Here is a 144179-nt window from a genome sequence, read left to right as displayed (position 1 = left end):
ACACCTGGATGATCTCCGCAACCTTTGCAGGTATACCTAACCCGTATTGTATAAATAAATATATACGGGACAAATTACACTGATTGAGTTAGCCACGATGTAAGTTCGAGACTTGTGTTACGAGATACTAACTCAACTATACTATATTTTATAATAAATACTTATATAGATAAACATCCAAGACCCAGGCCAATCAGAAAAAGTTCTTTCCTCATCATGCCCTGACCGAGATTCGAACCCGGGACCTCCGGTGTGTCACAGACAAGCGTACTACCGCTGCGCCACAGAGGCCGTCATATCCATGGTTACACATCCAGTTGCCTGAATGTGCAGGTTTTCTCACAATTTTTTTTATCCTCACCGTAAGAGATTGCTTAGCGATAAGTCCGCCTTTGCTCTAAATATTCATAATGGTATGTTTCTACTACATACATATGTATTCTTTTTTTATGGGCATTAAATATAATTTATATTGTATTGTAAGATCTTCGGTTAGTATTCAAACTAATGTACATAAGAGAAGAGAGAACCTTACCCTTTCTGTTCAGTTTCACATGGAGTCATAAATAATGTACGGATTTGCGGCTAACAAAACGCCATGTCCGAATTAAAGAACAGTGTTTTATCCCCTGAAAATAAATTATGACGGTCGGGGCGGCAGGCGCTATATCTTTCAAATGAATCATTTTAGACAATTTTAATGTCGACGGAAAAAGGAAGGTACTGTTATTGGAACGTATGTTATGTAAAAGTATGTGCCGTATGGTTCCCGGCACCGATAAAAAAAAGAATAGGACCACTCCATCTCGCTCCTATGGATGTCGTAAAAGGCGACTAAAGGATAGGCTTATAAACTTGGTATTTTTCTTTAAGGGGAAAGGCTAGCAACCTGTCACTATTTGAATCAAATAAACCAAACAGCTGAACGTGACCTAGCAGTATTTTTAAGACTGTTGGCTCAGTCTACCCCGCAAGGCATATAGACTAGATTATATGTAAGTATTTTGTTTTCCATACTTCCACGATTTCTCATAATTCTACTTGTACATCTCCATAAAATAACAATTATTTCTCCTTACAAGCGACGTATTTCTGAGAAATAATAAAAACTCAATCCTTAGGCTTTTGTTGGATGAATTTTTCCCTAAAATTGTGAGCGGAGCAGTATCGAGTACATCATTATTATCATTGTTCGGAACGGAGACATTTCCGCTGATAAAAATATGAGAAAGCCGTTTTGTCTGTCGATTTACAAGGTCGCGTTGTGGCCACGAAAAATGCGAATCCGACTTTCGTAAGTTAAAATAGAATGAATTTATTTTCAAAATTCGATAAAAGATATCACTTATTGTCTACTAAGACCGTCGAATCGGTGAGGTGCCCAGTTAAAATGCGTAATGCGCAGAAAGACACAGGTTCAAATCCCACATCGGCCATGTACCAATGACTATTTCCAAAGTTATGTACCTACATTTGTTTGAATACTAACCGACGCTTGTACGGTGAGGGAAAACATCGTGAGGAAACCTGCACATTCAGGCAACTAGATGTATAACAATGGATCCTATACGGGTTAGGTTTACCTGTTCGGTTTCTGGTATTCTTGACCTGACTTTTTGCTAGAACTTCTCCGATTTGATCAAGGCACGTTCGTCTAGGCCTTCCCACTTCAATAGTCCCATTCACAATTCCTTTGTATATTTGCTTAGTCAACCTGTTTTCATTCATCCTCTCCACGTGACCAAACCATCAAAGCATTCCCTTTTATATTCCTGTCACTATATCTTCCCTTATTCTTCCCTTGATAGACTTTTACAATTTGCACGAAAAGATAAGCAGGTGGCACACACCATGCTTTTTTTTCACTACCAGATTAACATGATTTTGTTGTATTTATAAATTTGGTGTGTTGTTGTAAATATACGAGATTTGAATAACTATGAGATTTATTTTAACAAAACGACACAAAAATAAATTCAACAGAGACAAATTAATTATTGTGCCGTGTGGTTCCCAGCACAAATACATAAAAGAATAAGACCGCTCCATCTCTTTCCCATGGATGTCGTAAAAGGCGACTTAGGGATAGGCTTACAAACTTGGGATTCTTTTTTAGGCGATGGGCTAGCAACCTGTCACTTTTTGAATCTCAATTCTATCATAAAGCCAAATAGCTGAACGTGGCCATTCAGTCTTTTCAAGACTGTTGGCTCTGTCTGCCCCGCAAGGGATATAGACGTGACCATATGTATGTGTAAATTAATTATCTACCATTTCGTGGCCCTAAATTCTTTATCATTCGGGGCGGAAGGTATAAATTTGCGAGCCAGTTCGGAAGCTGTTCAGCCGCCGTCGATACAACCCTGATCAAACGATGTACACCCTGAATACATTACAAGGCCCAGTTGGCGGTACCGGAGCTGATTTTAATAATTCGATGTTGTTGATGCTTCAAATTGCCACTGACAAGAGTAAGCACTTAAATGTTGCAAAGAAATGATAGCAAAATTTCTTGGTAGGTACAAAAATCCAATATTCATAGATAATTCCCATACATTAGTGTTTGGACTCACACGCCGTTATTTATGCGTAATGTGTATTTTTATTAAAAAATACACTGGTATCGGAAACAAGAAATCTGTTATTTCATTTAGGTTTTTTTTTCTTGTCATGACTGTAATTTGATTTTAAAATATATGTTTTCTCAGTTTTTTTTTCATCAGACAGGTTTTTTATATGCGAGAAAATGTAATTATTATTTGTCATCAATTAGTTAACTTATTTATATTGATGACTATAGTCTTATGTTCTCTGAAAAAAATATATATTTTTTTTAATGAAAAGACTTATCAAGTTTTATTTTCAGTACCTAAATGAACTATATACCTTAAGAGTTGCTCGGTGACAACGGATCATTGTAACATGATAACGAAACATACGTTACATAGGCGTAAATTACCTATATATAAAATACTAGCTGTTGCCCGCGACTCCGCGTAAATTTCGAGTTGAATCTTAATCATACAGTCAGATACAGATAGACAAAAAATGTAAAAAAAATCTATTATCCATTTCAGTCAAAATATCCTATCCCTTAGTCGCCTTTCACTTATATTTATATGTAATATGTATAATGCCGTCGAATAATGATAAATGAACTCAAGGCATGAGTTTGCCACTCATGCCTTGAGTTCATTCAAATATCGATAACTTTTTTTTGAGAACCGATTTTGATGAAACAAACTTTAAATGTTTTTCTGAGTTAAAACAAAGTAAGTGGTGAAAGTTTCAAGTAAATCGGTTTAGTACTTTCAGAGATAATCGTGACCATACATACAGACAGACAGACAAGAAATTAAAAAAATATATTTTTGCTTTCCTTTATTCATTCTAAGTGTCCCTCTATCCATTTCAGTCAAAAATACTAAATGTACAGACAAAATATTTTTACTGTTTTATTATATGTATATATATAAAGCAACGCGAAATTTTAAAATCAGTTTCGTCTATACATATTAATATAATCACGTATATATCCCTCGTGGAGCAGACACAGCCAACAGTTTTAAAAAAACGGGGTAGACAGAGCCAACAGTCTAAAAAACTGATAAGCCACGTTCAATTGTTTAGCTTAATTATAGAATTCAATAAGATAATACATCTCTTTTTTTCAGACCGGTAAAAAATGTATTAGCAGTTTTAGTTGGACTGTTTTTTATCCGGGCGATATGCCAAACAGAGTTTGCATTTACCATTAAGAGTTTTCTGTTTGTGCCAAGTTACCGCTGTATTATTGATTACTTCCTTTTGTTTCTGACTACCCTCATTATTGGCAAATACCTAACTTTTATTTTTGTAAAAATATTTGTGTGTAATTATTATTAATTAATTTTCCAGCGAGTTAACTTTTAACAGTCTTTTGTTCTTTTAATGTAATTTTCATCAAAATCGGTCTAGAGATTTAGTCGCGGAAGTGTAACAGATACATTTACATTTATAATGTTATATATGGATCAGTATGGGTTTTACAACACAGTTCTAGAAATTAAACAGATTTTATTTGTTTCTTTGATTTTTTTGAAATAAAGTTATCTTAATATCTTAATACTTTAAATGATATCAACACGACTTTTAATCTAATCTATTTCTTGGAGGGGTAGGTAAATACTATATCTTTTGATTTGCCGCGATCTCTTCATACTTCTTTCACTTCATTCACATTCTTAAGTCTCGTCATGCAAGCTCATCGGTTTCGGGTACCTGACCTGATTATAAATTTTAATAAATTAATAGACACTTTATGTATCTCAACACAGTTTTACAATTTATAGTTAATATTAGCACAGGTATCTAAAAATAATGAGATATTGTGTAAAAATGGTGTCTGAATTAAATTTATTAAAATAATACTAATTTATAGATTGCGTCCTTACACAAGTAAATTTCCAGTTTACTACGAATAACATACATATAATCACGTCTTTATCCCTTGCGGGGTAGACATAGCCAACATGTCTTGACAACATATTGATAGGCAACGTTCAACTGTTTGGCTTAGTTATAGAATTAAGATTCAAATAGTGACAGGTTGCTAGCCCATCGCCTAAAAGGAGAATCCCAAGTTTAAAAGCATATTCCTTAGTCGCCTTCTACATCCATGGGAAAGAGATGGAGTTATCCTATTCTTTTTTTTCTATTGTTGCCGGGAACCACACGGCACTATTAACGAATAATATCAAGAAAAATCCGAAAGAATGTTGGAACTAGTAGCCAAGTCCATTGCAAGTGCCATTGTGGTCAGTTCACAAAGCCGTCGGCCGGACGAGGGTGTACCCTCGTCTTTATCTGATTAAATTCCCACGTCTGAAGGTGTGAACAATTTAGCTCTGTCACTTGATAGTAAGTGGGATTATTTGGAGGTCAGAATTAATGTATTTTAGTGCATACACATACATACATATAATCAGGTGTATATCCCTTGCGGGGTAGACGGAGCCAACAGTCTGATAGGCCACGGTCAGCTGTTTGGCTTTATGATGGAATTGAGATTCAAATAGTGACAGGTTGCTAGCCCATCGCCTAAAAGAAGAATCCCATGTTTATAAGCCTATCCCTTAGTCGCCTTTTATGACATCCATGGGAACGAGATGGAGTGGTCCTATTCTTTTTTTTTATTGGTGCTAGGAACCACTCGGTACATTTTAGTGTTTTAATAGATAGGTATAGATTTATTTTAAAATTATCTTCACCCGCGTGAATTAAACGACGAAATAAAAAAAGAAAAAAGAATAAAAAGAAGCGACGAATGTAGCGCCACCTGTATAATAATACAGGTATTTCGTAAATCTTACAATCTAGACTGAAAATCAACTGTTTCCAGAGCGCAAGAAGCGGAACAAACTACTTTATTTCTTAAAAATTAATAGCATAGTAATTTTATTGTTTTTCATACATACAATATGTACATACAGTCACGTCTATATCCCTTGCGGGGTAGACAGAACCAACAGTCTTGAAAAGACTGAATGGCCAAAGTAATTTTATTGTTTTTTATACATACATATGTGTACATACAGTCACGTCTATATCCCTTGCGGGGTAGACAGCGCCAATTGTTTTGAAAGACTCAAAGACTATGTGCAGCTGTATAATACCTACATAATATGGCTTCATAATGGAATTGAGAATCAAATAGTGACAGGTTGCTAGCCCATCGCCTAAAAGAAGAATCTCCGATTAATATGCCTATACCTTAGTCGCTGTTACGACATTCATGGGTAACATGTAAAGTGGTACTATTTTAGTGCCGTGTGGTTCCCGGCACAAATACAAAACCAAAAAGAAAAAGACCACTCCATCTCTTTCCCATGGATGTCGTAAAAGGCGACTAAGGGATAGGCTTATAAAATTGCGATCCTTTTTTTAGGCGATGGGCTAGCAACCTGTTACTATTTGGATCTCAATTACATCATTAAGCCGAGCAGCTGAACGTGGCCCTTCAGTCTTTTCGGGACTTTTGGCTCTGTCTAACCCGTAAGGGATATAGACGTGACTATATGTATGTATAGTAGTATTCTAAAGTGGCGGGAACCACACGGCAGTTATTGTTTAACCTTTTTTACTAGATAAATTGAATTTCCCATGCACGTCGCTCGTTATTTAGCTAAGTAAGCAACGGGAACTTTGCACTTTAGCCGTGAGCAGGCACTTTAATTACATTGCGCATACGCACTGCACTCGAAAAACGAAAGGCGTTTTTTGAAAGTAACACGTTGCTAGCCTTAAAGGGGAATCTCAAGTATATAAACCTATCCCTTAGTCGCCTTTTGCGACATCTATGGGAACGTGATGGAGTGGTCCTATTCTTTTTTTTATTGGTGCCGGGAACCACACGGCATATTTTTATTTTATAATGATTAATATGTCAATTACAAATACAATTTTCAGTGTGAATTTCGATATGAGTCGTAAAATAAAATAAAAATAACACAAATTGACTCTGACCGTGGCCTATCAGTCTATTCAAGATTGTTAGGCCGTGTGGTTCCCGGCACCAAGGCCGTGTGGTTCCCGGCACCATTACAAAAGAATAGGACCACTCCATCTCTTTCCCACGGATGTCGTAAGAGCCGACTAAGGGATAGACTTGGGATTCCTCTTTAATGTAAATCCCTGCCAATCTAAGGTCTGCCGCGCCGATGGATGCATGGCTAGGGGCGAGCCTAGTCTCGAGCGTGCCACTTCCGCCATGGGGTTGGGCGACCCCCAGGTAATGGCTAGCCTTACCCTGGCATGCGGGGCTCTGCTGGGGCGGACAAAATTTTTCCCTAGCGTCTCGTGGGAATCGCATTATGAACCTTAAAAAGCATATAAATGGCGGCGATGGTGTCCGCACCCCATCACGTCTCATTCCCGGCGGGAGCGGTATGCGGTCTGCTGAAAGCCGCTTTGCGACGATGAATGTAAGAGGAGGAATGAAGGATAAGATTGAGGAAGTATGCCAGATGATGGATGAAAGACGTTTGGATGTGTTGTGCGTGAATGAAACGAAGCGGAAAGGATGCGACGCGACGCAGCACGGCCCTTACACGGCGTATTGGTCTGGAATTTCCAGTACCAGCCGAGGCTGTCAAGGGGTCGGTCTAATTCTTTCTGCACGAATGGCTGAGTGCGTGAATGAGTATGAGTGTGTCAGCCCTCGTCTTCTATGGATTAGGCTGAAAGTTGGAATCACTCGGATCTTCGTCCTAGGTGTTTATGCACCTTGGGATGTGGGTTCGAGGGGTACAACATCAGCAAAAAGCGAAAACGAGGAGTTCTGGAATAGTGTAAGAGAAGTATTGAAAGTTACCAAGCCAAATGAGAAGATTATTATGTTAGGTGATTTTAATGGATGGGTGGGTGTAAAGCGTGATGGATATGAAAAGGTGCTTGGTGCGTTTGGTGACGAAAAGGTGAATGATAATGGAAGAAGTGTATTAGAAATTTGTCTAGAGTGGGATCTTTTTGTGTCGAACTCAATGTTTCAACATAAAGAGATCCACACCTACACAAGAGTGGAAGGTATTTTAAAAAGTATGATAGACTTTGTGATTGTAGATGAAAGATTGAAGAACAAAGTGCTGGATACCCGTGCATATCGTGGTGCTGGCATTGACTCGGACCATTTACTGGTGATATCCCGGATAAGGGGTATCTTCAATCGCTGGCGGCACAGGGTAAGGGAGCAAACCAGCGCTTTGGAAAGAGTAAAAGTAGAAAATTTGCAAGATATGGATGTAGGTAAGAAGTATAATAATAGACTGAAGGATGAATTTGAAGATTTAGAGGAAATGAGCGATATTGAAGATGGATGGAAGAAATTTAAAGAAAGAATTGTGAAAGTAGCTGTTGAAGTGTGTGGTGTAAGTAGAAGAAGGAAAGGAAAAAATCACAAAAATGCGTGGATGAGTAAAGATGTGCAAGAACTTGTGCGATTAAAGAAGAAAGCATGGCTGGATTTGTTAGCAGCAAAAGCTAACTTAAGAATGCAAGAGGTTATAGATGAAGATGTGAATGAAGCACGTAAGGAATATAAGAAAATGAAAGATTTGGTTAAGAAAGCTGTGATTAGAAAGAAAGAAGAGTATAAAGAGGATTTTGATAAAAGGCTATCAGAAGACTTTCAGTCAAATCTGAAAGTATTCTGGAAATCCGTAAGGTCAGCCCGAGGAAATACTATAACCAGAGAGCTGACTAGGATCAGATGCCAGGATGGTAGCGTTGTGAAAGGAGAAGAATGTGTACTAAAGATATGGAAGGACTATTTTGAAAGTTTATTTGAAAAAAAGGAAGGAAATAAGAAAGATTTCTGCTATAGCGAAGAAAAAGAGAATGAGATGGAAGGCGAAATTGAAATGTTCGAAATTGTGGAAGCACTTAAGAGTATGAAAGCGGGAAAGGCTGCTGGGTGTGATAGAGTGTCGGTCGAGATGCTTAAAGCAGGAAAAGGCGTAGTAGCTAGTCAGTTGTACTGCCTTTTCAATTTGTGTTGGAGAAGCGGCCGAGTACCAAAAGATTGGTGTAAGGCTGTTATCGTGCCACTTTACAAAGGAAAAGGGTCACAGCTGGACTGCAAAAATTATCGTGGTATAAGCCTGCTTAGCGTCGTCGGCAAATTGTATGCTAAGGTATTGATTAATAGAGTCAGGAATGAAACTGATGACAAAATATGGGATGCTCAAGCGGGATTTCGAAAGGGAATGGGATGTACTGATCAGGTCTTTTCCTTGCGGTGCATAGCCGAAAAGTTTTTGGCCAAGAGTCAAAAAGTCTATTGCACATTCGTAGATCTGGAAAAGGCCTATGACAGAGTTGAGAGGAATGAATTGTGGTCAGCACTTTCTATGCATGGGGTGAGCAGTCTCTTAATACGAGCACTGAAATCCTTATATGAGGATTCGAGTGCTTGTGTCAGGATAAACGGAGCGCACACTGAGTGGTTTAAGATTGAGAAAGGCGTTAGGCAAGGATGTGTTGCGTCACCGTGGCTGTTCAACCTATTTATGGATAGCTGTTTGACAGATTTGAAAGAGTCTAAAAGTGGATTAAGGATGAATGAGTTACTCGTCAAATGTCTGCTCTATGCCGACGATCAGGTTATACTGGCGTCATCAGCGGAGGAGTTACAGGAGATGGTAAACTGTATGCATGAAGCTTTAAAAGAGAAAGGAATGAAAGTGAACGTAAGTAAAACTAAAACACTGGTTTTTGAAATGGAGAAAGAAATGACAGCATGTAATATTTTGATTGGAGGAGAAAAAGTGGAGCAAGTGAAAGAGTTTGTATATCTAGGATCAAAGTATACATCAGATGGCAAGTATGATAGTGATATTGAAAGGAGAGTGAACGCGGGGAACATGGTGAATGGAGCTTTGCATGCCTTTATGAGCAGTCAGAAACTATCCAAAAAGGCTCGACTGGCTGTGCACAGGGGCGTGTTGGTCCCGACATTAATGTATGGGAGTGAAAGTTGGGTATGGCAAAAGAAGCATGAAAGCAGAATAAATGCAGTGGAAATGAGAGCGTTAAGGAGTATGATGGGTGTGAAATTGAGTGACAGGATAAGGAACAGCGTGATAAGGGAATGTTGTGATGTGAAAGAAGATGTAGTTACAGGAATAGAAAAGGGTATGTTAAGATGGTTCGGTCATGTGGAGAGGATGAATGAAAGCAGGTTGACTAAGCAGATATACAAGGAGAGTGTGGAGGGAAAGGTCGGAGTGGGAAGACCTAGACGAACGTATCTTGATCAAATTAAGGACGTCCTGGTAAAGGGTCAGGTCAAAAGTACCCGAAACCGCCGAGCTTGTATGAAGAGAGTTATGAATGTGGACGAAGCGAAAGAAGTATGCAGAGATCGTGGCAAGTGGAAAGAGGTAGTCTCTGCCTACCCCTCCGGGAAAGAGGCGTGATTTTATGTATGTATGTATGTATGTCAACCCCGCAAGGGATATAGACGTGATTATATGTATGTATGTAAAATCAAATTTGTAACAGATGATAGTTTTCAATACAGTGCGTATCTTTACGCGTTTGGGACACAAGTTTGTGAATTAAAGTTCCTCATAACTCTAAAGTCACGAGGCCGTGAACTTTCCAATTAGTAAATACTATAATTAGGTCAATAACATACACTCATATGTATTACGTCACATCTGTATCCTCTGAGGGGTAGACAGAGCCATTGTTGGCTCTGTCTTTAAAAATAATAAAAGGCCACGTTCAAATTGTATGGTCAAATGATGGAATTGAGATTTAAGCGGAAAAGTTTATTTTCCTTACCTATCAGACCAGACGCAATTGTTTCTAAGCTAAAAATGTGCCTGGGATTTATAAAAACAATCTTGAGCGCATATTTTTTTATTCAATATTGTATTAGGAATTTGCCGTGTGGTTCCCGGCACCAATAGAAGAAAGAATAGGCCCACTACAATTATTTTACATGGATGTCGTAAAAGGCGACTAAGTGGTAGGCTTATAAACTTGGGATTCTGCTTTTAGGTGACGGGTTAGCAACCTGTAACCTCTCAATTCTATCATTAAGTCAAACAGCTGAAAGTGGCCTATCACTCTCTCAAAACTGTTGACTCTGTTTACCCCGCAAGGGATAGACGTGATTATATGTATGTATTTGTCTTATTATTAGGTGGTAAGTTACTATGAAGACGAAGATGTCACATGCCTATCCAAGATATACAAATTTATTTTACTTTTGAATTTTCGACAATAAAGAAAACTTTAAGATATTTAGCCATTTAGCAGTTTTAGCACATACCTAATTTGCTTTAAACCGCTTCAAACAAAGAAATTCCTAAAATAGGCAAGAGGTTTATATAGAACCTAATTAAAACATTAAGCAAATGAAGCTCCAGTAATTATTAACTCATCAAATAAGGAAGGGGAATTTGTAATGTGAATCTTAATTATATATACCGCAGATTCAATAGTAGCTCATGCGGTATCCTGCCGCTGTGTGGTTCCCGGTACCAATACAAAAAAGAATAGGACCACTCCATCTCTTTACCATGGATATCGTAAAAGGCGACTAAGGGATAGGCTTACAAACTTGGGATTCTTTTTTAGGCGATGGGCTAGCAACTATCACTATTTGAATCTCAATTCTATCATTAAGGCAAATAGCTGAACGTGGCCATTCAGTCTCTTCAAGACTGTTGGCTCTGTCTACCCCGGTTACAATTTGAAAACGTAACACAAATCTACTCTTCCATTCCAAGTACCTTCAAAATTATTTTCCACGTAACATCTAACAATAGAAGAGGCGACAAATGCGTGCGTGCGTCGCGTTATCTCAGTTACGAGTAGAACAAGGTCTGTCGCATTGTAACTTAAAGTAAAAAACCTTTGAAAACATAAAAACCGTGACGTTATTACATTTTGCGTTAAATCCGTGTTCTTTTTCTCTTGAATATTTTGTATAACATAACGTATAATCACGTCTATATCCCTTGCGGGGTGGACAGAGCGAAAAGTCATCAAAAGACTGAACGACCACGTTCAGCTGTTTGGCTTAATGTTAGAATTGAGATTCAAATAGTTACAGGTTGCTAGCACATCACGTAAAAGCAGAATCCCAAGTTTATAAGCCTATCCCTTAGTCGCCTTTTACAACATCCATGTAAAATAACTGTAGTGGCCCTATTTTTCGTAAGAGGAATCCCGAGTTTATAAGCCCTATCTCTTAGTCGCCTTTGATGACATCCATTGGGAAGATTCCATAGTGCCGGGAACCATCCGGCACAATATCACAATAACAACACAACAATTTTACCACATCGAATCATCCCGTTAAATTCCAACTATCTCGTTATTGTTCCTGCAATATAATTACGACACCGACTCGATCCAGGCTAATCCTGTTGAAACATAATTAATAGTACCCGTGACAGGGCTCTCCTTACTATCCTATTGTACAGATAATCTTAGCAAATTATTATACTAAGTGGCAGTGCCGTGTGGTTCCCGGCACCAATACAAAAAAGAATAGGACCACTCCATCTCTCTCCCATGGTTGTCGTTAAAGGCGACTAAGGGGTAGGCTTATAAACTTGGGATTCTACTTTTAGGCGATGGGCTAGCAACCTGTCACTATTTGAATCTCAATTCTATCTTAAAGCCAAATAGCTGAACGTGGCATATCAGTTTTTACAAGACTGTTAGCTCTGTCTACCCCGCAAGGGATATAGACGTGATTATATGTATGTATTTTTATACTAACAATGTTTATTGCTCATCTTCCGAACTATATACGCTACTAACTTTTACTCCCAGCTTCGCAAGGAAAAGCCTATCTCTATCGTTGCATGTCACGAGCTAGGCCGTTTTCATCGCGCGAAAAACTGTTGCTGTTTCGCTCTTTATTATGACCTAAAACGGGACAACTATATGACAAATACTCAGGTCATTACACCGCCGAGCTGCAAGAGAATGTGGGTGAACTGAAAGATGTATTTAGGGGGGACTCTGCCTACCCCTCCGGGAAAGTCGACTTACTCGACTACAGCAAACTAAAAGGGTTTTTGACCTATGTAGCGGGAGCGAAGATTAGGTTCAACCGCCACCAAAGGGAAGATCTTCCGCCAGGCTAGGTGTTACGCCTGGGGAACCGCGCGACAGACGATGTTGTGTCGGAGGTTGTATATATAGCTCCGATCCGTAAAATCATTGCTTGCGCGATTTAGGTTTTTCGCTGTTCTTGACTGATAGCGTCGCGTGATTTTATTTTTTATATTTGTGACTTGTGGCGTATAGATTTCGCCACAACCTGTAAGTTTTGTATTACATTTATGGTACAAAATAGAGTCGTGTATTTATCAATTTGTTGCAAATTGTGCAAACTTCTTGCAAGCGGTATTGCAATGGCGGCTCGAGATATTTCAAATGTTTAGTGGTCTTGTTACCGTCACACTTTTATTGTTTCCAGAAAGTTCGCTAGTTACAGTTTCTCCTGCAGGACTTCGGAGCGGTAAGATTTTAAATTGGTATTTTATAAAAGTTACATTTCATATGAGAGTAAGGTTTTGTTCGCAGCAAATAACTGTAAAGTGTCTGAAATTGTGTTACTTCTAAGTGGTTTTATATAGTTTAATCACGTCTTTTTCCCGTTTGAGGCAGGCAGAGCCAATAGTCTCAAATAAACTGTTCCACATTGAGCTGTATGGCTTTATGGTGGAATTGAGATTAAAATAGTGACAGGTTGCTAACACATCGCCTAAAAGAAGATTGCCAAATATAGCCTTTCCGTCTCCTTTAAAAGTAGTCAGAAGTACACACATACATACATATAATCTCGTCTTTACCTATTGCGGGATCGACAGAGCCAATAGTCTTGAAAAGACTGAAAGGCCACATTCAGCGATAAAAATAATGATCGAGTTGAGATTTAAATATAGACAAGTTGTTAACCCATGCCTTAAAAGAAGAATCCCAAGTATAGCCTTTTCTTGATTGACAATCTACCCGAGAAGAGAAGCTGGTACACACACATACATACATACATATAATAACGTCTATACCTCCTTGCGGGGTAGACAGAGCCAACAGTCGTGAAAAGACTGACAGGCCATGTTCAACTGTTTGACTAAATGATACAATCTGTACAGTACACATGATGTTCAGTTTTCACTACCGGACTAGCTGGAAATCTGCTCAAGATGAAAGCTTATTCAACCTTGTTCCAACATCAGCCAGAAAGTACAAATAAAACCTTCTCTGTCCATGCTGTTAGATTGTGGAACTCATTGCCTCCTGAGATACGTGACTCTAAATCATTGTCCCAATTTAAAAAATTAATTAAAAATTATTACCTCTTCAAGCCTTGCAAATTTGGTAAATACATACATGCATACATAAAATCACGCCCCTTTCCCGGAGGGGTAGGCAGAGACAGTTTTAGACTTAGAAGTATCATAATTTCAAACACCTCGCAGTTATTTGCTGCGAACACAACCTTACTCTCATACGAAATGTAACTTTTATAAAATACCAATTTAATAATAATAATTTGGTATATATTGTATATATTTTATGTAAGTTTATTATTTTGTATTTATACATGTATTTTATTATATTTTATTTATGTATGTCTATTATTAGTTGTGTGAGTGGAGTACACGCCTATCATCCTCTCCATCATGTTCTTTTGAAATAAGCAGAACCTTTGTAATTTTGTTTCTTGTGTTTATCAGTCTCGATGTTTTCTGTGTACATAAATTAGTAAATAAATAAATAAAACATTTTAGTACAAAGGCGGGCTTATCCCTAAGTGGGATCTCTTCCAGCCAACCTGACAATAAGTGGATCATATACAAAATTGAGGCAAGGGTGAACAACAGTTCTTCTACGAGTATTATCCTTAAGACACAACAATTATATACGTACAACACAAATATATAAATAAAGTAAAATATATATGTTTGTTCTAATATATGGTTGTTCCGTGTGGTTCCCGGCACCAATACAAAAAAGAATAGGACCACTCCATCTCTCTCCCATGGATGTCGTAAAAGGCGACTAAGGGATAGGCTTATAAACTTGGGATTCTTTTTTTAGGCGATGGGCTAGCAACCTGTCACTATTTGAAACTCAATTCTATCATTAAGCTAAATAGCTGAACGTGGCCATTCTATCTTTTCAAGACTGTTGGCTCTGTCTACCCCGCAAGGGATATAGACGTGACCATATGTATGTAAAATATATAAACATCAGTCAGTCCATCATTGCAGTATAAATGCATTAGATAAAGCTACAAAACATGCAAGGTTTATCAGAAAAATGTTGGTAGCTCGTGAAAACATCGGAGAATGTCTGTAATGGCGAAACACCGGCTCAGCCTTGCATTCTAGGTGCGGAACGCGGCGAGACATTGATCAATTAGTTTAGACGTTGTACGTGGCGAATACTATTTTGTATTTATTGGCAACTACATTTTGTGAGTGCCGTGCGGTTCCTGGCACCAGTACAAAAAAGAATAGGACCACTCCATCTCTTTCTCATGAATGTCGTAAAAGGCGACTAAAGGATAGGCTCACAAACTTGGGATTCTTTTTAGGCGATGTGCTAGCAACCTGTCGCTATTTGAATCTCAATTCTATTATTAAGCCAAATAGCTGAGCGTGGCCTATCAGTCTTTTCAAGACTGTTGGCTCTGTCTACCCCACAAGGACGAAGGATATAGACGTGAAACGTATTGACAGAATGGCCACGTTCAGCTATTTGGCTTAATGATAGAATTGAGATTCAAATAGTGACAGGTTGCTAACCCAACGCTTGAAAAAGAATCCCAAGTTTGCAAGCCTATCCCTTAGTCGCCTTTTACGACATCCACGGGAAAGAGATGGAGTGGTCCTATTATTTTTTGTATTGTTACCGGGAACCACACGGCACTGGTTTATTCTGTCCGCTCCTCTAAAAATCTCTAAAAACCGCAGTATGTTGTGATCTATTCTGTTAGTGGTGTACGCCAACTGCATAGTTTCTCATATTATCTCTTAACACTCCGCCGGCTTGAGATGTTTCAAGCTTGATGCAGAGCTATGAGTATGCGATGTGAAGTTTGATGTATCCCTTATTTTTTCTATAGCTTTTACGCGGTGCTTTGTTTTAATAGAATAGAATAGATTTACTTTCAAAATTGGATACAAGGTATCACTTATCGCCGTCACATAACTTAAATCTAATTATAACTACTACCGCTTCCAAAGCGCATGTGTAGAAGAAGCGGTGGAACAAACTACACTGCAGCATTTTCATCGGACATCTATTTACAAAACTAGATCTCTGAAGTCCTAAATCGAATGCACATTGTCTACATTAAAAAACATGAATAAATGTAGAACTAATGGGAATTTTAAGAAAGTAATTAAATAAAAATCTATACTTTCATCATCACTAAATATTGTAAATCATCAGTGCATCATTGAAGCCCTCAAGGATGAATAATTCTCCCCATTTTTTTTCATATTTTCCATTATTTCTTCGCTCCTAATAGTTGCAGCGTGATGTTATATATAAATATGCCTAAAGCCTTCCTCGATAAATGGTCTATTCAACATAAAAATAATTTTTCAATTCGAACGAGTAGTTCCTAAAATTAGCGCGTTCAAACAAACAAACAAACTCTTCAGCTTTATTAGTATACATTACCTACTAACCAATTACATACATACATATAATCACGTTTATATCCCTTGCGGGGTAGACAGAGCCAACAGTCTTGTAAAGACTAATAAGATTCAAATAGTGACAGGTTGCTAGCCCATCGCCTAAAAGAAGAATCCCAAGTTTATAAGCCTTCCCCTTAGTCGCCTTTTTACGACATCCATGGGAGAGAAATGGAGTGGTCCTTTCCTTTTTCCTATTGGTGCCGGGAACCACACGGTTCTACTAAACAATTACTTTATATAACTGTGAAAAATGTCAGTATGATGGATTGATTAGCCTAGTCCGCCACTGCCACTCGCGCAGCGTGATTTTCATTAGAATCTGAACTAATTGCGTCGCGTCTGCGGTCTGCGTTATCTGTGGTCGGCGGTACTATTAGTATACCTGTTTATTAGTACCAACTAAAATTATATATGCGAAAGTAAGTTTATTTGTCTGTTTGTCACGTGATCTGTGGTTGACGGTACTATTAGTATACCTGTTTATAAGTCTACTAATGTTATGAATGCGAAAGTAAGTTTATTTGTTTGTTTGTTACCTCTTCACGCTTACCGAACCAATCTACATACATACATAAAACCACGCCTCTTTCCCGGAGGGGTAGGCAGAGACTACGTCTTTCCACTTGCCACGATCTCTGCATACTTCTTTCGCTTCATCTTCATGCAAGCTCGGCGGTTTCGGGTACTCTTGACCTGACCCTTTACCAGGAAATTTTGAATATCTATGTATAATTAAGAGTCTGGAGGAGAATATACAGGGTACTTTTCATCACGGTAAAAACTAAAGCTCCCGTGGAATTTGCGGAAATCCTTAATTCTTTTGTAGGTGGCGCCAAATTCGTCGCTTTTCGTAGGTGGCGTTTAATTTGTAGTCGGCGCTAAATTCACATGGGCGAAGATTCGGTCTCTTATAAATGAAAACTGAACTGTACTTGATTACAATAATTATATTTAAGACACCACTTAAAACTCAATATAACTTTAATGAATCAAGTAGATTGTTCTACACAAACATTTAACCTTTCATTTAATGGAACCTTAATCAAACAGATTAGAAAGTTCGAGACAAATCAAATAATTTGTAGTAACCCGTCCCGTTTCAGATTCCGACATTTATTTAGTACAGAGATCTCCGACTAACAATATATTAGACTAGCTGTTGATCCCGCTATTTCGTTCTGTTAATAATATGCTACTTAATATTAGGTATTTTTGTATACTGTTTTACTACTCTAATATAAATATTTTCTCATGCTCAATGTGTGCTTTATTGCAATTACGTTAAAATTCATTTTCGAACACCCAAACGAATATTTCAATTCTGACATCGGCACGATGGCGAGTCTATAGATTCTACGTCAATGTAACAGATCAACTTTTAGTTGCGTAAGAGACCGATCCATCTAAATCATCAAGTTAAGATGGGCGACTAAGGTATTGTTTAAGTTGGCCACTTAGATTAATTGATGTTAGTGACTTTTGGGTCGGGAATAGTCTTGGGTGACACTTCTACATATATACATACATATCATCACGTTTGTATCCCTTACGGGGTAGACAGAGCCAACAGTCTTGATAAGCCTAAAAGGCCACGTTCAGCTGTTTGTTTGGCTTAATTGTGGAATCAACCTGTCACTATTTGAATCTCAACTGTATCATTAAGCCAAATAGCTGAACTTGGCCTTTCAGGTTTTTCAAAAGTGTTGGCTCTGTCTACCCCGCAAGGGATATAAACGTGATGATATGTATATATGTATAAGTTTCACCCAAGACTATTCCCGACCCAAAAGTCACTAATATCAATTAATCTAAGAGGCCAACTTAAACAATACCTTAGTCGCCTATGGCTATATGTGTGTATAAATGTGTGTAACAAAACCACAAACTAAAACTATCGGTAATAAAACCAGTCAGCAGATGAACAAACAAAACAATAAATTATCTCCTATGTAGTAATATCGAATGCAGTTCTGTAATTCTGACACTTACATGCGAACGGCACTATAACGCGTTACCCAAATGAAAAGCACCACCCATATCTTCCCGTGGGTATCATAAAAGGCGATTAAGGAATTGAGTGCCGTACACGTAGGTACACGTGCCGTGTGGTTCCCGGCACAATCAGAAAAAAGAATAGGACCACTCCATCTCATTCCCATGGATGTCGTAAAAGGCGACCAAATTACAGGCTTATAAAGCTTGGGATTCTTCTTTTAGGCGACAGGCGAGCAACCTGTTACTATTTGAATCTCAATTCTATTATTAACTCAAACAGCTGAATGTGGCCTATCAGTCTTTATAAGACTATTTATTGGCTCTGTCTACCCCGCAAGGGATATAGACGTGATGATATGTATGTATGTATATATTAAGAGATTGAGGATTTCTGGAGAGGCTTATTCCAGCAGTGGACTATTAAAGGCTGTCAAGGTAAGGTAGGATGGGAAACATACGAACTGGTCCTATTATAAAGTTTCGGGAGCCACACGGCATAATCCATACTAATATTATAAATGCGAAAGTTTGTGAGTATGTCAGGACCTCAGTATGGATGTTTGTTACTCTTTCACGTAAAAACTATGATGAGAGCTGTGTGGAGGCAAAATTACGCACAATAAACAAACACTAGTTGATGCTCGCGACTCCGCCCGCGTCTAGGTCGCTTTTCCCGTAACATGTAGAAAGAACAATTTATTATCCAGACCTGTAATAGACTCATAATTAATTCTATAATATTATATACTTATATCCTACTCATATTATAAATGTGAAAGTATTGTGAGTATGTCAGTATGGATGTTTGTTACTCTTTCACGCAAAAACTACTGAACCGATTACGATGAAATTTGGTATGTAGATAGCTGAAGACCCACAATAACATATATTTTTATACCGAAGTTCCCGCGGGATAGATAGGGTTTCCATGCGGACGAAGTCGCGGGCACAGCTAGTCTTATGTGTAAAATTCTCGTGTCACAATGTTCGTTCCCGTACTCCTCCGAAACGGCGTGACCGATTCTCATGTAATTTTGTTAGCATATTGAGTAGGTCTGAGAATCTAGTCAAAAAGAATCTCAAATAAGGCTCGTCCACCCTTAACATTTTTTTTTAACTATAAACTACTTAACTAAAAATTATTTATATGGCAAATAACGTTTGCCGGGAAAGCTAGTTGTATATACTAAACCATACAACTATCCACTAAATCTAAACAATACCTCATTCAAATTCCCGTGATCGGCCGTTGTGGCGTCGCGAGTTTTGTGATTGGCTGCAAAAGACCCCTATTTGCATAGTACACGCTTCTAATATCCTGACAACGGGATCCGGTTGGATTTGAATTCTGCGAATCTGTTAACAAATTATTATAAAGCCATTTCGAGTGAAAATTGAAACGTTTAGAGAAATAGTAGTATTAACATACATACATAGAAATGACATGAAATTGTAATTACATCGAATTTTGTAATGTTGTCGAATAGTAATAAGGTGCCGTGTGGTTACCGGCACCAATAAAAAAAACTTCTCCATCTTTTTCCCATGGATGTAAAAGGCGACTAAGGAAGTGGCTTATAAACTTGGGATTCTTCTTTTTTAGGCGATGAGCTAGCAACCTGTCACTATTTGAATCTCAATTTTATCATTGAGCCTAACAGCTGAACGTGGCATTTCAGTCTTCAAGACTGTTGGTTCTGGCTACCCCGTAAAGGATATTGTATGTATGTATGTAAAAAAAATCTTTAGATATCGACAATTGCTTAAAAAATTTAAATGAACACTTTAAAAAAATCTCTCTTCTAAGATAATAAAACCCTGATCACATGACCGCTTAGGGTTCTTTATTCAAATTGATTTTATGATTGGCTTTAATGCGTTTGTTCTTTAGTAGCCTCTTCGCGAGGTTTGTTCGAGAATTATCGCAAATGGATATTTAACAAATGCCGATGGGTTTTAAAACGATTTTCGGATACTCTACTCGTACTTAATATCCTGATTCCTAGGAAGATATTTTCGAGAGGTTTCATCGGAGTTAACAATATTTGGTTTCTTTTTGTTAACAATTTGATTCTTAAAGGGACTATTAATATGTAGAATTATAACATATTTTTTTTTATAAAATAATTTGATAGGATATAATAAACTTAGCAGAGTACATAAGTGATTTACGTCATTTATTTGTTGAAATACAGAAAATGTACCTATAATTATTGCAACAACATACATACATATGGTCACGTCTATATCCCTTGTGGGGGTAGACAGAGCCAACAGTCTTGAAAAGACTAATAGGCCACGTCCAGCTGTTTGGCTTAATAATAGAATTGAGATTCAAATAGTGACAGGTTGCTAGCTCATCTTCTAAAAGAAGAATGCCAAGTTTATAAGCATATCCCTTAGTCGCCTTTTACGAAATCCATAGGGAAGAGATGGAGTGGTCCTATTCTTTTTTCTTTTGGTGGCGGGAACCATACAGCTATTGTTTCAACAAATTAAATCAATTTACCGAAAAATAAAACAGGTTTTGTGGGATCCCACAGAAATGATGGTATTTACCGGGATTAAAGGTATTAAAGGTACCCGTACTCTTTCAGAATCTTAATTATAAATACGTAAAATTTCAAGAAAATTGGTTCAGTACATATCGCGTGAAGAGAAAACACAAACATATTTTTGCATTTATAATGTTAGTTGGAATGTACCTAGTATTTGTTATAATTCTTAATATTGTGGTCAAATGCTCTTAATTAAAAAAAAACTTCATTTGTTTTATGTGTGTACCATTGTTTGTCTTGTAAGAAATATTTTAAAACAATTTCATATTTACCCAACATTGCTTTTTACCCTAAACCTTTAGAATCCACATACAAATGACGAGGGTTAAACACAATTAAAAAAAAAAAACTTTTTTACCATCTCGAGCTAATCTGGTCCTGACCGATGCGCGCGCATCAAGAAGACCGAATGCCGGTTTCTCATTTTCAGTACCCATCGAATGAACGGCCTAGCCGCACGTGTGTGTACCTACCCTTACGTTCCCGCGAACAACTGTTCTTATTTCAAACTGTATTTTAAAAAGTGATATATTATATTTTAATTTTTTTTGTGTGCATTGTGTAGTGATGTGACCAAGGAGGTTTATATCGTAAGTTTTTTTTTTATTATTTAACGCATCTTTTGTCAGCTAGTTCTGATTATGAATTTTTGATAGAGGTTTTTGTAAGCGCTATTAATAGACTTTTTCCTGGAGTTTATCAAGCATCAATAGTGTTTATTTGCATTTATATTTCTGTGGCTTTAGGTATGTAATTATGAAAAATAATTGTAAAATATAATAGATCAAAATCGAAACATTTTATATTGCACAAAAGTACGAAAATAGCTTCGGAACAAATTGGCGAAAAGAAACATTTTTACTAAAATAATAATTTTTGATCTGCATTTTAACAGCCGTACTTACCTTATAGTTTGAATTTAAATTTATACTTTTATGTTCACTCAAAGGAAACATAATCAAAGTGTAAGAGTTAATTTATTCACGCAGGAATGATTATCAAAAATCGGCATGAATGTGGTATTAATAAAAAAAGGAAAATCCTTTTTTTATTCAGTTAGGGCTCATTATATCAGTTACTCAGAGTCCTGCGGGGCAAAGTTTGAATGATAGATTGCCTTGTTTAAAAAAAAAACAAATGAAGTATGCAGGGACCGTGGAATGACAACAACCGGTTAATATACGTAGGTACGTTCCCTTAGGAATTCTGATAAATTCTTTCTTTCTACATACATGCATAAATCAAATCACGCCTTTTTCCCGGAGGTGTAGGTGTATCATTAATTCTTAATGCACGTGTCAAATTTTTAATTTTTAGATTGATTTAGGGTTTGGGCTATGCGTTGATCTTCCATACATTTATATAGTCACGTCTATATCCCTTGCGGGGTAGACAGAGCCAACAGTCTCGAAAAGACTGATAGGCCCCGGTCAGCTGTATGGCTTCATGATGGAATTTAGATTCAAATAGTGACAGGTTGTTAGCCCATCGCCCGCAAGAGGAATCCCAAAGTCTTATCAAAGTATCCTCTTATATATTTAGATCGAAAAAGAAATTGACACTGATGAAATAGGAAGGAAACTTTGTAATAAAAGTCTTAAACACACGTTCACGCCAGCCCAGAGGAGCTTTCACTCGAAAGTTGTAAGCTTTTGACGCGCACAGGGAGTTGAATTTCCTTCGCCACAAACGTAACGTGATTCTATAAAACTTCCATATTGTTGTCGAGATTTTCGCGAAGGCATTAAAACAATTCATACGAATGTAATACATTTGACTGTTATTGTTAAACTCATAAAGGTCTGAAAAGTTATTACAATTAACGCTTAAACTTTTACAATGTACATGGTTTCAAACTTAATTTATTTCACTGTTTGAATACATAAAATACATTAAAAAAAATACATCGTTTAAGATGTGGCCGGCTGGGTTCTTTGTGTGAGTGATAAAATAAAAAACTTAACACAGATTTACTTAGTCTGTATAAACAAAACAATAAAACTTAAAACATAACAACAAACAAAAATATAACATTTTACAAACTGTGGAGAGGATGAATGAAAGTAGGTTGACTAAGCAGATATACAAGGAGAGTGTGGAGGGAAAGGTCGGAGTGGAAAGACCTAGACGAACGTATCTTGATTAAGGACGTCCTGGTAAAGGGTCAGGTCAAAAGTATCCGAAACCGCCGAGCTGGCATGAAGGGAGTTATGAATGTGGATGAAGCAATGGAAGTATGCAGAGATCGTGGCAAGTGGAAAGAGGTAGTCTCTGCCTACCCCTCCGGGAAAGAGGCGTGATTTTATGTATGTATGTACAAATAGTCGCGGTAGCGCGCGGGAGGTCTCCTGTATCTGGCGGTCGCGCGATGCGCCCGACCAATCATCGTGCTTGTCACAGTGTTGCCTGTTATAAAACCGTTATTTAACTGATTTTAAAACTTTCGTTATACTATTTATAAATACTACCGGTATTAAAGCGCACGTAACATCCCTTTATTTTATCTCGAACGCTTCGAATCATGTTACAATGATTTAAATAAATATTTTATATTTTTTCTTGGAGGGTTAGGCAGAGACTACATCTTTCCACTTTCCACGATCCCTGCATACTTATTCCAGTTACTATCAGTTCAAGGTTATTTTGACTTACATTTGTTTATCATGAGCCCTCACGATGTAGACTACTATTAATCCGTATACATTATCTTATATTTCATCAAAAACTAAAATAAAGTTCTTCCCTTCAAGGGTCAATACAGTCAACTTTAACAGCATAGAAGTCGCGGGAAACAGTTAGTTAAAAAAATATAGAAGCGAAACCCCAGGCAAGAGCAAGTTTAAAAGTAAATAAATCACCGAAAGTTACAAATACATAGATCCATAAATCAGGAGCCCTTGGAGCGTCACAATAATACCTGAATTGTATGGGACCCGTGTCAGTTGTGACATTTATAAGAATATAATGTGTAGGACGCAGTCTATAGACGTCATTTTTATATAACTTACTCAAACATATTTTAACCAGCAATATTTATAGGTACATACATATACATATATATAAAGCTAGGTTTACAAACATGGGATTCTTTTTTAGGCGATGGGCTAGCAACCTGTCACTATTTGAATTTCAATTCTATATTTAAGCCAAACAGCTGAACGTGGCCATTCAGTCTTTTCAAGACTGATGGCTCTAGACAGAGCCAACACATTCAACTCTATATATACATACATACATTTGGTCACGTCGTTGCTGGCTCATCGCCTAAATAGAACAATCCTAAGTTTATAAGCCTATCCCTTAGTCGCCTTTTACGACATCCATGGGAAAGAAATGGAGTGGTCCTATTCTATTTGTATATTTGCACGGAACCACACGGAACTCTCAATATTGTTGAAAATTTCATTGAAATCTAATATCATTCGCGAACCAAATCAGAGCTTCTTTGTATCAAAACTAATTTCTAAACGTTTGAAGTATTTGGACAAATAAAACAATCCTACTACTATCCTACTACTATTATAAAGGCGAAAGTTTGTATGGATGTATGGATGTTTGTTACTCTTTCACGCAAAAACTACTGAACCGATTACCATGAAATTTGGTATGTAGGTAGCTGAAGACCCAGAATAACACATAGGCTACTTTTTATCCCAGAGTTCCCGCGGGATTGATAGGGTTTCCATGCGGACGAAGTCGCGGGCGGCCTCTAGTGAACAATAAGTCTTTATCGCTTTGTGACATGTTCCAATGGTACCCCGAATGCCGCGGGATTAGGCCGCAAACCGACATTAGATTTTACCACACGATAGGAAATTTTCATTACATACCCTTTCACAGGTTCAAAGGGTATTTAATTATGTTTGGGGTTATTATTCCATATCGGTTATAGAGTTAGATGCATAGAGTCGACGTTCTTCATTTTGAAGGAGGATTTTTTTTTGTATGTCAATATTTTCGTTTTAATGGCAATAAAATAAACCTATGAAGGACATCTAATAATCAACTATTTTAACAAAAAACTTCATTAAAATAAGTCTACCCGTTTAGACGTGAAAGCGGAACTGAAATGATATACTTTATGGATTCAGATGGCTAATAAAATATATATAAAATACTAGCTGTCCCGCCAAACGTTGTTTTGTCAAAAAAATATTTTTTAAGTAATTTCGAGTTTTAAAAAAATGTTAAGGGTAGACAGGATAGCCTTTATCACTAAGGGGTATGAAAGATTTTGGCCGATGCTCAGACCTACTCAATATGCTCACAAAATTTCATGAAAATCGGTCAAGCTGTTTGGAGGAGTACGTGAACGAACATTGTGTTGTGACACGAGAATTTTATATATGAGACTCGTCTTTTAGCTTTTTTGTCAAAACCTATTTCATTTGGTTATTTCAATAAACCGTTTTCAAATAAATAATTAATAAATTTTTCACATGAATTTCCGATGATTTGCAAATAATAAATTTTACTCATATAAAAAATTAAAATATTTTCATATGTTCTTAGTTTATTTAACATTAAACATATTGATATCAGTAAAATCTAGTAAGCATTTGCGAATTATATTAATTTGTTATAGTTTGTTGCTTGTTTTCAGTAATAACTTCAAAATTCTTCTTCCATCTTAAATATAGAATATTTGTCAACTCTATACCATAAATATCAATGTTTACTTGCAGACCGGCCTAAAGTGTCTGGTTCTCTAATTACTTTTAGTGGGGGATTGTGGTGATCTATAGTGTTGACACAGAGCCGAATATTATAGATTAATATCTAGAGGTTGTTTACTAAATATATGCATAGTGTAAGGAACTTAAAAACAAAAAGATACAAACATACATACATTTAATAAGGTCTATATCCTCCGCGGGGTAGACATAGCCAACAATCTTGAAAAGACTGATAGGCCACGTTCAGCTGTTCTGCTTATTGATAGAATTAAGATTCAAATAATGAAAGGTTGCTAGTCCTTCGCTTATAAGAAGTATTCCAATTTTGTAAGCCTATCCCTTGGTCGCCTTTTACGATATCCATAGGAAAAAATGAAGTGGTTTTAAAATTTCATTTTCATCATAAATTGGGCTAGCAACCTGTCACTATTTAAATCTTAATTCTATCGTTAAGCTAAACAGCTGAATGTGGCATATCAGTCTTTTCAAGCTCTGTCTCCCCTGCGAGGGATGTGGTCGTAATTATATGTATATATTATGTCCCTTGTATATTCGTATATTTTTTCAACGTGCTTTCACGTACAAGGTAAAATGCTGACAATCAAAAATCAAACGCCAATTAGCAAGAAAAACGCCGATATAAAACAATTAATGACCGATGGAGAGTAGCCAGGTCTAATGGCGTAGTCCCCCGGGAGCCTGTGACCGGGTAGCGGGATTCATCGCCTGTTGCCGACTCGCTCCACTCGCCGCCTTGAGAGCTAATTCATTATCAGATATCTGACCATTGCACGCGTATTGTCCCGCGGGATTTTATAGACAAAAATAAATAAATATATACGGGACAAATTACACAGATTGAGTTAGCCTCGAAGTAAGTTCGAGACTTGTGTTACGAGATACTAACTCAACGATACTATATTTTATAATAAATACTTATATAGATAAAGATCCAAGACGCAGGCCAATCAGAGATAGTTCTTTTCTCATCATGCCCTGGCCGGGAATTGAACCCGGGACCTCCAGTGTCACAGACAAGCGTACTACCGCTGCGCCACAGAGGCCGTCAAAAAATTAAAATAGGACTTACCTTTCCTATGGATGGCGCAATACGCGACTAACGTCAAGGGTGGTAAACTTGGGATTCTTTTAGGCGATGGGCTAGCAACCTGTCGCTATTTGAATCTCAATTCAATCATTAAGTCCCACAACTTTAGTGGCCTTTCTGACTTTTCAAGACTGTTGGCTCTGTCTACCCTGTAAAGGTTATTTCTCTACGTATATTATTTTTTTAAAGTTTTGTCGAGTCTATATGTATTAATAAAAGAACATTTTTTTCTTTATAATAAAGTAAAATTTTGAAGAAAGTATGCAGGGTCGCCTCAACTGAAAATAAGTTTTTGACTACATACATACATATGGTCACGTCAATCCCTTGGGGTAGACAGAGCAAACAGTCTTGAAAAGATTGAATGGCCACGTTCACCTCTTTGGCTTAATGATAGAATTGAGATTTAAATAGAGACAGGTTGCTAGCCCATCGCTTCAAAAAGAATCCCAACTTTGTAAGCCTATCCCTTAGTCGCCTCTTACGACATCCATGTGAAAGAGATGGAGTGGTCCTATTCTTTTTTGTATTGGCTGGGAACCACACGGCACCGATTTGATTTTATGTTTGTACAATATTAGTTGGCATTAAAATGTTACAATTATCATTGCAATTACTTGATAGCCTCATAGAATCCTTGTGACAATAGCTATATTTCATGAAACGCCGCCCGCAATATGGCGGCCTGACATGTAATTTAATTGAACTATCTTGTCAGTGAAATTAATTCCGAATGCGTTGAGCACCGTAACAAATTTGCGCTGCAATTTGTAATGTTGAATACAAAAGTTTTAATTAGGGAAGTTTTCATGTTATCATTTTAATGTGAATAATTTTAGTTCGGCAGATAAGGGTTATTCTAATATACATACATATATATGCATACTAAAATAACCAGCATATAATAATATACTGACTAGCATATTATACTTCTGAAAGAAGTAAGCATCCTAAGTACAAAATACCTTTACGTTTATTTATTTACTGGTGAACACTTAAGGTGCCGTGTTTTTCCCGGCACCAATACAAAAAAGAATAGGACCACTCCATCTCTTTCCCATGGATGTTGTAAAAGGGACTAAGGGATAGGCTAACCAACTTGGGATTTTTTTTAGGCGATGGGCTAGCAACCTGTCACTATAATTTGGATCTCAATTCTATCATTAAGAAAATGACTGAACGTGGCCATTCAGTCTTTTCAAGACTGTTGGCTCTGTCTACCCCACAAGGGATGTACACGTGACCATATGTATGCATGTATGTATGTGAACACTTAAGCGGACCCCAATCTTTAGATTACAGCTAAGAATAATATACAATACAAAATACTTACTGAATAATCTCATTTTTATCTCACATCCGCACATCATGACATCTCATAAGCGCGATCATTACGAACCTCGGAATATACAATTGGCTAAGTACATTTTTTTTATCGAAACATGTGTTGTTTGTATGTCAGGATGTCAGTATGGATGTTTGTTACTACATACATATGGTCACGTCTATATCCCTTGCGGGGTAGACAGAGCCGACAGTCTTGAAAAGACTGAATGGCCACCTTCAGCTATTTGGCTTAATGTTAGAATTGAGATTCAAATAGTGACAGGTTCATAGGCCTATCGCCTAAAAAGAATCCCAAGTTTGTAAGCCTATCCCTTAGTCGCCTTTTACGACATCCATAGGAAAGAGATGGAGTGGTCCTACTCTTTTTTGTATTGGTGCCGGGTACCACACTTCAACACAAATGGTCATTTTCAAATATAGTTTTTCTTTCGAAGAAACATTGAAAAATACATAGGTTAAGAAAACTTTACTTAGCCATTTGTATGGAAGATCGCCGTGTTATATAAATTTGCGGGTGATTTGGTAACAAAGGGAAGAAAAGAGCGGGAAATATTAAGCGGTGATACGAGGAACAGATACATTCTATCATCTAAATATAATGTTACCGGCCAAACGTTATTAAAATACACATTTTCCGGATAAATTAGTTGTCTTATTTAGTTCTGTTAGTGAATATCTAGAAAAACAACATTAATAAATTAATTGAATAAAATACTAATTAATTAAATAATTATTTTTATTAAGACTATAAGTTGTCGCTACATTCTCAGTTTTAGATAATTGTATCACAATATTTTATATTTTTTACGAACAAGAAGAATTGACAGTCACAATAATTTATACGTCAATAAAATTATTATATTATTAAGCCTAACAGCTGAACTTGGTCAGTCTTTCAAAACTGCCGGCTCTGTCTACCCCGCAAGGGATATAGACGCGATTATATGATTGAATTTTAAAAAAAATAAAAGAATGAAATAAAATTAAAAGAATGAAATAAAATAAAGGCAAGTCTCAGTCTTCATATAAATTTGCTAGGGTAGAAGCTAAATATTTTGCTTCAGTTAAGAATCTCAAACAATCGAAGGTCACCCGCCATATTGGAAAATGAAACTTCAATAACGAAAGTAAAACACCAATTTTACTTTTAATAAATTAACCTACGTTTTATTAATCGGATTTAATAATATTGTAGGTAGATGGAGAATTTACAGCTTTTAATCGGTTTTACGCCAAAACAGTGTGTTGTGCCGTGTGATTCCCGGCATTGGCAAAAGGATTGGACCACTCCATCTCTTTTCCATGGATGTCGTAAAAAGCGAATAAGGTATAGGCTTACAAACTTGCGATTCTTTTTTTTGGCGATGGGCTAGTAACCTAACACTATTTGAATCTCAATTCTATCATTAAGCCAAATAGCTGAACGTGGCCTTTCAATCTTTTCAAGACTGTTGACTCTGTCTAACCCACAAGGGTTATAGACGTGACCATATGTATGTATATGTACAGTGTATTTAAAGATATTGAATGTTACCTTAAAAAATATTCATTATCCGCCAATGCGTTAACTGCCGTGTGGTTTCTGACAGAGAAGGCTTTAGAAAAGAACCACTACATATCTTTCTCGTGGATGTCGTAAGAGACGACTAAGGGATAGACTTATAAGCTTGGGATTCCTCTTGTAGGCGATAGGATAGCAACCTGCCACTTTTTGAATCTCAATCATTAAGCCAAACAGTTTAACGTGGTCTAGCAGTCATTTCAAGACTGTTAGCTCTGTCAACCCAGCATGGGATTTAGACGTGATAACATGTATGTATGTCCGAAGTTAGACAAAATTTCGTGAAAATCCAATGAATATGAAAGCTTAAGTATGTTTTATCAAATCTTTAGTGTACAAAGAAGTTTAAAACATATATCACGTCTATATCCCCTGCGGGGCAGACAGAGCCAATAGTCTTGAAAAGACTGATAGGCCACGTTCAGCTGTTTAGCTTAATGATAGAATTGAGGAAGAAGATAAAAAACCCACGCGAGTAATGTTAAGTATAACAAAAAAGGCAATATTTGCTGAGTTATAGCGATTCACCGACTTCAAAGATTCTCGAAGTTGCTAAGATATGAATGGACGAAGTTTCCAACAATTGTTAAGAGGATCCATCATTGTCTTTTGTGATGAAATATTTTCTCTTTGATGTGATTGAGATTTCCGCGTTTTTGTAAAGTTATAAGGTATGTTACTCGAGCGAAATGATTTAGCTTCATAAAGAAATCTATTCCGACTAATATTATAATATTATCAATACGGAAATAAGTTTGTTTGTTTGTTTCCTCTTCACGAGTTATCTACTGAACTAATCTTATTGAAATAATGAGGAGTCTGGAGAAGGACATTGGGTACTTTTATCCCGTTAAGAACTGAAATCCCTATGGGTTCACGTCACGTCTTTATCCCTTACAGGTCAGACAGAGTTCACAATCTGGAAAAAGCTGTAGAGCCACGTTCAGCTGTATAGCTTAATGATAGAACTGAGACATATAAGTGGCGCTAAATTTACGAGAGCGAAGCACCGCTCAGTGTTAGTAGGTAATGTATGATAATCATAAAACGTTGCTTAATTTACTCAAAAGTTCCGGGTTCAATCCCCGATCAGGTACTGAAGATACTGAATGTATAACTACCTATTTTTATTATTTGGGTAAGTATTTTATGTTTATTTTAATTTTAATACCTCCACAATTTAGTGCACCTCTTTATGATTCCACGACAAAACAATAACTTTAAAAATACAAGCAGAAGATTATGAAATCTCGGACAGCTTGCGACTCCTCCGATTTAGGATTCCGTAGCGAAATTGCAAAATAGAACCCTTAGACTGATTTCAGAGTCACGCGTTTAATAAGCGCCGGCTAAACGCACGCGGTTAAAATTACACTAAATAGTAGCCCCGTTTCATTGTTAAGGGGTGTACACACTCATGCATTTGCGCCAGTATTCCTGTAGTCGATAGCTAAGTAGAAAATAGATTTATTTTCAAAATTGGATACAAGGTATCACTTATTGACGTCACATTACTTAAATCTAATTATAACTAATACTGCTTCCAAAGCGCATGTGTTGAAGAAGCGGCGGAACAAACTACACTGCAGCATTTTCACCGGACGTCAATTTACAAATATAGATCTCTTTAATCTAAAGATGATGATAAAATAATAATAAGTTCATTATTTGCATAAACATGGTACAAACAATTAGTTGTTACATTTTACTAGTATCACATTTGCCTTTGCGGTATGCAAAAAATATTTGTAAGATGGTATGTTTATAGTCATAATATAATATTTCAAATTGCATTAAAAGAAACGAAAATCAACAACTAGCGTCAATGAACCGTAAAATCTACTAAAATTTATAGAAGAGAAAGGATAATTCCGATAAAAATACACCGATACGGAACCCTGTACACTTGAGTCCAACTCGCACTTGACCGGTATTTTTATTTACCCACAGATTCACAATGAAACGTCGCAAAGATTGAGGAGGCGAAAATAAACGGTACGTTGAGGATTTAGGTCGATGTCACTGCGAAGTCCGCGCGAAAATAATTTGAATAGACCGCTCGTAGGGTTGACGATCTCTTTTAGATGATAAGATTCTCTGTTATAAAAAATTATACCTCTGTTTTGAAAAAACAAAATTTATTTGACAAACATTTAATAGAAAGACCTAAAATAAACGAAGATATAATATGTTATAATTGATTATACACTATCGCATTATATTAAGTCTGTAATGGTAGATGTAAGAAAGTAAATATATAAATCTTAAACGTAAAATGTAAGAATCTGTATAATAGGCATCTCTACTCTCGTAATAATAGCATTTAAATTATTAACGCGTGCAAAAATTATAATGTATGAACTACTGTGCCGCGTGGTTCCCGGCACTAATAAAAAAAAAGAATAGGACCACTCCTTCTCTTTCCCATGATTGTCTTAAAAGGCGACTAAGGGTTATCCCTTATTATAAGCTTATGCTTATAAACTTGGGATTCTTCTTTAAGACGATGGACTAGAAACCTGTCACTATTTGAATCTTAATTCTATCATTAACCTAAACAGCTGAACGTGGCCTTTCAGTCTTTTCAAGTCTGTTGGCTCTGTCTACCTCGCAAGGCAAATAGACGTTACTATATGTATGTATATCAATATTCTCTTATATATTTAAGTGCAACTTCAAAAGTCAAACTTGTAGAAATCTTACGCAGCCGAAGCACAAAAGTCACATGTGTAGACTCTTAATGTACTTAACCCTTTAACTTAGAAAAAGGAAATAAAACTGAAAGTTTGCTTTTATATAAACATATTTTCAACGAGGTCAAGGAAAATAGTGCCGGCCGATGTTAAACATGGAATATAAAATTATGTACTTGAATAAATTATTCGAAGTAGACTTATTTTAAGGCTTGATATATAGAAATTTAAGGAGTGGTCATCTAGTTTGTGCTATCGGCTTCGCTTACACGGGAATTATCAAAGACACTGCTAATCCAATACAAAAATGAATAGGACCACTCCATATCTTTCCCATGGATGTCGTAAAAGGCGACTAAGGGATAGGCTTACAAACTTGGGATTCTTTTTAGGCGATGGGCTAGCAACCTGTCACTATTTGAATCTCAATTCTATCATTAAGTTAAATAGCTGAACGTTCAGTCGCCATTCAGTCTTTTCAAGACCGTTGGGTCTGTCTACCCCGCAAGGGATATTGACGTGACCATATGTATGTATCTATGTATAAAAAAATGTTTCTTTGTAACTATACAATTAACCACAAGATACAACAGTAAGGAAAATAAAAGCCACTTAGAAGTGATGACGATGCACAAACTGTACGAAATGAATGGAAAGAGCGACCTTGTTCGGTCCAATGTCAATGGCTGCGTAGGAGTGATGGAAAATCAATGCGATTCCCATTAAAATTAATTGATTATTATTCGTCAACTTTTGATAGATCACTTAGTGTATAATGTTTTTGTTTTAGTGTAATGTTATGCATACATACATATGATCACGTCTATATCCCTAGCGGGGTAGACAGAGCCACCAGTCTTGAAAAGACTGATAGGCCACGCTCAGCTGTTTGAATTAGTGATAGAATTGAGATTCAAATAGTGACAGGTTGCTAGCCCATCGCCAAAAAGAGGAATCTCAAGTTTATAAACCTCTCCCTTAGTCGCCTTTTACGACATCTGTGGGAAAGAGATGAAGTGGTCCTATTCTTTTTTTAATTTGTAATGGTGCCGGGAACCACACGGCCAATGTTATGATTTTACATAAATAAATTTAAGCACGTCTATCCTTGCGGGGTAGACAGAGCCAACAGTTTTGAAAACTGATCGGCGTTCAGCTGTTTAGATCGTTGTGAAATGTTGCTTACCCATCGCTTAAAAAGAGCATCCCAAATTTAGACGCTTATCCTTACAACATTCATAAGAAAGAGATGGAATGGTCGTATTCTTTTTTCTGTTGGTGCCAGGAACTACGCAGCATTTGGTGCCGGGAACCACACGGCATTGCGTGACATTTTAAAACTGTAGCGTAAATACCTGTAGTATTTATAAATATGTAGATAGATTGTTAAACTCTTTATTGCACCAAGAGAAAAAGAAAATTAGAAAAAGACACAGGTTATTAAATAGTAAAATACAACGCAAGAGTTTATACTCTTAACGAGAAATTTACTTTGACGGCCTCTGTGACGCAGCGGTAATGCGCTTGTCTGTGAAATCGGAGGTCCTGGTTTCGATTCTCGGTCACGGCATGAAAATGAGAAACGAACTCTTTTTATTCATACATACATACATCCATATAATTACGTCTATATCCCTTGCGGGGTAGACAGAGCCAACAGTCTTGAAAAGACTAATAGGCCACGTTCAGCTATTTGGCTTTAAGATAGAATTGAGATTCAAATAGTGACAGATTGCTAGCCCATTGCCTAAAAGAAGAATCCCAAGTTTATAAGCCTACCCCTCAGTCGCCTTTAACGACATCCATGGGGAAAAGATGGAGTGGTCCTATTCTTTTTCTATTGGTGTCGAGTACCACACGGCAACCCTTTTTAAATAAGTATTTAATATAAATAATAGAAACGTTTAGTAGTTCATAACGCAAAACTTACTTCGAAGCTAATCAATCTGTAAGTATAACATGTCCCTTAAATATTAATTTATTTATAAACTTGTGCCAAAAAACAAAATAACTAGGAATGCCATTTATTTGTTAAAGCACATTAATTTGCCACAACTCATCCCGTTACATCCAAAATCATATACTCATCAATTTCTTTAGTCTCATTCTATTATAATAACATCATGTGAAACCGGAATATTGTTCATTTCGTTCGTAAAGACGTCATGAATACCGTAATTCAGGGCGCCCAGTGGACCGCGCCAGCAATTTGTTAGAGGGCGTATGTTAATCTAATTGATTTGCTATCGACTGACCGTGACATTCAGATTGTGTTTTTTTTTGGCAAGGCAAGTGATTTTGAGAAGAATAAAGGTTATCAGACATTATTATCATATATAGCTAACAACCTGTCACTATTTGAATCTCAATTAGCTGAACGTGGCCTATCTGTCTTTTCAAGACTGTTGGCTCTACCCCGTAAGAGATATAGACGTGACTATATCTATGTATGTATATTATCATTGTTCTGCTTTTCTTTCAGATTGTAAAAGCGAGCAAGGGAAAGACTAATTTAAAACAAGGGATTCTCCTTTTAGTCATTGGGCTAGCAATGTATTTGAGATTTTTCTGTTTTTCCAAGACTGTTGGCTCTGTCTACCCCGCAAGGGACATAAACGTGACTATATTTATGTATGTAATTCAGAGCGCCCAGTCGACCGCGCCAGCAATTTGTTAGAGGGCGTATGTTAATCTAATTGATTTGCTATCGACTGACCGTGACATTCAGATTGTGTTTTTTTTTGCAAGGCAAGTGATTTTGAGAAGAATAAAGGTTATCAGACATTATTATCATATATAGCTAACAACCTGTCACTATTTGTATCTCAATTAGCTGAACGTGGCTTATCTATCTTTTCAAGACTGTTGGCTCTGTTTTTGCCGCAAGAGATATAGACGTGACTATATCTATGTATGTATGTATATTCTCATTGTTCTGCTTTTCTTTCAGATTGTAAAAGCGAGCAAGGGAAAGACTAGTTTAAAACAAGGGATTGTTTTTTTAAGGGAAGTCTCTGCCTACCCCTCCGGGAAAGAGGCGTGATTTTATGTATGTATGATTGTTTTTTTAGGCCCTGGGCTAGCAATGTGTCACTATTTGAATCCCAATTTCATCGTTGCCGTGTCCTTTCTGTGTTTCAGAGACTGTTGGCTCTGTCTACCCCGCAACGGACATAAACGTGACTATATGTATGTATGTGATTTAGAGCGTCCAGTGGACCGCGTCAGCAATTTGTTAGAGGGCGTATGTTAATCTAATTGATTTCTTATCGACATGGCCGTGACATTCAGGATTAGGGCCCTTTGCCGAGTGGATTTGGAAGTGACTCTCATTATTTGTAAAGATACCAGTCATTATGATTGGAAAAGAAACTTAGGACTTTACTTTGTGAAAATTATTCGTCTATTTCGGCCTCTGTAGCGCAGTGGTAGTACGCTTGTCTGTGACACTGGAGGTCCCGGGTTCGAATACCGGCCAGGGCGTGATGAGAAAAGAACTTTTTTTGATTGGCCTGGGTCTTGGATGTTTATCTATATAAGTATTTATTATAAAATATATAGTATCTCGGAACACAAGTCTCGAACTTACTTCGAGGCTAACTTGATCTGTGTAATTTGTACCGTATATATTTATTTATTTATTAATTATACATTTTGAAAGTATTATCAAGCGATCTTATGTTTTCATCAAACATATGTCATAACATACATATATCTAAGTCGCCTTTTACGACATCTATGGGAAAGAAATGGAGTGGTCCTATTCTTTTATAAGTGCCAGAAACTATATAGAAGTAAATTTGATAAATGTTTTCGTAATATCAGATTTTTTATATCCAGAATATTATAGCAAGCGTGTCGAGGCTTTCAACTCCAAATATTTGAATGTTATTTCAAGTGAAACTATTTGACATTGATCTTGATTCCCTCCCGCGGGAACCTGTTCGCATTAACATAATCTGTGATTCGTCTGCCAGCTTCCATTGTTTTTCAATATATACGGGAAAAATCACACAGACTGAGTTTGCCCCGAAGTAAATTCGAAACTTGTGTGACGAGATACTAACTCAACGATACTATATTTTAAAATAAATACTTAGATAAACATCCAAGACCCAGACCAATCAGAGAAAGTTCGTTTCTCATAATGCCCTGACCGGGATTCGAACCCGGGACCTCTGATGTCACAGACAAGCGTATTACCGCTGCGCCACAGAGGCCGTCAATTTGTAGACTATAACATACATTGCATATATTTATGTGACCTTTTATTTTTTCGTTTCTTTGTTTGTAAAATCTTTATTGCAGTGCAGTTTGTTACCGCTTCTTCTGCACTTTCTGCTTTAGAAGCGGCAGTAAACTTAGTTTTTAGTAATTTATTTGACGTCAACCAATGTTGTGAAACCAAAAGATATGACAATTATTAAGTGATATGAAGTGTCCTATAATAATGAATAAAAAAAATTGAATTTTGTACATGCGAAAGAACACAAAAATGCAGTAAATTTGTAAGACAAAATATACAAAGGCGGACTTATCCCATTTATAACTTCCAGTCAACCATTAAATAATCGGGAGGCGAGTTTCTTATTTATTAAAATTTCTCAAATTACTTCACTGCACTAGCACCTAGGTCATAACTGAAAATCAGCGTATTGCTCTATAGCAGTAAATTCTTTGAGTTGTGACCTTTTTGTATTGCTGCAACTCACACCCTAATTAAATTGAATTGTAAATTGTGTGTAGCAAATCAAATAAATGAATTATCTATCTATTTTTTCATAATATTGATATACAAAAAATTAAATTATTTAAAAAATCCCTTTATATTAGTAAATATTTTTTTTAGTTTATAAGCCTATCCCTTAGTCGCCCTTTACGATATCCATAGGTAAGACATGAATAGGTTCTGTATATAAAGTATTGGACACCACACGGCATATTTTATTCGCATATTTAATAAAATATTATAATATTTTTCACTCGAATATGACATATTTTTGTTTCCAATTAAAAGTGTAATAACTGGATTGTTTTATTTGCACACGTTCAGTTAGCTCACTGTCTGAGTAAAAATAAATGTTAAATTTAAAAACCTATGTATCAGAAACAGTATAAAATTGTTATTTCTGTGAAATTGTTTGTTTGTTTGTAATATCTTTATTGCAGTGAAATTAACACAGTTACGAGAAGAAGTACATACTCGTAGTTATAAAAGAAATGAATCACTTGTAATTACAAGTGATTCATTTCTTTTATAACTACGGACTTATCCCATGAATGGATCTCTTTCAGTCAACCGGCAATCAATAAAGGAATTAGACAATTAAGTACAAAAAAGCGAAAAGACACTGTGTTATTATTATTGTATTACAGAAATGTATTCTGTTGAATCATGCATTTGTTGGCCTTTCCCTTAATTGACTCTTACAATTTGCACGGGAAAAATACAGATGGCACTTGCTATGTATTTTCTCCGCTATTGTAGCATGTAGCATAATACGCGCGACGCCATTTTTATCGCGCGAAAAACTATTGTTGTCCCTTTTCACATCCCTCCATAAAATCACGTCTTCATCTAATCCCTTGCGGGGTAGACAGAGCCAAAAGTCTTGAAAAGACTGATACACCACGTTCAGCTGTTTAGCTTAATGATAGGATTGTGATTCAAATAGTGACAGGTCGCTAGCCCATCGCCTTAAAGGGGAATCCCAAGTATATAAGCTGAACGTGGCCTGTCAGTCTTTAAAGACGCTCTGTCTACCCCGTGAGGTATACAGACGTAATTATATGGAGGGATGAATGAAAAACGAAAGAAAATTAAAAAAAAATTTAGAATTCTATCAATAAGCCAATTAGCTGAGCGTGTCCTGTCAGTCTTTTCAAGACTGTTGGCTCTGTCTACCTTACATGGGATATAGACGTGACCGTATGTATGTATATAATTTATAACTGTACCAAGGAGTGAGTGATCGGCTGCCGACGTGACCGCCATATTGGTTTCAATTCGCGGGATCTTGACACGTTTGAATTTTTCAGTTTGTTTGATCAATGCCGGGGGCTGACTGGAATGATAATGACACTTTTGAATGATTTCCTTTTGGTATTTGACCGTCCAATCATTCGTCTTACGAATATACTTTATTTCGATTGCATTGCCCTTAGTTACTTTATCAGTAAGTTTAATATGTTGACTGTATTTGGTGTATAATCACGACAAAATCTTGAAAGATTGTAAGATATTGTGTGCTGATACTAAAAGACTAGACTAAAGAGTTTGTAATCTATATTACAGTTTAAATATTATGGTTCTAAGTCACTGAATGTTTTGTCATCATCGATCCTTGAATAAAAAGGATGTACACTGCACTGCATTTTTATAATATTAAATAATAGGGAAGGAGTTATTACAACCAATAAACTTTATGAGACCACCTTTAGCTATACGGATTAATGATGGGATTGAGATTCGCATCCATCGCCTAAAAGGATATATTTATGCTAAATATTTGTATTAAGTGCAATGAAGTTTGAATAAATAAATAAATATATATGTATTCTATTCCAAGAAGGAAATTGCACCTAAAAATTCTTTCAGCTAATATCTCCATGAATAATTCATGCCCCAACGCGGCCAGTTATAAAATAAAGCACATTACTCAACTACAAAATAAAATGTAAGTTAATTTTTAGCAGTTCAATTTGAAGTGTAATAAATGGGTTGGCAGGAATGAACCGAGATGGAAGAGAAGTGGGGGAGATGTGATGTCATTGTAACTTGTAAATAGTGCACAGAGTACTGCAGTGTCGGCTTGGAAGCCGGTGGCGGGCGCTATGCTCTGTGGGGCCGCGGAATGGAAGCTGAGAGTTAACGGAATGTGCCTGTTTGTATTTTTGCAATTTTTATTTTTAGTCTCTCTTTTGCTACCATACAATATATAAGATAATGTTGAGTGTGGGTTAAGGAGGTCAGACAGCTCTGTATGTATGAACTACCTGACTAACTGACTCAGGAAGAACTTTATAAGCTAGTAAGATGGTGGTGCCGTGTGGTTCCCGGCACCAATACAAAAAAGAATAGGACCACTCCAAATCTTTCCCATGGATGTCGTAAAAGGCGACTAAGGGATAGGCTTACAAACTTGGGATTCTTTTTTAGGCGATGGGCTAGCAACCTGTCACTATTTGAATCTCAATTCTATCATTAAGCCAAATAGCTGAACATGGCCATTCAGTCTTTTCAAGACTGTTGGCTCTGTCTACCCCGCAAGGGATATGGACGTGACCATATGTATGTATGTTAGATGGTGATAATACATCTTCTAAGATAATAGTCGTTCGCCGCGTAAGACCTCGCGATCACCTAAAATTATTACAAAATTTGTTAATATTTCAAACACAACTTAACCAATTTTGATAACCCACGAAATTAAAAATTCTATTGACAGATTCTCTATACATATTCTATTCAACGGGTTATATGTTGTGGTTATGGATAGATCCAAAATTCACAATACTTAATGATGGCATTTGGACAAGTTACTAACGAATCATGTTGCTAACCATTCTTTTTTTGGTTGGTGCCGGGAACGAGAAAAAAGAATAAGATACTCCAACTCTTTCCCATGGATGTCGTAAAAGGCGACTAAGGGATATGCTTATAAACTTGGCTAGCAACCTGTCACTATTTGAATCTCAATTATATCATTAAGCCAAACAGCTGAACGTGGTCTATCAGCCTTTTCAATCCTGTTGGCTCTCTCTACCTCGCAAGGGATATAGACGTGACGTATGCTAACCAATCATCTAAAAGTATAATTCCAATTGGTTATGCTTTATTTTCTTGTCAATCTATCTCCGTAGCAAGAGAAATAACCGGCTCATACAAATTCTTCATCCCATATATAATACTAGGCTTTGTTTGTGTACATGAATTAGAACGACATAGCAACAAAGTAATGTCGAAACAAATTGTCTGTTGGTAACGGGACACGTCACACCGAGCCCGTCCCGCCCGGCTGGGCGTCCCTTACGTGACCGGAATCAGTCGCCGCTCAAACTTAAGAATTGTTTGTTTGAGTTGCAAGACTTATTTCGATTGAAAATTAAAAAAAATTAAATGAAATTAATTACCTAGTTTTCATTAGGATGTAAGGAATTATTTACAGAAGTCAATGAGGTGAATGAGGTTACTAAATCTTGAAATGAGTGTGTGGTTTTGTGAGCAGAGAAAAATAAGAGTACATTGATACATACATACAGTCATGTCTACACCCCTTACGGTAGACAGAGCTAACAGTCTTGATAAGACTGATAGGCCACGTTCAGCTTTTTGGCTTGATGATAGAATTGAGATTCAAATAGTGACAGATTGGCAGCCTATCGCCTAAAAGAAGAATCTGAAGTTTATAAGCCTATCCTTAAGTTGTCTTTTACGACACCCAAGGGAAAGAGATGGAGTAGTTCTATTAATTTTTTTTTAATTGATGCCGGGAATACTTGTTACCTTCCTGTTTATATGGTGAAAGATGACAATCGCTCTATACATACGCCAAATAAATCGTCCAGGTAGATATTTGACTTTAAAAGATTCATATAATAATAATTACAATTCTTAGGAGTACAGGATGTTTGGTAAATTTTCGTTTCATATTTGAGGACATAGTAAATAATTAACATGCTTAGCTTTATAAAATATAAAGCCAACAATAAAATTATTTTAAAGAATAAAAATAAAGTCAATTAGTGCACAGTCTCAGAACGTTTTTACACTGTACCGTCATCCAGCGAGACGGAGGCGGCCGGCACCGCCGCGTAACTCTCGTTGGAATTCGCGTCCCGCGTGGATTTCCACACTTCTTGTTTTTGTAAGATAATTATGTAAAATTGTAGGCCCCTATTTCTTTCTTATTTTTTTTTTGAACCAGAATGAGATACTAAATGACTGAGTGCCCTGTGGTTCCCGGAGCCTATAAAAAAACAATAGGACCACTCCTTCTCGTTTCCATGGATGAAGTAAAAGGCGACTATACGGTAGGCTTATTAACTTGGGATTCTTCTTTTAGGCGATGGGCCAGCAACCTGTCACTATTTGAATCTCAATTCTGTCATTAAGCCAAACAGCTGAACGTGGTCTATCAGTTTTTTCGAGACTGTGGGCTCAGTCTGTGATTATATGTACGAGTAGGAATGAGATACTGAGTGCCCTCTTTCAATATGTAACACGATTTACAAGACACCCTGTATAAGCCATGAAGACGATAATAGGGAGCATTTTATTACGAATAAAATACTGTAAGTAACGTGTGGGATGTTACTAAATATTTCTGTGATTTTTTTTTCCAAGTTCTTTTTTTTAATTTTTATTCAGAGTTCAGGTTGTTTTCACAGAATGTTCTGGATTGTAAAGCTGTTAAAGGAGTTTCACTTTAAGGTTGTTTCGTCTCTCAAAACTTTGCGGTAGGGTCTTAAGATGTTCCTTAAGGGATTTTCAATTGTTCGAGTAAGATTTGAGTGCTTTTTCAAAGTATGTTTTTGTTATCAATAATTGACTATGTAAAATATTTAAATGGAAAATTCATAGAGCAACATTTTACAACTTTAAAGTGAGACAATACTTTGTTGTAGTTAAATGAAATGTAAATTTAAAACGCTTCTAGATATTGCGTCGTCTGGTTTTCGGGACAGAGCTAACAGTCTTCAAGGCTAGCTTATGGCTGTATGGCTTATTATTAGAATTGAGTTTCAAATAGTGACAAGCAATAGCCTTTTTATAAACGACCACATCATTCATTTCTTGTTTTAGTTTTAACAGAGGATAAAGTAATTTAAATTATTTCACAATTTAAAAGAACATTATTGGCTAGTGTTATAGTTTGCCGTGTGGTTCCCGGCACCAATACATAAAAGAATAGGATCACTCCATTTCTTTCCCATGGATGTCGTTAAAGGCGACTAAGGGACAGACCTACAAACTTGGGATTCATTTTTTAAGCGATGGGCTAGCAACCTGTCACTATTTGGATCTCAATTCTATCATTAAGCAAAATAGCTGAACGTGGTCGATCAGTCTTTTCAAGACTGTTGGCTCTGTCTACCCCGCAAGGGATATAGGCGTGACCATATGTATGTATGTATGTTATAGGTTATGTATGTATGTTACCACGACGAAGCCGTGGCGTGCCGCTAGTATCACATATAAACAAGTCACGTAAGATCAAATAAATTGATATGACTCGGTCCTGGTCGCAACGAGTGGTGTCACCGTCACTTGTCTTACCAGATTACCGTCAAGATGGTCGGTCACGTAATTCTTGACCTAGATATCCTTGGAGAGAGTGGAAAGAGGTAGTCTCTGTCTTCCTCTCCGGGAAAGAGGCGTGATTTTATGTATGTATGTATATCCTTGAATTTTGACAAGAGATGAATATGTGTCGTGGTGAAAATAGAAAAAAGAATAGGACCACTCCATTCTTTCCCATTGAGGTCGTAAAAGGTGACTAAGGGATAGGCTTATATAACTGGGATTCCTCCTTTTCTAAAATACGAGCCAGAAAAGTACAAACTTCATTCATTCACATGATCACGTCTATATCTCTCGCGGGGTAGAAATAACTTGCAGTCTTGAAAGAATGATAGGCCACGTTCAGCTGATGGGCATAATGATAGAATTGAGATTCAATGTTAAGTAATAAGTTTGTATCCTACTACTATTATAAAGGCGAAAGTTTGTATGGATGTTTGTTACTCTTTCACGCAAAAACTACTGAACCGATTACCATGAAATTTGGTATGTAGGTAGCTGAAGACCCAGAATAACACATAGGCTACTTTTTATCCCAGAGTTCCCGCGGGATTGATAGGGTTTCCATGCGGACGAAGTCGCGGGCGGCCTCTAGTATTTTCATAATTTAAGGGGTTGATACAAAGTGTCAGTCCAACTCGCTTAATCTGGGTTTCTGGTCGCAAAGACGTCAACAGTAGGATTTTCATATATTAATCAATATACATACATACATATGGTCACGTCTATATCCCTTACGGAGCTGGCAGAGCCAACAGTCTTGAAAAGACTAAATGGCCACGTTCAGCTATTTGGCATAATGACAGAATTGACATTCAAATAGTGACAGGTTGCTAGACCATCCCCTAAAAAAGAATCCAAAGTTTGTAAGCCTATCACTTAGTCGCCTTTTACGACATCCATGGAAAAGTGATGAAGTGGTCCTATACTTTTTTGTATTGGTGCCGGGAACCACACGGCACTTAATCATTATACTAATAACAAAACATTAAAATAATATGTCTGTACATTGAACGATACTCCAGCCTACGTCTAATGTCTAGAAACAGTCTATCAAAGGGAAGACAGGCAATAAATAACTCGTCCTGACCAATTTGAGGGACCGTCGTCCAGAATTGCTTGATTGATAACCGCTCCTACAGGAACATCAATATTATCTGCACCTGCTTCATAGAGGCTAATAACTTAGCTATTAAATAACTCTTGTCGTTCGTACGTTTTTTAACGCAAATTCCACGGCAATTTTCATTTTTTTTTAATACTCTGTCTACCCCGCGAGGGATATAGACGTGACCATATGTATGTATGCATGTACCGTTTTGTTTCTTTGTGTTTTCAAGACTGTTAGCTATGTCTACCGCGCAAGGTATAAAGACGTGTTAACATGTATGTATGTATGTAAGTCTCAATATATCCCGGAATATATAATTGAATGTTTTCAGTGGGTAACCTGTTCATCAAAAATAAGTTTTGTGTAACGCGAATATTGAAGATATTGAGTTTCAATGAATATTTACAAACATATTATAGTCATGTATATATCCCTCGCGGGGCAGACAGAGACAAAAGACCGATTGGCCACATTCAGCTGCTTGTCATAATGAAAGAAATGAGATTCAAATAATGAGATAAAAAAGAATCCCAAAAAGACCCAAGTTTATAAGCATATCCCCTAGCCGCCTTTTACGACATCTATGGGAAAGTGATTGAGTGGTCCAATTTTTTTGTATTGGTGCCGGGAACCACACGGCACGCAGCCATTCAATGAATAACTGAAAAAAATGTTTAACGCGATATCGATACCGGAAACCTATCAATCAAACTTTCAATTTCCGCTTTTGAGAATACTTTTATTGAGTTTTTGGTAAATTGTTTCATGTAACCCAATATATTATTCGATTTATTTCTCGTCCACATTTCTATTTTAAGCTTGGATAATTGTGAAGTTGACGTTATTGAAGTAAATGCTGCAGTGCAGTGTTTGGTACCGCTTCTTCTGCACTGACGCTTTGGAAGCGTCAGTAAATTACTCAAACTAATTAAAGTAATTTATTTGACGATTGGTTGACGTTGACGTGTTGTGAAATCAAAAGATATGACAATTATTTAGTGATGCTGAAATATCAAAAAAAAGCTGTAAGGCTTTACGATGGAATTGAGATTCAAATAGTGACATGTTGCTAGCCTGTCGTTTTAAAATATTCTTGGGATTCTTTTAAGGCGATGGGCTAGTAACCTGTCACTATTTGAATCTCAATTTCATTATAAAACCAAATAGCAGAACGTGGCCATTCAGTCTTTTCAAGACTGTTGGCTCTGTCTACCCCGCAAAGGAATTAGAATAAATGGATGATAGAATTGTGATTCAAATAATGACAGGTTGCTAGCCCATCGCTAAAGGAAGAATCGCAAGTTTATAAAGCAATCCCTTAGTCGCCTTTTACGACATCCGTGGGGAAGAGATGGAGTAATACTATTCTTTTTTCTATTGCCGGGAACCACACGGCACACTATTTTTCCCGTACATATTTTATTTATATATATTAATTCACCAACTTCAGTACTATAAATAGGCGTTGAATCACGACAGTCTGAACGACAGAAACTCAATCATTTAGGCGTTTCGCTCCATTACACTTTCAAACTCCTAATCGACTTATCGATGTTTCAAATCAATAATAATGAGAAATTCTCGCGCTCGGATGTCGACAGAGTTATAATGTCGTCAAATTGTATTTTCACAAGAATATATATATAATTACGTCTTTACACAAAAATTGAATGGACACGTTTAAGATGGAATTGAGATTCAAATAGTGACAGGTTGATAGCCCATCGCCTTCAAGTAGAAACCCAAAGTTTATTATTTTTAGATTAGCGAAACTGACTGTGCTGTGTGGTTCCCGGCACCAGTATAAAAAAAGATTAGGACCACTCCATCACGATCCCATGGATGTCGTAAAAGACGACTAAGGGATAGGCTTATAAACGTGGGATTCTTCTTTTAGGCGATGGGCTAGCAACCTGTCACTGTTTGAATCTTAATTCTATCTTAAAGCCAAATAGCTGAACGTGGCCTGTCAGTCTTTTCAAGACTGTTGGCTCTGTCTAGCCCGCAATGGACATAGACGTGACTGCGCCTGCCTTACATAAGGAGTAGGAGAAGGTAACGACAAAGGCAGGACGGGAGGTCGAGCTGTGTATAAAACTGAATCACCCATTCCATGAGCACGGTCAAAATATCTCCAGAGGAGTGTGTAAGTAGTTTGTTACCGCTTCTTCTGCACTGGCGCTTTGGAAGCGGCAGTAAACTTAGTTTTAAGTAATTTATTTGACGTCAACCAATGTTGTGAGACCAAAAGATACGACAAATATTAGGTGATATGAAGTGTACTATAATAATGAATAATAAATTTTAATTTGAAATGTCTGGGGGCAGAAGAAGCAAAAAGTGTTGTCTTTAGGGCATTTTTCTATTGGGAACGTCCAGTAAATTGATGATCTTAATATTTCAAGATAACAATAAGATTTTCCCCTTTATCACCTTTTACGACGTCCATGAAAAAGAAAATACTCTAAACACCTCGCGGTTGGCAAAGCGGCATCTTTATTATTATTTCTTTTAAGAAATACTCAACCTGTTTGCGCGTAAAATGTGTGACATGTTCATGTTAATTTTAATATTTACTGCTGTTTTTCTCCCAAATAGAATATTAACGCCATGTGTGTATGAAAAACAAAGCCTTTACATCAAATATTAAACAATAATTCCCTTATTCTGCCATTCAAAGCCGAATTCTTCGCAATGTATGTATTTTGAGAATCGCTTATAGCTTCCACGCATGCATTAGGTTTTATACTACGATCTTTTTGCCTTCATTCCTGAACTAGTGACTCGCCCCGGCTTTGCACGGGTAGCATTTTTTACATTATAAACCTTCCTCTGTAATCAGTCACGGAGTAGACAGAGCCAACAATCTTGAAAAGACTGATAGGCCATAGGCTGTTTGGCTTAATAAGAGAATTGAGATTCAAATAGTGACAGATTGCTAGCCCATCGTCAAAAAGAAGAATCCCAAGTTTTATAAGCCTATTCCATAATCACCTTCACGACATCCATGGTAAAGAGATGGAGTGGTCCTGTTTTTTTTTATTGTTCAGAAATTTAATGTATTAATGTAAAAATTTCTTGCATGTTAAAGTTTTCATACAAATATAGGGTATATTTGTATAAAAACTTGAACATGCAAGGAATTCTTAAACCATTACACGTTCTTATCAGTCGTTCCGAAGCAGTGATCTTAAAATGAACATTCCGGGACCAAGCGAATCGGTTCAAAGCGATTCTAGAATTTTATCGAAAACTTTCAATTCTGCTATGATTTTGTTTAAATCTTTTAAGAATAGATTTGTAGGTAGACAAGAACCAAACAAAAGGGTAAGAATTGTATGCTATTTCTTTCTTGCTTCGAGAGCGCTTCATAATTCAGATTCCTATTATTTCTCTTCTTATTCTCGTAGTCAAAGTTTGCCTTTGATTTTACAACTTTAATTATTCCTAAGTTGTTTTACATAAAAATGAGGATTCTGATATATTTGTAAGGCGAACTATAATATTATTTATAATCTACACTTAAAATAAACTATAAATGAAAATAAATAGAAATGTGACTAATTAAATCTATAATACTCGTTTGATGTATATGTCTAAAGACAGGTTAAATGATCTTCACAATCTGATAATATGTTTATGTAAGTATATGTTGACTTTTATATAAAAAGAGAATTGATCGGCGGCTTGGACCACTTGTAAATTACATATGATGTAAATCTGTAAGTTATTCATATAACTAAAACGTTTTATTGAAATCCGTTCATAGCTTTTTGTGTAAAAGAGTTTTAAGAAAACAGACTTATTCTGTAACACAATATTAATGTTCTTGACATGATTATTATCGAACCGATGCTAAAAATGAAGACCAGAACATAATCAAAGTTGAATTTGTACAAATCCGGCCATGTTTCCTAAATAAAGTTAAGTCACGATAACGGCTTTTACGACTGTGGCGTCAAGCGCGCTCCGGGAATTAATTTCGGGATTGTGTGTCTCGTGGCAAAAAGTTCCAGAAATATGTCTTATCTGCAACACTGAATCAAATTAGTGAACTAAATTATTGTGGGCGACGTGGGAGGCAGTCGTTGGCGTTTTGTTGACTTTGAGGATAAGGAGCCTTTGATTAAAATAAAAAAAGTTAGTGCCTTTTCAGGACAGGGCATGATGAGAAACGAACTTTCTCTGATCATCCTGGATCTTGGATGTTTATCTATATAAGTATTTATTATAAATTATAGTATCGTTGAGTAAGTATCTCGTAAGACAAGTTTAGAACTTGCTGCGAGGCTATCTTAATCTGTGTAATTTGTCCCGTATATACTTATTTTTTTTATTTATTCTAACTGTGGCCTTTCAGTCCTTGGTGTGGCGCAAAGACACACTACCCGTAATCCACTTTTTTGAGATATTTTGTTCCTAGTATGCGATTCTATATTTAAAAGGCTTATTGACTAGTTTTTGTTTTGTTTGATGTTTATTACTTAAGTTTCGCATTATTGGTATAATGATTGTATCAATGAACAAAAACTGCCTTTTAAACTACTTCATTATATTATCTCATAATGATCATAGTATTTGGGCGAGTCCAAGATGCCTCTTACAAAATAAGGGATAAAGATATTTTAATAATTTTATGTAAAAAGTAAATAAAATATAATTCTGGCTACATCTGCCGCATTGGTATAGAATATAAATCTGGTAAACAAAGAACATTATTGAAACTATAATAAAATCTGATATAGCAGTTAAATCTTACTTAATTACGTTCTACAGCCTAACGAACCAAGATGAATAGCTTCATAACATTTTGGTTGTGAAATTAATCATTCATTCCAAGTTATTTGGTCGCTAAGTAACCAGAAGCTGAGGAGATACAGAATTTTCTACATTATGTACTTTTAGATAAGGTTGCGATTTGTACAGCGTATGATCGTTAAATTCTGTTGCGAAGTTCTGTAGTAATTCAAGTTTGGAAAACCTATTCTGTATGTGCGTTTGATCCGCGGTAACGCGTCAATTGTATGTCTTTGTTATTAAATTTGGCAGCCACATAAAAACATTCATATATTTTTTACGATCATAGGTAAAAAATTGCTTTATAAAAATATGACTGTAGAATAATTTACATTTATCTCGATGTCGATAAAGATAATTGGAAAGTCTAAAGAAAAAAAAATATTTTGAATAATTATTTATAAAAAAAAATATATATTTTCAGACGCATTCCCGTGGTTTCAGATGAAAAAAGGAAACAAAATGAAATACTACGCTTAGGTACCAAAAGCTACATGGAACACCTAACCCTCTGTCGTTCGCACCCCAATTCTGCCAAAACATTTCAACGATTTTATTTATCCCAAATCCCACGTAACCTCGTCGGGAAGTATTTTCACAAATCGGCCCTTAGCATTTCATTATCAAAGGGCGGTGTTATTCTTTGAAAGTTGTGAAGTTTCGTAGAGTCCCTGATTGAAGTCCCGATGTTTTGTTTACGCTCAATCTTTTGTTCCAGGTGGAAAGAGAAGGCCAATTGAGATTGAAATCGTTTGTGAGTATTGTTTCTTTTATATTTGACTAGATGTTGCCCGCGACTTCGTCCGTGTAAATTTTGTATTTTTCCGCGTAAACTTATTTGCAGGCAAAATCATGCCTTGAGTTCATTCATATGACGATAACTTTTTTTTCGTGAACCGATTTTGATGAAACAAACTTTAAATGTTTTTCTGAGTTAGAAAAGAAAGCAATTGGTGGAAGTTTTAAGTAAATCGGTTCAGTACTTTCGGAGATAAGCGTGATCATACATACAGACAGACAGAAAAAAAAAATTGTTTTCTATTATTCATTCTAAGTGTCCGTCTATCCATTACAGTCAGAAATACCTACTAAATGTACAGACAAAATTTTTTACTGTTTTATTATATGTAGGTATAAATTTGGAGTGAGTGGCGACATCACTAATGTCGTACACCAACTGTCAATCAAAGCGAAGAAAGCACTCTCAGCCAATGGCAGCGAAGATTCTAAATCGCGCAAGTAAAGATTTACTGGGTAGATTCCAATTCAGTCAGTTCACTTTTCAGTTCAGGAATTCAGTTACTGTCAGGTCGGAAGTCAGGTCGAATGGGGAACCTTTTTTACGGACAGCCTCCCGGATCTTCACTCGAAGTGGGATTCCTGGCATAAAAGGTCGCTATCACATCCCTAAAATACGAAATACTAAAATTATCTAGATTAAACCGTAAAGAACGACCTGAAAGTTTCGCAAATAAATTAAATTAGTTTCGAGCAAAACATTGACAACAGAAAAATATTTTGAGAAAACAAAGTGAGCTATCGCTTGATTATGATCAAGTGTGCGAATTTTATGAGATAAATGTTCAACACTAAACATTTCTTGCGAGAAATGACAAATGTGGGAGTTTTTGTGCAATTCTCATACTTATATCTAAATTTATTGTTCGTGTCGCGACGATCACTTGGCCAGTCTAAGCGTAAAGCCGCTAAAGTTATTTACATACATACATTTGATCACGTCTATATCCCTTGTGGGGTAGACAGATCCAACAGCCTTGAAAAGACTGATCGGCCACGTTCAGCTATTTGGCTTATTGATAGAATTGGGATTCAAATAGTGACAGGTTGCTAGCCATCGCCTAAAAAAATAATCCCAAATTTGTAAGCCTATACCTTAATCGCCTTTTACGACATCTATGAGAAAGAGTAGGAGTGACCTTATTTTTTGTATTGGTGCCGGGAACCACACGGCACTTAGACACTGAAAATTTGTTTATAAAAGAAAATATGCTAATATATTTTAGTGGGATTTAAAAAGTAGCGAATGGCCGGCTAATGATTTCCAGCTTAACGCGAAGGATTTTCATAACGACTTTAAAATGTGGGCTAAAATGTAAATTGCAGTTTTGTCTTGCCAACAAAATACACAGGGGATTTTGAAGATTCTGTGACTACTCCACGAACGTAACACACAATCAGCCAATCACAGTGAGAATACGAAGCGCTCAACCAATAGCAGCGGAATGTCTCTGGCGACATCTCAAACGTCACACGCTATTTAGCCTATCACAGCGCGTAAGCTAAATCGCGCAAGCAAAGATTTCACGGACCGAAGCATAAATACAATCTCCTCGACATCGTCGGAGCCGCGGTTCCCCAGGCATGACACCTAGCCTGGCGGAAGATCTTCCCTTTGTGTCGGTCGAGCCCCAACTATCGCTCCCTCCGACAACTCACTTTATAAGAACAATTTTAAATATTATATCTATTTAATCTATTAATCTATACTTCTGTGACCTTTCTTTGCTTATTTGACTGAGCGACCTGTTTGATTCTGTGGTCGATTCTCGCTTCCGAAAAAAAGGCAAAACAAAATGTTTTCTGACATAGCCTTCATTGGCCTGGATCATGCGTGTGTGTTTATTTAAGAATTTCTTATAAAATATATTATAGTATTCTAATATCCAGAACACGTAGGTATATAGAAATGAATAATTTAAAAAATGTTTTCATCGAATTATGCGCAGAATAATTCAATGCACACATTTTAAATCGAAAGTACCCCATTAAAAATAAGCTTTAGAAGACAAAAAGTTCCGATAATTTATACAGTGATCACGCAATTGAGATACGAAAGAGATTAATGCTGATAAACCTGAACCTCATCCAATATCTTACAGTACTTTTTGCGTAAACCTATTAATTATAGCCACTAATGAATCCTTTCTCGAATATCGCAACCCTATCGGCCCGCAATCGAGTTACAAGCGACGGTCATGAGATCAGAGATATGAGGAGATAAGTTTTGGTAATTAAAGATTATTCACTCAAAGTTACAGATATAGCTCTTATATTTTTCTCTTATATTTTTTTATTTTGTCCCCTCATCAGACGGCTGCCATAATAAAAGAAATCAAACCATCAGTGATGACGCCTGCGGCGGATAATTATTTGTTCAATTTAAAAAGCATAATTAAATCAATTCTTCTGTTATTGCTTAGATTAAACCTTCAGGTAAATCCTACTAATATTATAAATGCGAAAGTTTGTGACTATGTCTTTCATTCATTGCATCAAAAACTACTGAACCGATTATGATGAATGATGATGATAATTTGGTATGTGGGTAGCTGAAGACCCAGAATAACACATAGGCTACTGTTTATCCCAGTGTTCCCGTGGGATTGATTGGGTTTCCATGCGGACGAAGTCGCGGGCGACCTCTAGTAAAATATACAGATATCCATCATAAATTAACTTATTCTCGTTTTAATTATAGCTTATATTTTTAAATTGACAAAAAGTTATTTGCTTCACGTATTGACAAGTTATTATTATTAAAATTTACAGGTAATCTCATCAATAATTCTAGGTTTCGCGTAAAATGTTTCGTAGAAACTTTAGGAAGACATCATTCTTTATTGCCTCACGCAAAGATTTTTTAACTACCTATAACTCAGGTTTATCAATTTGGTATCCATTCATTTCTTTGATCTAATGCCAGCCCATTCTATCGAAGATAGCGCAAATCATTCAATTGAGGTCGCGGCCTAATTTCCTCAGAGTTTTGAGAGAGAGCGCCTCATTTTCTCCGTATCATTCGCCGCGTCACTCATTCTTCCAGTTCAATGAAAGAAGTAGGTTATTAGGTGTATTCATTCATATCATTTGATTACATATTTGGAAAAATTAAATTAACGCATAATATCATCTTTATTTTGCCGTGTGGTTCCCGGCACCAATGGAAAGTAAGGTAGAACGAAATATTTTACTACTTCCATTTCGACGTTAGTTCCTTAGGATTAGATTTCTTTTTAACACAGCATAAAAGAATTTCATGATTCTTAAGAAGAAATACGCTTTTATTATCTTTATATTTACTGTACTCGTTTTCCGTGTGGTTCCCGGCACAAATATAAAAAGAATAGGACCATTCCATCTCTTTCCCATAGATGCCGTAAAAGGCGACTAAAGGGTAGGCTCATATACTTAGTATTCCTCTTTTAGGCTAGCAACCTGTTACTATTTGAATATCAATTCTATCATTAAACCAAACAGCTGGGCGTGGCCTTTTAGTATTTCAATAATTGGCTCTCCCTACCCCGCAAAGGATATAAACGTGATTATAATGTCATATTTTATCGTCTCTTTCATTATGACATTTTCCTTATCAGGTATAGGTACCGTATTGTACATGTCCTTCTTGCTTTTGAGTCAGCTAACTTAACCACTCCGCCATCGCTTCATTTGTTTGTTGTATGATACATAAATCATGCTTAAACTCAGCCTTTGTTATTGTTCCTTTTAAGACACAGGTGAGAGGGCAAACAGGCCCTTTCGAGCGTGGGCGCCTTTTGTCCTCCTTGCAATGTCATCTGTTGTGTTTAAGTCCAGTGTTTGGTGTCTAGTTTATAATCTGTTTAAAACTTTTGGGTGTATTTACACTTTGACATATTGCTGGAACACATAACGTGACGCTGTGGGCTTAAGGAAAAGGAACTGTGAGTAATCCCACTAATATTATACGAGTAAATGCGAAAGTTTGTGAGTATGTCAATATGGATGTTTGTTACTCTTTCACGCTAAATCTACTGAACCGATTACGATGTTTGGTATGTAGATCACGAATCACGAAGTTATATTTATAGATAGGTAGGGTGTCTATGCGGACGAAGTCGCGGGCGGTCTCTAGCCACTTATAGTTTAGAAAATGTGGATCAAGAAAGTAAGCCTACGAAATGTGTCTAACTTTTTACCAAATTTCGAATGACTTCTAAATAGTAGATGTTAAGAGTATCCGTAATCGTCGAATACGCATTCAAAATTCAAATTCAAATTTTTTATTAATTATTATAGGATACATCATATCGCTTAATAATTGACAAATCTTTTGGTTTCACAACATTGGTTGACGTCACATAAATTATTTAAAACTAAGTTTAATGCCGCTTCCAAGGCGTCAGTGCAGAAGAAGCGGTAACAAACTGCACTGCACAAACAACAACATTAAAAGAGTAATGAGTGTGAAGGATACGGGTGTGATCTGTAAGGATCGTAGCAGGTAGCATAGTCTCTGCCTACCCAAATGGGCATGATAATATGTACATATATAGGCCTTCTTGTTCTTCCACCTGCGCCGTTTTGATCTAAGATTTGGGGAGTCAGATATTACACGAACCGAAACCCGCCTATTCTCCGAAACCATTGTATGGATCATGGAAAAATCTGGAAAAGGTGAATGTGCCTATTGTCTTAGTCGCCTTTTACGACATTAATGTGAAAGCGACAAAGTGGTCCTATTTTAAAGTGCCCCACGGCATTGATTCTGTCCACGCCAAAGAAAAAAAATGTGGTGTATGTTTGTGTTTAAAAAGTATATTACACTCTTAATTACTATTTCAATATTGACACTCTTAATAACTTTTTTTTTAATAAACGGGACAAATTACACAGATTGAGTTAGCCTTTAACTAAGTTCGAGACTTGTGTTACGAGATACTTACACAACGATACCGTATTTTATTTTAAATACTTATATAGATACACATCCATGACCCAGGTCAATCAGAAAATGCCCTGGCCGGGATTCGAACCCGGGACCTCCGGTGTCACACACAAGCGTACTACCGCTGCGCCACAGAGGCCGTCAATTACTATTTTAATATTACACTCTTAATAACTTTCTTTCTATTATCACATTTCTTTATCCTCTTAATCCTAAAACATCGTTATCACTCTCATTCAACAATGGGCTCTCAAATGAAAAATGTAAATTACCACAATGAATACTAAACTTCGTGACACTCATCGCCTCACCCGATAATTAATCAAACTTTGAAAGGCATTTTTTTCACCAAATTACCCGAGTTTAATCCGAGGACAAATTGTTATCTAAAGCTATTCATAGCGGTTAAATAGATATGTATATTTAAGTTATATAGGAGATTAAAATTTAATCTCCTATAGTAATTTAATGACACTAATCAATCATGATCGATGAATTAAACTTTTTTGCTAACAATCATTCGTCAGTGTTGAGAACTACTAACCTATGCTTATTTCGGAGGTTACAAACATACATATATCGCGATCAGCGTGCCGTGTGGTTCTCGGCACCAATACAAAAAGAATAGGACCACTCCATCTCTTTCCCATGGATGTCGTAAAAGGCGACTAAGGGATAGGCTTATAAAATTGCGATCCTTTTTTTAGGCGATGGGCTAGCAACGTGTCACTATTTGGATCTCAATTCCATCATTAAGTCGGGCAGCTGAACGTGGCCATTCAGTCTTTTCGGGACTGTTCTGTCTACCCTGTAAGGGATATAGACGTGACTGTATGTATGTTGATTATACACTATCGCATTAGATTAAGTCTGTAATGGTAGATGTAAGAAAGTAAATAAAATAAATAAACGCCTAGTCTGGCCGGAGATCTTCCCTTTATGGCGGTCGAGCCCCAACTATCGCCCCGCCTAAAATGAATTTGAGATTCTGATAGTGACAGGTTGTTAGCTCATCGCCTAAAGCCAAGATTATAAGACATTCTCTTCATCAACTTTTAATTACAATTTGCACGGGAGCACTCGGAACATGCTTCTGAAAACATTTTATTTCTTGCTAATCTTTATTACATTAAATCAGTTCTATTATCTAAAAGGTTGGATTTCTTATTGATTGCCTTGCACTTACATCAACTCTTCAGACAAATGTCCAACACTGGGTCAGGCGAGGGTTGGAGTTACATTATTCATATGGCCATCCTTCAGAGATTGTCGCGGGTAGAGTACGAATCTTGAACTGGTTGTTTAGAAGTTACATACATACTTACACACACATATGATCACGTCTACATCCCTTGCGGAGTAGACTGAGCCAACGGTAAAAATGACTGATAGGTCACGTTCAGCTGTTTGGGTTAATGATAGAATTGAGATTCAAATAGTGACAGGTTGCTAGCCTATCGCCCCTAAATGTGGCCTTTCAGTCTTTTAAAAACTGTCGGCTCTGTCTACCCCCTCAAAGGGATAATGATATGATTGTGTTGTATATAAGTGTGTATTTCAACGGTAATAATCACTTGTTATTTGTCGCCTTCAATGTTGCTATTCAATAATTAGTCTTCGGAGTGATTTCTAAAGCTTAAGTAATTTAATTTAAACTTCATTATAATAATACTTTGTACGTCAAATTATTGTTATTAAATATATATCTACCTAATGCAATTTGAGAACTTTATTAATAGGCTTAGATACAAAGTAATATTCAATTGATTTGGATTAACTGTACTTAGTTTCATAACAGTATAATATAAACAAGAGGCTTTTACAGTGCGACATTAATTAAAATTGTACGTAATTAAATATTTCATTCCATAATTAATAATTTTGTTATTACGTCAAAATCCTTTTGATAGTATACTATAATTAAGAATATAATACCTTTCCACTTATAACTCGCTCGTCAGAAATATTTCCAAATTAAATAATTTGAAATACTTATTTGTGTGTATACAAAATTAAAATTTAATCAAAATGTCCGACTATTTTTAGCGCGGTGGGAATTGTCAAAAGATTCATAGTCTGTGTAAATCTGACAGGTTTTGTTTATTGATTTTCGTTGCAAATCATAAATACAAATTCTTTTAATACATCAATTAATTTTAATAAAAAAATAATGACAATATAAAAATATAATTCAGTTCTTCACAAGCACTGTGAAGTGAGACGCAAGTTAGTTAGGCCTGTGGAGAAAGATACCGTCCCACGATTAATACTAGGTCTGTAAGTATGGTGCCGTGTGGTTACCGGCACCAATACAAAAAAGAATAGGACCACTCCATCTCTTTCCCATGGATGTCGTAAAAGGCGACTAAGGGATAGGCTTACAAACTTGGGATTCTTTTTTAGGCGATGGGCTAGCAACCTGTCACTAGTTGAATCTCAATTATATCGTTAAGCCAAATAGCTGAAGGTGCCATTCAGTCTTTTCAAGACTGTTGGCTCTGTCTACCCCGCAAGGGACATAGACGTGACCATATGTATGTATGTACTATAAGTATCTTATGTTTATGTATAAATTCATGAATGTCAAATGCAAGACAATTTTGAAAATGCCGCAGAGTGGTTTGTCCCACCGCTTCCCTTAGGAATGCACTAGCTAGCTACTAGAGCGGATTTCTTCAAATTCCCACGGGAATGGAAAGTGATAGTGTAATAGTTGAAAAATACCTTTCCACTTAATTTCACACGGGCGGAGCCGCGGACTTACACTAGTTATAAACTAATTTCATCCGTCAATAAGTACACGGCAAAATACTCCCACATTCTTAATGTAAGTTGTAAAATGTTTGGAAATTTATAGTCTTGAATATTTATAGTTCTCCCTTGCGGGGTAGACAGAGCCTTGAAGGGACTGATAGGCCACGTTCAGCTGTGTGCCTTTATGATATAATTGCAATTCAAGTAGTGACAGCTTGTTAGCCTGTTGCCTAAAAGAATCCTAAATTTATAAGCCTATCCTTTAGATCGCCTTTTACGACATCAATGGACCCTTAGTTTATAGGCCTATCCCTTGATCGCCTTTTACGAAATCCATGGTAAAAAGATGGAGTGGTTCTATTCTTTTTTCTCTCGGTGCTGGGAACCACACGGCACATATTTATCTAACTAAATATAGATTCCAGTTACTACAGAACCAATGACTGTATAAAAAACATCTATTGTCTATCTGTCTTCTACGTCGCAATGATATCTTCTCTTTATTTATTTTCGTCTTTGTTTGATGTAGTTTATTTGATCCTTTTGTCCTTTAGTAGCTTCGGGCATCGGCCATTTTCCTAGAACTATTTTTTGGGGAAAACAATCTCATTGATGTATCAAACAAAACTATTGACAAATTTGCTTCATTAGGTCAGTCAGATAAATAATGTTTATTGGATATAATTATTTACAGTGAACGCGCGACGCCGTTTTCACCGCGCGAGAAACTAGTTAGCTGTCCCGTTCCTGCCGTCATAAGAAAAAGCGAAACAGCGATAGTTTTTCGCGCGATAAAAAGTAATGATTGCGGATATTAGGATTTATTGTAGGCTAACGGTAGCTCAAAATGTGATTATTGGAAATTTGTTATATTTTTTAAACTATTACATACATATGTATATATATAATCACGTCTATATCCCTTTCGGGTAGATAGAGCTAACAGTCTTGAAAATACTGATAGGTGACGTTCAGCTTTTCGGCTTATTGATAGAATTGAGATTCATATAAAGTGACAGGTTGCAAGCCCGTCGTCTAAAAGAATATTCCCAAGTTTATAAGCCTATTTTATTTTAATATTTTTGTAATTATTATTCCGATATTAATGCGGCTTTCTCAGATGTGCTTGCTCGCCGTAACAGTTTACTGACAACTTTAATTTTTTTTATAATCTGAATGATTCCCAGTGTTGCCCTCTTAGAAGGGTGTGGGGAGATTTTTTTTATAAACCAGTTTAATAGTAATACCAATTACAGATTATAAAAAATTTAAGGTTGCCAGTAAACTGTTACAACGAGCGAAGTCGCAGACAACAGCCTCTAAGGACTAAGTAAAGACCTCAATTATTATGCAGACGAGTCTCACGTGAAACTACTACAATATTATGTTAGTAATAACACGTTTGCTTATTATTTATAGCACCAAAAGCCGTGTATAATTTAGTTATAAATCAGGCTGTGTTCTCGTGATTTCAGCATGTACCTGAATTATTAAAGCTAATTTATTCATATCGAGAGTAAGTTTAGAAACCCAGTTTTTACACCCGCGCTAATTTAGCGCCGCCTACAAAAGAATACAGGCTTCTCGAATATTCAAAGTTTTTACCGGGATGTAAAGTATCCTATGTCCTGCAGAGTCCTAAAGAGACTGGCTCTTTAATTATTTTTACGCATAATTTCAAGAAGATTGGTTCGATAGATAACGTGTGGAGAGAAAAGAAAGAAATAAACAAACTTACTTTCCTATTTATTTAGTTGGGATTATACTCTGTCACAGAAATCTACAGCAAATTATTACAACTCGAATTCTCAGCATCGGTAACTTTACATACATATAATTACGTATATATGCCTTGCGGGGTAGACAGAGCCTAATAGGCCCGTTGAATGCCTGATTGGCCCATTCGGCTTAATGATTTTACGACATCCATGGAAGCGAAATGGAGTAGTCCCATTAATTTTTTTTTATTGGCGCCGGGAACCACACGGTACTTTACATTTGATGAAATAAACAATTTTCGCAATTATATTAGTTATTAGCAGTTTTTTACGATCTTTAAACATTATCAAGGTTTAAGTTTTAGTCTAAATCGAATCGAAAGTGAAAAATCGTATTTTGTGGAAATTAACCACTAGTAAGCCGACAGATATCGGCAGCCCGCTTCCGTCTTGCAGCTCTGTTCCGGCACTAAGTGCTGTACCCGGGGGTGAGGGGGTAGGGGGGTACTAAATGGACGACCTGGGCTTACAGATACTTACTGGCTAGAGGTTTGAAACTATCACGTTTTCGCCCGCGGGACACTGAAAGATAGATTAATCATTTATTAGCTTTAAATTGATCACATTTTGAAAATAAAATTAAGAAAAGAAGTCTATCTTCTTCCTCCTGGCTTTAGTCCCGGTTGGATCCTCATAGCTCTGGAGAGGAGCCCGGAGTTTGCCTTTGACCATGGATCCTAGATTGGGCGAGTCAGGTTTTTACACGAAGCGTATCTGACTGTATGCAGGTAAACCTAACCCGTATTGGATCCATGGTTACACATCCTGTTAAAGACGGTAAAACACTCTATAAAAAGTAAAACTTAGATAAGAAAATAAACTGGGGATGATCTTGGAATGAAGTAAAACTGAACTTTGGTTTAACTTTAAATATGCACTGTAATAAACCGCTGAACTTACTGATAGAGATAGATATAACATTGTAAAAAAGAATCAAATGCACACTTAAAAATTTTCTTTTTTTTTGTAACTGGCCAGTTATGTCACATTCTAAACAAAACAGAAAAAAGGTTGCACAATACAATTAAACACATCCAGTTGCCTGAATGTGCAGGTTTCCTCACGATGTTTTCCCTCACCCTAAGAACATCGGGAAGTATAGAAAAAACTATATTTACGTACATAAATCATGTATATATCCCTTGCGAGGTATACAGAGCCAACAGCCCCGTAAAGACTGAAAGATTACGTTCAGCTGTATGGCTCAATATTTATACGTACATACAAAAAAATTGTGTAACAATGTGTCAATGTATCCTTTGGAAATTGAAAATAGATTAGAAATGAGGTTTAAAAATGAACTATAAAAGTGGGACAGGCCTGCCTCGTCGAACTTTCAAGGACCAAATTTCAATGTCTTGAAAAAGGGAGATGTTAGGAGTACCCGTAATCGTCGAATATGCATGAAAAGAGTAATGAGTGTGGAGGAAGCGGGAGAGGTCTGTAAGGATCGTAGCAAGTGGAAATCCATAGTCTCTGCCCACCCCAATGGGAAACAGGCGTGATGGTTTGTATGTATGAGGTTTCAAAGAGGACAATTCAAACAGCAATTATTATGTTATGATGAATGTTCAACTCGCAATTATCTTACAGTCTCATCAAACCTCTTGTATAAACAGTTCATTTGAGTCTGAGAACGTAATGTTCCAGCGTTTGTGCTACAAATCAGATAACATGCATTTAACCACTAAAAGATGCGCGATGTGTTGGTAACAAAATAGTTATTATTGATTGGGTGTTTCCATGCAACAAATTTAACACTCCAGCAATTTGTTGGTCGACGAAACAGGTAGTGTTTTAATAAAAACAATTTAGATTAATGATGATTGGATGACTTAATGATGGTACGGAACCCTTAGTTCGCGAGTACGACTCGCACTTGCCTGTTTTTTACACAGATTAAAATGACGACACAGTTCAATTCGACGTTAATCCTATCATTAATTAATTTTTAAATTTTTTCAATAACTTTTTAATCTTTAAGCTTTTAAATCCCTTGTTTGAACAGTTTGTTCCAGCAGATGTTAGCCAGAAACTCAATTTTCCAGCGTTTGTGCTGCAAACCAGATAATTGGCAACATTCAGCGACTCCAGGGATTGCCAGTCCTGCGTCCACATAGGTTAATAACCTTGTTGTTTCGACCAACAGGTTTGGTGCACTCATTTATGGTTTTAAAGTTTATTCATACATACATATGGTCACGTCTATATCCCTTGCGGGGTAGACAGAGACTGTAGGGGTAGCAGTCTTGAAAAGACTGAATGGCCTCGTTCAGCTATTTAGCTTAGCGATCGAATTGAGATTCAACTAGTGACAGGTTGCTAGCCCATCGCCTAAAAAAGAATCCCAAGTCTGTAAGCCTATCCCTTACTCACCTTTTACGATATCCATGGGAAAGAGATGGAGTGGTTCTATTCTTTTTTGTATTGGTGCCGGGAACCACACGGCAAGTAAAGTTTATTCATCGTAACGTCATTAAGCGATACATTGTATCCTTTTTTAACATAAATCTGGTTCTTCATAGAATTTGCATAATATATAACTAGGTAATCTTAGCTGACGCTAAGTCAGGTTTCATTATGACTGCTCCTACACTCATACCCTTAATGATTCAAATTAACACCTTTGTTTCAACCGAGAGAAATTATTCTAATTAATAACAAAGAGCACATCTTGTTTCATTCAAATTTTTAAAAGAAAACTCTTCCAAATTAATTCCCTTTGATGTGCCGCAGATGAAGGGGCAAGGAATACAAAGGACTCATCAGGGTTATGAAGTTATTTTTTACAGAATTTCATCATAATTTAATGAAAACTTATTATTGTGTTCGAGATTTTTCATAATTTTAATGAATATTTGGCTGTTTAATTTCTTTAGAATGATTTTATTTTGTATTTTATTATTACGCACAAAAGTAAAGTGTGGTTCCCGGCACCAAAACAAAAAAGAATAGGACTACTCCATCTCTTTCCCATAGATGTTGTGAAAGGCGACTAAAATAGGCTTACAAACTTGGGATTCTTTTTAGGCGATGAGCTAGCAGCATGTGACTATTTGAATCTCAATTCCATCATAAAGCCAAACAGCTGAACGTGGCCTATCAGTCTTTTCAAGATTGTTGGCTCTGTCTACCCCACAAGGGATATGGACGTGACTATATGTATGTATGTATAGACAAACAAGCAGACAATACAGAATTACAAGTATCTTGTTACCTATAGAGATTAAAGTTCAAAATTTCAGATACGAAATGTATAGCGGATAATAATTTTGCTAATTACAGTTAGTTGAGCTCCCGTATCGATTAAAATTTTACACAGAACAAATAGTTTCGGCGGCATGTGAATGGCGCACAGCGATAGGCATCCTCATAACTTATTCAGAAGAATGGCGAGCTAACAAGGCTGTAATCTCTGCGGGCCTAACCTGTGTCATACATATTGGATGAGACCACTTGCTCACACTTAGCTGTGGTCTGTACTTGAGTCTAGGGTTCCTACATTGACATGCAATATTTAATGATGTCTTTTTTAATAAAAAGGCCTGAAATGATTTAATTTTTTTATTCATTTAAGCTTCATTTGACAAAATACTAATGTACAGCGCACTTTATGCTAGAAGCATTAGGTATCTGCGAGTCAACCATTGTTTTCAACTATAATTTGGAATGTTTCAGGGGAAGTCTTCGAGGAACGGGTGTTTGGACGTTACTTTTATTGGACCAGGGGACGTCCTGGTGAAAAGTAAAATCAAAGATTTTCTAAATCAACAAACAACTTAATTAAAGAGTTATTTCTATGTTAACATACATACATACATATAAATAGTTACGTCTATCTTGTCTTGAAAACACTGAAATACAACGCTCAGCTGTAAGGTTTAATGATGGAATTTGATGTAGTCAAATAGTGATACACATGACAAGGAGAATCCCAAGTTTATTATCATTTCCCTTAGACGCCATTTACGACTTTCATGGGAACAACGTGGAGTCGTCCTATTTTTGGGCGATGAGATAGCAACCTGTCACTATTTGAATCTCAACTCTATAATTAAGGTATACAGCTGAATGTGACCTTTCGCTCTTTTCAAGACTGTTGGCTCTGTCTACCCCGCAAGGGATATAGAGGTGATTATATGTATGAATGTATGTTTAACGTATAGTTTCCTGTTCGAACTGAAGCTTTTGTTTTACAATACAGGTAACTTAAAGCCACGACAGGATCCAAAATTTGTAACACAATGTGTTCTAACAATATATAATGACTTAACAATACTTCCTTACTGTCTTCTGAGAGATGATATAAGACGCTTACAAAAGGTTTTATAATGATGACAGATTGTGTATCGTGTAGTCATCAATTAGCATTGTATTTGTGATAAGGGAAAATAGGCTGCAAACTGACATACAAATACATATAATCACGTCCATATCCCTTGCGAGGTAGGCAGAGTCAACAGTCTCAAAAAGACTGATAGGTCACATTTAGCAGTTTGTTTAATGATAGAATTGAGATTAAAATAGTGACAGGTTGCTAGTCTGTCGCCGAAAGGAAGAATCCCAAGTTTATAAGCCTATCCTTTAGTCGCCTTTGTATGTATGTATATCTATCTGTTATACTGTCATGGATAAATTAATATTTAGATGACAAAATCTATCAAATTATATGACACACATAGAATTTATTGGAAACTAGCTGTGCCCGCGACTTCGTCCGCATGGAATAGTTATTTTGGGCATCATTAAAGCCCTCAAGGATGAATAATTTTCCCAGTTTTTTTCACATTCTCCATTATTTCTTCGCTCCTTATAGTTGCAGCGAGATGTTATATAGCCTAAAGCCTTCCTCGATAAATGGTCTATTCGACACAAAAAGAACTTTTCAATTCGAACCAGTTCCTGAGATAAGCGCCTTCAAACAAACAAACAAACAAACTCTTCAGCTTTATAATATCAGAATAAATTCCTAAAAAATGCTAGTAAAGCCCATTTATCTACAAGTTTGTCTGTTTGTCCATACATTTGGTTGATCAATGATACCGTCATTATATATCCATGTGAGTGACTCACGACATCCCCCGACTCCCGTCATTACCACTAACGATCCCACACGTTCCCCCTTCCTGGAGCCCGTCACGCGAACACAGCATAAAAAAATGCATTTACTCTCAGTTGAAAAATTATGATGAGAGCCGTGTGGAGGCGAAATTACGTACAATAAATATAAAATAAATAAATAAATATAAATATATACGGGACAAATTACACAGATTGAGTTAGCCTCGAAGTAAGTTCGAAACTTGTGTTACGAGATACTAACTCAACGATACTATATTTTATAATAAATACTTATATAGATAAACATCCAAGACACAGGCCAATCGGAGAATGTTCTTTTCTCATCATGCCCTGGCCGGGATTCGAACCCGAGACCTCCGGTGACACAGACAAGCGCACTACCGCTGCGCCACAGAGACCGTCGTAGTACAATAAATAAACACTAGCTGATGTTCGCGACTCAACAATTATACTACCGCCGAGCTTGCATGAATAGAGTTATGAATGTGGATGAAGCGAAGGAAGTATGCAGAGATCGTGGCAAGTGGTAAGATGTAGTCTCTGCCTACCCTTCTGGGAAAAAGGCGTGATTTATTGTATGTATGTATGTATATAAAAAAGCCCGTGTAAAGTACTTCATAAAACTTATTTTACAAGGCACAATATAGCCTGTTAGGAAGCAAAAGTATCACCACTAGGTAGTTCTTACTAAAAATGAAACTCTCAAACTCACCGCATACTCTAAAAATTAGTCTCACAATTTTACTTAAAAATTTTGTTTAAAACTCTGAAATTCTTAAAAGGCGGTTAACATTTTAAAGTTTGTTTAACGACTTTCATCTCGAGGCGACAGTGGCGAGCTTAACGTGACTTTCGAAGCTCTGAGAAGCTTTGTCAAAGTAAAGAATATAGTTTACTAGCTGTTACTCTTAATTTAGATTGTAGTAAAATGCTGCAGTGTAGTTTGTTCCGCCGCTTCTTCTACGCATGCGCTTTGGAAGCGGTAGGAGTTATAATTAAATTTAAGTGATGTGACGTCAATAAGTGATACCTTGTATCCAATTTTGAAAATAAATCTATTCTATTCTATTCTAAACCGCAACGAATTTAAAAACAAAAGCGACGAAATTATCACCTCTTATAAAAAGCAACGGATTGAACGTCACCTACAAAAAGAGAAGAATTTAGCGGCACCTAGCTAAAAAAAAAACAGGTTTTTCGCAAACCCCACGGGAACTGTATTTTTTACCGGGATGAAAGATACCCTATGCCCTTCTCCAGGCTCTTAATTATATATACGCAACATTAAAAAAATAGTTAAGTAGATAAATCATGATGAGGTAACAAACAAATTAACTTAACTAACTAACCAATTTATTACATACCTACATATGGTCACGTCTATATCCCTTGCGGGGTAGACAGAGCCACCAGTCCTTAAAAGAGTGAATGGCCACGTTCAGCTATTTGGCTTAATGATAGAATTGAGATTCAAATAGTGTTAGGTTGCTAACCTATCGAATAAAAAAGAATCCCAAGTTTGTAACCCTATCCCTTAGTCGCCTTTTACGACATCCATGGGAAAGAGATAGAGTGGTCCTATTATTTTTAACCAATTTATTTTATATCGATATAGTAAAAGACGGTTAAGTGATAGATACTTATAAACTTGGGATTCTTCTTTTAGGCGACAGGCAAGCAACCTGTCACTATTTGAATCTCAATTCTATCATTAAGCCAAATAGCTGAACGTGGCCTATCAGACTTTATAAGACAGTTGGTTCTATAAAATAGGTATGAATGCGTATAACCTCATTGGCATGGAAAACGACCCCCTCAATATAACACGTACGCAATAGAAAAAGGCATTAGCGCAATAATATAATTGAGTTCTGTCGACGTCTCTGAGACGGGTCATGTCAATATGGGGTGGAATAACAATATGACTGGTCGATATACTATGGTGATGATCATAGATCCTTTTTATACTACATATAATAACGTCTATATCCCTTAAGGGGTAGACAGAACCAATAGTCTTAAAAAAACTGAAAAGCCATGTTAAGCTGTTTGGCTTAATAATAGAATTGAGATTCAAATAGTGACAGGTTGCTAGCCCATCGCCTAAAAGTTTATAAGCCTATCCCTTAGTCGCGTTTTATGACATGCATGGGAAAAAGATAAATTGGTCCTATTCTTTTTTATATTGGTGCCGGGAACCACACGGCACAAAAAATATAAGAAACGAACGTCTTTTATAAGCCTTTCATTTTATCACTAACCTCTGTACTGAAGAGTCCTTTGGTCATGATCTTGGAGTCATGTTTTTACATGATAAGACTTCCGTCCGATCTCCACAACTTTGCAGGGGAACTTAAAGCTTAGATCGGTTCCTGGTCAATACATTTGCCTGAATGTGCAGGTTTCCTCATGAAATTGTCCCACGCCATGACAGCTGCATCCGTTTGTATTCAAACTATCGTACGTAACTTCGAAAATAGTCATTGGTACATGGCCGAGGTGGGATTTGAACCTGTGTCTTTACGTGGATCATTTTAACCGGGCACCTTATACGATTCAACCACCATCACTCTATACAAGTTGGCAATAAAAAATCTTATTATGACAGTGTGCTTTTTAGTTAGGAGCGTCTAGCTCCTCTCAACTCATAACATTATATAACATTATACACGGGACAAATTATACAGATTGAGTTAGCCTCGAAGTAAGTTCGAGACTTGTGTTACGAGATACTAACTCAACGATACTATATTTTATAATAAATACTTATATAGATAAACATCCAAGACCCAGGCCAATCAGAAAAAGTTCGTTTTTCATCATACTCTGGCCGGGATTCGAACCCGGGACCTCCTTTGACACAGATAAGCGCACTACCGCTGCGCCACAGAGGCCGTCTTATATCTCCGCATCATGTACTAAATGCCAATGCCAACGTGTGCTGTGTGGTTCCCGGCATTATTAAAAAGAATAGGACCACTCCGTCTCTTTCCCACGGATGTCGTAAAAGGCGACTAAGGGCTATCCCTTCCTTATAAGCCTATGCTTATAAACTTGGAATTCCTCTTTTAGCCGATGGGCTAGCAACCTGTCACTATTTGAATCTCAATTCTATCACAAAGCCAAACAGCTGAGCGTGGCCTATCAGTCTTTTCAAGACTGGTGGCTCTGTCTACCCCGCAAGGGATATAGACGTGATCATATGTATGTACGTGTACTAAATAAACTCCCTAATAGTTCGGAACTAAACACTCCCATCTTCATAATAAGTTTATCGGGACCATTCACGGTAATTGTTGGGTCCTAGTTAATGATAGCACGTGACTTCACTCGCCAATGCCAAAAGACTTGGAGATTAAGAGGTATCTATGAGGCGTGTTTATTTCTTGCTTAGAATTAAATTAAAAGGAGTGGGAAGACCTAGATGAATATCTTATCTATATCTTGATCAAAATAAGGACGTCCTGGTTAAGGATCAGGTCAAAGTACCCAAACCGCCGAGCTTGCATGAAGAGAGTTATGAATGTGGATGAAGCGAAGGAAGTATGCAGAGATCGTGGCAAGTGGAAAGAGGTAGTCTCTGCCTACCCCTCCGGGAAAGAGGCGTTATTTTATGTGTGTATGTAATTGAATTGTACCTTCTTCCTCCTGGCTTTAGTCCCGGTTGCATCCTCAGCACTCTGGACAGAACCTGTGGTATGTCTTTGACCGCAGAGCACATGTAATTTTTATATTCTGTGCCATTGACCATGGATGCCGTGTGGTTCCCGGCACCAATAGAAAAAAGATTAGGATCACTCCATCACTTTCCCATGGATGTCGTAAATAGCGACTAAGGGATAGGCTTTTAAACTTAGGTTTTTTCTTTTAGGCGATGGACTAGCAACCTGTCACTATTTAAATCTCAATTCTTTCTTTAAGCCAAATAGCTGAACGTGGCCTGTCAGTCTTTTCAAGACTGTTGGCTCTGTCTACCCCGCGAGGGATATAGACGTAATTATATGTATGTAGACCATGGATTCTGGATTGGGTGAGTAAGGTTTTTACACGGAGTGACTCCCGTCTGATCTCCGCAACCTTTGCAGGTAAATCTAACCCTTATTGGATCGATCATGGTCGCAAATCCAGTTCATCTTTCGCTTCATATACATTCATTACTCTCATCATGCCAGCTCCTCGTTATATATAAAATTCTCGTGTCATCTATTTTTCATACCCAGAAAAAGCAAAAGAACGTTTGCTGGTACAGCTTGTAAATTATAAAATTAATAAATGTTTTTATCCTTAAGTGGAATTTCTATAGGCTTTTCCTTCGTGTTATCTATCGTTCTTTTCAAATGTTTACTTAGGATCTGTATAACAAGGATATTATCCAAGAAAACTCTTCTCCCGGGAGGTTTGAAGCCACGAATGTAATGCCGAGTATAAGATATGGCCTTTCTTGAGAATCGGGTTATAAAGCAGGAAAATATAATTCTGGGAAACTCTTCAATTTGTTGTTCAAATGAAAGATTATATTCTTTGAGAATGTAAATTGAAAGGACACTTGCCTATTTAGTAATATCTGGCGTAATCATCATGTCTTAAAGGTGCGATATAAATCACTACATAGTATAAAACAAAGTCGCTATTTTAGTCTGTTTGTCTGTCTGCCTAAATCTTTAAAATTACGCAACGGATTTTGATGCGGTTTTTTGTAACAGGTAGAGTAATTCAAGAGGAAGGTTTTTATGTATTATTTTTCCCGAATTTTGCACCCGTGCGAAGCCGGGGCGAGTCGCTAGTTTATTATAATACATACATAAAATCACGCCTCTTTCCCGGAGGGGTAGGCAGAGACTACCTCTTTCCACTTGCCACGATCTCTGCATACTTCCTTCGCTTCATCCACATTCATAACTCTCTTCATGCAAGCTCGGCGGTTTCGGGTACTTTTGACCTGACCCTTTACCAGGACGTCCTTAATTTGATCAAGATTATAATATTATATTAAATAAAGACTACGTGTTAGGGAGAGATGCGTGCTTTTATGTATGTATGTAAAAAAGGAAAGATTTATTAAGTTTCGCTCGGTAAGTAAAGCGAGGATACGGTTAATTCGAAAGAAAAAGTTAGACCTCTCATTACTTTTACTATCTTGGTGGCGGTTACTCTGAGGTTCAGATCGAAGACGTCTAAGTCCAGAGGACTGAAGCCATCGATGTTTGGTTTGACGGGATATTACTTTATATTTGAATGTACCTACTGTGTTATCTTTTTAATCATTTTCTATTTAGATCTCCCGTTTCGTTTGTCCCGAATATCAAATATTTCAAAATGGATCAGATCTGACACAAGTAATACATAATAATAACATTTTTTTAATAATAATAACATTTATTTCTCACCATAATCCGATACAAATGTGACAATAGTCTTAAGAGCTAATACACACTGTAAGGACCATGGTGGGCTGGCACCTGAACTAAGAAAACCTGTGTCTCAGGTTACCAACCCTCCACCCCAATAATTGGTCTTTTAAGATTAGATTATAAGTGAACATTTAAAAATACAAAAGGTTTAGATAGGTAAATAAATCTATGGAATAGGGAAATTATTGGAAAGTTTGCACTAAGTATGAAATACATGTACGGATGGATGTAAAATTGCACCAAATCAGTAGGTCAGTTATTAAGTATGTAAGTGTGTGACTGTATTTTTCGCGTGTGGGTACGTTTATAACACGAACATGCGAAGGTCAGTGGGTAGAATTTTGCTGAAATTTAGTACACGGATACGTGGTAAAAAGTAGAAAAAGTAGAAATGAAGTCAAATCTAATAGAAAGAATGAAGATGGCCTGTCACGTGGGTCAGTTAAATTACAGGTTTAAGAAGTTGTTCAGTTGAGTCATAGGTAAGGGTTTTTAAGGATTGGTTTAAAGCTGTCTTTAGTGATGTCCTACACATAGGGAATATTCTCAGATTGTCATTAAAATATCTGTAAAGAAAAGGTCCGGAGTAGTAAGTTTGGGAACGGGTAAGTTGAAGGTTATATGATGGTACCCGCGGCCGTGGTTGTCTCCTGTTTTGAGAGACTAGCGAAGACGGGTCAATTGTTTTGTGATGTCGAAGAACAGAGTTGAATATAAATAGTTGCCGGACAGAGAGTAAACCAGATTCTTTATAAAGTTTGTCCGTAGGATATAACCTAGGTTTTTTTAACATGACCTTGATGACGGCTCTCTGGGCCCTTTCAAGGTCAAGTAGATGAGTGGACCCAGCCCCACCCCAAACTGGAATGCAATACGTCAAAAGTGATTGGCATAGCGCGTAGTATATTCTTATCATAAGTTTCAAGTCTGCAGACTCCCGAAGATTTTTAAAAAGGTATATTAATTTGCGAACTCTTTTGCTAAGAAACGTAATGTGTGGTGCCCAGTTGAGATTTTGGTCGATAATAATACCTAAATATTTATGCGTATCCGTCTGAGCTAGAAGGGGACAGTTACAAATGTTACTTATGGTGTCGACTTCATTACAGCTTCCTGAATGGATTTTAAGGCGGAAATTGTCAGGAGGTTTAGTGGCACCGCAGGTTCTGAAACAAAGGTACTTGGTTTTAGGTACATTGATGGTGAGGAGGTTATTGTCAAGCCATGTCATAACCTTTTGGAGTCCATGCTCAGCGTTTATCTGCACCTGGGACCACGTACTTCCCTTGAAGATAAGGGCAGTATCGTCGGCGAAAGCCAGAATACTACCGTCGATCCTCAATTTGCATAAAGAGTTAACATATATGAGAAATAGGGAAGGTCCAAGTGTACTGCCTTGCGGGATACCATGTGTGATCGGTAAACTAGAGCTCAATGTGTTGGAAATTTTTACAGCTTGGGACCGGTTATTTAAATAGTCATTAAACCAATCAAGAGCAGTGCCCCTGACACCCAATTCCTGTAATTTAATTAAGAGTAGCGGAATGGACACGGTGTCGAAGGCTTTTTTCAAATCAAGAAAAATAGCTAGACATCTGTCGCCTTGGTCTAGAGATTTAATAACAATTTCAGACAGGGCAACCACCGCATCTTCAGTATTTCTACCATGTCGGAAACCATATTGATTGTCCGCTAGCAGTCCCTTGTTCTCTAGGAAATTGGTTAACCGAATATTGACAACCTTCTCTAAGATTTTGCTTATGGTACTGAGCAAAGAGATAGGACGATAGTTCGACACCGAGTCCCTCCCACCACCCTTATAAACAGGTATAACAACAGCGCTCTTAAATATGGTAGGGAACGATCCAGTGGACATACTTAGGTTGCACAGGTGAGCTACGAGAGTAGATAGAATTATGCGTGAATGTTTGAGTATAATTGTAGGAATTAGATCAACACCAGGAGCACTATTACTTCTAAGATTTCTTATAATTTTATCAATTTCAATAAAGTCAGTTGGGCACATAAACATGGAATACGTTCTTTGCGAAGTATTACTTGAAGATTTTAACGTTAGGTCAGATTCAGTGGTGTTTAGTTTATTTAATATGTCTGCTGCAAGGTTTCCGCCGACTGAAGTAAAAAAGCTATTTACAAGATTCAGGGAATCTTCTTTTTTGGGTAGCAAACTAAGCAATGGCTCAGCTAGGGAACGGCTACTTGTATATGGTCACGTCTATATCACTTGCGGGGTAGACAGAGAAAACAGTCTTGAAAAACCTGAATGGCCACGTTCAGCTATTTGGCTTAATGATAGAATTGAGATTCAAATAGTGACAGGTTGCTAGCCCATCGCCTAAAAAAGAATCCCAAGTTGGTAAGCCTATCCCTTAGTCACCTTTTACGACATCCATGGGAAAGAGGTGGAGTGGTCCTATTCTTTTTTGTATTGGTGCCGGGAACCACACGGCACTATTACGACAAAAGTAATAATAAAAATAGGTAAATGAAGATCAGTTTGTGAGATGAGACGGGAATAACTCTTTAACGTACCATTTCGAACTTGGAGCAACGTGATCATGAATACCTGATGTTAATGTCGTTTTTATAGCCACATGGGAAGGAAGGGAGTGTAGGGGGGGGGGGGGGAGGGGGGGGGGAGCAGGGACAGACAGATTAAGGAAGAATCCCCGCGTCTCACTCAGGTGGGACACGATCAGATAGCGATTAAATACAGGGGGTTTCAGAAAAAAGGTCAGTCGATTAGTAATTGTTGGATCGGGAGGTTTTAGGTTAATTGACTTGATTCCTGCTGTCAGCATTTTTTGGTGATATTTAAGTAACTATCACAAGGTTTAAGGCTAAATAAAATAGTTTTAGGCGATGGGCTAGGAACATGCCTGTATTTGAATTTCAATTATAACATTAAACCATACAAGGCATAGCCAACAGTCTTGAAAATACTGATAGGCCGCGTTCAGCCGTTTGGCTTAATGATAGAATTGAGATTCAATCATATAGTGACAGGTTGCTAGCCCATCGCCTAAAAGAAGAATCTCAAGTTCATGAGGATATCCGTTAGTCGCCTTTTACGAAATCCATGAGAACGAGATGGAGTGGTCCTATACTGTTTTTATTGGTATCAGGAACCACACGGCAATACATTATACCTTTGCTTTAAATAATCTGTTGGGCTTTAAAAAATTCAAGAAGATATTAAATCGCTCTTCAATCGCCTCTCCATTTGATGCGCTCAACTTATTTCTTTCTGAAATTCCGAGATAATCTGCACATCTGCCTTAAAATAATGAATAATGTAGGCACTTACGCCACGTGTGCGGTATATTTCCCTCGAATGTTGCAAAACCCTCACTTTGCAGTCCGCGGGGAACGCTAACCGTGCTATTAGCAGACTCCCACTCAGATGCTTCACTTTTTAATGCCTTTTTGAAAAGTATTTGTTTGTAGGTATGATGTGTTTTTTGTTTTTCTACTTGAACTAGGTTACCGCCCGCGGCTCCGCTCCCGTAAAGCGAAAAATCCCGCTAATTTGTATTCTCGTGGGAATTTCGGGTAATCTCTCTTAAAAAGAACATCGGGATAGCTAGACAAAATAATTACAAATATCTAGACCTCGCGATTAAGGCTGGACGTTGAAACATTAGTGAATCAGTCAGTCAGTGTCTTCTTTTATTATGTATAGAAGTAAGTTAGGACTTAAGTTAGGAAAACTCCTGTTAGTTTTTGTTCCCACGGGAATTTCGTGATATCCTATTTATATTTCATAGGTTAACAATTAATCCTAGTGATTACGTTCTAGAACATTATGTTTAACCACAAAATCGCCTCGAAAGCTCATCTTAAACACATAAGTTTTACGGAATGTTTCAGTAATGGACGCAAACCTAGTAATAATGTCGATGCGACCATTATTTAGCCGCGGGTAAGGAAACCTATCTTACTAAGTGCCAATATATATTTTAATTCTATCTTCTTGGGGACACTCAACGGTCCGTATATTAGAGTTACAAATACATGTGGAGTTTTAAAAAAACAGTTGAAAGAATCTATTAATAATCTGAATCTGATGAATTCTTTAAAATGTTTTCTTCTTATACTTTTCTTTTAACAACGGGTTTGAAATAATTTGTAAATTTCAAGCGGTGGTAAATTAAAACTAATTATTTACGACTACCTGTGCCCACGACTTCGTCCGCATGGAATGGTTATTTTGGGCATCAATGAAGCCCTCAAGGATGAATAATTTTTCCCGTTTTTTACACATCCTCCATTATTTCTTCGCTCCTTGTAGTTGTAATGTGATGTTATATAGCCTAAAGTCTTCCTCGATAAATGGTCTATTCAACACAAAAAGAATTTCGATTCGAACCAGTACTTCTTGAGATTAGCGCGTTCAAACAAACAAACAAACTCTTCAGCTTTATAATATTAGTAAAGATTTATACGACACAAGCCATTATCAATCCACGCAGTTAATCGCAATATTTATATAGACTAGCTGTTGCCCGCGACTTCGTCCGCGTAAAATCCGAGTTGAATCTTGATCATACAGTCAGATACAGACAGATAGACAAAAAAATGTAAAAAAAAAATCTCTATCCATTTCAGTCAAAAATACTAAATGTACAGACAAAATATTTTTACTGTTTTATTATATGTACTATATAGATTTATACAACACAAGCCGTCATCAATCCACGAAGTTAATCGCGATGTACAGAAGCGACTCGCATGTTTGTTAATGATGAGATATAACAATTCGTGTGTCGTGCGCGATGAAATATGACAATTTTACGCGAGTTTGGGTCAACACGCCGCGCTAGATCGCGTCCCATTAGGACTTCACCAACTTGGCGTGCGCTCATAAAATTTTAACGATGTGTAATGTTAAACTTGTATGAATTTAGTTGTTGAAAAATGTGTTGGTGAGAACGAAATTTTCATAACATTACATTAAATCACGTCTATATCCCCCGCGGGGTAGACAAGGCTGACAGTCATCAAAAGACTTAATGCTAAATGACAGATTCAATTAGTGACAGGTTGCTAGCCCGTCGCCTAAAAGAGGAATCCCAACTATATAAGCCTTTTCCTTAGTCGCCTTATACGACATCCATGGGGAAGAGATGGAGTGGTCCTATTTCTTTTCTATTGGTGCCGGGAACCACACGGCACGAAAATTTCACGTGACTGAAACATTGATTTACATAAGGATTTCAAATAAAACAGGTTTTGAGTATACTCATCTGATGTTGAAAAAAAAACTGTTGCTGTCTGTAAATTGTAAAATTATATTCAATATTTTTTTCAATAATAAACTAGGCAATCGACTAGCTTTGTGATGTCACTAATTCAATCAAAAAGCCATCCAGTTCAACAAGGCGTTAGACTGTTAACTCTGTCTTCCCCGTTAGACAATTAAAACGTAAATGTGTATGTAAATAGATATGTAAACAAGTATCTTGATTTCGTGAAGAATATTTCACGACCCTCATATTTTTGGTATTTGTATCAATTGTAAAATAATAACGTTATACTCTAAGCCATCTCTGAGCTTCAAACATTTAACTACATCTATGGCATTGCAGTTATAAATTACAACTTTAAGATCAGCTTTTAGAAGCGGCACCCGCTCCTCTAGAAGCGTCAAAATTATTTCTTGCAGGATTATCCCCGAGATATGGGGCAGACAAACAAACTATGACGTATACATTCAGTCAGAAAAGTATCGGGAATGGATTATTTATTTATGGTTCCAAATTCAAATTTTTGTTTTTTTTGTTGTTGTTAGATTGGCACAACTGTTTTCCATTTTGGCGCGGAGTTTGAGTTGCATCTGTTGTTTACATTAAATACAGTGCTATTTTTAGTTATATCATATCTAGTGTGTATTGCTAATTTCATAATGGATAAAAACATCGAACAAAGAGTTTGTCTTAAATTTTGCATTGCCAATGGAATATCGTGTTCGGAGTCACTGAAAATGTTACAGAAGGCTTACGGTGAATCGACTTTATCAAAAACTCGTGCTTATGAGTGGTACAAAGCGTTCAAAAGCGGTCGAGATGTGATGGAAGATTTGCCTCGCTCTGGTAGGCCATCAACATCTGCAACTGAAGTTAACATCGCAAAAGTGAAGGAAATAGTGACTGAAAATCCTCATTCAACTTTGAGAGAGATAGCCACCGAACTTTCTGTATCTCACGAGTCGATCCGTACCATTTTAACTAATAATTTGGGTATGAAACATGTTGCCGCTCGGCTAGTCCCAAAAGACCTGAATTTTTTTCAAAAACTCAATCGCATGAGAGTCGCTGAGGACATGCTAGAACGAGTCAATTCCGACCCAACATTCATGAAACGCATTGTTACTGGTGACGAGACGTGGGTTTACGAGTTTGACATGCAAACTAGTCAACAAGCTTCGGAGTGGCGCCTTCCAACTGAACCGAAACCGAAAAAACCACGCCAAAGTCGTTCAAAAGTCAAAGTCATGTTGACTGTTTTCTTTGACTATCGCGGTGTTGTGCACTCGGAATTCTTGCCGGAAGGTCAAACGGTAAATAAGGAATATTATTTGAGTGTTATGCGGCGTTTAAGAGAGCAAATCCGACGAAAAAGGCCAGATTTGTGGAAAGAAAATTCTTGGATTTTGCACCATGATAATGCACCTTCGCACAAGGCCATCATTGTGAACGAATTTTTAACCAAACACTCAACAAATACCATCGAGCAACCACCATATTCACCAGATATGGCTCCAGCCGACTTTTTTCTTTTTCCTAAACTCAAATTACCACTTCGTGGCACCCGTTTTCAATCGGTAGAAGACATAAAAGAGAATTCGCGGCGAGAACTGACCTCAATTCCGGAAACAGCGTTTAAAAAATGTTTTGATGATTGGATTATTCGTTGGCGTAAGTGTATCGTTTCTAAAGGAGCATATTTTGAAGGTGATAAAATAAATTTGGATGAATAACAAACAGTTTGTGTATTATTGATCTTTTCCCGCTACTTTCTTGACAGAGTAGTACTCCGTACGACAAATATTTGCGAGTTTTCAGCTTAAAATAATCCCATGAAATTCTGTGACATTTAGCCTCTGACGAAAGTTTTCAGTCTAGTTTTGAAGACAATCGTATCTGAATGCCTCAGCCGGGCTTTCGAAGACTTAATTACACATATGTGTTACGTCTATATTCCGCACCGCACTGACAAAGCCAATAGTTGCTAGACTACATGTTTAGTCGGTTGGGTTATATACCAACAAATATATATTATGGAATGCCGTGTGGTTCCCGGCACCAGTACAAAAAAGAATAGGACCACTCTATCTCTTTCCCATGGAAGTCGTAAAAGGCGACTAAGGTATAGGCTTACAAATTGAGCCAACAGTCTTGAAAAGACTGATAGGCCACGCTCAGCTATTTGGCTTAATGATAGAATTGAGATTCAACTAGTGACGGGTTGCTGGCCCATCGCCTAAAAGAGAATTCCAAGTTTGTAAGCCTATCCCTTAGTCGCCTTTTACGACATCCATGGGAACGAGAGAGTGGTCCTATCCTTTTTTTATTGGTGCCGGGAACCACACGGCTAAAAACATATTAATTATAATTTACTTGCTCTATCGTTAAACCTGAGAACTATGAAATAAACTAATTAAAAACGCAACGCCTTTGCTCTTCAGTATTCTGTTCCTAATAGGTTTCTTCTCTATTTCCCTGAAGCACTTCAAACTAATCAGGTTCGGTTTCCCCCCACACACGGTCCGCAAGTAGAATTATTACAAGATAACACTACGGCGGAGTTCGCAACTCCAGAACGCTATCTGATCCAGAATACTGACCTATATTTACAGTAGCCTAGATGAACTTAATAACTCATAATTTATTGATAAAGCTATCTCTGGTATAATATAACGTTTTATTGCTACAAAGTCGTAAATAGATAACTGAAAAAACTAGGCCAGAAACACAGCACATTTCATAATTACTGCTTCTGTTATCTTTATCTCTTCAGATCGATTTTATATATACATATATTGTTATTTGTATATTTTCGACATAAGTTAATAACAACAATATTTCTTTTGGTAAAGATAGTGTAAAATTTTCTAAGTGTGCCGAGTGGTTCCCAGCACTTTAGAATAGGACCGCTCTATCCTTTACCATTGGTCATAAGAGGCACTTATGGGCCAATAAACTTCGAATTCTTCTTTTAGGCGATATGCTAGCAACTTGTCACAATTTAAATGTCAATTCCATCAGTAAGCCAGCCATCTGAACATGGTCTTTCAGTTATTGGGAGACTGTTGACTCTGTCTGTTCCGTAATAGATAAAGACGTGATTATGTGTATGTATGTATTTATGTCCTAAAAAATACTTTTGAATTCCAACTCCTCCAGTATAAACTAAAACAGGTCATCGTCGATTCCCCAGATATTCCCAAAGCCGGAAACTGAATAATGACCGTATGGATGGGAGTTGTCGAACAAGCAAACAAAGGTATTCCCAGACAGACCCACGTCTCGGCTTCTAGGCTGTGTACACAAAGTATTTAGAGCGTGAGCGGCAATTTGCTCTATTCATACAAGTGGTAACTGGTCAATTATTAGAAGAAATATGTTATAATTACCTTGTACTTTTACGAGAACGTTTGCCATTGTAAATATGGAGTCTCTGCCTAACCCCCGGGAAAGGGACGTGATTCTATGTGTGTATGTAACAGCCATGTAGTAATGACTCTTCTTTAAGTTACTATATACACTAGATTGAAATTCAAAACTTGTATGACTCATCTATATTTTGTCTTTAATTATTTTGCCCGTAACATACATACATATACATATTATAACGTCTATATTCCTTGCGGGGTAGACAGAGCCTACAGTCTTGTAAAGACTGAAAGGCCACGTTAAGCTGTGTGGCGAAATGATAGAATTGAGATTCATATAGTGACAGGTGGTAGCTTATCGCCTAAAAGAAGAATTCAAAGTTTATAAGCTTATCCCTTAGTTGCCTAATACCGTAACATATCTGAAAATTATTATGCCCTACCAACGTTATGGGTGTTAAATATTTTTAGCGCAATATAATCTCCTCGAATAGTTATATCACATTCGTAAATAATTTACAGTTAATATTTACTTTCTCATCTTTCAGCACAACCATTTTCCCGGAAAATAGAATGACCCCGTTGTCATCTGGAATTCCTGTATTTTACAGATTATTTGCGCTGTAAAAACAAAGGGTTTGCATCAGCAACCTTGTCATAACAAAGAGATTGCAGCGGCCCCACTCCCGCGAGCGCAATAATTAGTGATGTCTCGACACTCATCTATCGATAGTTTTTCGATAGACTTTTATTTTCACAATGCATGTTCATTATGCTTGAGGGCCTGGGATTTACTTAATGACTTGTATCTTCTCACTTTGACCGCTCTGCCAATTATCGTTAGTTTTAAGATGATGGATTATCGATAGTTCAAGATAAAAAACTGAATAATCTATGGTTTGAATATTATCGAATGTAAATCGATAGCCAGCTTTTGTGCAGTCATCAAAATACATAAATGAACCGCTTTATGATAGAATTGAAATTCAAATGATAACAGATTGCTAACACATCGCCTACAAGAGGAATTCCAAGTTTATAAGCCTATCCCTGAGTCACCTTTTACGACATCCAGGGGTAAAAGATGGAGTTGTCCTATTCAATTAAAGTGCCAGGAACCACACGGCACATTTTTATCGATACATTCAATATTTCATGAAATATTGCAAACTATAGTAAATATCAATAGTTTTGAAGTTTTAATAGTTTAACTTTCATCACGATTTTATCGATACTGTATATGATATTTGAGGTCAACTATCGACAGCCAAACTATCGATAGTTCGAACAACACTGTTAATAATGCAGCTTGTTATTGCGAAACGATTCTATCGCAGTTGTCACTGCAAAGCGATTCAACTGTGCTACAGTTTTCTTCTAAATGCTCCGTTTATGTAACTTGTGTTTAGTCACGGTTAAGGGATTCCGAGAATTTTGTCGTAAATTCTAGTAAATTCAGGGTTTACAACGGTATTTTAGTTAATTTAGTTCCGTTTGTATTACGAGGCTCAAATTCTCTTTGTGTTATCATAGCGAATCTCTTTTATATACAGACACCAAATTCCGCTAAACTGATAGTTTTAACAAGTCCTATTTTAATGCTTTGAAATTTTTTCAATTCTTTTCGGGTAGAATGATATCATCTCTTTAATCTGTTATTATATAACTAGTTACTAGTGGTGATATACAATTTAACTTAAAAAAGGTTCCTGATCTTTTCTGTATTTCGGGTTATCCGGATAGAGCTTCTCATTCATACATATAATCACGTCTATATCCTTTGCGAGGAAGACAGAGCCAACAGTCTTAAAAATACTGTTAGGCCACGTTCAGCTGTTTTGCTTACTGATAGAAGAGAGATTCGTATAGAGTGACAGGTTGCTAGCCCGTCGCATAAAAGAAGAATTCCAAGTTTAAAAGCCTATCCTTTATCCTACTAATATTATAAATGCGAAAGTTTGTGAGTATGTCAGGATGTTAGTATCGATGTTTGTTACTCTTTCACACAAAAACTACTGAACCGATTACAATGAAATTTGAGCTGAAGACCCAGAATAACATACAGGCTTTATCCCGGAGTTCCCGCGGGATTGATAGGGTTTCCATGCGGACGAAGTCGCGGGTGGCCTCTAGTATATATATATATATTCTCAAAAACAAGTTAATTCATAACTAAGACAACAGCTGGCTTTCATGCTCGTTCGAAGAAAAAGACACAGTTTGTAGGATAGTAGTAGGCCATCTAACTATACGGGGCTTTTTAGTCTTTTTGGGAATGCTCGCTCTGTCTACCCCGTAAGCGATATAGTCGTGATATTTATACAGTGCCGTGTGGTTTCCGGTACCAATACAAAAAAGAATAGGACCACTCCATTTCTTTCCCATGGATGTCGTTAAAGGCGACTAAGGGATAGGCTTACATACTTGTGATTCTTTTTTAGGCGATGGGCTAGCAACCTGTCACTATTTTGATCTCAATTCCATCATTAAGCCGAGCAGCTGAATCTGGCCATTCAGTCTTTTCGGAACTATTGGCTCTGTCTACCCCGTAAGGGATATAGACGTGACTATATGTATGTATGTATGTATGTATACACATACAATCGAGAGATTTAGTCAATTCCTCAGAGCTTACACAAAAACAAATTCTAATCGATACAGGAGCTCGGATACCTTATCATTTTATTTCATCCAACCTCGCCCGATACCCTCAAAACCAGCCTGGAATTGCTGGAATAAATCACAGGAACAAAGGATAGGACACGCGCGAGTGGCGCCCTCTAACGGGATGCGGGTGGAACACGCGATATTGTAGACTTTTATTCACTGCGGGTATTCTTTTGGGAAATGTGTATTTTATATCAGCGTGGTATCTAAGTGCTGTAAAATTAAGGGGAACAGGTATGTAAGGAAATCTCAATTCAATTGAAGTATATTGTGAGACGCAAATTGATTTAGTGCGAGCTTCCATGAATATTAATTATAATTCTTATACATACATACATATGTTCACGTCTATATCCCTTGCGGGGTAGACAGAGCCAACAGTCTTGAAAAGACTGAATGGCCACGTTCAGCCATTTGGCTTAATGATAGAATTGAGATTCAAATAGTGACAGGTTGCTAGCCCGTCGCCTAAAAGAGGAATCCCAAGTTTATAAGCCTATCCCTTAGTCGCCTTTAACGACATCCATGGGAAAGAGTGGTCCTATTCTTTTTTGTATTGGCGCCGGGAACCACACAGCACTTATTATATATTATAATTCTTATAGCGATTAAAAAACAGCTGGAACGTCTTCCCGAGCAGATTGTAAAGTCAATCAAGGGAAAGGCTGATAAATTTGGGATTCTTCTTCTAGGCGTAGGGTTAGTAACCTGACACTATTAAAATCTCAGTACCATCATTAAAAACGTGGCCTTTCAGTAGAGACTGTTGGCTCTCTCGAAGGATACATACATACTTACATATAATCACGTCTATATCCCTGCGGGGAAGACAGAGCCAATAGACTTCAAAGGACTGATAGGCCACGTAAAGCTGTTTGGCTTAATTATAGAATTGAGATTCGAATTAGAATTCTCGAAGGATAAAGATATGATTGTATGTGTGTTTATGTTTGCTGCATCGCATAAACCAAAAAAAAAACTAAGCCGCAGTACAAACCGATGTAGAAAAAGTTAACCAAGGCATTATTCACATAAATGGCCGCAGCTTGCATTAATGCAACAGATTTAAACACATTACAGCTTTATTTACAAACTGCAGTAATGTTGCGAGCCATTTAATTATTCCGCTTGTGCAGTAATGGCTATTCTTAGTTGAATGCGTTTGAAAGTAGTTGAAAGTTATTCAGGACATGTTATCTATGCTAATGAAGATTTAGGAATTCACGTGTAAGAATATTTCTTCTCTTAGAGTTAAACCCGGTTACAACTTCATCACTCTGGAAACGAGCCCTGAGTACGCTTTTTGACCATGATATCAGTTTGGCCAAGTCAGGTTTTTACACGAACCGACTCCCGTCTGACTTTCGCCATCTTTGCAGGATAACTCAACCCATTGGAATGGTCCAATATGGGTTGGGTTATCTATGAGGTAAAACTTGTTCTAACTTGCTATTGCCTGTGACTTTATCCGCTTTGAATCTATATACCTTTAACTTATTATGTAAGCTACATTATTGCAAAGCTTTATGAAAACCCATTTAATAGTTATTGTCTTTCGTCGTTAAAAGATTAAATACAAACAGGACTTATATGTTAACAATTTGCTCTTAAACTTGTCACTCGATCGTCACATATTTTAATTATGTTGTGTCAAAAAAAAACTCTTTTTTTTTGTGGCCAGTTGCAAACATAAAGAGGTTGCTTATTTCCAAACAGTATGTGACGAATTAACTTTGTGGCAAATTTACAGCAACCGTGTGTATTGACTACAATACTTCAGCCGTTAATTCCACGAAATCGTACCAACCTTTTGTCAGTTCCCGAAACAATGTTTGATTTTGTCTCGTGTTGGAAATGGAATTTGTACGAACAATCGTTTGAAGTGTTCTTAGCTGACCTTTTGTGGCTTCTGAGCTGTCAATTGTCGTCTTTTTTCACTCGGTTCTATGAAAACAGGTATTTGAGGTTCTCCTTGGTTTGTTTTTATAAAAGCCATGCTTAATTAAATGTGGGAAATATATCAAAATGTAACATTTAATTGTATACCGCATTTATAGCAAAGTAGAGAATTTGTATTTGAATTATTTGATTTGTTAATTGTTATAATTTGAAAATTAATCAAAGATCTCATTTAGATAATGGGCGAGCAATCTGTCATTAATTACTTGAATATGAATTGTTTAATTATGGCTAGCAGTCGAACATGTCGCTGAAGTCTTGTCACTATTAGCTCTGTCTACTCCGTAAGGGATAATGATTTGTTTGTGAGTTGAACTTTTTAATTAGTCGTTACATCATCTGTATGCTACATTCTATATGTTAACGTGCATCATGATTTACGGCACTTCAAAAAAGAACCACTACAACTTCCCATGGATGTCATTAAAGGCGACTAAAGGCTTATAAACTTGGGATTCCGCTTGTTGTCGATGGCCTAGCGACCATATAAAGCCATACAGCTGAACGTGGCCTTTCAGTCTTTTTAAAACTGTTGACTCTGTCTCCCCCGTGAGGAAAAATACGTGACTATATGTATGTATAATTTATGTCAATTCGAAAATACAAATATTTCGAGCAGCTTTTGTTTTTTACTAAAGAGGCCAATAAAGACACGATAATAATTGGGCCGTATAAAAATTTAACTTTTAAAAATAGTTTTGTACGAACATTGTAACGAACAGTTTTATCAAATCAAAACTATCCAGCCAGATAACAATGCGAAATTCGCACGATTCAAAATAGCAATTGTACCTCAAAGTTGGTAACTTCTGAAAAGCAACAAAGTGAACAACGTTAGTGTACTCCACTCCTAATGATACGCAAATAAAGTTATTACAGCCCGATTTAATTTACACTTTGTGTTTTTAACAACAAGGGCCCCATTAGAAGTTAGTTTGATTACGGTTAGGATATCATCAAATAAATCTGGGATTAAAGTTTGTGTGGGTTTATCTGAATCCGTTGGTCCGAGCAACGTATGTTGTAAAAATAACATATGTGTATCTTTACATTATCTAGCATGTGTGAAACAAGTTTTCGCTCAGCAATACAAAACTATTTTATATTTATTTTTATTATAATAGCCCGCGATTTCGTCCGCGTGGAATCATTCCCGCGGAGATTCCGGGATAAAAATTACCTATAAATTTCATCGTAATCGGTTTAGTAGTTTTTGCGTGAAAGAGTAACAAACGTCCATACTGACAGACTCACAAACTTTCGCATTTATAATATTAGTAGGATTGAAAAGCCAAATTTGTCAAAATGGTTTTCGTTAACACGAAAACATTTAAAATTTGGAAGCCGCTTCACGCCATCGATTCAAACCATTTATTTCACATAACCTTAAATCTAAACCGTTGAGAGGCCTATTCCACGCATCCGCTCAAAAACCTTAGAAATAGCTTTTTCGAATTCAAAAAGTAAAGACTGAGTGGTATGCAAGCGTTTAAAAAAAAGGCAGCTCCGCTTATGTGAAATAAATAACCCTATTATTTCCTCTTCTGCGGAAATTTCTGAAAATCCTCTCTCGAGGTACTCATAAGTAACTTACATATAAAATTTCAAGGGTTTTACCCAGTGGTTTGGGCTGTACGTAGTCGGTCAGTCGGTCAGTCTCAGTAATGAAAGAGTTTAGTTGGCCAGGCGCGCGAAGCGAGGGAGGTCTACCAATCAAGTTAGTGTGTAAAAACATTCTTCGTATGTATGCATGTATGTTTCTAACGATATAACTTTGAAACCGCTTGTCTGATTATGATGAAACTTAAAATGTATGTTGGATATGTTAATAGATTTTTCAGTTCGTAGATCAACACAATCGGAGTGTTTTTTATGATAATCCCAATGTTGCTACAAATAGTGTTCGCAAGGTCTGAGTTCACGGCGGACATAGCAACGAACGAACTAGTATAAATATGTCAACGACGTCTTTACTTTTTTGTTCCAAAATAAAATAAGATGGCGATGTCTTTAAGCTGCAATATGCGGATGTTCGCTTCAAATCGCTAAACGCGTACTACCGTCTTCGTTTTTCACTAACGTTATAGTTATGAGTGCGGTAATGGCCTTAATATAGATAAGTGGATTTCGTTTAAGGAATTGCGATGCCGAAAGGCTGCGATTGTAAAACTTAATCAGAATGAAAGGTATCATGTAAAATTTTCCGAATATAAAGAATGTAATTAATACCTGAGCCCTATTTAATTGAAATGTACTATTTTTAAGTATGCAGGGATTGTGGCAAATGGGAAAAGGTAATCTCTGCCTACCACTCCGGGAAATAGGCATGATTTTATATATGTATGTATTTATTTACTACCTACTTGTGGCAGTTCCTGCTCAAAGCATTAACTGATAGCGAGTGAGGCTTCTTATTACTATTCATATCCGGAATTTATTTCGTATCATAAGTAATTTTAAAAGTGACATTTGAGTCTGATGACTGGCATTATCTGCCCCATAAATGATGAAATTCTATGGAACCGATATGAAGTAGTCCTATTCTATATAACCTAGAACCACACGGCACTGTGTTCACTATACGTTCATTTATATTAAGAGTGAAAATTACTAGAACAAAATCGATCTTAGTTAAGAAGGAAGTTTCCTAAAGAACTTCTTTTTAGAAATACAAAACAGGAGTAAACATGTCTCAACAGACAAACAAAGGTAAATGTTTGATTGGATGGAACCCGATACACGAAGTTCCCAACTTTTTCCCTTAAAGAGATCCTACGTTCTTATAGGAAACTTCCCAACAGTATTGTTTTAATTCCAAAAGGAAGACCTTTTGTTTTTTTTAACGAGTAAATTCTTTTCGTTGTAGCCTGCCAGGAATCTGTTTGGGTTATTTATAAAACTTCTTGTCCTTGGCTTTTGCCCACGACTCCGTCGTCGTGAGCCTCTTTTTCTCAACTTGGCGTGTTCTCAATTGTATCCTCTGCCATTAACCCTCATAGCCTGGGGCTCACCTTCCTTCTTAACGCTCTCCACTTCTTTAGGTCTTACGTCTAACTTATGTCCTCCTTGTTGTCCCGTCCAGTGTAAAGACTACACTTTTGCAAAATTTTATAAAGATCAGTTCAGTGGTTATACAGTGAAGATCCAACAAACAAACTTACTTTTGCATTTATAATATTAGTATTTATATTTGCATATGAAGTTTTAGGCCTCTGTAGGGCAGTGTTAGTGTGCTTTCTATAAATGCTACCCGTACGAAGCCGTGTGGTTCCCGGCACCAATACAAAAAAAGATAGAACCACTCCATCTCTTTCCCATGGATGTCTTAAAAGGCGACTAAGGGATAGGCTTACAAACTTGGGATTCTTTTTAGGCGATGGGTTAGCAACCTGTCACTATTTGAATCTCAATTCTATCATTAAGCCAAATAGCTGAACGTGGCCATTCAGTCTTTTCAAGACTGTTGGCTCTGTCTACCCCGCAAGGGATATAGACGTGACCATATGTATGTATGTATATGGTTACATATATATCGCCAAAAAGAAGAATGCCTGCCAGAAGAACGCCTGATGACAAAATATGGGATGCTCAAGCGGGATTTCGAAAGGGAATGGGATGTACTGATCAGGTCTTTTCCTTGTGGTGCATAGCCGAAAAGTTTTTGGCCAAGAGTCAAAAAGTCTATTGCACATTCGTAGATCTGGAAAAGGCCTATGACAGAGTTGAGAGGAATGAATTGTGGTCAGCACTTTCTATGCATGGGGTGAGCAGTCTCTTAATACGAGCACTGAAATCCTTATATCCCTTCTTTGCATGATGATGGAAATTTCAATCATAACATTTAGTGAAGAAAAAAAGGTACTCAAAAACTGTAAACTTTAAATTTGTTGTTGCTGGTTACTTTATAAATGACTATTGCGTACACAACAAAACCCTAGTACCAGTCTACTAGAAGAAGAATAACAATAAAAAAAAAGAAAGGTCACTTCGGTGTAAATTTCCCAAATGTAAAGGCTATTCCACAATTTCGTGTAATCATTGTGGAGTTAATTAGTGCTTGAAAAAAAAATTCTTTTTTAAATTATTATTTAGAATAAAGGAGAATAAGTAAACAATATCTTTTGACTTATTTAGTACAGAGCTATATATTTAACAATGCATAATGATGTAAATTTTCATCACTGTTTTTTAAATAATTCAAATTCCTATTTATACTAGGATTTTTTTAAATATTTTTCCTTTAATCTAGAGCATTAATTACATCAACCTAATTTATTTTAAAAAAAATTGGAAAAATCATGCAATGAAGGGATATGAGGATTCGAGTGCTTGTGTCAGGATAAACGGAGCGCACACTGAGTGGTTTAAGATTGAGAAAGGCGTTAGGCAAGGATGTGTTGCGTCACCGTGGCTGTTCAACCTATTTATGGATAGCTGTTTGACAGATTTGAAAGAGTCTAAAAGTGGATTAAGGATGAATGAGTTACTCGTCAAATGTCTGCTCTATGCCGACGATCAGGTTATACTGGCGTCATCAGCGGAGGAGTTACAGGAGATGGTAAACTGTATGCATGAAGCTTTAAAAGAGAAAGGAATGAAAGTGAACGTAAGTAAAACTAAAACACTGGTTTTTGAAATGGAGAAAGAAATGACAGCATGTAATATTTTGATTGGAGGAGAAAAAGTGGAGCAAGTGAAAGAGTTTGTATATCTAGGATCAAAGTTTACATCAGATGGCAAGTATGATAGTGATATTGAAAGGAGAGTGAACGCGGGGAACATGGTGAATGGAGCTTTGCATGCCTTTATGAGTAGTCAGAAACTATCCAAAAAGGCTCGACTGGCTGTGCACAGGGGCGTGTTGGTCCCGACATTAATGTATGGGAGTGAAAGTTGGGTATGGCAAAAGAAACATGAAAGCAGAATAAATGCAGTGGAAATGAGAGCGTTAAGGAGTATGATGGGTGTGAAATTGAGTGACAGGATAAGGAACAGCGTGATAAGGGAATGTTGTGATGTGAAAGAAGATGTAGTTACAGGAATAGAAAAGGGTATGTTAAGATGGTTCGGTCATGTGGAGAGGATGAATGAAAGCAGGTTGACTAAGCAGATATACAAGGAGAGTATGGAGGGAAAGGTCGGAGTGGGAAGACCTAGACGAACGTATCTTGATCAAATTAAGGACGTCCTGGTAAAGGGTCAGGTCAAAAGTACCCGAAACCGCCGAGCTTGTATGAAGAGAGTTATGAATGTGGACGAAGCGAAAGAAGTATGCAGAGATCGTGGCAAGTGGAAAGAGGTAGTCTCTGCCTACCCCTCCGGGAAAGAGGCGTGATTTTATGTATGTATGTATGTATGTAAGAAGAATCCCAAGTTTATAAGGCCATTCCTTAATCGCGTTTTACTACACCCATAGAAAAGAGTTTGTGTGGTCCAAATGTTTTTTTATATTGGATGGTTCTATGTGACGTAATAAACATATAGTAAATCAATGAATAAATAAACACAGAACTGAAAGGCAACGCACAGCCACCTTTTTTTTTAATTTCCACTAAATAAATTTCAAATATTTTTTACGAAAATTTATTGTTACCAATTTGTTGCGCCACGAGGCGTTCTCCACTCCGTTATAAGCCGACCCCGCGCAATGAACCTGCCTTTTTGACATTTATTTAATTCTGCCGGATATCAGATGGCCAATTAATCAAATGAGTTCGTTCGGCAGCCATTATTTAGAGCCTTACAAATGGCCAGATGTTTTTGCTAAACAAATGACGGGTTATTTTGTTTTTGAAACGAAACATTTATTTTGACATCGGCGTGATAAACGATCGGAGGATAAAATGAAATGATGATCGTGTTTTATAACGCGGAATTATTTGTAATTTAAGTGATTAAATACATGACAAATGAAATTATTGGTATCGATAAATCGTTACTAACAGAATAAAAAAACAAAATAACTTTTCGGAAAAAAATTGGCTAAATACATATGTTGCTAAATAGTTGCTGGTATTTGTTAAAACAAATAAAAATGCAAACTGCATCGTAATTCGTTGCCAAGCTTAAAAATTACTATCGTAAAAAGATAACTGACTCCAATCAATGTCCTCCTTTATTGAAGTCGTTTAAATTTCTAAAAAAATTGCCTTAACAAACACTTTCCTGAAAACCGTATAAAAATCGGTTGAACTGAGAACTACCTTTGTTTTTAATTTTGGCAGTATGTCACATCAAAATGCTTCTTTAAAAAGTTCTTTATCAGTGAAATGGTTATTTTTCATTGTAATAATAAATATAAAACTTATAATTTTGGTTATAACAAAGATTGATAAAGATAAACCAAATGAAGTCAGGAATCATAGTAAGTGGAAATAAGTATCTGCCTCCCTTTCAGGAAAGAGGTATAATAAATTTATTAATTTTACAAGTAAAACGTACATAACATAGATACCTTTATACATTCGTCGCTCGGTGACCACGGATCATTCTAGCATAATTCGAATCATCCGAGATAAAATAAAGGTACGTTACGTGCGCGTTTAATACCTGTAGTGTTTATAAAAAGTATAATGCAACGGGAAAATATTAAAATCTGTTAGAGATATAATCGTACGTGCGTATAACAAATGAAAGTACATATAACAGATAATAAAAGAGATATTAGTCTTAAAACGCTTCTCATAATCCACAACGGACAGACTGACAAATACTTCGTAATGACTGTGATCCTTGTGACGTCATCAGCCAGTGTTTTGTGCTCCAATCAAGGAAAAAACCCGGTCTCAATGGCAGCTCTGGCGTAATGAGCAAAATAATTAATGGGATCAGTGCCAGCTTAGCTCATTAATTTTAGGAGCACTTTTCACATCCCAGATTTACATAAGTTGTAGGGTACTTTTTTTATTCGAGTGAAGACAGGATGATGTTATTAATTTAAAATTTTGTAGATTGATTTTATAATTGTCACTTTTAGATAATTTTTGCATTTGTGTAACGTAATTTTGCGGATGCTAATAGTATCTATTGATTTTTTGACGAAACCCATTGCAAGTTTAAATAAAATATTTTAAAATAATAAAAATAAATTCATAGGCTATCTTTCGGAGTCGGCAAGACAGCAAGAATTTCTTAAACTGGCGGTTAACTTTCTTTAAGCTACGTTTAGCCGAATGTTAATTGAAATTTTTATTAATTATGGGACATTTTAAACATCACAATATTACAACAACGTCGCATAAATTAATAATAAGTTAGATTCACAGGTAGCCCAATGACTAAAAGAAGAATTCCGAATTTAAAACCAATTTCCACTATTGTTTTTTACATTCTACGTAGTAAGAGCAGCAGTTTACACGCACTGTATATATTCTAAGAAAACGAAATTGAAATTTCAAAACAAGAATGGATTTTTCAAATTTCCCACGAGAGTGAAGCTTGAAAACCCCTAGTTATTTCATACGTTGCCAACGTTCAAAACACGTCCCACTACGATATAAAATGGGGGATTGCGTTATTTTCGTCTCCCGATTCCCAGACCATTTGGTGCGATAAAACTAGAAAATGCCAAAGCTTCGTAAATTCCATGTTGTATTTTATTTTTGCGCTGCCAACTGCATCATTCCTTTTGAATAAATGGTCACATTTAATGAATTTATTTTTCTCATCAACTTTTGTTTATTTATTAAATTTATGTATTTATTGCATATGTCTGAATTTTTTAGGTCCCTAAGAAAATTGATTATTTTTTCGGATTTATAGAGATAAAAGTATCAAGCTTGGTTAACGAGTAGTTCCCGCCACCTTAGATGATACTGCCATTCTTTCCCATGGATATCCTAAAAGTCTACTACACAGATAGCCTCATTCATCTAGTGAAGCTTTTTCCATAACCTAATAGATGATAGATAGATAAAACTCTTTATTGCGTTATAAGAGTAAAACATACAAAAGCAGCACAATATAGACAGAGATGGTACAAAGGCGGACTCAACCTTTGGGTGGAATGAAACCAAACAAGAGGAAAAATAAATAAATGATTAAAAATAATATAATACACACAGAATATATACCTAATATGGGTCAGCTTCCTCTGTAAAGGTTGCGGAGGTCAGACAGGAGTCGCTGAATGCAAAAACTTGACTCATGCCATCCAGTATTATACCATTGACCATAGTCAAAGGTGTATCCTCCCCACCTCTCCAGAAAGGTGAGGATATAACCGGGACTAACACCAAAGGGAAGTAGACTAGCATCGCTTACTGGTTATACCTAATTCTGATGCCACAGTTACCGTCAGGATTTTGGTAACAGCTGTTAAGTTGCAATTAATTTGGGCAACTTGATCCGCTATTGTTTGTGCAATTAGCCACAAGCCGTCATCTTCGCCACAAAACACAACGTCGACTAATCATACGGGCAATGTTGCAAATCTGGAGCTATCGAATAATATATTGGTCATTTTGATCTGTAAGCAAATAGGCTTTATCTGCGTTCCTAATAGTTTTGGCAGTTTGTAGGTAGTAAGTACTCAGACACTCTAACTCTAGATTTATTCAAGTATACCACCTACATACATAAATCACGCCTTTTGCCCGGAGAGGAAGGTAGAGACATCTTTTCATTTGCAACGCTCCCTACAAAATTCTTTCATATTATCATAATTCTCTTCATGCAAGCTCATCGGTTTCGGATTTTCTTGGGATTTCCTTCCCCTTACCTTTCGTGAGATAGTATCGCCAAAATTTCCCGAAACCTGCTTTACCTCTGAATCATAGATCCAGGAATTGAACCCCGGTAAGGCATGATGGAAAACGGGAATTCCATTTTAAGCAGGCGTTGCAGCAAGCGAAAACTAGTATAACATGAGATAAGCAAATATCAACCTTCAATCATGCGAGAGCGGTCGTAGAATTTCGTAATTGGTCCTTCGTCGGGTCCGATCGGGAGAGGTCTGGAGAGCCGGGAGCTGTCGGAATGCGGGTCTCTGGATGATTGCCCGAACTTCTCGGCGGAGGCTCGTGTGCGCCACTTGAGAGTCGATCGCTTTGATTTGATTATTTTTAGTATCGACATAGGTAATTGGCCTCTACTACATCTGAACTTGCATTCCCATACGAATACGTACATGCATTCTTCTTTGTGTGTCGTGCCGTGTGGTTCCCGACATAAAAAAGAATAGGACCACTCAATCTCTTTCCCAAGGATGTCGTAAAAGGCGACTAAGGGATAGGCTTACAAACTTGGGATTCTTTTTTTAGGCGATGGGCTAGCAACCTGTCACTATTTGAACCAGCCAAATAGCTGAATGTGGCCATTCAGTCTTTTCAAGACTGTTGGCTCTGTCTACCCCGCAAGGGATATAGATGTGACCATATGTATGTACATATGTATTCTTCTTTGTTGTTTTGCTCTTGGCAGAGAGGTCGTGGTCACAATGAGGCTAACGCTTTCTTCACGATCTCTCGCCATTTTTTTTGTGTTGGTAGACTGTCTTGTCCGTGTGGTTTCCGGCACCAATACAAAAAAGAATAGGACCAGTCCATTTCTTTCCCATGGATGTCGTAAAAGGCGACTAAGGGATAGGCTTACATACTTGTGTGTCTGTTTTTAGGCGATGGGCTAGCAACCTGTCACTATTTTGGATCTCAATTCCATCATTAAGCCAAAAAGTTAAATGTGGCCATTCAGTCTTTTCGGGAATATTGACTCTGTCTACCCCGTAAGGGATATAGACGTGACTATATGTCTTTCACAGTCCGATACGCGCTTTTCCATTGCTAATTTTATTTGGTCAGTCCAGCGCATGAGTAATGGGTGTGGTTCCTTCTATTTTTATCCCCCACAATTGCTGCCGAAAGGTTGCTAGCCCTTCGCCTACAAGGAGAATCCCAATTTTATTTGCCTATTTCTTAGCCGCCTTTTATGACATCCATGGGAAAGAGATGAAGTAGTCCTGTTCTTTAGTGCGGCAAACCACACGGCACTAAAGAATAATAAAAACAGGTAAAAAATAACAGATATCGTCATCACGTAAACTTCAGTACTGGATTTTGGTTAGAGCTATATTAATTGACGACGTGATAAATAGAGGAATTAGGTTTAAACCAAATTAATTGGGAATTTACTCGTTGTGAATAGTTGGATTGATTGCTGAATATTTGTTTGCGGGTCGCGTTAATAGATTTATTTATATATACATGTTGCAACATTACATCTTGCAAGCGCCTGGATTATCTGTATCTTGTTTAGTTATTACATACATTCATATCATCACGTCTATATCCCTTGCGGAATAGTCAGAGCCAATAGTCTCGAAGAGCCTGGAAGGCCACGTTCATTTATATGACTTAATGATGGAATTGAGGAATCAAATAGTAACAGGTTGCTACCCCATCGCCTACAAGAAGAATCCAAGCTTCTCAACCCCTTTCGTAGTCACGACATCCACGGGAAAGATATGCAGTGCCCCTATTCTAAAGTGCAGGGAACCACACGGCATTATTAATTTCGTAATTTATTGTCATGGAAAAAGTTCTTATTTTCTTATTATTAAAGTGTACTATAATGTTTCATCTTCATAGTTATTCTCTTCCCGCGCATTGTAAAAGTCGATCACGGAAAAGGCTAATGAATTTCCATCATTAAACCATCCACCTAACGAAAGACCACGTGAATGTTCTTGTAGGCCTTGTCTACCCCGTAAAGAATTACGACGTAATGTAATTTGTATTAATATTGCTGTCCAGTAAGAAATAAATGTCGATGCGACATAGACCCATCAAAATTTAACTGGCCGTTAAAAGTTATGCGTCAATAAAAAAGAAAATGCTACTATTGTTTACAATGGTGAATACGGTTTTAACGCGCGAATATTTTGGACAGAGTCATGAAAACATTAATGTTGGGATTTCAGTGCATTTTTTAGCAGTAAAAGGTAATCTTTTACCCTCAATTTGATGACGTGTATTATACAAAAACCGTTGATATGATGAACCTCATTCTATAAAAAGAGATAAGATTATGTCCCTGTACTTAGCTCTCGTAAAAATTTAGACAAAATATATGTACTGATTATATTCATATCTGATTGCATAGAAGTGTTTCAACCTTTTTAGCCCTGAAAGTATAACAAACAAAATTTACTTTTGCATTTATAATATTAGTAAATAAAGCGAGGAATTTTCCCGCGGAAATTTCGGGAAATCGTCCCTTATTGCACCAAAGACCAAATAAAAATGACCGGGTCAAAATTGGGCTTGTAACCCTTCATGGTCGGGGTTGTGCTTAAATATAACAGTCAGTCAGTCAATATTCTCATTTATATAGAAGATAAAAGTACGAATTTTGTACCCCGACACCAAAATTATCTTTGTTCTGTCCGATTGACCGGCAAATAATGGTTTTATTATGACGTGTATATTTTATGAATTAGTCTTGATCTAATTATTATTTTTCGTTATTCCCCAGTGTTCATTTCGCATTCCACGCGCCATTTTAATCCCGCTACAATGAGAAAATGAGAGCAGAATTCGTACGTGTTAATGTGCAAAGTTCGGCCGCAGGGAGTCTCCCGGATTATTCCCCGAAATAAACCGGGATGGCCACACTTTGTGGAGGGGTGCGTCAATTAGATTAAAAATGGGACCGGACCTTCATTGCGGGCGGCTGTACAATCAGGTTTTTAAGCCCCGTCCGGTTAATTGTTACTACGTCATATGTTTTGAAACAATTACGACGGCCTCTGTGGCGCAGCGGTAGTACGCTTGTCTGTGACACCGGAGGTCCCGGGTTCGAATCTCGGCCAGGGCATGATGAGAAACGAACTTTCTCTGATTGGCCTGGGCCTTGGATGTTTATCTATATAAGTTTTTATTATAAAATAAAGTACAGTTGAGTTAGTATCTCGTAACACAAGTCTCGAACTTACTTCGAGGTTAACTCAATCTGTGTAATTTGTCCCATATATATTTATTAAGCCAAAAAGCTGAACGCGGCCTATCAGTTTTTTCAAGACTGTTGGCTCTGTCTACCTCGCAAGGGATATAAACGTGGTTATATGTATGTATAATATTATGAAATTGACATTTAATATTACGTGTTTAGTTTAGTAGGTATAGCCTGAAAATTACATCTTTAAAAATAGATTGTTGATATAAAATGTGATTAACCAACAGTTTCTCATTGTTTCAGATTCAAACCATCGCAAACCAATATAATGCCAAGAATAAAGAAGCGACGCCACCACAAGAAATATAAAGTGCGGTGAGGAATGCTGACTCAGCAAGCATGTTGGAAAACGGCAGTAGAGATCTCACCAAACGCGCTTACTGCAAAGACGCGTTCGTCGATGAACCCAAATGTTGCTTTTCCAGACCCGAGTTAGATGACTCCAAGTTTTTCTGCTGTCGATGTGCCCATAAAAGGCGAGCATCCCCACTAACATGCCTAGCAATATGCTTCCTCGTCCTAACGTACAATCTTCTTGGAGGCTTCCTCTTTCTCGCCATAGAAGGGAACAGGGTGACAGAAGAAACAGCAGTAGCAGCTTCGAAGCCAAACTTGAGCCAATCACAAACCACAAGTTCAGATCTCCGATCGAAGACTGTTGAAAGGCTATGGTCGATAACTGAAGATTTGAATATATTGTACAAAGAAAACTGGACGAAATTAGCTGCCAAAGAGTTGATGGACTTTCAGAAGGTACTCTTGAAGACGATGAGAGGTGGAGTGGCGTTAGAGAATAGACTGTCATATGAACACGACGGGGATTATAGATGGACGTTTTCCAGCAGTTTTTTGTACGCATTGACGCTCATCACGACTATTGGTAAGATTCTTGTACTACTTTACTTTTGTACTATCTCTTATTTTTTTATCTCAATTCTATCATTAAACCAAATAGCCAAAGGTGGTCATTTAGTCTATGCAAGACTGTTGGCTCTGTCTTCTCTGCAAGGGATATAGACGTGACGATATGTATGTATATACTTTATCTCTTCCGATCTACAATTTCGCTAAAATTATGAATATCATTATGGAAATGAGGAAAAGTACAGGAACGAATCTTATTTTTTGATCTACTAAGAGTTTTGGGTGTTTTGTGATTGGTGACTTATTTTATATTAACGAATTCTCCTTTATTTTCAGAGTCACTGCTAAAACAGAGCATTGTGAGAACTTGGGTATCTCGACTGCAGAAATTTTTGGGAGTTCTATAAAAGCCCTTCTCTGGTATAACTCAAGTTTACTAAATTTTTAACACATTGATCTTATTTTTACAGGTCATGGGAATGTGACGCCGCAGTCAGCGGTGGGGAAGACCGTCGCCGTCGCGTATGCCTGCATTGGCATCCCCATCATCATGCTATACCTCTCCACCATCGGAGAGGCGCTGGCCAGGAATTTTCGCGTCCTTTACTCCAAAGTCTGCCCTTCCACTCTCAACAGCGGCAACTTCCACTCCAAAGCCGACTGTCTCAGTCGGTACACTAACTCGGGACCAGAGTGCAAGTTTAGTGACTGTGATAAAAAAGAAAAGTGCTACAACGATAGACAAGGACGGACACCGTTCCAGGCGGCTTTGAACCTGGACAGTTTTAGTGGCGGTTATCACTGGACGTGTAGAAACCACACGCGAGTGCCAATAGTTCTAAGTCTACTGCTCATAGCTTTGTATATAGCGTTAGGGACTGTCGTGTTCCATACGACGGAAAAGTGGAGCTTCATCGACGGTTATTACTTCTCCTTCTCCAGTCTCGCTACGATCGGATTTGGGGACCTAAAGCCTGGACTTTATGCCAGCACAGTGTCTGCTAAAGCGGAGGACATTGCTGTTGGAGTGTGCTGTATTTATATCTTAGTCGGCATCGTTGTCATCGCCATGTGTTTTAATTTAATCCAAGAAGACATGAGCTCAATTGTAAGGAGTTTCACAGCGCTCTGCACGGGCAGCTCCACAACCAGAGCAGTGCACAGCGTAGAGAAGGTATGTGATGATAAGATTTCCATGTCGGTCGTTTCCTGACATAGAGAAACGGCCGATTCTGGGCCGTCGGTCGCGTTTAATTGCCAGGAGAAACGTCAACAAGTGACATTTAAAATAGACAGTTTAAACCCAACGAAATTCAACAGCCTGCCGCGTCGGAAATCTTCGAATTACGGGGAAGAGAGTTTCCAAAGGAACACGCCTGTACGAAGATCGGCCGGTCACGCTGAGAAGTGTGTTGAGTATTTCGTGCCGAGGAGTCTAAGCGAGTTTAACTTGAGTGGAGTGGGAGAATTGTACGATTTATCCTTCGGGAAAGCTCAAGAAGGGAAACAAAATGTGGGGAAAGGTCGGGACAAGATGGTGACCTTCGAAGACGATCGGCCGCAGAACAAGGCTCTCGCGGACGACGTCTTCATGTGACGACGCCGCGTAGCTCTAAAGTTGTTGGTTTGGACACAGTTTGTTACGTAATAAATATACATTTTACACATAATGCGCCTCATTTCTTTCCGCAATGGCTCATCTAAGGGCGTGGTGGAGCTGATTTACGGTGTACCCTACCGAAGCCATAAAGAAAATTTATGTTGTGGTAATTCGGATAAAATATCTTTATCGCTATTATTCAAAGGCATTTAATGTAGGGATATGTATGTTTTTATTATTACGAAGACAAATATAATGTAGTTCATGTGATGGTAAGTGGTTATCGTGGCCAATAAGTATTCATTATACTAAAACATCAAGGAACGTTTTCTGTCTAAGAATTTGACATAATCGATATCTGAAGATGGCTCTAAACAATATTTGCTGAAAATTTTATATCTAAACGATCCACCACATCATCGAAAATATTCTTATTTTTGATCCATTTGAGACAAACTCCAAAAATAACCTTCAAAATTTCAACGACGTCCTACAGTACGTCTGCCTGTTCGTATCTTAATGGAATTCATCTCGGCAGGTTTGCAACAGTAATTACATTACACCATCGATCGCCCAAACTACCTCTTTGATATGCTAACAGCCAATTTGCCTGATGGAGGGCGCTAAATAAACCAATTAATTCGCACCGACTTACCACACAGCTTTCAATTTCAAACAGCTTCAATACCTTTCAATTTTTAACAGCTCTTAAAGCTCTTTACGTTTCAATACACGTTGCTAAAATTTAATTTCGTATGTATTTTACACTAAATCTGGGAGTTAAAAGCTTAGTCGGGGGTCCAGAAAGCATCATGGTGACAGCTCTGTCATTCCTTCAAATTGGCAGAATGGTAGCGCCGGAGTGGTTTTAATGCGGTAAGCTGGCATACTAGGTGCCAGGAGTCCTACATTCTCTCGGGTGAAGAAGATCTTAAGGGTCGTTCCTAAAAAAAGGTGTAACATGCAGCTGTGATTATTTGAGGATATATTTCTTACATCGACTATTAGGCGGGTTATTCACTAACATTGGCAAGGCATAATGTCAATCTTCCTCGATAATGTCAAAGAAAGAAAGAGTCAGAAGATAAGTCATAAAGCATAAAAAAGTTTCTATGAATAACCCGCTATTCCAACTGAGGTTGATCACAAATATGACCATGATAAAGAGATCCGAATTACTTTCGAGGTAGATAAGTCATTGAAGGAGAATAACCAAGAAGAGCTGTTTTGTAAGTATTTTCTATGACTGGAAAAAGCATTGGTAAGTTAATTCTTTAAATTGTATGAGGTATATACCTTATCGTATGCAGGTATTATATGTATGTATGTAAATAAATATACACGGGACATATTACACTTTCTTTTCTCATCATGCCCTGGCTGGGATTTGAACCCGGGACGTCTGCTGTCTGGACAAAGGCGAGGCTTGAAACCTCAAGATAAGAGAAAGAGAATTCTCATATTTAAACTAAAGCTATGTTAATAAAAAGAAATATTTTCCCACATTTAAAGTTTAGGGTTAATTGATGGCCAACAACTAACCCAAAACTTTAAAAATACGAAACGCAGTAAGATTTTTACTCGGTTAAATATAACTGACATTTTTTGGGCTGTAATTAAAATGATTCAGTTAATTTTCGTCGGGCTCTCCGACTAAATGCAGTTCCGCGTGGCCTTTTGAAGTCGAGTGCAGCTCGCGTGGCACCTCGCCCATCGCTTGCTTCAATTAGTACCAGAGTGCAATTCTATCTTACTTCATAAAAAAAAAGGTTTTAATTCAACTCAGCATGCAATTCATTTAAGTATTACATCGTATGAATTTATGTTTTAACTAGCTTTATTGTGAGCCTCACTCCTATCGCTCATTCCACGGGTCAGTACATTAATCCGGGATATAGTCACGTCTATATCCTTTACTGGGTAGACAGATCAACAGTCTTGAAAAACTGAAAGGCCACGTTCCGCTGTGTCACTTAATGAAATAATTAGGACCAAATACAGGTTACTAGCTAAAATTATTAGTACAATACCTAAGTAGAATTCTAACCTTACTACCTCAGAAAGCGAACTTTTGAAGCAAACATCTAAACCACTAAACCACTGACGCTCTATAATTAAGCAGTAACATATTCATGATTAATCAATCATCTGGTTTAATTTCATCATTTGCATAACCAATATCGACTGAACGTAAATTCAGTGGGACAATGTCACTGGGAAACTATTCAAATTAACGTGTTTCCGCTATATTAGCCTCCTAGCGCAACATGCACGTAAAATAACGTCTATATATCTTGCGGGTTTGATAGAACCAATAGTCTAGTGATAGAAGTGAAGGCCACGTTTAGCGTTAAGAAAGGCCATGTTCGGGTCAATAAATATAAATAAACATATGAGACAAATTACACAGATTGAGTTAGCCTCGAAGTAAATTTGAAACTTGTGTTACGAGATACTAACCCAACGATACTATATTTTATAATAAAAACTTATATATGTAGATAAACATCCAAACCCAGGCCAATCAAAGAAAGTTCTTTCCTCATCATGCCCTGACCGGGATTCGAACCCGGGACCTCCGGTGTCACAGACAAGCGTATTTACCGCTGCGCTACAGAGGCCGTTAATGATGGAATTGAGATTCAAATAGTGAAAGGTCACTAACCCGTCCTCTTCAAGAAGTATCTCAAATTTAAAAACCTTTCCTTAAGTGTTGAAAAGACTGAAAGGCTACGTTCAACTGTATAGCTCAATGATACCAAAGATGATAACTGCTTACATAATACGAGTAGGTAGGACCTTTTTATTTCCTAATGGTGCCGTGTGGTTCCCGGCAACATGAGATAAAAAAATAGGACCACTCCATCACTTTCCCATGAATATCGTTAAGGGCGACTAAGAAATTGGCTTATAAACTTGGGATTCTCCTTTTAGGCGATAGGCTAGCAATCTGCCACTATTTGAATCTCAATTCTATCATTAAGCCAAACAACTGAACGTGGCCTATCAGTCTTTTCAAGACTGGTGTGCTCTGTCTACTCCGCAGACGTGATTATATATATGTACCTTTTTATTAACAGGCGAAAAGACATGGATTAATTATGATATTTGCCCGATACTTCGTTACCGTGGGAGTTAAAAAGAAGAACATGTGATGTCTAGGTAAAACGTCCAGGTAAGGGTGACAAGAAAAATGATAATCTTTCTTGAATTCAACCTCAAATGAGCTAATTCCTAGAGTTCTCTTGAAAATCATAATTTACAGAAACTTGCTTCTCCCTCATCAGTAATCATGATATCTTAACAAAGACAATCAACTGTATTGCAACTTGCGTAGAGTCCATTTTGCATAATTCAAAATCAAGCTATAATCCTACCAACTAATGTTGACATACTGTTTGCTCTGATAATCCGAATTTAATGGGTGACATTTGCAATGCGAATAACATCACTGACATAATTATGTTACTGGGGTCACTGGACAGAGCACTATCGCACCACCAACTATTTAGATCTGTATTACTATAGGATCACTAATTGTAATCACCAATACAAAAAAGAATAGGACCACTCCAAATCTTTCCCATGGATGTCGTAAAAGGCGACTAAGGGATAGGCTTACAAACTTGGGATTCTTTTTTAGGCGATGGGATAGCAACCTGTCACTAGTTGAATCTCAATTCTATCGTTAACCCAAATAGCTGTACGTGGCCATTCAGTATTTTCAAGACTGTTGGCTCTGTCTACCCCGCAAGGGATATAAACGTGACCACAGACAAGCGTATTTACCGCTGCGCTACAGAGGCCGTTAATGATGGAATTGAGATTCAAATAGTGAAAGGTCACTAACCCGTCCTCTTCAAGAAGTATCTCAAATTTAAAAACCTTTCCTTAAGTGTTGAAAAGACTGAAAGGCTACGTTCAACTGTATAGCTCAATGATACCAAAGATGATAACTGCTTACATAATACGAGTAGGTAGGACCTTTTTATTTCCTAATGGTGCCGTGTGGTTCCCGGCAACATGAGATAAAAAAATAGGACCACTCCATCACTTTCCCATGAATATCGTTAAGGGCGACTAAGAAATTGGCTTATAAACTTGGGATTCTCCTTTTAGGCGATAGGCTAGCAATCTGCCACTATTTGAATCTCAATTCTATCATTAAGCCAAACAACTGAACGTGGCCTATCAGTCTTTTCAAGACTGGTGTGCTCTGTCTACTCCGCAGACGTGATTATATATATGTACCTTTTTATTAACAGGCGAAAAGACATGGATTAATTATGATATTTGCCCGATACTTCGTTACCGTGGGAGTTAAAAAGAAGAACATGTGATGTCTAGGTAAAACGTCCAGGTAAGGGTGACAAGAAAAATGATAATCTTTCTTGAATTCAACCTCAAATGAGCTAATTCCTAGAGTTCTCTTGAAAATCATAATTTACAGAAACTTGCTTCTCCCTCATCAGTAATCATGATATCTTAACAAAGACAATCAACTGTATTGCAACTTGCGTAGAGTCCATTTTGCATAACTCAAAATCAAGCTATAATCCTACCAACTAATGTTGACATACTGTTTGCTCTGATAATCCGAATTTAATGGGTGACATTTGCAATGCGAATAACATCACTGACATAATTATGTTACTGGGGTCACTGGACAGAGCACTATCGCACCACCAACTATTTAGATCTGTATTACTATAGGATCACTAATTGTAATCACCAATACAAAAAAGAATAGGACCACTCCAAATCTTTCCCATGGATGTCGTAAAAGGCGACTAAGGGATAGGCTTACAAACTTGGGATTCTTTTTTAGGCGATGGGATAGCAACCTGTCACTAGTTGAATCTCAATTCTATCGTTAACCCAAATAGCTGTACGTGGCCATTCAGTATTTTCAAGACTGTTGGCTCTGTCTACCCCGCAAGGGATATAAACGTGACCATATGTATGGATCACTAATTGTAGGGCAGGCTGACAGTTCTGTGTTCTCAAAAGGTTTGAATAGAAATACTCGTTAGTATTCTTTTTTAGGCGATGGGCTAGCAACCTGTCACTATTTGAATCTCAATTCTATCATTAAGCCAGATAGCTGAACGAGGCCATTCAGTCTTTTCAAGACTGTTGGCTCTGTCTACCCCGCAAGCGAAATAGACGTGACCATATGCATGTATGTATGTATTCCCGTTTTCTAATCACTCATTTCAAATCAACCGTTTGGCTTAAATGTAGCACTGATTGACAAGGAAAAGTAAATATTTTTGAATCTGGCTCAATTTATTGAAGGCGTAGTGAATTGAACTTTCGTTTTAAATTTAATCCAGCATTCCATAGAGATCAATGCTACCCTCAATGCAATTGTGCCTTGAAGTTAGCTTACAGGACATTGATCTGATTTGATAACTAGGTTATTATTTCCTTTTATTATTCATTAGATATTCTTTATTAAGAGTCGTTTCGATATTAGGTGACAGACCAATTTTAAAAATGTAAATAAATTTGTTATGTTGTCTTAGAATGGTGCCAGTCCATCTTTTTTCCATCGATATCGTAAAAAGCGACATAGGGAAAAGACATCTTCTTCTTAGTATTGGTGGGTGATTATTGCCAGGAGGAGGAAGAAGAAGAAAAGGTAAAATAATAACGTATGCGTATATTACTATACTCGTATATGAAAAATGAATGTTATCGCGGAAAGTTAGAAAATAACCCTATACCTACTCGTCCACGCAACGTCAACACAATAATTACATACAATATGCCCAAGAAATAAAGTTGATCGCAACTAATAAAGGAAAGTTTTCGAATACATCCCACTTCCGGCGGAAGTGCCGGACACCGGAAGCTAGTTTGCCAGTGATTTATATGCTGGGGGTGAGCAACGGAATCCGCTTTAGTTATTGAATTATGCAATAAAATATGTTATGGTTATTATAAGCTTATGCTGTTAACAAATAATACAAGAAGAGTGTGAATGAGAAGGTTGAACATACATACACATGCACACAATCACGTCTATATCCCTTACGAGGTAGACAGAACCAACATTCTTGAAAAGACCAAAAAGCCCCATTCGGATTCACTTAAGATGGAACTGAGATTCAAATAGTGAGAGGTTGCTAACCCATCGATTATGAGAAGAATCTCAAATTTATCAGCCTTTCCCTATCGCCTTTCACGACATCCATAGGATAGATATACAATAGCCAGGAATAGCTAAAACTGAATAAAAAAAAAGAATACAATTAAATTATCTCTCGTCTCTCTTACCTGCGACGTTTTACCTCCACACCTTACAAGCAAAAAGACATGCAAAGATACAAAATTTCCCTCTTTTAAATATTAGTATAGATTTATGTGCCGTGTGATTTCCTCAGCTTACTAATTGTTAGTGTTTCCATTCGATAGCTCAATACAGTTGACTCAACGCAACAGTGTCGACAGGATTATCGAGAGTAACGATAGTTTGGATGTTATCGATGTATCGATTATATTGCCGCTGACTATTGCAACTAACCATCAATTAAATAAAGAAATATATACAGGACAAATTACACAGATTGAGTTAGCCTCGAAGTAAGTTCGAAACTTGTATTACGAGATACTAACTCAACGATACTATATTTGATAATAAATACTTAGATAAACATCCAAGACCCAGACCAATCAGAGAAAGTTCGTTTCTCATCATGCCCTGACCAGGATTCGAACCCGGGACCTCCGATGTCACAGACAAACGTATTACCGCTGCGCCACAGAAGCCGTGAATTCTATCGATAGACCTATCGATATTGTAGATGATTTTCGAGGTCAACTATCGATAGTTCGGCAACACGACTAATTGTAGTTTTGTTTTATTTATTTATATATTTATGTAGATCAAGGAATTAAAAAGAATATAACTTAAACTAAAGAGAAATTAAATTTCAAAATTCAAAGTACAAGGGCACTTCTTATTTGTAGAGAAACTTCCAGTTAGCCCTATAGTGTTGTTGTGAAAAACAAAAATTCTTTGTATAATTAGCTAGATGTCCCGGCAAACGCTGTTTAGCATTTTGTGGGTATAAAAAATAGGTGTTGGCCGATTCTCAGACCTACTCAATATGCTCCCAAAATTTCATGAGAATCGGTCAAGCCGTTTCGGAGGAGTACGGGAACGAACATTGTGACAAGAGAATTTGATATTTGATATATAAGATAAAGCGACTTGAGTAAGCAAGTAAATGCTTTATTTTTCACTAAAGAAGAACATTACAAATATAAAGCAGCAGTACAGTACAAAGGCAATTTCTACTTAAGAAAGACGTGACAACTTCATAGTAGGGGACCAACATCAATTTATTTACTCAGCGCCGTGATTTGCTGAACTCTATTTACTTAGCTTTATTACTTTAGGCGTCAACTGCAAATACCTATCACGTTGTTTCCACAGATTTATGTGGGAAATAAACCTCTTGAGTTAAGCCAGGGAATTGCCTTTATAATTTGAGCCTCAGTTTTCAGAAAAATTGCAGATTTCTATGATATTATAATAGTCTGTAAAGAGATAATTTAACGCAAGTCTTTATTACGCGTGAAAAACTTTTAGAGAAATTTCTTCCGATGGGCCCACTGCCGATATTTGAATTTCATTTCAACCATTAAGCCAAACAGCTGAACGTGGCTATGAGTCTTTTCAAGACTGTTGGCTCTGTCTACCCCACAAGGGATATAGACGTGATGATATGTATGAATGTATGTAATTCATTTAAAAGATCAGCAATGTGTGTGAGAGTGATTGTGAAAAAAGTCACTGTATCAATTTAATGATGCGATTCATCTTATAGATAAATACACTTTTGTTTCTTTACTCGCCTTAAACGACATCCATGGATGAGAGATCGAGTGGTTGTACACAGAGATTTAATCTCCGTGTTCTATGCGTAGAACATAAGACAAAAACAAGCATCAATAAAAATCCGCATCGCCTCAAACTGCTGTTGAAATTTCGCAAACCCACTGCTAATGCATGCATACTGCGCCCGGGATAAATTGATGGCGTACGTTGCAATAGAGGCTAGAAGTTAGCTCAAATAAGGTTTGTGTGTTAGTCACGTGTGGCTTTTGCATATGGCATAATATATCTATATATAATTCTGCATTATTACAGGTGCGTACTGTTTGCAACAACATATCCTTTAAAAATAAAACTTACAAACGTGATGGCCGGCGAAGCTGCCCGTTCCCACATAATTAATATCAATGTTATAAACAAAAGAAAGTACAGATGAGCAGCCTTATAGATCGGTTATTTTACCAGGTAAGCTTAAAATACAACTAGTATCGGAGCGCGAAAAAAATCCCATGAACTAGGACGGCATTCAGGATTTTTAATTACAAAACAAGTAATATCCGTAAGTTTTCAGGATAAAAGTAAATATGATATTGCTATGCAAGACTAAGCATATATCTTCATCCCTCCCTAAAATAAGAGGTAAATACAGAAATAAATGGACTTAAAAGAGGTTTTACAATTACACAAGAAAGTATGAATGCGCACTCATCTCATAATTTGTATCATATCGCCGGAAAGTTGACGCCATGGGTGGTGTTGGCATTATTCTGAAAAGTTAGAGGAATAAGTATTGGCAAGTTTCATAAAAATAAGTTCCATCTCAGTAGACTACTGACGCAAAATGTCGTCAATCGTCCAGTGGTCGGCAGTTCAGTGATTTCTGTATTTTTAATATTTGAAGAAAATATTGTATATTCTCATTCGATAAATATTTCAATTTTTTCACTATTACTATTGAATTTAAATATATTTATATACTCGTATCTTTACATACTCACTACCGATATCACTAGTGTATATAATTAAGTTGATCATTCAACAGACCACTTCTGTAGTTCCTATATTTTAATCAGATTTCAGAACACGAACGTAACTGCACTCGCCCATAATTTAATATAATTAATGGCGCTTTGACATTTTAAATTAATTGCCCGGAAAAGCAGAACGAAAATTCAAAAATTCACTCCATTTTTATAATAGAGTTTTCCCGGAAGATCGTAGCGGGATTTTATTTACAAAAAGCGCAAAAAGGTTTGTTAATAAATTCAGTGCATTACATGTATGTGTGGTGTTGTAATTTTTTTTTAATAATTACCACGGTGTCTCAAGGTAACTTATATCATTATTGACATAAATATAAACATTAGTTTCTATGAAAATAAGATTCCTTATGTCATTAAAATAAAGCTTTGCGTAGTATATTGTGGTCTCTGGCACTTTAAAATAGGACTAATCCCTGTTTTTCCCATTAATGTCGTAAAAGGCTACTAAGGAAATAGATACATCTAATGCAGCAAAGTTTCACCATGATTAGGTAATATTCCGGTTAACATCAACAGGTAGGATTCCGCGGTAAAGGTTGCGGAGGTCAGATGGTAATCGCTTCGCGTGAAAGCCTGACTCAATCTAGGATCCTGGTCAGAAACCATTTACGCTCGGTTCAGACGCCTTTCATAAAATCAAATTCAAATTAAAAAAAAATATTCATTGTTATGGGACATCTCGAAGATTACTTAATAATTGTCGAATAAAATACTTAAAACTAAGCCTCTTGCGAAGCGTAAGGTACAGAAGAAGCGGTAACAAACTGCACTGCGGCATTTTCTTCCGACAAGTTCTTGAACCGTGCGTTACGTTTGAACTGCGTTGACACGTGATTATTATTCACGCATGCGCACCTAGACTTTTCAAAAGCGAGTGTAAAAAACAGTCTAAGAAATGGAGGCAAAATTTTGAGCAAATAGCTAGTATTTAAAGAGCGTTTTTTTCGATTTCAATATCTTCATATCTTAATGTTACATCAACATCGGCGATCCGGAATAAATTTTGGAAATATTAATGATAAAACTGTATTTTTGCTCATAATTTTTTCGTAAGTATATCTTTGAAGTAATGATTATAATTTCCAGAACATTCTATTTTTACATTAAAATTAGTTCTAAGAACACATGAATATTTAATATAGCCGACGTCCGTACTTCAGAAATTTTTTATGTTTATTTGCCCTCATAATTTTTAACTAGTTTATTATTTATTTATAAATTTATTTTCTCTTTATGAGGTTGTATGTGTAGATATCGTGGCCATTCAGCCTTTTCAAGACTGTTGGCTCTGTCTACCCCGCAAGGGATATAGACGTGATTGTATGTATATGTATATTCCTTTTGTCACCTACTTCTGAGGACCTTTCATTGGCCGACTGTTTTAGAGATAAGTTTCTCAGTATTATTTATAAATAACTATTGTTCTTCCAATTAAAATAAAATTAACTTAAAAAAGTTAACAAGAGACCTAACATAAAGTTATCACGATTGACTTTGCTACTACGTACATCAGTAAAATTGAAAAGCGAGGGTCGCTGAAGCGTCACAAGGGCTATCGTTCGAGAGCTTTCTAAAAAGCTCGACTCAAAAACGCAATTCCATTAACACCCGCGAAAGTTCCGCCCGGTCCAATGCCAATTTTAAACTTGCAGCAGCTACTTTTTATCGCGCCGGAGCTTTTGACAGAAAACAGTCGGCGAGCTTACAAATTAATTTAGCTAGATGCCAACTTGCTCGACGCAGTTCTGTTCTATATTCTATTATAACGACTAGCGGTGCCCGCGACTTCGTCCGCGTGGAGTAGTTATTTTGGGCATCATTGAATCCTTCAAGGATGAATAATTTACACCGTTTTTTCACATTTTCCGTTATTTCTTCGCTCCTTATAGTTGCAGCGTGATGTTATATAGCCTAAAGTCTACCTCGATAAATGGTCTATTCAACACAAAATAATTAAATTCAATTCGAACCAGTAGTTCCTGAGATAAGCGCGTCCAAACAAACAAACTCATCAGCTTTATAATATTAGTATAGATTATTTATTTGTTAGGTGCCGTGTGGTTTCCGGCACTTTAGAATAGAACCTCTCCATATGTCGTTTGTTGTGTCCCATGGATGTCGTAAAAGGCGACTAAGAAATAGGTTTTTAACATAGGATTCCTCTTGTAGGCGATTGGCTAGCAACCTGTTACTATTTGAATCTCAACTACATCATAATGCCATACAGCTGAATATAACTCTGTTTACCCCGCAAGGGATAAAGACGTGACTAATATGTATTGCTTGAACTGAGGCAATCAATATATAGACCATAAAAAAGCATCAAAAGTGGTTGACAAAAGGGTCCTACTGACCACGAATTTTATTTCATACTATGTTGCTTATCAATAAATACATATAAAATTTTTGCAGATGTCGTAAAGTGCGACTTCGGAACAATGTTGTCTGATCTCAAATACTTCAGTTTTATTATACTAGAAGGTTTACGACGACAAAAATGTCTCAAAAATCATTACTGTAAATATAATACAGCAATTTTTTTTATTCATTGGTAACTCGAAACAAGTTTAAAAAATATAAATTTATGTTTAAAATTACGTCACTAATTTATTTTTCCAAAGTTTTACTCATGAATAAAGTCAATATGTGCCGTGTTCCTGGCACTAATAGAAAAAAGAATATAACCACTCCATATCTTTTACATGGATGTCGTAAAAGGCGACTAAGGTATAGACTTGTAAACTTGGAATTCCTCCTGTACGCAATGACCTAGCACACTGTCACTATTTGAATCTCAACACCATCATGATACAGCTGAACATGGTCTTACAGTCTTCGCGAGACTATTGGCTCTGTCTACCCAGTAGGAAATATTATATGTACAAAATATAAGTATGTATGTAACAAACATACAAAAAAAACAATTTATATGTAAGAAGACAGAGTCATCTTATGTTAGCTCATCCCCAACAGTAAGCCGTGTAGAAGCTAAACAATTGAAACACGTACTTTGGCCATTTCACAATCGCCAAGTAAAAGCAACGCTTTTTTACATCAGCAATCCGGTTTTATTGGCTCCCAGTGTTGAATGGAGCTTCCTCTATTGTAAATTAACAAAAGGTACTTCTTTAAAGTGGCATTTGGAAATGTTGACCTGTTTTAAGGTACAGTTGAGAGCGAAGTAATTTGACCGCTTTGTGAATTATCTTCCTTAATTGGGTACCTTCAATAATTGAAGTATTAAGTTAACTCGTTATTAAACGAAGATTATAAAATGTACGTAAATAAAATGAGTGGTTTGGAAGTATGCAGCAAAAATAAAACGTGATGCTAACATCACGATCAACACACATAAAAAGAATATCAACTTTACAATAGGTACTAGTATCACAATCTTTTTGTACTGTGTTTTGATTCGATGAAGAAGAATTTCTTTGCTTAACCAAAAGGTTGACTGTCGGATTTTAAGTCCATTGTATCAATATTGTTTGCACAATTATGTTTAAATTAATAAGAAGCATTTAAGTTATTTCTATTTTTTGATTAAATAATTAACCCTTGTTAGTTATGCTTTTGGTATCACGAAAAATTTTATCGTTACACATTATCTTTTACGATGTGACGTCGTACCTTGTTCCAGGTAATGCTCGTATTTAAGGAGTCTTGACAGATTTTTTTTACAGACTTTTACTTTACTGTTATTAGTCTTTTAAATTTGGAATCTTTTCTTCTCAATTTAAACACGGAATCGTCGTGAAAAAAGTTTCATAGCTTTTTTTTAAACAAAAATAGTTGATTTTCTGCTGTAGATTTACTATGGCATCGTCGCGCCGCAAATATTTGAAACAATGTTGCTAAGCGCTTCATTTTTATGAAAGGATTCGCTGTCTCGTGTCCCCGTGTCTCGGCAATGCACAATTTTGGAGATTGCCAACTGCGATCCTTTGAGTTTCCAACTCGAAAATTTAATTTTCCTTGCATCTGTTCGGTTATATTTGGAGCATTGTGAAACAGTATTATTTACATGTATATTTTTTTTTGATTCCGCTTTCCGCCGATTGTAAAATTCAAATTCTTGAGATTCTTCTTAGTTAAATTTGTCCTATGTCATCAATAACTCTGTCTACTTATCTCTTACAGAGTAGATAGATGCCATAATAGGCGACTAAGGGGTTATTGTTACAGGCGATAGGCTAGCAACCTGTCACTATTTAAATCTCGATGCCATCATTGAGCCATATATCTGAACATCTTTTCAAGACTGGCTCTGTCTACCCCGCAAGGGATATAGACGTGATTATATGTATGTATGTACATATCTCTGTTTAAAACTGCTTATATCAAAATATTCTTTAAAAAAACACAATCAAAATGCAGTGTTGTTCGCGGCGCAATGAGAGTCATTTCAAATTATGATGCGGACGGAGGTCGTGTTTTTATTTCCAACAGAACTTTCCTCATTCTAAAGACTATTGAATGCGAAAGTAACTACTGAATTCTTGCTGGGAATATTTCTAGATAATACGTGAGTTTTAATACATATAATTTTTGTTGAGAAATAATGATGATTTTGTTTGTAGAATTTTTAGTACATACCTACTCAGTTTAATATTTGAAAACAATGTTTAGTGCGAGTAAGAACCACTAAAACTAGAGAATATCTGCTCTCAACTCGCGTAAAGCGAAAAATTGCGAGTTAGTAGGTAAAAGTTATCGCGAATATTAAAAGGAAAGTTCTCATAAATCTTCTATAGTGCTGAAGTTTTTATTTTCGCTTCTGCGCAAATTTTAGGATATCGTCTCTTGTTTTTATTTAAGATTTGGAATAGTTAATAGTTAAATTACAAGTTTCCTAAACCTATTTAGAAAATAATTTAATATATTTTTTTTTACCAAAAAGTAAAATGCCAAACTTCACATCACAAGAACTAGCGCTTTGCTCTGTGGTAGATGTCAGTCAAACAGTCGCCATCTTCTTTCATAGATAAACTAACTTTTGTCTGCAGTGCAGTGTCTTCGCCCGCGTGAATTTAGCGCCATCTACAAAAACCGACGAATTTAACGCCATCTACTAAATGCGTCGAATTCAACGCTACCTACATAAGTATACAGGTTTTTCGCAAAATCACACGGGAATACACATATACACATACATACATACATACATATGATCACGTCTATATCCCTAGCGGGGTAGACAGAGCCACCAGTCTTGAAAAGACTAATAGGCCACGCTCAGCTGTTTGGCTTAGTGATAGAATTGAGATTCAAATAGTGGCAGGTTGCTAGCCCATCGCCTAAAAGAAGAATCCCAAGTATAAGAGAGAGATGAAGTGGACTTATTCTTTTTCTATTAGTGTCGAGAACCACACGGCACAACGGGAACTATAGTTATTAACGGGTAGATAAATATAAATAGATGAGACAACAGGTTGCCGGCCTCCAGAGGATTTAAGAACAAATAAAAGGTTTCGGCCGCTCCCCTCCGACCCTTTTCTTGCAAGATTTATGGCAAATAAATAAACTTTATTGGAGATAATGCGGTAGGAAGTTTCCACACACACCGTCCCGCGACGGATGCTCTGGCCAGCGGAAACTTGCATAATAAGAAGTGATTTATAACCTTATTTTACGCGACTGTCATAAAAATGTATTTCTTACATACATACATGCATAAAATCACCTTTTTCCCGGAAGGGCTGGCAGAGACTACCATACAAACATTAATCCACGCCTCTCTCCCGGAGGGGTAGGCAGAGACTACATCTTTCCACTTTCTACGATCTCTGCATAATTCCTTCGCTTTATTCACATTCATAACTCTCATGCAAGCTCGGCTGTTTCGGGTACTCTTGACCTGACCCTATAGACAACCACTAATAGTATTAATATCTTTCCACTTGCCACGATCTTTGCACACTTCTTTCGCTTCATCCACATTTATAAATCTCTTCATGTATGTCATGTTTTCAACATTTGTTTGTTCCAATCACTAGATTCAAAACAGTTGTTTTCAGTAAAATTCTATCATCTATTTTTACTACGCTTTTATTAGCTTGGGTTGTATGTATGTATGTATGTAACGGAATCTTTGAGCTTAATTTTCACTAATTTCTAAACGTCTGATCAACTTGAAACTTTGCACACGTATCAAGGACCGATGACAATGCAATATTTTGATAAGAGTTTCTCATTATTATTATTAAAACTGCCAGGATTAATAAATTCATTTTTAGATCCTTCGTATGAGAGTAAGAGAGACAGAGATAGCACCAGTGCCAGTAATCTCCATACAAGAAACCAAGAAGTTCTGACGTATAAGGAGTCCAAAAAGAGATGTAATATATTTCCATATAATGTTACTATTAACCTGAGGCTTTTTTATTTCATCGCATCGCTCCATTTAGAATTACCATTAGAAACAATAGTAGAATTAGTAGAATATTTTAAAACAATAAAAAATATATAAGTAATAAAACAAAAGTAATAAATGAAAATTGAACAACTAAATTTACATAAATACAAGAATAAAGTTACTACCTACAGAACTTTGCGATATTTAATACGTATTTAACATATTAATGCAATTCTTGAATTAACATTAGGTATCTTTTGCCTATTTATAATAGCAACACTGTAATACTCGTTTGGAAAATGAGTGACAGTTTTTTATGTCAAATAAGTTTTGCAGTAAGTTTTGATTGAATTCGATTCGAACACCTGTAAACTTTCTTTCTGTTGTTTTTTACCGGTGCCTGTGTATTTACCTATTTGCACTTTGTTTTGTGCTGATAACTTGTCGTTATGGTTCTACAGTGATTTATCACTATAAAATTCTTTTCAACTGGGTTTAACAATCATCATACATACATATAATCACGTCTATATCCCTTGCGGGGTAGACAGAGCCAACAGTCTTGTAAAGACTGATAGGCCACGTTCAGCTATTTGGCTTTAAGATAGAATTGAGATTCAAATAGTGACAGGTTGCAAGCCCATCGCCTTAAAAAGAATCATGATGATGAGAATATTATGAGATTTAATCCAATCAGGCCACATATAACTTTAAGAAAGTTAGTTGTGAAAACCTCCGGCGATGGGCGCATGGTTGCGAAAGTCTTTTCTAGTAAGATAGTTATACCAGAAGTGTTAACTTCCAAAAAATAATTGTATAAAAAAATTAAAAAACTACCCGTTTTATTGCAAATCGAACTAAAAAATAGAAAATAAATAATAGTTTAAAAAAAACTAAAAAACTGCGCTTTTATTGCTAATCAAACTAAAAAATAGAAAATAAAAATTAATGACAAAGGAATTATAAAACAGTAGTAGCAAGTCGAACAATCAGTTATAGTCAATTACATCCGATTAAAATTATAACAAAATTAAATTTATAAACAAAACAATTGCCGTGTGGTTCCCGGCACTATTACAAAAAAGAATAGGACCACTCCATCTCTTTCCCATGGATGTCGTAAAAGGCGACTAAGGGATAGGCTTATAAACTTAGGATTCCTCTTTTAGGCGATGGGCTAGCAACCTGTCACTATTTGAATCTCGGTTCTATCATTAAGCCAAATAGCTGAACGTGGCCATTCAGTCTTTTCAAGACTGTTGGCTCTGTCTACCCCGCAAGGGATATAGACGTGATCATATGTATGTATGTATGTAACAAAACAATTTAAATCCGAGTAAAAAGCGTGGGGTGCATTTTACTTCATTTTCATAACTCTCTTGTCATAAATATATGCTAATAGAATGATTTTAATATTTACTACATCAGGCACCCCACGCTTTTTACTCAGATTTAAATTGTTTTGTTTATAAATTTAATTTTGTTATAATTTTAATCGGAGGTAATTGACTATAACTGATTGTTCGACTTGCTACTACTGTTTTATAATTCCTTTGTCATTAAATTTTATTTTCTATTTTTTAGTTTGATTAGCAATAATTATTTCAAGGAAAGTAAGTGCTATATTAAGGCGAGAGCTTCGGCAATCGAATTGATAAAGTGCTCTATTAAAATGTGTGAGGCGAATGTATGTGCATACACTAATGACATTATACTAATGACACTATACTATTGACACTATACTAATGACACTATACTAATGACACTGGCTAGAGCTTGGCGCAGGAACCTCGTAAGGAATTGTAGTTTGTTTTGAACCTATATCATAATTTACTACACTCTGTACAAAAATCTTTTTAAAATTGCCAATTCATAAAAATGCTTATAAGTAGTTACTAACAATATGAACCCTGTCGGGCGACGCTACTTTGGAGATAATACGGTAGGAAGTTTCCACACGCACCGTCCCACGACGGATATAAAATAATTGGTATGTCAATATTTCTATCGTTAAAAAACTTCAGGGTGTTTTAAAGGGTAGCATTTATCAATAAAAGTAATTTAATTTTTTTTATCTCTATCTCTTCATTTCTTATTTAAAATATCTTAGGAAAATTGCACATTTACCTACTGGATGGTGTAACCATGATCTATGAGTTATCTATGGGTTATATCCAATTTTGTAGCGGTTGTTGATCGATTTGTTCCGCCCTTTCTTCTACAATTGCGCGTTGAAGGTGGCAGTGGATTTAATTATAAATTGTATGAAACCTTGTCTTCTTCTTCCTACGGACGTTAGTCCCTTACCTTTCTGGAGAGTAGCCCGGGGTAAGCCCGATGCTGGATTGGATGAGTCAGGTTTTTACACGAAGCGACTCCCGCCTGACCTTCGTAACCTTTGCAGGGGAACTTAACCGATATCGGATCATATGGTTACACTTCCAGTTGCCTGAAAGTTTTCTCACAATGATTTCCCTCACCGTAAGAGCTCATGTTTCACCTCATAGTATTAAGTATTAAAACTGTCACAGAGTTACTTTACAAAACCGTTTGATCTATAGGACATTTTTCACACTAACCGTAAAATATTGTAGCAAGTTCAAAGTTTGAATAGTAATTGTGATTGATATTTACGATAACTTTCTCCAGCAACTTGAGGGGGAATCTGTAAGTGTCAGCATATGTTTCTTCCGTCTCATTCTGCCGCTAGAGAATACTCGTACACAGAAAGTTACGAGTTATTAACAGTTATCTCGAATATTAAAAGGAAAGTTCTCAGTAAATCTCGTATGGAACGCTGAAAGTTTTTATTACGTTTGGTTCCTTGAATTCCGAGGCAATTATGATATATGTCCACCCCAAAGGAATTGAGATGTATGTAGATTTGCTATTGATATTGTCAAAGCTATAAAAAAATTTTTCTTAACAGGACAATGAACTCTACCCGTATTACTGGAAACTTCCATCAAACCGAAATTTGTTTGTCAACTTGTTGAGCGACAAATCGACAAGTCCTGTTCAAATATTTCAACGGATCAAAGATAAATTAATAGTTGTTAATTGAGATAATTTCTGGTGAGACTGTAATTAATTTGTTCACAGTTTATGTTGATTGCTTAGTCTGGATATTCTAAATTTGAACATTCATTAATACTATTATTATAAGGAGAAAGTCAAGATTTTTTATCTTTTCTTATACGCGAAAAATTACACAGATTTAGATATTAGCCCATAGTTAATTCAAGATTTGTGAAATGGGATATTATAACTAAACGATACTATATCTACATATTAATATTATAAAGCTGAAGAGTTTGTTTTGTTTGTTTGTTTAAACGCGCTAATCTCAGAAACTACTGAACCGATTTGAATAATTCTTTCACTGTTAGATAGTCTATTTATCGAGGAAGGCTATAGGCATTTTATCCCGGATTTCCTACGGGAAACGTCAACAATGCAGGTGAAAGTTGAACGAGTCGGCCATCTGCAAGCTTTTCACGCGAACGCTGCGCAAACCAACAAAGATATAGTAAAACAATGTACTAAAGATGTGAAGTACTCATTTTTTGCCACAAAAAAGTCCGCGAGAGCATATATCTATCTCTTAAGGTTTACTTACAATAACCACTTTTATGTTCATTTTTTAAGATTATTATTTCATTATGAACATAAGTTATTTTGAAACCAATTTTCTTTAATTCAGTATTAATCCTTATCCAAATAAATATGTTTATTTCTTTCGGCTTTTCATGTAGACTAAAATTGCCATTTACAGTATATAAATCAGACGAATAGGTTTTGAGATATAGTCGTTATAAGCAATTTGCAGTGAAACATTTAATACGGCGAACCAGCGTTCTTTCTAATACGCGTGACCGCCTGACCGAAAAATAAATATGATGCCCAAAATAACTATTCCACGCGGACGAAGTCGCGGGCACAGCTAGTATACTAATAAAACAGATAGATAAACAACCGACACACAAGACTATTCGAAAAAAAAATTTCTGTCCGGGGATCGAATCCGGGATTTTTTGGTCAACTCCCCACAGGCCGAAAATTCGATTCCCAAAAAAGTAATTTATAAAATTTATGAACTAATCCGTAGTCGAGACGAGCTGGCCTATTTATGAGCTGTCATTAACTCAAACGCGGACTGCTTTTGATAAAATATTTATCCGGCAAGGTAATTTATAACTCCAAAACTCATTATTGAAGCATCTAGCTCCAAACATATATCACTTTGAACGGACAAATTTCCCCGCTAATGCATCGCACTGGAACAAGTTAAATTGATGGCGTAAATTTTAAATGGAGTGGCGTGCGCTGACGGCGGCGGCTCTGATTCGATTATAACACTTTTGTGAGCTAATCTGACAATGCTTTGATGGAATAATTGATGTTATGTAATATCAAATCACTCACATCACAGTTATAACAAAAACATACCTACATATTATATACATATATATAGTCACGTCTATATCCCTTGCGGGGTAGACAGAGCCAGCAGTCTTGAAAAGACTGAATGGCTATGTTCAGCTATTAGGCTTCAAATGTGACAGATTGCTAGCCCATCGCCTAAAACAGAATCCTAAGTTTGTAAGCCTATCACTTAGTCACCTTTTACGACATCCATGGGAAAGAGATGGAGTGGTCCTATTCTTTTTTACATTGGTGCGGGAACCACACAGCAACAAACAAAATTTCTTTTTATAACAAAACTTTAAAATAGAAGCTTCATTTCAGTTAAAAACTCGTCAATTGTACAACCGCCTCATTCTAAAATGATTTGCCTACCTCCCTACGCGGGAGCAGCGATGTAACCACCAAAGGGAAGACCTTCCGCTTAAGTTGGAATTATACCTAGAGAAGGCTACATCGATGTACCTTAAAGACCTTTAGAACTTCATACAAACTTTTCTTTCGCGATAGTAAACCTTTATTGCTATTTTCTGATGTCTTATCGCATATTTGGCTACGATTGGCTGATGCCATGTGACGTACAGATGTTGACATACGATATAATTATTAATCGCAACGAAATCTATTTGGAACAAGGGAGAATGGAGTGTACATGCGTGTCATGTAGAAGTAGAAGTGAGGTCACAATGAACATACATACATATGGTCACGTCTATATTTCTTGTGGGGTAGACAGAGCCAACAGGCTTTAAAAGACTGAATGGCCACGTTCAGCTATTTGGCTTAATGATAGAATTGAGATTCAAATAGTGATAGGTTGCTCGCTCATCGCCTAAAAAAGAATCTCAAGTTTGTAAGCCCATTCCTTAGTCGCCTTTTACGACATCCATGGGAAAGAGATGGAGCGGTCCTATTCTTCTTTGTATTGGTGCCGGGAACCACACGGTCACAACGAACCTATAAGTTTATACATATATATTTAGTGGATAGGTATTACTACTTTTTACTGAATTATCTAGTTCCTTTATTGTTTGCCGGTTGACTGCAAGAGATCCCTTCATGGGATAAGTCCGCCATTGCAAGTGATTTGTTTTTTTCTTTTATAACTATGTACTATTTTCTTGTTACTATGTAAATTTCTATACAATCAAGATATTACAAACAAAAAACCAACAAACCTCATAGCTGATCCAAGACCATAAAGTACTCGGCAATTGTTGACTGCCTTAGAAAAACATACCTTATATGACGATTCATTTATTCATTCATACAAATAGCCACGGCTATATTCCTTGCGGGGTAGACAGAGCAAAAAGTCTTGAACAGACTGGTAGGTAACGTTCATTTGTATGGTTTTATGATAGAATTGAGATTCATACAGTGATTGTATTATGTCGAAAATCTTTTTCCTCGTTTCATACAAGAATAAACCCAAAAAAGCGACTCATTCCTTCATTTGCAACCTTTAACCTAAAATAAAAACAAAATGGCGTCGCTCACTGTTTTATTAAAATTCAATTCAGAGTCGTCCGAATCCGTTCTTGTAGGCGTTAATATAATTAATTACAAAGCTCTCCGTGTACATAATTAAAATCGTTATAATTTTGGATCTCTTTGTAAGGGTCTGAGTTTCGAAGCCCTTTCTTTGTTTCAAGTGATCGATACTGATTTGTTTTGATAGAAAATGGTGTCGGCCAATGAGAAAACTGACAAAGTGAATGAATTAAGAGATATGACTTAAGATTTTTTAGACATACACACATATTATCACGTATATATCCCTTGCGGGGTAGACAGAGCCAGCAGTCCTGAAAAGGCCGCATCGAGCAGTTTGGCTCTATAATGGATTTTTATGTATATAACAATTTTTTTGCCTGTCCCTTAGTCATTATTTACGCCATCCATGTGAAAGATATGGAGTGGTCCTATATGTATGTTTACATAGTACAATGTTGTAAGGGATATAGAACTGAGAAAGCATAATTTACTTGAATTATTTTTCTTTGATTATAAAACTCAACAAAATTGGTTTTTCAACTTTCCTGAAATTTTATAAATAGGCGTTTTTACGCTTAAAGGCTCGTCTTTGTTCTTGGTCGCTACAAAAGGATATGAACACGTGTAAATTTGTTACTTAAACTTCGCCGGCGGCTTTACCCAGAAGGTTTTCGTATTATCTCCAAATATCAAGGTCCTGCCGTGTGGTTCCTGGCACTAATAGAAAAAAGAATAGGACCACTCCATCTCTCTCCCATGGATGTCGTAAAAGGCGACTGGAGGGTAGGCTTATAAACTTGGGATTCTTTTTTAGGCGATGGATTAGCAACCTGTCACTATTTGAATCTCAATTCTATAAGCTAAATAGCTGAACGTGGCCATTCAGTCTTTTCAAGACTGTTAGCTCTGTCTACCCCGCAAGGATATAGACGTGACCATATGTATGTATGTATGTATACTGAAAATCATCATCTTTCCAGGAGGGGTAGACAGAAGCCACATCTTTCGACTTGCCATGATCCCTGCATAATTTATTCGCTTCATCCACATTTATAAATCTCTTCATGCAACCTCATCAGTTTCCGGTACTCTTGGCCTGACCTTTTGCTAAAACGTCTCCAATTTGATAATGTTTTTTCACAAGAATAAGTAATTTTCTTAACTTTAACAGAGAGAAGTAGAAGAACTAGGATCCGATAACATTTTTCTCAACTAGTGGGGAGAACAAAAATAAAGCAAAATGTTGGAAACACCAGGGCAGAGTTGGTCCTGCGGGTAATTTTAAATTCCCTGTGAAAGAACGCTGAAGTTCGTGAATATTGTTTGTGTGAATGGGCCATTGATTTCTCCGTCGAGTTTGCTCGATGTTTTAATACATACATACATATAATTACGCCTCTTTCCCGTAGGGGTAGGCAGAGACTACATCTTTCCACTTGCCACGACCTCTGCATACTTCCTTCGCTTCATCCACATTCATAACTCTCTTCATGCAAGTTGTAATACATACATACATATAATCACGTCTATATCCCTTGCGGGGTACACAGAGCCAGCAGACTCGATTCAGTTGTTTGGCTTAATGGTAGAATTGAGATTCAAATAGTTTGCTAACCCATCTTCATTCTAAAATATTCTTTTCTCTTGTGCATAATAGTTACTGCCACATTAGAATTGAACCACTTCATCAAACCACTCTGTAAATAAATACCAACATCTGTGCTATTCAAAAACTATGATAACTTTCGAACGGCCTCTGAGGCGCAGCGGTAGTGCGCTTGTCTGTGACACAGTAAGTATTTCCTATTTCCATTCATCAATGTTTTCCTACAAGCTCTTCAGTTTAAATCACCCTTGACCTGACTTTGCACCAGAATGTCTCCAATTCCTCCATCACACAACTTTGACGCCAAATCGGAGTTACAAGGTTTCTTTTGACAAAAAGCCTTTGTGAATACCTAAAATCAATGTAATTAATGCATTTGCGGGCGGCAACTAATACAATAATATTGTTTTGTTTGAATACCGCGTTAATTTAGCTCCGCAAACAGCCGTGGTCGGTAAACATAGCAATATATCATAACGAGTATTATTGCCAATAGCATGCGATATAATCGTGATCATTTTGCATGACCAGTAGGAAATGCACATTAAATATTCGTGAATGTTAATAGGCTAATCTACTTGGGATTCTTCTGTTTGACTTTAGTATCCTATATTAGTATTCTATTCTTAGTTTGGATATTTGTGAACTTGACGTTGTTGAAGAAAATGCTGCAGTGCAGTTTGTTGCCGCTTCTACTGCACTGATGCCTTTGGAAGCGGCAGTAAAGTTAGTTTTAAGTAATTTATTTGACGTCAACCAATGTTGTGAAACCAAAATATTTGACAATTATTAGGCGATATGATAGTATCCTAGTACCTAGTAGTAATTTATATGAATTTTAAGTGATCTTATCATCTGCTCAAATCATAGAAGGATGAAAATTGGTCTTTCTTTTGTCTTCGCGTAGTCCACCCTAGGGAAGCGTTGCAATAATTACTACATTTTATGTATCAGGCAGACTGAATTTCAGGCAAAACCAAATAACAAACCCTTAGTTAAAATCTTATTGAACAGGTGAACTTAATTCTTAAAAAAAGATGCTTCCAATCAACGTTATGGAAATAGAAAACTAATGAGAATTCAGGTGTCAATTTGAGATCAAAATACTGAACAATCACGTAACTTTTACCTACGTGGGCCGTGGAGATAAATTTATTTATTCAGTTAATTGAGTAATGATCAAACAGCCGGCAATGTAAATAAACTTTACAACTGAACCCAAAACAGCCTACATAATTACAACGCAATTAACTGCTAACATAATAATAGACTTTATTCGCTCAATTATATAATTTATACATCATTTGAATTGAATAAATGGAATTATTCCAAATGGCATTCGGTGAATAGCGGAACTATTTCTGAAAATGCAACATTGAATCTTTGCTACTAATGAAAAAATAATAATATTTTCATTAATAACTGCTTTTTATCACAAAATGCCTTCAAACATTCATTCGCATGGTGTAACCCATAACAATATATATTTATTATCAAGTATCCATTACAGGAGAAGTAACTGTCGCCGAGAGACCGGCGCGGCCCTTGTCAGTTCACTATACATATATCGGGAGCCAATTCACAAGGTCAAGTTTATTTTTTGCTTCTCGAATTCGTTCTGGTAGACAAACAAAATTTTATAGGAAGAACATAGAAAAAAAAGTACATTATATCTTTTATACTTTTCGGATAAAAATCTATAGTTTTTTCATACCTTTGCTCTACCGTATCTTTATATTGCAGCAAGACCTTAAAATTATTAATTTACTCAAAGTAAATTTTAAAGAGCATTTTTTTAGATATTCGTCTACGAATGTCATCAAACCAATATGGTGTAAAGATTAGAATCAATTGAAGATATTTTGTTATATTGCTGTAAGTGTTGTTGTTATTACAGATTTATGATAATTCGGTTACTTTTTGGCGAAGCAATTTCCAAAATAACTCTTAACTAGCAAGTAGACGCATCATGTGGTTTATTTTATTAAATAAATTCTATCAAATTTTAATTCATATTTAGAAGAATCTTTTATTGTAAAACATATGTACATACATATTATCACGTCTATATCCCTTGCGGGGTAGACGGAGCCAACACTTATGAAAATACTAATATACCACGAACAGATGTGTAGGTTACTTATAGAATTGAGATTCATATAAACTGACAGGTTGCTAGCCCGTCGCCTAAAATAAGAATCCTGAGTTAATAAGTCTATACCTAAGTCGCCTTTTACAACATCCATGGAAAATAGATGGAGTGGTCCTATTCTTGTTTCTATTGGTACCGGGAACCACACGGCACTTTATTATAAAAACAAAATAAAACAGAAACTTTACCTTCCCGGCAAGAGATATGAACGGCTAGGGACTCTCCCCATCGACGCTGCGCTGTATTGGGCCATATACAAAGACTGATAAAATGTTTATTTATCTTTAAATCCAAAATAATAAAAGTTATACGTCGCTCTTTAGAGGATTATATTAAATGTCCTATTGTTGTGTTACCAGTTACCAAACATTTGATTTCGGACAATAAACTATATTTAGACAAAAATTCATCAAAATCTATCCTCGGTTTAACAAGTAAGTAATATGTATGTCAATAAATGAAACTTGTACGAGGGAAAGTTGTAATTTATATTTACCTTATAAGTGCCGTGTGGTTCCCGGCACCAATAGAAATAATAACAGGACCACTCCATCTCTTTCCCAAGGACGTCGTAAAAGACGCCAAGGGATAGACTTGACATTCTTTTTTTAGGCGACGGGCTAGAAGCCAATCACTATTTCAATCTCAATTCTATCATTAAGCCAAACAGTTGAACGTGATCTATCAGTCCTTTCATAACTTATGGCTCTGTCTATCCCGCAAGGTATATAGACGTGACCATATGTATATGTGTATGAAAATAGGAACAATAATTATAAGTTATCTTATGGCTTAAGCTTCAAGCTTCTAAGAAAATATAACCTCAAATGAGCTAAATCCTAGAGTTCTCTTGAAAATCATAATGTTCAGAAACTTGCTTCTCCCTCATCAGTAATCATGATATCTAAACAAAGACAATCAATTGTGTTGCAACTAACGTAGAGTCCATTTTGCATAACTAAAAATCAAGCTATACACAGAACAGGCGTAATTATATGTATGTTTTAATTTTGAGTACAATATAAACAAGCGATATTAAATTTCTATATAGTGTTCACGCACCTGGAGTCCTTCTGAATGTATTGTGTGATCCGAACTCAACAAATGCCGCCGAGCGAGCACGTATCTCAGTTGCTCAATGGCGCGGGAAACGCTCAACAAATCAGGGAGCCGCTGAAAGGAAACGTATTGGCCAATCCTGTTCCAGATAAACTTGGGAATTACCTGCACTTCTTGCTAGATTGGAGAATAAATCTATTGTTGTATTTCTTTTTGAGAAGTAAATCAATTTATCACTCGGTCTACAGAGAGAGAAAATGTCGTGAAGAAACCTCCATGACCCATTGAGGATGATGCACTCTTGACCTGACATTGTGCCAGGACGCCCCGATTTTATTATGGACCTAGGAGGGTGATGATAACATAGTATTACCTCTCGTCCACATTCTATTCTAAGTTTGGATAATTGTGAAGTTGACGTTGTTGAAGAAAATGCTGCAGTGCAGTTTGTTACCGCTTCTTCTGCACTGACGCCTTGGAAGTGGCAGTAAACTTAGTTTTAAGTAATTTATTGACGTCAACCAATGTTGTGAAACCAAAAGATTTGACAATTATTAAGCGATATGAAGTATCCTATAATACATACATACATACATAAAATCACGCCTCTTTCCCGGAGGGGTAGGCAGAGACTACCTCTTTCCACTTGCCACGATCTCTGCATACTTCTTTCGCTTCGTCCACATTCATAACTCTCTTCATACAAGCTCGGCGGTTTCGGGTACTTTTGACCTGACCCTTTACCAGGACGTCCTTAATTTGATCAAGATACGTTCGTCTAGGTCTTCCCACTCCGACCTTTCCCTCCACACTCTCCTTGTATATCTGCTTAGTCAACCTGCTTTCATTCATCCTCCTGATCCTATAATAATGAATAAAAATTTTGAATTTGAATTGAATTTGAATTTGGTAGGTTCATCCACATTCTCAGATCTTCCATAGTACCAGATTTTGTTACTCGGGTTGTATTTGTTCGATTTCATAGGTGAAGTAAAGGTTAGTCTAAAATTTCTAAATCTTGAAGGGTATGCTATTTTTGGGACGAGGTAAACTTTGAAAGCATTCCTTCAAAATAAATATTGAGACTTGCTTTTGAAACGTCATGAAAATTCCGAAAATGTAGACATCTGAAACGAGACTGGAATGCTTTATTTGAGATCTATGAAATTCCAGACCCCTGGACTGGACATTCCGTCATTCCGTTTTCTATTGAAGCAGTAACTTTAATAGTGAAATATTATTTGACTAATTTAGGGAAAATATATATTGAATATATCTCTATATCTCGTATGTAGCAAGAGCGTAGAAGAAGTTTCAGTCTCGAACGCCATTAAAGGTAAGATCTTCCACCAGGCTAGGAGTTATGACTGTGGTACCATGGTTTCGATGATATTGCATTGTATTTATGCTCCAATTGTGTGATGTCGCCACAGACTGCTATTAGTTAAGCGCATCGTATTTTCGCTGTGATTGGTTGATGGCGTGTGACGAAAGTGATGTCACCACGTAGGCAATATCTCTGCATATTTTTTGGCTTTTTTTCACTTTCAATAATCTCTTTGGAAATGGAAAGCTCGTCAGTTTAGGGTACTCTTGACCTGACATTTTGCCAAGACATCCCTTATCTCAATTGAATAACTTTAAGACAATATATTGCCGCATGGTTTTCTCCCCTTTATAACGAGAGAGGAAAGCGTATTTTGCAATTGCACAATTCAATTCTATGCAATTTTCAACTATCTGTTAACATGAGGAATGGGTATAAAAAATGTGTATAAAATAAATATAAGAAATCGTCCATATATTAAATATCAAACCTAGAATTTCGTGACATAGAATTAAATAAATAAAACTAGTGGTTCCTTTAAAGTGTTCGTATTTTTTGTAGGAGCAATCCGCAGCGTAGGTGTAGCATTTGAATAATCTCGACACGGCCAATATTTTCGTTTGTCATTCGATTTGCTCCCAAACTCGCAGCCTGGCGTTCAGCAAATCGGCTTTGTCGTGCCATATGTAGGTAGATATACATCTGAATGCAGTCTTGGTAAAAAGCTCAAGTCTAGTAAAGCTTCCTACACCAAGTGTCCATTCAGTTGTATACTAGCTTTGTATGCTACTTCGGTTGCATAGATAATGTGTGAATGTAGTTTTAATGGTTGCCAACGCTAGTATATATATTCTTGTCTACTCTGAATCTGCAGACTTGCAGGTTTTTCTGGGGAACATAACTGGCCATGTCGCCTCCATCGGACACAGGCAGAAGAGGCAGGCTGACCTCATTAAAGATATACACATGTAACAATGACCTTAAAATTAGACGCTGTAGATAGACAAAGTGAGAAGAAGAAATGTTGGAACTGAGTTTTCAAGACTCGATATTAACGAAGGGTGCATCTGGGTGCATAATACTCGTAACATCGATCTCATTAGATGTTGCCATGTTAGTTGCGTCTTAAGTCAAGTCTGTGGTGATAAATGGAACTTACACATGCTTCCTAACACGACCTTTGCGGATTCGCTACAAATTCCACCTCAAAAGTACACACAAACAATTCTAGAACTACACTATAGTGAGTCGCAACAAACATTCTATTCGGCTTTTCAGCTGTTACAACAATTTGTGAAGTCATCTGCCATTTCGCGAACACAACCGTGTTTATCCTTTTTACCCATTACTTGCAGTTTCTAATTACGACACCAAAAAATACCAACCCAAAGTCAACCTTAAAAATACGAACATTAAAGTTTCAAATCGTTCATTGTAATTGTTTCTTTTGCGTTATCGGATAGACGATACTAGACTTAACCTTAAGTGTTACCAGAATAGGGTCGAAATTTCTTTGGAGCATAAATGCCCTTGTGTAAAGGATATAATTAGAGCAGACAGACGGGCATATCCCTACTGAATTGGGAAGGCCCAATGGCAAGGCAGGTGTCGTGAGCACGTTAAGCCAGAAATAATTAGTGGAGGAAAATCTCTCAATGAAGGTTTGCGATGACTGATGTCGGAGCGACATGGGGCACAGAGCAAACATCGTAGCTAGTAGGTATAGTGCAGTGCTCTGTGGTTTGCTGGTGGCATCAACCTATCATTATTTGAATATCAATATGTGACCCAATCTTTTCAAAGTATTGGCTCTGTCTACCCTGCAAGGGATATACACGTGATAATATATATGTACAATGTACATGCATACATACATATAATAACGTCTATATTCCTTGCGGGGTTGACAGAGTCAACAGTCTCAAAAAGACCAATAGACCACGTTCAGCTGTTTGGCTTAATGATAGAATTGAGATTCTAATAGTGACAGGTTGCTGGCCCAATATATATGTATGTTTTTAACCGTTTTACACAAAACCCAATGAATTGACTTTGATGAAACTTTGCAAAAATTTTCTCAATATAAGACAGGCTATAAATTACATCCTAAACCTGAGTGAAAGCTTGGTAAATGATATAACATCAACAGCCCATTTTCCCAATGCCAACTACATCAAGAAGGTCCAAATATGACCTCTAAATAACGCAGAGAGCACTATTTACAAAAAGTGGCTACTACATAAATAAAAACTAAAACAGATACGTAATCCGCCATTTCTCGTCGTTTTCCTTCAGCCATTTTTTGTGGAGGTTGTAAATGGACGGCCGTATGTCATAGCGACTTGCCTCGGTTACTCATCCGCGGGTAAGGCCTTAATATATATAAAATCTGCATATATTCCGGATAAGGATAGATAATAGTTTCTATGCAGCAATCGTGACGTGGCGAGCAAGACGCCGCGCGAGATATGGTATCGCTGTTTCGCTTTTTTGTTATGAGAGGAAACGGGACAGTGATAGATTTTTACGCGATAGAAACGGCATCGCGCGTGGTATGGTACGGGAGCTGGTCTGAGGGGTCAGTGCGAGTTTTACTCCATCAAACGCGTCGAGCTACTCGTAGTAAACGTGAATTTGTATGTGATTTGATCAGCGCCATCTAGTGGTAACGTGATGGCACTAATGCAACTTCATACAAATTCGCGATTACTTACTCGACGCGTTTGATGGAGTAAAATGCGTACTTACCCCTCTGGTAGCGAAGAAAATACATAATGGGTGTGAACTACTCCTTTCCTTTTATACAAAGTGATACAAGTCTACAAGTATACAAGTCACAAGTATGAGAAAGTGTAATAAACTTGTTTTTGGAATTCTTCTTTTTTTCAACCTGTCACTACTTGTATTTTAAAACATACAGCTGAACGCGGCTTTTCATTTTATTTTCGACTGCGGGCTCAGCCTGCCCCGTAAGAGATAAAGACGTAATTATATATATATATATATGAGCCCGACTAAAAATGTACGATGCACAATTCAAATCCTACCGCAAAGCGCCAATCAATAGCGCTTTTCTGAGTTATGACATGTTCATTTGAGGTTTGATTACTTACCGATGCACTTATTGTAAGAAATATCGTGAGGAAACCTGCATTGGTTTGATGTGCATCGGAAGAAGTAGGGACGGTGGCTGCCAGGGAGATTAATAGTACATACATACATACATAAAATCACGCCTCTTTCCCAGAGGGGTAGGCAGAGACTACCTCTTTCCACTTGCCACGATCTCTGCATATTATTTGTATTGGTAGTACAATGTAGGAAATTAGAAGTGTCTTTTTTATGAATATTTTTTTGATTATGTTATGTACTTGCTATTACAGCTTTGTCGTTCTTTTCTTTTCAATTGCCAATGACATCCAAGGCAATTTACCTGTCCTCATTTTAATGGTATAATCCCGAGTTAATTTAAATCAATACGGATTTCGCGAAAACAAATTACGTTCGTGGGATGTGGAGGTGAACATGAAAATTACCAGAAAATTTATTGCTCTGAGATTAAACTTATTTTTATCTTCAAAAGGAAGAAAGCCGAAAATAAACTACGCCTCATATTTGATCACCGAATCTGTCTAACCAGTGTATGGAGTACATTATGGATATTGAAATGCTACTCAAGATGTATAGAACTGACGTCGCGAACTAAATGTTGGCGCCAATATTTATATCAATTTGTCATTTTAAATTTCAATAGTCACAAGTTAATTATACCCACGGTGTCATATTAAACTATTGACAAAATTATATATATTGTTGATATATATTGCCGAGTAACTTTTGACGTTTAGCTAAACGAGAATAATAATATTCTATTTCGATCATTTCTACTTGCTACAGCACTTCTGTTTTAGTTTTAAAAATTTGTTTTGTGTTTGTAGCACCGTCGAATAAACGTTTTATCTATCTTTCTATCTATTTTTTATAAATAATTTCTTATGGTACAAGCGAGACACACAATGAATTTGCGTCAAATTAGCAGCATGTTTCATCGGTAAGTAAGCATCGACTAAACTATATATTTCTTGAGGTTTCGTTTAAGGGAGTCGGAGCCGCTTTGGGAGTATTCTATTGCCCCTCTTCAAATATTAATTATTTCAGTGCCTTTGAATCTCTCCTTGAGTCGGTTTCTCCAGATTACACACACCATCTGATCCTAGGAGATTTCAACACGTGTCTGATGAAGGATGACTCCAGGGCCAAAAAGCTGCGAGGTATTGTCAAGTCGGTCAATTTCTCAATCTTACCATCCGGTTCAACACACTTCACAGAACATGGTCCCTCTTTGCTTGACTTGATCATTACCTCTTCAGCTGGTCTTGTTGCCAATCATGGTCAAGCGCCCGCTCCTGAATTCTCTCATCACGATCTTATTTACGTTTCCTATAAAATTAAAGTTCCAAGACCAAAACCAACCATAATGAAACTCCGTTGCCTTTCCAAAATAAATAATGAAGCTCTTACATCTGATGCAGCGAGGATAGATTGGTCTCCGGTTTTGTCGGCTAATACAGTCGATGAAAAAATTTCTCGCTTTAATAATGAAGTGTTAACACTGTACGATAAACATGCTCCCGTACGTGCCATCAAAATAAAGCGCCCTCCTGCACCATGGATCACGGAGGCGGTACGTATCGCCATGAGAAAACGAAATCGTGTCTTTAGAAAGTTTAAACGGGATCGTACTAACAAGAATTGGTGCTTATATAAGGCTGCAAGGAATCTCTGCAATAGATTTTGTAGAAATGCAAAACGCCAATATTTCTCTGATAACATAGAAAATGTTTCTTCAGCTAATATGTGGAAATTTCTTAATTCTCAGGGTATAGGTAAAGTACAGAAATCATGTTCAAAATTCCCTTTCACTTTGAATGAGCTTAGCAATCATTTTTCCTCAGTTCCTCTTTTAGATGAAAATATAAAATTAGCTTCGATCTCTTCTATTCTTGCTTCGCCTTCTCCCGACGGTAGGCCATTTGAATTCTCAGCTGTCACTGAAGACGACGTATACAAAATCATTTATTCCATCTCCTCTAATGCCGTTGGTCCAGATCAAATAAGTCGTGTGATGTTAAATCCAATCCTCTCTTATGTCCTCCCTATCATCACCCATATTATTAATAACAGTTTCTCAGAAAATCGCTTTCCTTTTTCATGGCTCATGGCCTATGTACGTCCTCTCCCAAAAATCCCAGATCCTACTCATCTGAATGACATACGTCCTATCTCCATACTTTCATTCTTATCGAAGGTTCTAGAAGCATCTGCCTTTAACCAGTTATCAAAACATCTACTTGATAACGACCTTTTAAACAAATATCAATCTGGTTTTAGGCCGGCGCATAGTACCACCACTGCACTTCTTCGAGTTACAGAAGACATTAGAACGGGCTTGGAACATAAACAAGTCACAATTTTAGTATTAATAGACTTTAGTAACGCATTTAATACTGTTGACATTGATATCCTTTTAACCACCCTTTCCCGTTGCAACGTCTCTTCTTCAGTGATTTCTTGGTTCTCCAGTTATCTTCATGGACGCCGGCAACAGGTTCGTAATGGTACGGATGAATCAGATTGGTGCGAATTGAAAGCTGGCGTCCCACAAGGCGGTATTTTGTCTCCTATTTTGTTCTCAGTTTTCATAAACTTGCTTTCATCATATATTAACTGTTTCTATCACTTCTATGCTGACGACTTGCAGCTTTATGTACAGACGAATATTGATAACATGGAACAGGCCATTGATTTGCTGAATCAAAACTTAAATGGAGTTCTAGACTGGTCTAATCGATTTGGCATTTCTGTTAATGTTAAAAAGTGTCAGGCTATAGTAGTTGGCAGTTTCTATCAGATTAATAATATTGACATTAACACTTTGCCACCGCTGATCTTTGACGGAACTATAATTGAATTTAGTACGACTGTTAAAAACCTTGGCTTACATATTGATACCAACTTACATTGGGATTCACACGTTGTTGCAACCAGTCGGAAAGTTTACAGTGTTCTGCATTATCTGCAACGCTTAAAACATTTTCTTCCAACAAAGACGAAGATTTTGCTTACCCATGCACTTCTTCTGCCTATAATTGATTATGCTGATGTGTGTTATCTGGATTTAACTGAAGAGCATCTCAACAAATTATAACGTCTTCTAAACAATTGTATCAGGTTTGTTTTCTGCCTTCTGAAGTACGATCATATTTCTGAATACCGTTCTCAGCTAAAATGGCTCCCCATCCGTAACCGTAGAAATCTTCACATTTTATGTCAGCTCTATACCATTCTCAATAATCAGCTTGCCCCAGACTATCTTAAAAAAGACTTCCAACTATTAAGTTCTACTCACGAAAAAGTCCTACGTTCTTCAAATAAGTTAACTCTTACTATCCCTTTTCACCGTACAGGTATTGCCTCCAATTCTTTCGCCGTTATGGCTGTTAGGCTCTGGAATTCACTTCCCGAGTCCATCAGGACATCCCCAAGTCGTTCTAGTTTCAAATCGCGGGTATACAGGTTTTTCTTGAGTCGCGAGGGTATTTAATATCGCCTTTTCACTCATTTCGGTAATCGCTGCACCTATTTATTTATGTATATTGTTTATCTATTGTAGTTTTTATGTATATATATACTATATATATATATATATATATATACTATATTATAATTATTTTATTTTATTTTATATTTTGTGTAGGTATAAATATATTTATTTAGTTTAACCCCACATTAAGTTCTCTGTAAGACCCAATGGTTGACTGGTAGATAATGCTTCTAGCATTAAGTCCGCCAATTGTGCTATACATTTGTATTTTGTGCAATGAAGTTTAAATAAATAAATAAAAAATAAACTTTTTTTTACATTTTGTAACGTGATAGTAAACCTGTTTAGCAAATTGACTCATGTGATGTGTGAAATACCTGCCTGCATAATTTATTATTAGAATTCTGTGTATAATGTATCAATGGAAACTAGTAAAATCATTTTTATTATTATTTTATTGACTTCTCTAGACGTTAGTATATTATCTCAATGGTGATAGCTCACCACATCGTACTCTCCCGATAATGTTTGATACGCGGCTACATTCTGATAACGCTGATTGATGCAGACGTGTGCGGGTGAGAGCCTGATCTCATCAATGAAGCCTCTTCCATGATCTGTAATGGTATGTGATATCAGATGATATAGAGTGGCGAAATTAATCTGTTTTTGAGCAAGAAAGGAAGGTAGAAACCGAGTAGGTTTAGATGAAACTTCACTGTTATAAAGGTGACAGATATTCTTGGTATTTCTATATATGTGATAATCAGCTGTGCGGATTGTGCGAATTATATTGCCCTGTTTTTGAGACGGATGGAAAAGCATTAAAACTGTGCCGTTTCCTCTTGTCGTTCGTTCTGATTGCGTGTTTACCTCTCTGGAGAGGAGCCCGTGGTCTGCCCACTAGGGTCGGGTCACTTGATAGGCTGGTTGAGAATGCCATAGGGCACTTAAGCCTTTTGCACATTTTGTTTTTTTGCAATAAAATTTTAAATAAATAAATGACTTGCCCCTGTATCATGGCACGCAATACGAAATTTTTATCGCGCGATAAACTATTGCTGTCCCGTTTCACGTCATAATAAAAAGTGGAACAGCTATAGTTTTTCGCGCAAATAAAGCTGCGTCGCGCGTGCCTTGTTACCGGGGCTGGGTTGGGTCAGAATTTACACGAAGCGACTGCCATTTGACCTCCGCAACCCTTGCAGGGAAACGTTATTAATATTGTATCATTTTTTCACTTACGTTTTATCCCTTACGAGGTAAACATATCCAATAGCTATGAGACGTTAAGGCCAAATTTAGCTGAATAGTTTGATAATTGAAGTTCGATTCAGAGGTAGAGACCGGCTACAAGAAGAAACCCAAGTTAATAAAAGTCTTTTCTAGAATGAACTAATAATTATTTCTTTACGACACAAACTAGGTAATAACGGCTAATATAATTAAGGACAATATTAGATGCAATTACTTCTCTGATAGAATACTGACCGCTGTGAAAACCAATTGAACGAACAACAAAAAAGGCGATAATTTAAAATGGAATAGTTGAGATTTAATACCGAGTTAGCCGGCTATGAATATCGAGTAGCCGTCAGGAACCGATATTCTATTAATATTCATACAATTTTTAATTCACTTCTTATAATAGAGAGCTAATGCACCCGCGATATTGAGGCAGTGGTTTCATGAACGATGTATTATTAAAATCTTACCTGATAAACTAGCTATCAGCGGCGCGCTTGCTCCTTTGAGAATTTGTAGAAACCCCTTTACCCTGTTCACTACACGGGTACATTATATAACATTTCATGTCTTAATTTAGGGATATGCTTTTTACAATGAAGTATTTTTAACAAATGCCTGTGATTTTTTAAGTATGTATTTTTAACATACATACTTAAGTCGTTATATCATTAAATCACCTCTCACCATGTGGTTACACCTGCTATTAATTTACTTCACTTTTGCTTTCCATTTCTCAAGGCTATTATTATATAAAATTCAATTTCATTCATGTTAACTCTACTAGCTGCCCGCATTGACGCACCATTGTGCCTCATCGCCTAAATTGTTTGTTTGTTTGTTTGTAAACTGTTTATTGCTCATAAAAAGGAATGTAACAAACATAGAAAATAGTCATTCGATTTAGAAGAATATGTACAACGGCGGACTTATCCCGATCGGGTTTTATTTATCAATTGTGTTTTATTAATCTTAAGTAGATAATAAATTTTATACTTTTTAGAGCGAAGGAGGCGGCTGAATAAGTAGACGCCTGGTTTTAGACTCATTATTATTTCATGTTGTATATAGTTTATACGTTGATTCCTCAAAAAGTTCACCCTTTAGATATTGTATTGCACTGCACCATTAGTTATTCAAATATAAGGTCCCGCTTTGTAGGTTTTATGTAGAATAGACATTCCCAAAAAACGTGAACAAAGGCTCATAAACCTCTTTATGTTTCAAAAACTCGCCGTCGAAAAACTCAATGCACTCCCAGAGAGGCGCAGAAAGTTGGAAATGAAAGCGGCCGGATGAAATATTAACACCTCATTTGGAGAATAGGTCAGTCTGTGTAATTACCTGCGAAAGGTTACGCTTTCAAACGTTTATTTGACTGGACAGCTTCGTTTTGATGAGGCTCGCCTTCGCTGTAAAAGAAGTATATCTTTTGAATGTAACATAATGAAAATGTTTTTGATGTAACTTCACGATTTACGCAGTAGATTTTGGAGGCTTTTATTAAGAGCTTGTTCTATAGTTTTAGTTCGTGTGGGATTCTTACACTCGTGGCTGTGCGCTTAATAAAAAGTCCCGTAAATTTTATGTTCCCGCGGGAATTCACGGAAATATCTGAGAGAACACCCATGTCTGTAAGTAGGACACAAGTGTCCTATGCTTAAAATTAAATAAAACAAAATGGCTATGAACTTCCTTTTTGATGGCTAGGTTATATGCAGTCTCAAGTTTAAAAAACAGATATAAAGGAAAAGTAATGTGGTATATTAATACCTGAACGACAGTTTCGAGTATTAGATCTTCGAGTATATTTTTTATGCGAGACTCAAGATGAAGTCCAAATAAAAGAGTCCACTGAGAGATGCACCAAGTCTGCAGGTTTTGGTATTTTTCAGCTTTTTGCCCACGATTCAATTATTTTTCCATCAAGTTTTCAGCTGTGGCCACGAGAACGCCATATTTAATATATTTATTCTTAGCGACCAAATGGGTTTAAACTTAAAAAAAAGACAATTACAATAAACCCTTATTTATTTTAATCTAATCAAATTAATTTATAAAACAATTTTCAAACAACCGTTAATAATCAAAACAAAACTCAACAAAACTATCGATCAAATCAATCGGCAAAATTAATAAATGGAACAGACTCACTCTTATTGATGCCAACCACAGCCAACAACCTTACCGGGCGACAATCGGGCAGCGAAAGAGGCTGCTGTCGACTGAGCGCCTCCTTTTATAGGCGGTGGTGGGGATCAATAAAAATAAGTCTAGGGTAGCTTATATTATATTTATAAATGTGATTATATGTATGGGTATTTTTACTTTTTTATTTATCGTACAATCCGTAGAAACTTTTCTTGCGCGATTTATAATTTTTGCTGCTATTGGTTGATGAAGTCTGACGTAGAAAGTTCGCCACAATGGAATTGAAATTCAGACTAGATTTTACACGCCCACCACCTGTAAAAAAACCCACGTTCATGCGAAAAGGGAAGTGACTGGTACAATATTAATATTTGCCACAAAACCAGCATGGTAGCATTTCTCAATTATTTTCCAACAAAATCAAGTGACTGATAAAAATAGCACACTAAACTACTGCGTATTAACCTGAAACTGTTTAACCCACGTCATCAAAGGGGAGGTTCATACGTATCCGGCTATAAACACTCCGAACATGGTTAATGACTTCTCCTTAATCAAACTGAGAGCGTGTTATTCGGCGTTACCTTTCGCCTTAACTGTTTTTCTAAGGTACGCTATTTTATTCGTATTTGCACTTTGAGCAAACTTATTATCCTAAAAGGCTACCTACTGTTTTTCGAATGTGATTTTATTGTTTTTGTTATTAGGGTTTCCATCAATAAAAAGGTTCTTTGTTGAAAGTCACTGAACGGGCCAAAGTTCCAGTGAGTCAGTCAAGTCACAATAAAACACAAGATTTTCGTTCAAAGCATCTTGTCTAGTCGTGGTCTTGTCAGTCAAATTGATAGTTTTTTTTACTAATCTGTCAGTTTTATTCATCTAAATGTCAAGTCAGAGAGTATGTCTGTCTATGGTGGTGCTAACGGCCGCAACAGTCACGATTGTGTCTTTTTTTATGTAAACAGTTTCAATAATTATTGACATCAGAAAATCTACAATAATTATTATTGTAGCATAACGATCTCTGCACACTTCCTTCGCTTCATCGGGTTTCGGGTACTCTTGACCTGACCCTTTACCAGGACGTCCTAAATTTGATCAAGATACGTTCGTCTAGGCCTTCCCACTCCGACCTTTCCCTCCACACTTTCCTTGTATATCTGCTTAGTCAACCTGCTTTCATTCATCAATATAGTACTATTTGCTTGTTAATAGGAAAGGATTAGATATGTGCAAATTATATCCATTTCAGAATATTTAGTGAGTATATGAATAGATCCCGAATAGAGTTCTGAATTCGATAACTGCCATAACATAAACCGCATTCAGACCCGGATAAAGCTAGTATCAAGCGGTTATATCCGGAATTAAACGGAACACACCGCTTGGAAACGCATCTGTGAGGATTACACCGTTCAAATTGTCCACTTAAGTAGTTATAAGAATATATACTTACATACATACATATATTAAATTTGTTTTATTTTCTCGACCTCCGAGTCGGTTTCTTGTCGAATTCCCGTCCTGAAGCCTTCAGGAAGAGGGAGATTCGACATCCCCTTCAATAAACATAGTTACCTACATACATACATATATATATATATAACTAGCTGTGCCCGCGACTTCGTCCGCCTAGAATAGTTATCTTGTGCATCATTGAAGCCCTCAAGGGTGAATAATTTTCCCCGTTTTTTTTTTCACATTTTCCATTATTTCTTCACTCCTTATAGTTGCAACGTGATGTTATATAGCCTAAAGCCTTCCTCGATAAATGGTCTTTTCAACACAAAAATGATTTTGAATTTTTTAAGACTGTTGGCTCTGACTACCTCTCGAAGGAAACAGACGTGAAAATATATATATATATAAATTGCGTTGGGCTACGACAATTTCCTGAGCCCTCCAGTTTCGTGGCCACGCCGGCCTCACTCGAGGGGATCTTGCGGCTTGTAATTAGCATTTTAATTGAAAGCATTCCATGCTGCGGTAACCTCCTTACCACGACTAGATAGCAGATAATTTCTTAACTTATTTACTTCAACAAAACAATGAATACCTTCAATGCGAGCAAAGTGACCGTGCCACCGTCTGACCATACCGACTGAGTTAAATGATACCTATAAAATCGAAAAATTTAACGCCACGTTCAGAAGAATACAGGATTTGACAAATCCCACGGGATCTATCGTTTTTATCGGGATGAAAGATACCCTTTGTCCATTTCCAAATTCTCAATTATCTATACGAGATACTCGTATTTCAAGATCTCAGTAGAAAATCCGCGAAGAGGTATAACATATGCTTAGTTGGCATCATGAGAGCAGCTTTACGAATAATTTACAAGTTATACAAAATACTGCAAAAATTAAAATAAAATTTTGACGATGACGACTTACACACATGGCAACACTTGCCTTGTCACTTGCCTAATTTTAAACAATTTTTTTGACGACATTACTGTTGTGATACCAAAAATTATGACAAATATTAATGATGTTGAAATGTCCCATAACTATGAATAAAATTTTTAATTTTAACTCGATCGGCGGCAAATGTTACTGTCATAGCCTCTTAAGAGACGGTGTTGTCACTTACTTTGAATTTGCTAAATATTGGGAAAATTATATGGGAAGAAATTAAAGTCTTTTTTTTTTTCAAATAACACTAGTAGTTTTCTTCTTCCTTCTGCTATTAATCCGGTTACATCGTCATATCTCTGGAGCTTAGGATACGATTTTTGTAAGTCAGATTTTTAAATAAAGCGACTTCTGAGTCATATACATATGAAACAGATGATATTGACTAAATGCAGGGAAATCTTGCATGATATATCACTCGTATCTCTTAAACTCAACCTAAAGTTATGAATTCAAACTCAAAGAAAGACTCTACTCATTTAATTTTAGGGGAAAACGTAATTCCATAGATTTTTTCTTTATAGGCAGTTTACAACTAGCTTACTAGTTATGTTAATGCCCGTAACTTGTGACTCTCGCTGTTAACGCAAACTATGCGAAAATAACATAGTAAGTAATTACTCACATGCGGCCTTAATTGTATGACTGTACAGTACTTTTGAAGTAGTCAAGTGGTCTGAGATAATAGGTTTGAAACCAACAAGTTAAATAGAACTCATGTATCCATCTTTATATCTTTTCTACAAAAATAAATTATATAAAAGAAGGCAAGGATTGCCTTTTTTCACATTTTAGCATTGCGTTTTAGCACATATCTTTTTAGTTATCTTATACGAGTATATACAATTGTCCCGTACTCCTCCGAAACGGCTTGATTGTTTCTCATGAAATTTTGTGAGCATATTTAGTAGGTCTGAGAATCGGCTAACATCTATTTTTCATATCCCTTAGTAATAAGGGTTGTCCACCTTTAACATTATTTTTTAAATAGAAATTACTTAAAAATTATTTGTACGGCAAAACAACGTTTGCAAGAACAGCTAGTTTATTTATATAATCTTCCTTACAAATAAATATATACCTACATATATACATACAATAATTTTCTGTTAACATGCAAACCTACATACTTACATAAATATAATCACATCTATATCCCTTGCAGGGTAGACAGAGCCAACTGTCATGAAAAGACTGATAGGCCACGTTCAGCTTTTCGGCTTAACGATAGAATTGAGATTCATATAGTGACAGGTTGTTAGCCCTATCAGCTAGCTAATAAATTTATAAGAGACTGTATCTAGAGATTTAGTACTTGGCATGTAGGTTCCTTTAAGATGCCTAGGAGTACTTTAAGAGATGATTTCCGAAATAACCACGGGTACGAAAATTAACTAGATTTTTCGTATTAGTGTGCTGCACGCTCTTCTATACAATAAAAAAGAATTTGCTCAAACATCCAACTTGACGCTACAGTAAACTAAATTCTGTGACATAAATATTTGATAATAAAGTATACAGTATTCACCACAGCGGTTACCGTAATTACCGGCCTCATTACCGGTAATGACGTCACTGCGATCCAACATGGCCGCCATTCATGCGTAATGACAGTCCGCTAAGAATGAACTTGAGATAGCATTGTTAGTATGTCATAATGACTGAATATTTAAAGTGAGGAGTCAGAAGCGGCTAAGTGCGTGTTGGGTCTTACGCTCAGAAGATATGAAAAAAAGATTTTTAGTTAACTAACTCTTCGTGATTTACTTTAAGCTTCTCTTGCGCGCGTGTACCCTTGCATTAATAATTGCTTCCGAAGCTTTTCTATATATTTTTCTTTTCTTTTACATTTTGAAGTATGTTTCTATGAGTTGAAACGTACATACATACATATAGTCTATATCCCTTACGGTCTAGGCAGAGCCAACAGTCCTGAAAAGACTGATAGGCCACGTTCAGCTTTTTGACTTGACGATAGAATTGAGATTCAAATAGTGACGTGTTGCTAGCTCATCGCATTAAAGAAGAATTCCAAGTTCATAAGCCTACTCGTTAGTCGCCTTTTACGACATCCATGGAAAAGAGGTGATAGATACATTATCTTCATATCTTTGCAATGTACTCGTATAACTTAAGTTAATAGGTATCATTATACAATATTGTTATTTCTTTAGTTTTTTTTTTATTAATTAACTTCTTAAAACACTCCCTTACACTCTTAATTATTCATTAACATTGCTCAGATTATTTTTATAAATATTGTTAATTTCCGCAATCTCATCGCTAAAGGGTTTTAAGGCCCAGGTGTATTTTATGAGCGAAAGCTTAACAATTTAAGGGGAAGAATAGGGCCAACCAGATTAGTCACAGATTACGCTCGTTAAAGGAGCGACTAATGCGAGTTTCAATGGACCCTGTTTCGGCGTTATCGGGAATCAGACCAGACCACGGAAATTAGAAGATATTGAGAACATGAGCGGTTTTCAAAATAAAAATTAATAGTTCTGACAATTCTTATCATAATCGGTCTAGTTCTTTTTAGTTTATTTATTACCAAATATGGCTATTGAAACTTATATTTACGTGTCTATACCATCAACATATTATGTACCTATAGCCTTCAATTATGTGTACATACTTGGTCAATTTTTTTATTTTATTTATCTTTATATTATGTCCCTTACAAGCTTGATTAGTGTTAGTGTTGAGTTATTCAAACAAATCTTTCATTCATTCATTCATACATGAAATCACGTCTCGTTCTGAAGAAAAGTTGCAAGAGACTATATATTTTCACATCGGATTCCGTTTTCAGTGCGGAACTATAAAAATGAAATAACATTTTGTCACCTTCAGTTCTGTGATCTACGGCATTAATTAACGTTTGAATTCCTTCGTTAGTGTCAGTTTGTTGGTCTTGTTTACGCGCGAGAGCTGCGTGGCGCCCCGTGAATAGCTTGCCGGGGTTGCGAGGCGAACGACTCCGTGAATAAACAATTATGCTAGTTTGTTGCATTCAAATCTGAAATATGACGTTATTAGATAGATGTTTTTTCGCTTGGTTTAAATCTTGTTTGATTTCGTGGGCATTTTGGGAAATCCTCTCTTTGCGCTCTCCAAAGCTCACTAAGAAACATGTGCGAAGCTACCCCACGTGCCTGATTTCACCTTCCTACGTAGGGCCTTAATGATTATGATTATTAATAAAAAAACATTAACTAAGACCGTGTGTTTATTGCCCTGTTATTCCTTACACATACATACATATAGTCACGTCTGTATCTCTTGTGGGCTAGACATAACCAACAGACTTGAAAAAACTGTATGGCTGTATTTATTATCTTTATATTTATTTATATCTTTAAATATTAAGAGACTAGTAACTTAGTTAAAATATCGATAAAAGAGTTATTTAAAGAAAAGCGGTCGTCTCATATTTTCTTTGTGGTTATTAGAACTTTTTCACAAAAGCCCTAAAAAGTTGACAATCCAGCTTCAAAACTCATCTATGCCTAAGTAAGTACTATTCTATATTTGGAGGTACATACATAAATATAATGACGTCTATATCCCTTGCGGGGTAGGAAGAGTCCCAAGTGTATTAGCCTATCCCTTAGTCGCCTTTTTAGACGTCCATGGAAAAGAGATGTAGTGGTCTCATTCTTATTTTGTGGTAGAAACTGAAAATAATTTATGTTTAGAAATAAGTATATATATTTTACACTTTTCTTAAATAAAACATTTCATTATAAAAATCTTAGTGTGGGTAAATAAGCTGGTATTAAGTTTCGGAGGCCAATAAGAACTGACGATCAATATTGTAATTTAATGATAACCATACCCCCTACCTCCAAAAGGTAGGTGTTATTTGTATCGGGACCCCCAGAAAACAGTATCCTATTAGCAGTTTGTTCCATATCTACATAACAAAGTGGGGTCGGCCATTTGCATAGGCTCGTTAATTTGCACAATATTAAGGAAGTTAGCTTTGCAGAGTTTTGTTGAGCCACATTTGGCTTCAGACTAATGGCACGCGGATTTTGCCTTAAATATCTTGTTTTTATTCTTCTTGGCTCCCGGTACATCCTCACCACTCAGAGAGGAGCCTGGGTTAACCTCTTGACCATGGATCTTGGATTGGGTGAATCAGGTTTTTTTACCTAAAGCGACTTCCGTCTGACCTCCGTAGCCTTTTCAGGGGAACATATACCCATATTAGATCATATAACAACGCATCCAGTTGCCTGAATGTGCAGGTTTCCTCACGATGTTTTCTCTCGTCCACATTCTATTCTAAGTTTAATTAATATTGTGAAGTTGACGTTGTTGAAGAAAATGCTGCAGTGCAGTTTGTTACCGCTTCTTCTGCACTGACGCCTTGGAAGCGGCAGTAAACTTAGTTTTTAAGTAATTTATTTGACGTCAACCAATGTTGTTAAACCATACGTTTTGACAATTATAAAGCGATATATAGTATCCTATAGTAATGAATAAAAATTTTGAATTTGAATTTGAATTTGGATGTTTTCCCTCAACGTAAGAGCATCGGTTAGTTATCAAACTAATGAACGAACGAAAATTGTCATTTTACGCCAAAAAAAGTGTTGATAAATTGTTATATAAATACATACATACATATGGTCACGTCTATATCCCTTGCGGGGTAGACAGAGCCCACAGTTTTGAAAAGACTGAATGGCCACGTTCATTTATTTGGCTGTACGATAGAATTGAGATTCAACTAGTGACAGGTTGCTAGTCCATCGCCTAAAAGAATCCCAAGTTTGTAAGCCTATCCCTTAATCGCCTTTTTCGACATCCATGGGAAAGAGATGGAGTGGTCCTATTCTTTTTTGTATTGGTGCCGGGAACCACACGGCACGTTTTATAAAACGATGAAATAGCTTCAAAACGTCAGGTTTGCAACAGCTCGGCGACCCATACTGTCGCATCAATTTTTCGGTGGGTGCTTCAATGAGGGGAATTACTGCGTCACATCGCTGCACTCCACTCCCGCTGATCGGACGGGACACTGTATACAGTGCATAGTTGAGAGTATGAGTACATATATAGATATATACATACATATAATGACGTCTTTATCCCTTACGGGGTTAACAGAGCCAGAAGTCCTGAAAAGACTGATAGGTCACGTGCCATTTGTACGTGGCCTATCAGTCTTTTGGCTAAATGATAGAATTGAGATTCAAATAGTGACAAGTTGCTAGCCCTTAGCCCTAAATGAAGAATCCAAAGTTTATAAGCCTATCTCTTAGTCGCCTTTTACGACATCCATGGGAGAGTGATCGTATTCATTTTTCTATTGGTGCCTGGAACCACACGGTATACATATATATATTTCACATCTTTATATTTATGGGGTTGACAGAGCCAATAGTCTTTTGAAAAGACCAAGGCCAAGTTCTGCTGTACGATTACAATATGAGTGAGGTTGTCCTGTCGCCGTTTTTATCGCGCGATTAACTATCGTTGCTCTTTATTCTGGTCAAAAGTTTATTTTATTAGATATCTATCTCTCTCCCCCCCCCACTCTTCCTTCTAGGGTTAATCCAAGTTACAACCTTATCTTTCTGAACGGGAGCCCAGGGTGCGCCTTTTGGCCATGATTCTAGATGAGGCAAGTCAGATTTTTATACGTAGCGACTCCGCGCCTGACCTCTCAGCATTTACTCAAGATATAAATAACTAGGACAAAAAAATGGCGATCTTAGTCTGAACATCAGAATGTCCAGTCGCTGATACCAAACGTGCCTACATTTTGTCATAAAGGAAGCCTAATCGAGCGTTTACCGAAAAATTGGCGCGACAGTGTCGGGCCGCCGGGCAATTTTACGCCACTTCGAAAACTTTCAGCGATTTTCCTGTCATTTTATTACAAAAAACGAAGACTGTTATAAGTTCGTCGATATGGAACTAGATTGTGCCCGTAACTCCGCCCACGTATAGTGAAAACGTTTGTTAATATCTCGTTCGTGTAAAGTTTTAGAAAACTTAGTACTTATTTTCACTAAGGTGAAAGTGTATACTAAATAAATAATAGTTTAAAAAAAACTAAAAAACTACGCTTTATTGCTAATCAAACTAAAAAATAGAAAATAAAATTTAAAGACAAAGGAATTATAAAACAGTAGTAGCAAGTCGAACAATCGGTTATAGTCAATTACCTCCGATTAAAATTATAACAAAATTAAATTTATAAACAAAACAATTGAAATCTGAGTAAAAAGCGTGGGGTGCCTGATGTAGTAAATATTAAAATCATTCTATTAGCATATATTTATGACAAGAGAGTTATGAAAATGAAGTAAAATGCACCCCACGCTTTTTACTCTGATTTAAATTGTTTTGTTTATAAATTTAATTTTGTTATAATTTTAATCGGAGGTAATTGACTATAACCGATTGTTCGACTTGCTACTACTGTTTTATAATTCCTTTGTCTTTAAATTTTATTTTCTATTTTTTAGTTTGATTAGCAATAAAGCGTAGTTTTTTAGTTTTTTTTAAACTATTATTTATTTTCTATTTTTTAGTTTGATTAGCAATAAAACGCCTAGTTTTTTAGTTTTTTTATACAATTATTTTTTGGTAGAAGTGTTAACTTCCTACTACTTCTACTACGCTGTATAACTATCTTACTAGAAATGACTTTCGCAACCATGCGCCCATCGCCGGAGGTTTTCACAACTAACTTTCTTAAAGTTATATGTGGCCTGATTGGATTAAATCTCATAATATTCTCATCATCATGATTCTTTTTTAGGCGATGGGCTAGCAACCTGTCACTATTTGAATCTCAATTCTATCTTAAAGCCCAATAGCTGAAGGTGGCCTATCAGTCTTTACAAGACTGTTGGCTCTGTCTACCCCGCAAGGGATATAGACGTGATTATATGTATGCATGCATGTATGATGATTGTTAAACCCAGTTGAAAAGAATTTTATAGTGATAAATCACTGTTAATAATATTTTTGACTATCCAGCAAACATAACAATTTTCGATTGTGGCCTTGCCAGGAATCAAACCACAAGATTAAGAGGCAGATTGATACAGGAACAAAAATATTTCAAACATACCTCCACTGCCTTTACAACCAGGAACGCAACAATGTTTATCTGAAGACATCGTGGCACTTTTGTAGTAAAATCTGTCTTTCACAAAAACAAACACAAACTTGGGACTCCTATCTCAAATAATCAGGTACTTTTTACAGGAGTCCTATCTCAAAATATCTGCACAACACAGTGAACACAGTCAGAGTCCAATCTCAGATGATAAAATCACACGAATATCCGGAAGAACAAAGCTCGACTCAACGGAAGATTCCAAACTCCAAATAACGACAAGTTATCAGCACAAAACAAAGTGCAAATAGGTAAATACACAGGCACCGGTAAAAAAACAGAAAGAAAGTTTACAGGTGTTAGAATCGAATTCAAAACTTACTGCAAAACTTATTTTACATAAATAAACAAACTGTCACTCATTTTCCAAGCGAGTATTACAGTGTTGCTATTATAAATATGCAAAAGTTACATAGGTAATGTTAATTCAAGAATCGCATTAATATGTTAAATACGTATTAAATATCGCAAAGTTCTGTAGGTAGTAACTTTATTCTTGTATTGTTGTA

General features: G+C 36.7%; 1 protein-coding gene across 1 annotated transcript; it reads left to right on the top strand.

The window, feature by feature from the left end:
• Window positions 1–49090: 49090 nt before the first annotated feature.
• LOC106139257 (TWiK family of potassium channels protein 7) lies at window positions 49091–96689 on the top strand. Its single transcript, XM_013340663.2, has 3 exons — window positions 49091–49126; window positions 94576–95212; window positions 95667–96689. Exons 2-3 carry the CDS (start codon window positions 94672–94674, stop codon window positions 96407–96409), a joined length of 1284 nt encoding a protein of 427 aa, XP_013196117.1. The 5' UTR covers window positions 49091–49126; window positions 94576–94671; the 3' UTR covers window positions 96410–96689.
• The last annotated feature ends 47490 nt before the right edge of the window (window positions 96690–144179 follow it).

Source organism: Amyelois transitella, chromosome 22 (assembly GCF_032362555.1).
Source record: "Amyelois transitella isolate CPQ chromosome 22, ilAmyTran1.1, whole genome shotgun sequence".
NCBI lineage: Eukaryota > Metazoa > Arthropoda > Insecta > Lepidoptera > Pyralidae > Amyelois > Amyelois transitella.
Note: the sequence above shows the minus strand (reverse complement) of the source record. Positions and strands in the feature narration are given on the sequence as shown.

What these genes read in the sequence shown, in the direction of transcription:
- LOC106139257 (XM_013340663.2), top strand. Translation starts at nt 94,672, where the DNA reads ATGTTGGAAAACGGCAGTAGAGATCTCACCAAACGCGCTTACTGCAAA. An exon ending in GACGCTCATCACGACTATTG is followed by an intron (nt 95,213 to 95,666) that starts GTAAGATTCTTG and finishes TTATTTTTACAG; the next exon opens with GTCATGGGAATGTGACGCCG.